General features: G+C 39.6%; 6 protein-coding genes and 1 long non-coding RNA gene across 13 annotated transcripts; 5 read left to right on the plus strand and 2 right to left on the minus strand.

The window, feature by feature from the left end:
* The first annotated feature begins 4,855 nt into the window (after positions 1-4,855).
* amacr (alpha-methylacyl-CoA racemase) lies at positions 4,856-13,876 on the plus strand. Of its 4 annotated transcripts, XM_026999388.3 has the most exons (6): positions 4,856-4,989; positions 6,444-6,698; positions 7,230-7,373; positions 8,487-8,647; positions 10,213-10,399; positions 12,684-13,876. In XM_026999388.3, exons 2-6 carry the CDS (start codon positions 6,452-6,454, stop codon positions 13,091-13,093), a joined length of 1,149 nt encoding a protein of 382 aa, XP_026855189.2. In that variant the 5' UTR covers positions 4,856-4,989; positions 6,444-6,451; the 3' UTR covers positions 13,094-13,876. The 4 variants fall into 4 exon arrangements, with proteins under 4 accessions (XP_026855189.2, XP_081575875.1, XP_026855188.2 ...); XM_081719749.1 differs by lacking the exons at positions 4,856-4,989; positions 12,684-13,876 and adding an exon at positions 10,987-12,583 and having other exon boundaries at positions 4,996-6,698; XM_026999387.3 differs by lacking the exon at positions 4,856-4,989 and having other exon boundaries at positions 5,841-6,698.
* Positions 13,877-17,495: 3,619 nt separating this feature from the next.
* On the plus strand, positions 17,496-34,819 carry slc45a2 (solute carrier family 45 member 2). Of its 3 annotated transcripts, none has more exons than XR_014125120.1 (7): positions 17,496-18,147; positions 18,908-19,084; positions 22,681-23,018; positions 25,093-25,236; positions 32,004-32,149; positions 32,521-32,726; positions 34,192-34,329. XR_014125120.1 is itself a non-coding variant. In XM_081720119.1 (7 exons), the coding sequence occupies exons 1-7, from the start codon at positions 17,703-17,705 to the stop codon at positions 34,417-34,419; spliced, it is 1,581 nt and encodes a 526-aa protein (XP_081576245.1). In that variant the 5' UTR covers positions 17,501-17,702; the 3' UTR covers positions 34,420-34,819. The 3 variants fall into 3 exon arrangements, 2 of the variants coding, with proteins under 2 accessions (XP_081576245.1, XP_026855205.2); XM_081720119.1 differs by having other exon boundaries at positions 17,501-18,147; positions 18,989-19,084; positions 32,004-32,127; positions 34,192-34,819; XM_026999404.3 differs by having other exon boundaries at positions 17,503-18,147; positions 32,004-32,127; positions 34,192-34,819.
* A 133-nt stretch (positions 34,820-34,952) lies between these two features.
* rxfp3 (relaxin family peptide receptor 3) lies at positions 34,953-36,481 on the minus strand. The gene has a single exon (XM_026999406.3). The coding sequence runs from the start codon at positions 36,479-36,481 to the stop codon at positions 35,246-35,248; it is 1,236 nt and encodes a 411-aa protein (XP_026855207.2). The 3' UTR covers positions 34,953-35,245.
* Positions 36,482-37,491: 1,010 nt separating this feature from the next.
* Positions 37,492-39,899, minus strand: LOC113570741 (uncharacterized). Its single transcript, XR_003409917.2, has 3 exons — positions 39,827-39,899; positions 37,795-37,892; positions 37,492-37,625 (listed from the first exon to the last, which is right to left on the minus strand). It is a non-coding gene; the product is annotated as an uncharacterized LOC113570741 (long non-coding RNA).
* Positions 39,900-48,651: 8,752 nt separating this feature from the next.
* LOC113570766 (granzyme K-like) lies at positions 48,652-51,355 on the plus strand. The gene is made up of 5 exons (XM_026999382.3): positions 48,652-48,811; positions 48,903-49,047; positions 49,332-49,485; positions 50,728-50,997; positions 51,097-51,355. The coding sequence occupies exons 1-5, from the start codon at positions 48,748-48,750 to the stop codon at positions 51,262-51,264; spliced, it is 801 nt and encodes a 266-aa protein (XP_026855183.2). The 5' UTR covers positions 48,652-48,747; the 3' UTR covers positions 51,265-51,355.
* Positions 51,356-56,980: 5,625 nt separating this feature from the next.
* Positions 56,981-86,296, plus strand: rai14 (retinoic acid induced 14). Of its 2 annotated transcripts, none has more exons than XM_026999369.3 (18): positions 56,981-57,230; positions 57,799-57,870; positions 68,242-68,372; positions 70,851-70,939; positions 71,089-71,153; positions 72,781-72,838; positions 74,086-74,156; positions 77,903-78,009; positions 78,262-78,449; positions 79,507-79,535; positions 79,981-80,067; positions 80,559-80,648; positions 80,776-80,898; positions 81,421-81,522; positions 81,781-83,223; positions 83,340-83,492; positions 83,799-83,864; positions 83,992-86,296. In XM_026999369.3, the coding sequence occupies exons 2-18, from the start codon at positions 57,835-57,837 to the stop codon at positions 84,067-84,069; spliced, it is 2,916 nt and encodes a 971-aa protein (XP_026855170.3). In that variant the 5' UTR covers positions 56,981-57,230; positions 57,799-57,834; the 3' UTR covers positions 84,070-86,296. The 2 variants fall into 2 exon arrangements, with proteins under 2 accessions (XP_026855170.3, XP_026855171.3); XM_026999370.3 differs by having other exon boundaries at positions 56,982-57,230; positions 79,510-79,535.
* A 20,529-nt stretch (positions 86,297-106,825) lies between these two features.
* fgf10a (fibroblast growth factor 10a) lies at positions 106,826-119,574 on the plus strand. The gene is made up of 3 exons (XM_026999415.3): positions 106,826-107,943; positions 117,533-117,636; positions 118,666-119,574. The coding sequence occupies exons 1-3, from the start codon at positions 107,457-107,459 to the stop codon at positions 118,858-118,860; spliced, it is 786 nt and encodes a 261-aa protein (XP_026855216.3). The 5' UTR covers positions 106,826-107,456; the 3' UTR covers positions 118,861-119,574.
* Positions 119,575-144,179: the final 24,605 nt, after the last annotated feature.

Consider the following 144,179-nt stretch of genomic DNA (forward strand, 5'->3'; position numbering starts at 1 on the left):
CATTTACATTTACATTTATGGCACTTGGCAGATGCTCTTATCCAGAGTGACTTAGAAGAGTGCTTTGTCATTTACTCATAGAATATATCCTAGCCAGTACAGTAGGTTAGAGTCCAAGGATACCAATGGACTATAATGCTGTTGAAATACAGGGATCCATGCTGATGCCTAGAAGTGCAAAATACATAAAATCTATCTCAGACAACAATCAGTGCAATAAACAATAAGTACTAGTTTCAGTTAGTCAACATAGGAGAAGTCAACATCAGTACAATAAATAATACCGTACAATAAGTACTAGAGTTTCAGTTAGTCAACATATGAGCAGGGTTAGTGGTCATTTAAATATTCCACAGCTAGATGGGTCTTCAATCTGTGTTTGTAGACTGCAAGGGACTTTGCTGTCTGGACAGCAAGCGGAAGTTCATTCCACCATCTAGGAGACAGGACAGAGAACAGTCTCAATGCTTGTCTTACATGAGACATGAAGCATAATATTTCAGGCAGAGCCGTAATTGAGGTTTGAAGTACTCAAAGTACAGATTGGGTTTTGACCATTGACATCATGTATGAAGGGGCTGGTCCATTTTTGCTTTGTCGGCAAGCATCAAGGGTTTCAATCTGATACGGGCAGCTATTGGAAGGCAATGAAGGGAGTGCAGCAGTGGAGTGACTTGAACTTCGGAGTCATGCTACTGCATTCTGGACAAGTTGTAGAGGTCTGATGGCTCTTAGAGGAAGTTCAGCAAGTAGCGAGTTGCAGTAGTCTGGCTCTGAGATTACAAGAGACTGCACAAGTACCTGGGCAGTTTCCTGTGAGAGAAAGTGCCAAATCCATTGTATGTTACAAAGGAGAAATCTGCAAGACTAAGTCAGTTTTGAAACATGAGTTAAGAATAAGAACTGGTTGTCCAAAGTTATGTCCAGGCTAAGAGCAGCTTCAGATAACAGGGAGTTGTCAGAGGGTGGGAAAAAAATAAGTAATTGGGTGTCTTCAGCATATCAGTGGTAGCAGACGCCATGAGAAGATATTACATCACCAAGAGAACAAGTATACAAAGAGAAGAGAAGAGTGCCTAATATTGAGTCCTGGGGGACACCAGTGGAAAATCTACATGGATTGGATTTGGATCCCCTCCATGTTACCTGATAGGACTGTCCCTCCAGATAGGACTGAAACCATTTCCATGCAGAGCCAGTCACACCGAGGCTGGAGAGAACAAAGAGGAAAAAGTTGTGGTTTACTGTGTCAAAGGCTGACAAAAAGGTCCAGAAGAATAACAACAGATGACAGCAGCTTTAGCAGCATGAAGTTTCCTTGTCACTGCTATGAGGGCTGTTTCTGCTGAATGTGCCGGTTTGACTGATAGGGATCATGCAGCTGGTTCTGGCTGAGGAAAAGAGATAATTGATTGTAAACTGCTCATTCAAGGGCTTTTGAGAGGCAAGAGAGGGGTGATACTGGTCTGTAATTGGTTATGTTGCAGCCGTTGATTGTGGCCTTCTTGAGGATTGGTAGCACCCCGTCGGTTTTGAATGAAGATTTTACATGTCCAGAGGATATGTAGTTGTTGATGATGACAGAAATGAAAGAAGGCAGATCTCTTGACATCATCTGGAACAGAGTGGAAGGAATGGGTTCTAGGGGACATGTGCTTGGACTGCTGGAAGTCAGGAGTTCAAGAATTTTGGCTGAGGAGAGAGGAGAAAAAGAAGCTAGAGAGTTGGATGTAGGGGAATGAACACTGGTTGGAAGAGTAGGAACAGAGGAAAAGGACTGTCAGATTGCTGAAACCTTCTCCTCAAAGAAAGTGATGAAATCCTCAGGAGTAAGAGATGAGGAAGGAGGGATAGGGGGAAGTTATGGAGAGAAGAAAAAATACTGAAGAGTTTGCAAGGGTCTGATGCTGATGATTAAAATTTTCCTCAGTAATAAAATGACTTTGCAGATGTTACTTCCAGTGAGAATTTGGAAGAAGAGAATGGTATGATCTGAGGTCTGAATCTAGGTGAGTTTTCCTCCACCGCCTCTCTGCAGTCCTTAGTTCTCTCCTGTGGCAGCAGAGTTTTTCTGTTGGACAGGGGGGCAAGTGAGGAAGATCTTGCATCTCTAGAGGAGCATCATCACTGTGGCATCATTAATTTGCACAGGAAGCAAACTGTATAGTTTATATATATTCTTTAACTTGAGATAAAAGTTCTTTCCAAACTCAGTGATTTTTCTGAGTATAGGTGTAAGAGCAATAGGTCCGAAATGTTTTTATTTGGGATATTTTAGGCACAATGATGATTGTGGCCATTTTCCAGGCATGTGGGACAAAGCTTACATATATGAAAATCTAGAAAAGGATTAGTCCTAACTGAATAGCAGATTCCTTTAAAACTCTCTCCTTTGGCCCATCTGGGCCAGTGACATCTAAAGAGCAGCAGACCTCTCTTGCCTCATCTAAGATCGATGTTCATGAATTAACCATCAGAAAAACACTGGGTAAGAATGGGACCCATGGCAGAAAACCATTGCTAACCAAGAAGAAGATAAATGTTCATATCACGTTCACCAAGAAACACCTAAATGATCCTCCTGTTCTGTAACTATATGCTACGGAAAATTAAATATAAAGTGAAGCTTTTTGGCCAATATGGCACTTTCTTATTTTACACTGCTTTTCAAAAAAATCACATATGTACTATGAAGCATGGTGGTAGTTGGGTGATGTTTTAGGGATGCTTTGCTGCATCTGGATATAGACACCTTGCTGTCACAGAGGTAACTATGAATTTTGCTCTGTATCAAAGAAGGCTTACAAATGGCACTGATTTAAAATAGTTTTGCAAGGAGTGAGTAGAAATTCTCCCATGTCATTATGAGGCACTACTTAACAACTACAAAAAGGAAGGGGCATTACATTTTAAATACAGGTGCATTGAGTGTTGAATATCTTTTTTACACATCAATAAGTTTTTTTGTTCCATCAGGATCCCTTATATTCTTTACTGGGCTTTGGTTTAAGATGTAATGTCATTCAGTGTTTGAAATGTACACAAACGCAGGAATTTACACAGGGAGCAAACACCTTTTTCACAGCAGTGTACATATAAATTACTATGTCAGTTTTTTATTTGCAAACAAATTTTCTTTTCTTTACAGATTTCTAGGAAAGCTTCAGCAATATTTCAAATTATTTCCTCTGCTTTTATATGCTTTTATTTCCTCTGATACTTCAGAAGGAGATGGAGATTAAGCATGCTAGAAATTTAGAGAGATTATTTTGAAAATGTCAGGTATTATTGAACTCAAGAATGAAGAAACTTTTCTTTTTCTTAGTAGTAACAACACTTGATTGACTAAGAAAGTTGCCTGGCCCTTCTGATCCTTCCCGTCTTTAATGTCTATGAATGTCTTATTATGTAGTTATAACCTGCATATCTAGCTTCTTTTCAGTTTAATTGTTGAATTACTGACAGAATTACTTATTTGAATCTGTTATGAAGTATAATTTATGGGTCTCTTCATAACTAAAGGAGGGCGGTTGGAAGCTGGTAAGTTGGCATGTTCAGGACTCTTGGGATAGAAAACAGCCTAGGAACATCAAGAGAGAAAGAGTCGAGAATCATTGTTCATTTTCTTTATTTGAACCTTTAATTTTTTCATTGTCACTGGCACTGAGCATTGCAAAACCAAATATTATTTTTGTGAAGTTATTCTACAATAACTTAATTTTGTTTACTTGAGTAAAGGTTGTGAATTTCTAACACAATGAAGCCATGGGCTATCTAGCATACTGGAGTCCTCAAAATGTCCCATCAACCATGTCCTGTTGCACTCCAGTAGGATTATCTGTCACATATTGTGCTGTTAAAGAGCCATATGTCTCACTCGAAATATGCAATATACCATTTAATGCCTTTGTTTATTTTGTTGACACTGTCTTCTTCTTTTGCTCAGCTTTTTAATATCCTTACATATAGTCTTAAAGGTGTTGGGGGCATCTATAACCTGATGCTCTGTCCATTATTCTATACTACAACCATCCCACATGTTGTCAACATTTATTTTTTGTGGACTGTAAGATCTTGGAAACAAATGGTAACTACCTTTCTGCCAGGAAAGGATTGATCTCTATTGATAACATCATCAAGTTTTTATAGGTCAGTTGGTTCAGAAAGATGTGTCAGAAAGAGTTATGATTTGTACTTACCCAAAGCCCTTAAGCCTTAACTCCTGTCCTGTTTTCTTAACTCCTCACTTCAGAAACATGCTGCTTAAGATCATGTCTATTCTGCATCTTAGAGCACTCCTCCTGCTCATTAGTCCATTGAAGGAAACAACTCATGCCTCTTCTGCTTCATCTATGGAGCAATCAAATGTCTTTCATGCTGCAGTGCAAGGGAAAAGAGAAAAGGAGTGCTCCTTTGTGAGAGTGTAAGTTTAGTTTTGATTGCTTTTACACTTTTACAGCTGGGAGTCTCACAAGAGATACAAAATGTCTCCATATGGTTAAACTCACTAAGTACATCAACATATTTACAGCATTTTGACTGTCGGGGGAAATGTTAATTATATTAACTGCATTTTTAGACCATTCTAATTTACCGAAGCAGGAAATAACACTGAATACGCTATGTCAAGTGTCCGCACTCGATGTACGAGAAAGCATAAAAGGACAATATTGTATGGGGAATAAACGCATTGGCTCCTTTTCACCCTTGCATGACCCAATCATTTTGACTAAAATACTAAACATGAAACAGGAACAGGAACTTAACAACAAGCATATTTTTTCTGTCATGAGAAAGTGGAACAGATATAAGCAGACAAGTGGTATTATAAAATAAAAACAAAAACAAAAAACAAAAACAAAGAACAGGTTACAGCGAGGAAGAAAACAAATCCCACAAGTCATTGCGCGAACGACGTCACAGATGAGCGCCAAACGAAATATCTTTGCTTTGGACCAAAGTTCGATGTGCGTTTTGGAAAGGTATTAGGTGCGTCAGTTATGTTATACGCAGTTCTCTGATTATTTAGTATATATCTTATGATTATTAGCTAAAACATCTTAAAATGCATGCTGGGTTATTATATTTGTAGTCGTACATTTAACATGTATTACTTTGACTGGGTCAAACGAACTATGACCTGATTAACTGGTTAGCTAGAGGTCGGTAAGTTATCTTAACGTTAATTAGCTAGCAGTTAGTGAGCTAGGTTAGCTAGTTACTACAGCCACAAAAACCTTTCTCAGAAGAACAGAACCGTAGGTGAAGTTTCTAGTTGTTTAGCAGTTTGCACAACTCTGTACTCGCATACACGGCTCGTGTATATGTGTATATGTATGTATGTATGTATGTATGTATGTATACACACACACACATATATGTATATATACTAGGTGTGGGACTTTTAACGCGTTAATTTCGATTAATTACAGGGAAAATAACGAAATAAAAAATTTAACGCATTTTAATCACACTTTTGTTTTCTGCACTCATCTATTGGTCTGTGTAGTAGACTGGTGGGAAAATAAACAAGATTTTGAAGTTTAAGCTTATGTTCATTGATTCATTCATCATCCAAACTTAAATTAATATTTATCATGTTAAATAATGCAATGTGATTAAAATGTGATTAATTTCGATTAATTAATTACAAAGCTTCTAATTAGATTAATTTTTTATGAAGTCCCACCCCTAATATATACGTGTGTGTATATATATATGTATATGTATGTATGTATGTATGTGTATATATGTGTGTGTGTGTGTATATATATATATGTATGTGTATAAATGTGTATGTGTATATATGTATGTGTGTATAAATGTATGTATATATATATATATATATATATATATATATGTGTATAAGTGTATGTGAGTATATATATACATACATATATATATACACACACACATACGTAACTTTGTACACAACTTTTTACTCACATACAGTGCTCGTGTGTACACACACAAACACATACACTTATACATATATACATACACACATACATATATACACACACACACATACACACACATACATATACACATATACATACATACATCCATACATACATACACATATATACACACACACACACATACATATATATATATATACACATATATACACACACACATACATGTGTGTGTGTGTGTGTGTGTGTGTGTGTGTGTGTGTGTGTGTATGTATATATGTATATGTGTATATATGTGTGTGTAGTGTAGTGTAGTGAAATGAAGTGAAGTTAAAGCCTTTTCCACCAAATGTCTGTCATATAGTTTCCCCTGGGGTAGTAAAGCTTGCAGTGTATTAAATGTAGACAGTGAACATACATTCTCACATAGGTCATATTTTATGTAGGGCCTATAAATAAAAGGTCACAGTCATCTACAAAATTGAGGATGTATGTCTATATGCATTGTTGTAATTGTTTTAATAGGTTACGTGATGGCGCTGGCAGGAGTCCGTGTAATTGAGCTTGCTGGACTAGCTCCTGCACCATTCTGTGGAATGATATTGGCAGATTTTGGGGCCAAGGTGATTCGTGTGGATCGAACAAAGGTTGCAGTGTCAGTTGATACTCAAGCAAGGGGCAAACAGTCTGTGTCCTTGAACCTAAAGAGTCCTGAAGGTGTAGCTGTTCTGAAAACACTGTGCATTCAATCAGATGTGGTTCTTGAACCTTTTCGGAAAGGTCAGTTGGAGTAAACTCATTTGAGTTTATAAAAATGTTTTATTAACTAGGCATTAAATAAATTGTCAAACAAATGACAACAGTATGGTACTAAAATATAGATATAACCTTGAACAGTTACAAACATCTATGAACTTTAGACATTCCACTACTTTTATATGTCAATAAATACATTGTATTGTAGCCAAAATTTGGAAAATGATGAATGGCGGATATAATTATTGGTTGGAAAATGAAAAATCCACAGAACTATTTACATTTAGATTGCAAATATAATGAACTAGCCTTAAAATGGCTTCCCTCTTATTTTCCTACTGTTTTGGAGCAGTTGCTATTCCTGAGTGCAGAATAATTTGCTTTCATGGCCATCAGTCCCCTTCTCCTCTGAGCTCCAGTTGACTCAAGTTGCTATGAAGTGCTCTACTTGGCTCAGTTTGAAGGTCTTGCTGTAAGGTCTGCTTTACTTGGCTCACTTTGAATCTGTTGCTGTAAGGTCTGTTCTACTTGGCTGCTCTCTGCTGTGTGTTGAAGGCGTGATGGAGAAGTTAGGCTTAGGCCCTGAGGAGCTGTTGAGGGAGAATCCTCGGCTGATTTATGCCCGCCTCACAGGCTATGGCCAGAGTGGCTCTTATGCCAGGGCTGCTGGGCATGATATAAACTACCTGGCCATGTCAGGTATGTGCTTCCCGCCATTCTCAAATGTAGTGTAAGTGGTAAAAAGAACTGAAAAAGTTTCTGCTGTCTTTGGTGTTGATCTTTGTGTGTTGCAGGGATATGGTTAACATGTCTAGCAATCATTTGAATATTTAGTGCTTTAAACCATTATTTATATAATTGCCTTTATCCGAATTCAAACAAAAACACTTTAAGAAAAAAAATTGTAGGAGGGTAATCATTTGAGTTCTTAAAATGTGTTTTAAAATTGTGTGCGCATTTTGTTTTTTGATTGCCTTTTAGTAACCATAGACTAACTTGTTCAGCATTTGTGCGGATTATGTATAGTATAGATTATTTATATTAAATAAATTAGTGTGAATAAATGAACATTGAAGGTAATATCTGTAGACTGATAATGATCAGCTGTATATTCATGCTATTTTGATGTTAATACATTCTTTATACTCTGTAGGTTAAAGTCATTAAGAGCATATACGAATTAATTCATACAGAGTTCATGTGCAGTTCCCTTAATGTTTCTCTTATGGTACGAATTGGATGTGTTGCATAGTACCAGTTAATTTGTGTATACTAACATATAACCAATTTTCTAATCATAATGTGCAATTTAAACTGTATAAAATGCCACTAATTACTTAATACTTCATTGTTTTGTATGTGCTATAAAAAAGTAAATTGTAGTCTAAATTTATAGACTAAAACAAACTTGTTCATTCTGAAACCAAAGTTTAAAATCTGAATTTTGAGGGTAAATGTTTGGTTAAATATATATATCAACTTTACATGTCCTCAAGTTATTGTAAAAACCTACAACTGCTGTAAAATTTTAATGTCCGTTTTTATTCTATCTCCTTTTGAGAATAATTTTTGTTCTTCAGGATTTTATACTGTTCAGGTGCTGTACCTTGATGGTGGTAGTTGGTTTGACAGTTATCATCACAGGTTTTTTTTTTAAGGAGTTTCCCTATTACATTTCATTTCACCTTTTCACCTGCAACAAATGTGCATGTAACAAACTTTGAGTTGATTTTAGATGTTTTGATAGGTGGTGTGTACATTCATGTCATTGTGTCTTTCTGCTCCCTGTGGCCCCACCCCCTGCCATGCCAGGGTTGCTTTCTATGCTGGGCCGTAGCTCGGAGAAGCTTTACGCGCCGCTCAACCTGTTGGCAGACTTTGCAGGAGGAGGACTGACGTGCGCCTTGGGGATTGTTCTGGCCCTGCTGGAGAGAAGCAGGTCAGGCCAGGGCCAGATCATCGATGCCAGCATGGTTTGTTCTTTCAGTACTGCATTTTTGGTCTGATGTACAATGACATATATTCACAACCCACTTATTTAGAATCATCATGGCAGTGTACTGTTAGAGACTTATTTGTTCTCAAAGAAAAAAAGGTGTATAGTTGCGCTCAATCCAAAAAAATAAAAAATAAAAAATTTTGCAGTAGGTGCATGAAGCAAATAGTATAATGTCCAAAAAATAAAGACTGTAGCCTGCACACTACCAGAAAAGGATCAGGAGAATCTAACAGAGGCTTTTTTACATTTTATTCCATTAGTATGGTTTGATTTCAGCCAGTGAAACGAGCAAACGTTTCAGCTTTCAAGCTATTGTCGGTGCTCATGGCAATGAGAATTCTTCTGAGCCTTTTCTGGTAATTTGCAGGCTACATTCTTTATTTTATTAGAGACTCATTTGTTGATATGCACAATCGACATTGACAATCCTACAAGCCTTCATTAATGGCTGGTCTCTGAGCAGAGGGCTGACAAATTGCGCATGCAACAGTTGGGCTGTATGGTATATCTGTAAAAGGTATTGACCACCAAGTGTATTTGTAACTAATAAAATTATTGCTGTGTGTATTAGCCTAATTGATGAATAATTTAAAAACAAATATCCCTGATAATCTGTAAAATTGGTGTTTATTCTAAAGATAGATTACAGTGTGTGTCTGAACTGATTGAAACACTTTGCCACAGGCAGTTGCAGGGATGCCTCATTTATTGGCATCTGATATTTCAACCTTTGTACTTCCTTTTTTCAGTACACAGAAATTTGCCCCTCTGTATTGCTGCATTGAGACCATTAGAAACAGTTTTGTCTTTTCTTTGTAGTCTTATTTTCAGACAAGCCAGGCAGTTATTCATATCTGTATTCTGTATTATCTTCGCGGTTTTTGAGTAGTTTAGTACAGCTGAAGTATGCTCTTTTCCCCTGCACTGCTCTGCATACATGTAGTCTTTGGTGTTTGTGTGTGAATCTCCTTGACCCTGAACTTCACACCTAGATTAAAACAAACCTTTGAGAGGTGTTTTTTTTTAATAATAAATCTGATCTCATCTAAATAAACCCTTATTCAAACATTACAACTCAAGCATGAAATATTCAACCCAGCCTTATTATGTATGTGTGATATCTTATGATATATACAGAATTTAGAGTTACTGATGAACTTTCAGACACTTCAGTTCTGGGAATACAAAAAGACAAAACACTCAAATTATTCATCTAGAGCAGCATAATAAAACTATGGTGACATTTCAGACGAAAAGTTTTTTGGTGTTTTGTAGTACAAAAATGCTGGTAAAATGTGAATTACCTATAATGGTAGCATAAATATATCACGTAAGTTATACATTAATTCTACTGATTACAGATATTGGCTCACATTTCTCTGGTTATGTAGAAAAAAATCTCTGAAAGACCATAACAGCATGTCCCTAGATCTCTGTCCTGTACACAGTGCAGAATGCATGCTCGCCTGGGACGTAGAGCCAGATGCCTGATGTGAGGATCTTTGTGAAGACCATATACTCCAATGTGTTTTTGTTCAGGTGGAGGGGGCTGCCTACCTGGGCTCCTTTGTGTGGAAGTCTCGGAGCACTGGCCTGTGGAACCGGCCCCGTGGCCAGAACCTGCTGGACAGCGGGGCTCCATTCTATGACACGTACCGCACCGCAGACGGGAAGTACATGGCAGTGGGTGCTATCGAGCCTCAGTTCTATGATCAACTCATTCACGGTTAGTACACTGGATGCCTTCTCTGAACTCTGAACTCTGACTGTATGCTAGAAAGTAAGTGATATTGTCAGTGCCAAAAGGCCCTGAAATACCAATCACAAGTTCAGGCATAAGTAAAGTAGCATCAATGCCCTAATAAGATAATTTGATTTGATAAGATATAATTAAAGACTTTCAGGATTTTTCTATATTCTAAACTTTGTCTTTTCTTAAGAGCTAAAATTTGTATGTATAATTACATTGCAGTCTGTAGGTAGTTGGTTAGTAAAACACTTTGTTTTTTTGGTTCTGTACTCTACATATGAAATTTGAAATGAACCATACTTGTCATACTTTTGTATAATACATGTGTACACTTTATATATGTAACGGGGCTCGAACCCAGGTCAGATAGGTGATGACACCGACCATTCTCTAATGATGGTAGGCCCATGTGCGAAACAGTTAGATCGTAGAACAGGTAAAACAAGAAAAATAAATAACCAAAGGTGGGGAATTGAACCCCGGCTGCTTTGTTGCAAGGCAAACAAATGCCCGCAAGACTGCGGCAGCTATAAAACTACCTGCACATATATTGCCCTTCAAAGGAATGGAGGACGACAGAAGTAGAGGAAAAACTAAACACCACGCCGAGCATGGGAAAAGGGAGAACCAAGGGCGTCACCCGAAGAATGGCAGCCCCGATGCACTGGGGAAAACCAAACTAAAACTTCCCAAACAAAACCAGAAAACAGCGAGGAACTGTAATGGCTAAGGGGAGTCTTGGGAGAGAGACAGATTTGAGAGGGAAAACTGGAGAGAGGTGGGGATGTGTAAAAACACAGACACCTTCGCAGAGAAGTGAGTTGTAGCACAAGGGCACACAGACCTCAATACCTGCATTTACCGGCTAGGAGCTTGGCTCAAAACTTTAGCAAAGACCCTGCACTGAGTGACTGGGTCACTGGGCTTATATAGGTCTAGCCCAGCTGTTGGGCATCAACCCTGATTAGTAGTGTGCCTGACTCCTGACTCTGATGGCCAGAGGGGGGCTTGGCCTGGCACCGACCCTTACAGGACCGCACGATCCTGCCGAAAAGCCCGAATGAGTCCACAGTCCAGGATGTGACAGGAGGGGACCCAGGACTGCTCCTCGGGCCCGTATCCCTCCCAGTCCACCAGATACAGGACTCCACCACGAACCCGCCGGATGTCCAAGAGACGCTTGACCGTGTATGCCGGCGCACCGTCCACCATGCACGGACCCGGAAGGTTGTAGGGGGCCACTGAACACAACACAGTGTGTGGGCCGACTCGCTACGTGACCGGACGGGTCTGATGACTAACAACCCCTGGCTCAATGGACCGGTCATCAATAGCGGGAATGGGTAGGGGTTCGTCCAGTGGGTCCAGTGGCAGGGCTAACTTGTTGGCTAACCCAGCGCTGAGAAAGTTGCCTGCCGCTCCCGAGTCCACAAATGCCTGGAGATGTGTTTGACATTCCCCAAGCAATTGTGGTACTGAGGAACAACCCTTGAGCTCGGGGAGGACTGGTTGAGTCCATCAGGGGAGGGAGGACGTTGTCTTTTCACCGGAGCTCAGGACAAGTTGGGCAGAGATGACCCGAGCTTTCGCAGTACTTCAGGATAGGCAGGTGTGTTCGAGCTGCATTGAATGGGGTCTGAATTCATAATCTGAATCTTCATTCATATGTTTTTCAAGCCTACATTGTGATCAGTACTGATAAACTACTGCTGCTTTGTCACAATGCTCTTTTAATCAGTCTTGCAGTGTTTATTGATCACATTTGTTTTAATTACATACATACTTGGTAAACAGTGACACAATTAATGTTTTGCATTGCTCTGTGTGTCTGTGTGTCTGTGTGCTGCCAGTCTACAAAACACCAGTCTTTGCATAGTTATGTGGAAAAACAGTTTGACCACAAATTATTCAAGGTCACCCTGTACTTTTTGTGAAGCAATCTATAACTTTTTGATTAGGCAGAATGCTTATCAGAATATGCAGATAAATTTTCATTAACTTGCCATCTTAAGTACATATACAGCTCTCGTAATCATGATCTGGCTACTATATGTATTTACACCATTATTCTTCAAAGTTTGAGCCAGACATAAATGCACACTTAAAGATGATTTTAAATTTTGGATCTGAATTGTCATATAATGGTCCTTTTCAGTTGCCTGTAGCTTCTTTTATTTTCTCCTTTAAGCCTTTTTACTGAATTTATTCTGTTTTGTTAAAATCTTTTTTTTATTACCAATTTATGTCTTCTCCACTCCAGGGTTGGGATTGAAAGCAGCTGACCTCCCAAACCAAATGAGCATCTCTGATTGGCCAGAGCTGAAACGGACATTCACCCAGGTGTTTGCCAAGAAAACTCAGGCGGAGTGGAGTGACATCTTTGATGGGACAGACGCCTGTGTCACCCCTGTGCTTCCTCTGGATGAGGCGGGCTTGCATCCCCATAACCTTCAGCGGAGATCCTTCCTCAGCAATGCCCAAGGGGAGGTCAGCCCTAAGCCAGCACCTGTCCTCTCCCGCACGCCCGCTCAACCCTCCATGTCTCGTGACCCCTTCATCGGGGAGCACACCCACTCTGTGTTGGAAGAGTATGGCTTTGAGCCGGCCAAGATTGAGCAGCTGGTATCTGCCGGCGTGGTGGAGTGCAACAAGGCTAAGGCACGTTTGTAGACTGGCAGCAGACCACGGTGAATGCTACAGTAGCAAATACCCTCTTGCCTCGAAACTCTTCACCTTCAGCTGAAAAGTGACATGTGAAGAGTGTTTAAGATCAAAATAACCTTCTTTTGATCCACAGGCTACTGGAAAAAGCTGATTTTCCCACAGTACTTCCATGCTCCCTGCTCATGTCCTTTAAGTGCTCTACTTTTCTGTGATTAGCCTCCATCAGGGGAAGACATGCAGAGCTGAATTAATTTAAGATGAATGTTCTTAAAATTCTTCTCTGCAATCATGTTTTTCATTAAGCCCATCAATTATGGATACAACTGTAAAGCTTTACCTGGTGTATTGAATATTTAGTGCATTGTGATTATAGCTTAGCACTTCAGAGTGTGAATTATTGCATTAATTTGACTAGCCCAGAGTGGTGCTCATGTACTTATGACCCTTTTCACTAAGGTTTAAAAGATCGAGATGTGACTTCTGAGCACTAAGTCAGTTCTTCCTGCCCTTGTATCATATTTGTGTGTGTGTGTGTGTGTGTGTCTAGCAGTGAAAGACAACTTGGCAGATGAGAGCAGGCACAGTAGTATAGAAAGAATTCAGTGAGTGTTATCATTTTTTAAAAAGCTTTTCCCCCATGTAAGAGCAGGCACAATAATGTATATGTATGTAAATGTAATGTAGGTAAGATTTAGTGAATGTTATCATCTTGAACTGTAACAATTCAGTGGGCTTTCTTATTCCACAGACTGTTTTAGAAGAGCTTTATTAAAGACTGAGACACCAGGACTGCGACTTATACAATCACATGTTAATTCTAAATGTATCAAAATGTATTAGATCAGGATACACTGACCTTAACTAGAGGAAATGTTATTTTGCAGTGAAGTGTATAGTTTTTCACTGTTCATGGATCAAACTTTGGATATAAATTTTTTATTATTTTTTCCATTCTGATAGAAACCTTTAATCAGAAACAGTGTGTGGGGCTTATCTGGTGCTTGAGATTCAGAATTATTTGCATCATTATCCTCATTGTTAGGTTAACACATGTGTGGTTACTCAATCTCTCTTGCACCATTATATTCAGCTCTGCTTGAGTATCAGGCTGTGGGCTGTCAATCAGCATGCTTGTTTGAATGTTAAGACCAGCCGGCTAGACCATTCTCAGTTTTGAGACACTGGTTGGTTTTTGAGCAGTGTTATAGTGTTCTAATTTTGGTTGTAAATGTAGTTTTGGACTTATAATTAATAATTTGCTGATACTAATTTAATTCAGTACAAATACTTGGTTATATAGGCAGGGCTGCTACTTTTGTTTTTTGTTTAACTTTGAAATTCCTAATTATGGTTCACATTGATATTTCCAACAAGAGTTTATTATTATTACATGAGCTCTTGTAAATCAAAAAGAACAGTTACTTTCACACACACAGTCTAATTGCAATATTATGAATATGAATTAGTTTAATGTCCTAATGTGCATCTATTATAATATGCCATACTTGTTATTTATACAAATATTACCAGTCCACTGGTGTAGAATAGAGGAATGCAAACAGGTTACTTCCTTTATTTGATCCCGTCCCTTTTAACACCAGCAGCAATGCATGTTGTTCAACCCCTTGCATTTATTCAAACTGTGATACTGATAATGGCACATGTAACCATACATTAGCCTGCATTGTCATCTTGTGCATCCACAAATCAGCATATCTGAAATAATGTCAAAGACAAGAAAAACTGGTTGATTGTAGAGTATTCAAGCAACAATGGACCTATGATTACTTTTTGTGCAGTGTATGGAGAGGACTGTTCGTATCATATGTCAAGAGTCAGTGGCTGGTTGAAGAATTCAATCAAGCCACTAAGAAAAATGATTGTCTGATGGGACATGTGAGGTATGACAATAATATTAAAACTGAAAAATATACTGAAAACAATTTTAAAAAATAAAATAGAAATGTGTCAGTTCAAGCTAGTTTTCAAGTAGCCAAGCTACTAGCTAACGTCTACATTATCACCCAGAACTCCAAACATGGCATACATAATGGATCCAACATCAGAAGTGACAAAATTGTTCCCCCTCCCCCCCGAGAGAATGAAGGACAGTGAGTTGGTCTTTTGGTTAAAATGTTTGATGGTCCTTGGTATAGATTCCAGATTTAATTATATATTTATCAATATCACAACTAACCTTAAACATGGTTATTACCTTGACATTTTTTCTGGATCTAATCATAACTAATTCTCGCACTAGCTTGTTATACTGTGTTTACTAACTATGTTTCACTAATAATTTATACTATGTTAAATTATTGCCATGCAGTTTGATCTTACTAAGGATCAAACATAGTGGTTTAAGTGAATCTTGCATCTTTCTTTTTTCTTTGTATTGTTCTTTATATACACTGCCTGGCCAAAAAAAAAAAGGTCACCACCTGGATTTAACTAAGCAAATAGGTAAGAGTCTCCCATTGGATAATTACTGCATGGGTGATTGTTTCAGCTGACAACAGGTTATTTAACCCTAACTGATGCAGTGACTAGCTTCTTATTTGTTAAACAACCATGTTGAAAGACACATCCTGTGGTCCTGGAAAAGATGTTAATCTGTTTCAGAAGGGTCAAATTATTGGTATGCATAAAGCAGAGAAAACATCTAAGGAGATTGCTGAAACTACTAAAATTGGGTTAAGAACTGTCCAACGCATTATTAAAAAGTGGAAGGACAGTGGTGAAACATCTTTGAGGAAGGAATGTGGTCGGAAAAAAAATCTTGAATGATCGTGATTATCACTTAAACGTTTGGTGAAATCAAATCGTAGAAAAGCAATAATAGAACTCAGGGATATGTTTAATAGTGAAAGTAAGCATTTCCACTCGCACAATGCAAAGGGAACTGGGACTAAACAGCTGTGTAGCCTTAAGAAAACCACTTGTCTGAGGCTAACCGCCAAAAATTGCTTCAATTTGCTAGGGAGCATAAAGATTGGACTGTGGAGCAATGGAAGAAGGTTATGTGGTCTGATGAGTCTAGATTGACCCTGTTCCAGAGTGATAGGCGCATCGGGGTAAGAAGAGAGGCAGCTGAAATGATACACCCATCATGCCTAGTGCCTACTGTACAAGCCTGTGGGGCCAGTGCTATGATCTGGGGTTGCTGCAGTTGGTCAGGTATAGGTTCAGCAACGTTATGTGCCCAAAGAATGAGGTCAGTTGAATCCCTGAATATATTGAACTACCAGGTTATTCCATCAATGTATTTTTTTTTCCCTGATGGCACGGGCATATTCCAAGATGACAATGCCAGGATTCATTGGGCTCAAATTGTGAAAGAGTGGTTCAAGGGGCATGAGACATCATTTTCACACATGGATTGGCCACCACAGAGTCCAGGCCTGAACCCCACTGAGAATCTTTGAGATGTGCTGGAGAAGACTTTGCGCTGTGGTCCAAATCTCTCATCATCAATACAAGATCTTCGGGGAAAATTAATGCAGCTCTGGACAGAAATAAATGTTGACATTGCAGAAGCTTGTGTAAACAATGCCACAGTGAATACATGCCATAATCAAAGCTAAAGGCAGTCCAACGAATATTAATGTGTGAGACCTTTTTTTTTTGGCCAGGCAGTGTATATAAGAGTTTACTTTTTAAAGCCAAACACACTTGAGAGTAAAATAGTGCATGTCTTTAAGTGCATGTCATAACCACTTCAGTATAAAGCCATGTAACTGAGCCAATGTAAATGCAGAAATATGCTAAGAATGTGACATTTTAATCTGAGTGGCTCTAAGCGTCTGATGTTCTCAGTGAGCCATGGCCTGGCCTCTTCAGTGTTACTGTTGGCAGTCTCACTCAGAATTGTGAGAAATTAGCTTATGTCTCACATGGTTTCTCTGCTGACAGGAGTGTCCCAAAATGCTTGTGAGTGAACTGTTTCTATATCTAAACTTGCAGGTTATTTGGAATTCAAGGTATATTTTTGGCCCTAGGATAAAATACATAACAGACATACTGTCTGCATCATGATGTCTTTAAATTCTTGAACTTTCATTGAACACCGGAATACCCCTCCCCTCTGCTGACGTTTAAACACGCTCTAGAGATCACATGCTGCATCATTTGATAAAGCTAAATTGCATAATCCACAGCAGCAAGACTCCACAAAAGAGCCCTTGTGGGTAGCCTGCTGCTAAAGGTTAAGCTTTGATCCAGTTAGCTTAACCTTGAAAGTTCGTTTTTTTCCTAGACAAAAATCAAGAATTGTGCTGACAAATTACTCCTTAATTGTCTGTGCCAGGTCACAACCATCATCTCTTCAGACCAATACTAATTTCCAAAGTCCAGTCATTCCTAACTAGAAATTCAATGTAAAGTAGAGAGTAAAACCTCTCGGTTTGTAATCTTTGTCACGTGCTTACAACTGGCTGGAGGCCTTTGGTAACTAGAGCAGAAGAATGAAAAACTACATTCATTTAAATGAGGCAGTTGCCTTCTCTCTCCTCAGTCCAGATAACATCTAGAGTGCTCAGCTATGTGGTCCTAATAAGCTGCTGCAAATTTCGGGAGCTTGCTGACCAGCGAGAGCTTGATCTGAGAGCAAAAAGCCATGACTCTCCTAACTGAGGATAAGCCCCGTGGCTTCCCCAAACCAGGCAGCCGCACTACAGCAGTGGAGCCCCACTCAGTGAGCAACATGTCCAAAGGGGCCTGTGAGCACGGCAGAGGGTCGGGCATGCCACCTGAGCCTCCACGGAGGACTCGGGGTCAGCTTATCATGCACGCCATGGTAATGTTTGGGAGGGAGTTCTGCTACGCGGTGGAGGCAGCGTTTGTCACACCTGTGCTGCTTAGCGTGGGGCTGCCGCGGAGCCTCTACAGCCTGGTGTGGCTTATCAGCCCCTTGCTGGGCTTCACTCTGCAGCCGGTCATTGGCTCGGCAAGTGACTATTGCAGATCCTCATGGGGCCGCAGGAGACCCTACATCCTCTCCCTGGGAATTATGATGATGATGGGAATCACTATGTTTCTCAATGGAGATGCGGTGATAACAGGTGAGGTGTCACAGGCATTTTAAGTGTCTCAATCATAGAAGGTTTAGCTGACTGGATATGATGCCGTTAGTGCTGAACACTGATTATTATGGTGTGTTCTGTCTTTCTGTCTTTGTTATTCTGTGTTTCTTGCTTTGCTTGATTGCTCTGGGAATATGATATGCCCTATTTAGATTTGCTTTAATTATTTAGCATATTTATTAAGCATACCTTTTCTTTGAAAATATTTTCTAAGTTATATAGGATTAATTAAGGTGTAACAGTAGCATAATTATTTTGTCATTTCTAATCAAGGGCCGAATTATCAGAATTCTATTTTAAATTAAACAAAAATGAGACCATTACACAGCATCACTAAAGATCAAAAGTGCACATCACCACTCAGATTAGAATATTTAAAATGTTTTGTTTACTTGTTTTTGTTGTTCTTTTTCTGCTTTTTGTCGTCCTGTTATTTTTATAAGACCAAATTTGCTGAACATTAATTGTATTACAGCACGTTGTCTAGACATTTATTTCGTGTTGTTAAATTCAAAGCCATTAGAGGCATAGTTATCTATTAGGAACAAAATCCCAACACATTTGGAATTTAAATGAAAAACCTTCTTTATATTTATTTAGACAAGCCATTAGTACATTTCTATAAAAGGTATCAGCTAATTGAGAGCCCAGGCTCTGAAAATATATGATTTGTGTCCTCGTTTCAGTTGAGAGTGGATCTATTGAAACTGATGCTGCAAATGTGCTCTTACTGTTGCAGCTTTAATGCCAAGCAGGGGTGTGAGGAAGATCTGGGCCATAGTACTGGTCATGATTGGAGTGGTGCTCTTTGACTTTGCAGCAGACTTCATAGATGGGCCTGTGAAAGCTTATCTGTTTGATGTGTGCTCTTACAAAGACAAGGAGAAAGGTCTTCATTATCATGCCCTATTTACAGGTAAGGGGACGTTTCTGAATGCTCCCACATGGCAAGTTATCTTATTATACTGAATAATTAATTTTGTACATATATAATAACTATGTTGAAATTTTTATACAATGTATCAACTATGTATATCTGTTCTCAGGACAAGCTCTTTCATTGTCTTATCACAACCTTTACTTCTCACTCACTCACTCGCTCACTCACTTGCTCGCTTTCTCATGCTTCTTCTCCTGCTTTCTTTCTCGTTGTTTCTCAGTCTCCTCTCTCTCTCTCTCTCTCTCTCTCTCTCTCTCTCTCTCTCTCTCTCTCTCTCTCTCTCTCTCTCTCTGGTAATCTCTGGTAACTGGGAAGGGCCAGAGTTTGTATTCCTGTAAATCTCCTCCTTTGTGTTTTATATCCTTTTATGTCAACGGACATATTTCTTGTCTCTGAGAATCATATTAGAGAGTTTCAGAGAAGGCTGTAAAGTTGTCTTGACATTTCTCAGATTGACAGCATCTTTTCTGCTCTTTATCTTCATTCTTCCATGCTGTATAAAATACTTTATACGCTTGTTCTCTGTCTCTGTGTCAGACTATTGTTGTAGCAAGAACCATTGGCTTTTACAGACTAGTGCTGTGTTCATCAGATTGCTCCATTTTATAGGCAGTCACAAATCCACATCATGGTAGTAATTTACCTAAGGTTTTATATGTGTAAATGCTGAAATCTCTTATACTTCTGTACAGTGTGTGTTAACATGTAAGTAAATATTTATTACGTATTCAGTATTTGCACTCATTGCACAGCCAAATCATTAATTGAATTAAGCCTTCTCTTTCTATGTTCCAGTGTCACAGAATTTCAAGATGAGGACATTTTACATAGCTATTGTAGAGACATTTACAAATGTAAATATATGGCATTTGGCGGATGCACTTATCCAGATCAACTTAAAAAGTGCTTTGTCATTTACACATGGAATGTATCCCAGCCAGTACAGTATGTTAGAGTCCAAGATACCATTGAACTAGAATGCTGTTGAAATACAAGGATCAATACTGATGCCTAGAAGTGCACAACACATAAGCTCTATAACAGACAACAATCAGTGCAATAAACAATATCCTACAATAAGTACTAGAGTTTCAGTTACTGAACATAGGTGCAGCATCAATGGTCGTTTAAATATTCCACAAATAGATGGGTCTTCAGTCTACGTTTTATAACATTTTATAACGTTGTGTGATTGTTTATCCCTCTCAAAATATGAGACAAATCCTTATTCCCAGATGTTTTTGGGGTTTTTTTTGGAAAATTTGGCAGCAGATTAGTCTAACTGAATCTTGGGTTGTAGTGTACAGAAGTGCTGTGGCTGCAGCCTAGTCCACATTTTTTTTCTGGTCATTAAATAGCCTAGAAGCTTCTGCTGGCTGCCAGCCCCTGGCATCTTGCTGGTGTAGTAAAGCCCAGCATATAATCTGTGGTGGAAGGGTTTCTGGTGGGCTTTTGTTGCATAAGAGTTTGACTCAGAGGTGTCTCTCCTGGTTTCTTGGCGATTCATAATTTTCAGGCAGAGGGCTGCAGGCTCTCTTAAAAACAAAGATGTTTGGATTATGAATTCATATTGGAGTTAAAATAGCAAAAAGCAAGTAAATACTGAGCAAACATTATTTAAATATCCTTAATTGTAGGAATTCGTATGTAAACTACAACAAGACACTTCATAGGTGAGAGTTTGACTCACTTTTGAAAGAGGCATGTAACCTGCTTCGAGCACAGGAAAGTGCAAGTAGAACAGATGGCCTGGAAGGCTGGTCCTCATAATACTTACTGAAGTTCATTGAAACTGGTGATGAGAGATGTGCAAGTATGTGGCTCATCAGTGTGTGATAATACGGGAAGCAGGCACAGAGTGCTGTGAGCATGTTCAGTGTGTACTAATCCAGTGCCGACTTAGTCATGTGCTGGGATCATGGGTTGATATGCATATGACCAGTTCAAACTACAGCTCTAGTCTGTGGGTGTCTGTCTGTCTGGGTGTCTGTGTGTATATGTGTGTTTGAATGTGCACACGTACGTGCAATGAGTGTGTGTGTGTTCATTTGCATCAAAGTTGGAGTAAATGCCATTGACTGAAGTTAACACTTATTCGATTGGTCATTTACAAATTTCAACTACACTGCCCAAATCCAAAGGAGAGGTTTTGACTTCAGTGCTTCCACACCAGCTAGAAGCTGGTTAGATCTTCAACATACTATACTTTATGTGGCTCAACCTTGGTTGTTGAATTCAGGGCCTTTTATAGGGAATAATCTTCAAATCCCTTCAGTAGTTGAGAGAATACAGTTCTGGGATTACTATTAATCTAGTTTTATGAATTGTTTTGCTTTCTTAAATGAATTGCATCAGGTCCTGTTCCTGGAGACCCAGGTTCAATTTCACAAGGCTGATATTTTTCTTTCTTTTATGGGCATCTGAGAATCTGTTCATTTAGTTAGGCTTTTCATTTAGTTAGGCTTGTGCTTTGTACAAACATCTAATAATTGTTTGTGTTGATACACTTTTGATATATATGAACAATATCCTTTAATGTATTAAATTCCCAGCAGCAATGGAGGATATGACAGTATGCTATGGCTATTACACTAAATTATACGAGTATCACCAGAGCTAATTTATCAACAGAACATTTCAGAAGGAAGATTTATACTAATAATAAAGAACCCATAAACTACTAGTGGTGTCATACTGTCAATTAAAACTATAATAACAAATAGATGTCTGAATGTGATATATGAGACTACTGGTTTGATGGTATAATAAACATGTTTTGCTCACATAATATGTAAGTTCCAACTTGCTAGCACAGCCCAGAAATACTAAACCTAATATATTTTATGTGCAGTGCTTTGCAAAGGTTTTCAACCCCCCTAAAATCATCTGGATTATAAATGACACACAAATTGTTACAGCCAGTATTTTATTGCAAATCAATATGCTCTTAAGGTAAATATTCACTGTCAAAATGCATTATTTGTTAAAAATCCTGTTTGCATAAGCTTCATTCTAGCACTTTTTAGAATAAAATCTTGCTGCAATAATAACTTTGTTTGTTGGAGTACATTCCTACGAACATTGTGCACTGTTTGGGAGTAATTTTGCAGGATTTACTTCAGCTTGTCTAAACTTGTTAGATGGCACTTTTTGACTGCAATTTTCAAATAGCACGACAGACTTTTTTTTTATTTTTGCTAAATCTTTATAAAAGTAGAGGCCAGCTGTAAGCCAGGTTTATCCTTGAGCTTCCACACCACAGGGGCTGAATAATCATGCAAACAACTTTTTTTTCCTTCAGTTTTTAATGTAAGAATATTCTTTTCCATAAAACCAATATCACTTTAATACTTTTTGAGGGTCAGTCTTTTAAAATAAAATATGATGCACAAAATAAAGTGTCATTTGTGATCTAGGCTAATTTGATGATTTTTGCAAGGCACAGCATCTTCCAATATTATATTTATTTTTTCCTTTTTCTCACCCGCCCTAACTTTATAGTACAGAAAAACCTATAAAAGTATATTTACTTCTAATGTTAAAATTTGATACAGCACTTATTTCACCTGCAGGTCTGGGTGGAGCCTGTGGCTACCTAACTGGTGCAATGGACTGGGGCCACTCTGCTCTGGGAGCCCTGCTGGGCTCCGAGTACCAGGTGATTTATTTCTTCTCGGCGCTGACATGGACCTTCTTCCTCACTCTGCACCTCTTCAGCATCCCTGAGATGCCTCTGTGCAAGCAGCTTGTGTCTGACCCCTTCGGGCTGGCCACTCCCCTGCTGGACACAGATGGCACCGCCTACGGCACGACCACACCCAAGGAGCCACCACCCTTGCCAGAACTCCGCCCCCGTGCCTTCTCTGCGCTCAACGAGGCCAACTCCATCACATCCAGTGTCAACAGAGAGGTTGGTCATCATGTACAACCTTGCTGCTTGCTTTCTGTGTGCTTCTCCACATTCCCTTCCAGCTGCATATTTAGTCACATTACACATTTGTTCCTCTTGAGATCTCCTTTCCTCTTGTCTTTTCTGTATTTCTTTCTTTATTTCTTTATCATTTGAATTTAGTATGTTTAGCTCACTTTTAGGGCATAATGGAGATGAAGTATCCAAAGGAAGGTAAAAATATCAAAGGTGTGAGCACTTGTTCTATTGTGTACATGTTTATACTTTATTTTACATTGTCTTGAAAAGTTTTGAAAAGTTTTTTGTTTTCTACAGTTATATGTAAATGAAGTTATCTGATTAATGCATTTAGCCTCAGTAACAAAAATCAGACATATTGTTCATGAAACCACAGCCTTGCCTCTTATGCAAGCCTGAAATTTATGTGAGTCATATGAAATGTTACTCTCTATTTACTGATGGAATTCATTACTGTGGAAAAGCTCTCCAATAATAAATAATGCAGCCTTAAGCTATTTCAGAGCAATATTTTGCTCAGCAGTAGACTACCTGTTCAAGCACTTTTAGAATTCTGAAGGACATTATCTATAGAAATTGTGTGTGTTCTGTGTCTGACAACTGATGATTTCACCTGTTGTTTGCTGCCACATTTTCTGTTACTGAAAACCATGCTTCTAGTGCTACCATACTGTGAAAGGTACACTTTGGGGGTGACAAATCTGAGATGTCACAGTAATACTGCTATTCTGAGCTCTTACTCAGAGTCCTTCAATGATTAACTGCTTGCTTGCCTCACAAGATAGACAATCTGTCCCTGAGACTGTCACAAGAGCTCTTCTGCTTATGTATAAACCTTTCTGTTGCACAATACTCCACATGACATTAAAGGTGCTGGAAGGTCAGGCCTAGAGAACGCTAAAGTATAGGGATCTTCAAAACATTGTCTTGTATCATATTTAGAATAAGCAAGGGGCTTAATGCTGCATTTGAAGGAGAGGAGCTGAACCATCTGCAGTGGTTCATGGATGATTAGGTTTATGGTGATTTAGCAGCATACACCAGGCATGAGCAGAGGAAGGAGCAGCAGCATGAGAACATCATTTCAGCTCTAATGAAAGGACAAGCCATAAAGACTCTCTAAGGCTTTTCATGACATAAAGCATGTGCTACATAGTATAATACAATTATAAATACACAACCTTACAATACATAGTGCATAAGCACACTTCCACCCACAGTCTTATCCTTCTGCATTCAAAATTCTAAATTTGATATCAGCTGATTTCAAAACTTGATTAATTATACCTTTTGGTTTTATATGGCTGGCCAACAAATGGCTAGCAAGGAATCATGTCTTGCATTATTGTAATTATTATGACTATGGCAAAAAGATCATGATAAAAAATTAAAAGACACGTTGAACTATTAACTGCATATTTTATGACCACTCTGTCTGTTGCTTCCCTCCATGAGTACCTTCATGTTGATTGAAAGAGAGTGCATGAGGTAGGCAGGAAATAAACAGAAATAACGTGATGGAAAAACAAGTTCCTGTATTCTTAGCCAATTATGTTTCTTAATGATGCAGCCTACTATGTTTATTAGGCTTTTTCCTGTGCTCCTGTGACCAGGTAATTAGCTTAGACAGCTTTTCATCATTTCTGCCTCATTAAATTGGAGTGTTTTAAGATGAGAGGGAGTGGTGAAACTAAGGATGATGTCTGTGGTAATGAAATAGGTACAGATGCTTACTTAACATTATTTTTCCCTTCCTTGTTTAGATTAACCGTCGTTACTTAATGGTTCCACAGACCCTTTTATAAATATTTCTGTTAATACATGCCTGGCAGCATGATATCTGCCATCAGCACAAAATCAGTCAAATAAGGGTTGAGTTTTAAAAATTTTCAAGGATGGCCCCAAGCACCTCAGAAAGAAATGTACTATTATAAATGGCTTAATGGGATTATGTATAGATAATTTACATAAATAATTTGGTGTGTGTGTGTGTGTGTGTGTGTGTGTGTGTGTGTGTGTGTGTGTGTGTGTGTGCACGCATGCATGCATATTGCAGGTACAGAAGAGAATGACTCTAAAATCTTTACTATCAGCCATGGTCAACATGCCCAGTCATTACCGTTGCCTGTGTATAAGTCATCTGCTGGGCTGGACTGCTTTCTTGTGTAACATGCTCTTCTTCACTGACTTTATGGGGCAGGTTAGTAACATCTTACATGTATATATATATTCAAAAGATGCACCATGGGGTTATTCAAAAGATGTACCATTGGGTTCTAATGTTCTGAGACTGTGGATCAGAGTGTGAGTTTCCTAACTTTATTGATGCCATAACAAACAAATGGAAACAGCATTAAAATATTAGCATTAAAATGCCTTGCCAGTGGAATAGACAAATCCTTAATTTTGATGGCCCTGAGGTGTTTCACAAAATGATCAGTTTTGCTAATGTAAAGCTGATTATATCTCTTGTAAGAAATACAACAGACAACTGAGGAATTGGTGATATAAATTAATCCTTTCAATTACATGTAGCACGTGGAGTGGCTGCAGGCTACAGCATCACAGTTATAATTTGTCTTGCATTTGTCTAGTCTTTGCATCATCCTGGAGGATTCAGTGTGTGTTTAAGTATAATATTAGTCACAATTTTATTAGTGGGATTATAAGTGAGCACAAAAGGAATTTTTATTGTCTTAACAGTAGATTGTTTATAGGTGTAATGTTGGGAAAGAGGCAGAGTCAGGATGCTGAGGCGAGTCTTGCATACACACAGACATTCATTTAACGTGACAAAAACAGAAACCAAAACAATGAGCGATAACAGGAAGTACAAAATATGACAGCTAACGCACAGTGTGTAAAGCAAACACAGGGTCAAAAACCGACAATGACAGGGACAAACACAGGGCCCTAAAATACACAAGGAAATGAGTGAAACTAGGGACAGGTGCAGCAAATGATTGACAAACAAGAGAGGGGCATGGCAAAAAGGGGGAAAAAACACACATACACCTGTAGCTTGGATGAGCCACATACACGAAAGCCATGTGGGCTTGGAGGGAGGAATCCAGGAGGGGCAAGGACATGTGGTGATTTTCTTAATGAATCCCCACTTATGTAAATATTCACACATATTCATACATTTCTAAAGAAAATCCATCACATAATAACTGCATCACATAATTGTTTTCATGTTCATGTATGTGAGTTTGTTGTACATCTGTGGCATTCTAAGTCACCAGATCTAGTAGAGCACCACTAGGGATGTGGTATAACAAGAGATTCCCAGCATGCATACAAGAAGTCTGCAGCTAGTATGTGATGCTATTATGTAAACAAGACAAAAATCCCAAAGGCATGTTTACATTGCCGTTAAGAATTAAGACCTCTGTGAAAGCAAATGGGTTTACTGACCAGTACGAGTATTTATTATTCTTAATAAAGTCAATTGTTATTTTTTGAAATTCTAATAAAATGAGATGTTTTTGTTTCTCTTACACACTGAGCTTGGGTTTCCTGATTCTTTACTATAAAATACATTATAAAAGAGCTTGAGTCCATTCATTACTTTGATTTAGAAGTCTGATGAAAAGCATTACTGGATGTTACTTCAGCTGATTCTTTGATATGCTTCCGATTCATCCTAATTTACTAGACAGTCCTTCTAATTATTTTCATTACCAGCTTTAGAAGAGCTGCATTTATTATGGCATAGTGAAAAACAAATTACTTCAGCTTATTAAGAGTAAGCTTTTTGGCATGACTAACCTGATTATTGTTCAACTAGGATAGATAAATGGGTCATCTCATAGAGGAATGACAGCAGTCTGCTGATGATGATTTGGTTATTTCAGTTATTTTACCAGGGCTAAATAAAGCTGAGGAAATAGAATCTTTACTGGCTCAAGCAAAGAGCTGGCATGAACCCATACCAGCAGGACCTCAAAGTAAAAGGCCCAAAACATATCCTACATGGGCAAAGATGTACCTGTATGCAATGAAGAGAGAAAGCCTATCTATACACTTGGAACATTTCTCAGAATACATGTTAAGCTGTAAATATCTTGACATATTGAAATTTCATTATAAGTGATGTTGCACAGATGATGGAATTTCAAATTAATCCAGATTTCTGTTGCTGTATAACATGAAAAGTGGGTTAATAGTATGAGGAATGTTTTCTTGGCACACCCTGGATCCTCTGATTCCTGTGGATGAATGTTTGGATAGTAGGACTTCACTAAGCATTGTGGCCAGCCAAATTCATACCTTCATGGCAGCTGGTTTCCCCTATATCAGAAAAACACTTTCAGCAGGGCAATGCACCATGCTACAAGAGTCAAATGGTCATGGATTTGTTCTCACATGTCAGTGAGTTTGCTTTCTTCTCTGGCCTTCACAGTCCCCAGTTCTTAATCCTTTAGAGCATCTCTGTAACAAGGTAGAACAGGCTGTTCAGAGCATGTCAGTACCTCGCTCTGATTTGTGGCAGCTGCAAACAACTATGCTGTCCACATGGGCCAAGATTCCTGCAGAACAATTTAAATACCTAGTGGAATCTATGTCATGCTAAATGCTGTGGTTCTGAAGGCTAAAGGTGTATGTATGTGTCTACATTGAATCATATGCTTTTCATGTAGTTGATCCAGGCAATGCTTAGATTGGTCTGGTCCGCTCTATGTTTCAGTAGATGGTACTTTCTGCCTCTGGTATTATCAGTCCCCTTTTAAGCAGTGCTGATGAGCTTCCATATATGCACATTCAACTTGGTGGCTAGTATTCCTGACTGGCGCGTCCATGTTATAGACAGGCAGGTTAATGTAGTTGGGTGGTATTTATTGGGGTCCTTCATGACCAGCCAAGATGGGAATCGGTATTTGGCTGGTGGTTCATTTGTTCTGCTAGCCAGCCAAGCAGAGCTGTTAGTTTCTTTAGCCAGTAGACAGAGATCATGTCAGAGGCAGGGACTACCCAGATCATCATGTTTCCAACCCACTCTTGGACATCTGCTGTTGTAATGCTGTCTGGTTTCGTGACTTCTGCAGCCAGGCTTTGATCTTTAATCTTTATGCCCTTCTGGAACTCTATAAATTTGCTGACTTCCATCTGGGTTGTCTTTATCTTGGTTTCTAGTCTCTATTTCCAAGGGTGACAGCAGAAGTGGCCTGTGGCTTGTATTTTGTGGCCTAAGGTCTCAAGAATGACTACTGCAGCAACATACACCTGTTTGTTCCAGTTGCATTCTGACTGCAGTCTAGGCAGTGATATTTACAACTTGTTTAATCTATCTCCATAGATAATAGGAGATACATAGTTGTAATAGGAGGCATCATTTCCAATGGAATGCTTAGCCCTGTATAGTCAATACGACCATAAGGGCCCTCATACAGAACTCAAACAAACACTAGAGAACATAGAAGCCAACTCAAAGACAATTGCTCAGGTCACCATAAAGTGTAGTATATACTAAGGATATGCACTGTCCCTACTACTTTTCTGCATAGACCTAAGTCCTCTCAGATAGATCGTCAATAAGAGTTACAAGTACAGATTCAGGAGTGAAACTTCAATCAGCCAAGACAGAAAGGGACATTGACTCATGGATCCACCAGGCTATAGCATTTACAGAAAGGATTTAGGAATGTAATTTGGCTGATAGTTATAAAAAAAAAAATTAAAAAAAAAAGATTAGGACAGAAGGAATTGAACGTCCATTAGGTCATATAACAGATGTGGAAGACAGGAACAAATACATAGGGATTATCCAGTCATACAGGAACCATGAGACAGAAACAAGAAGGCCAGCAACATCCAAGTACCTCCATGCACTCCGTGCAAGAAGAGCAAAGCCATGCATGGCATGACAACAGAGCCTCTTATACAATCCAGCACCTAGTAACAGGATACACAATGCCGGCAAGAAAAGCATACTCTGACACACTACCAAGTATCATATAGCCATATCAGCTGGACAGGCCAAAGTCCAAATGGGAGGAACCACACAGCGTGGTGGAGAACAACAAGGCTAAGATTCTGTAGGACCTCCATATCCAGACAGATAAACAAGTAACAGCAAACCAACCAGACATCATGATGGTGGACCAGATGCAGGAAACAGCAGTGACAATACATGTGGCAGTCTTAATTGATTAAAAGGAAACATTCAAAGGAAGGAAAATGAGAAGTTTAAATATATGACAGACTTAAAAAGGAAATCGAGAGAATGTGGAAGATTAAGTAAACACCAAGGTTGTCCCAGTGGTGATAGGTGTGCATGGAGCTGTGACCCCTAAGCTGAAAGTGTGGCAGAAATCTCAGTTCAGAAGAGCACAATTCTAAAAACCAAAGGCCAAAGTGTGAAGAAAAATAAGATATAACCACCCACTGGAAGGGTTCTAAGGCACGTTTTGAGTTTGGACATGTTAGTTGGAGCACCAGTTATATTCAGCTGCAGTTTGATTCCTGCAATCCTCCTCTGGCCCCTTTCATCAGTGAGGTTTTTTTTTATGTCCACAGGATCCCATTTTGCTGGATATTTCTTCTCAGTTACACCATTCTTGGAATACTCTCAACACTGTTACACACGAAAACCCCACCAGATAGGGGTTTTGAAATACTGGCCAATAATACTAGTTTTTGAAATACTGACCACAGCTAGTCTAAGCACCAATGACCATGCCTCATTAGACGATGCTCAGATTGCCCGATTTTCCCATTCCAAAGTGGATTTACACTGAAAAAACTTACTCACCTGACTTTATATTGCACTTCAAGTTCAAGTTCAACTTTCAAGTTCAACTTTCAAGTTCAACTTCAGGGTCATGTGTCTAGTTTCCATACAGAGAAGGTGTTTATAATCATAAAAGGTGTTTATAATAAAGTGGCAATTCAGTGTGTGTGTATATGAATATGAAAAAAATCCCCACTCATCCTCCCTATGGGCTTTTTTCCTTCAAGTTTGGATCCTCTACCAGAGCACTGGGAGCTTGAAGATCCTGCATAATATCTTAGCTGTTCCCTCTCTTCTGGACGGAGATCTTGGATGTTGTTCCTGGGATCTGCTGATGCCACACTCCCAGTTTGGGAGTGATAGCCCATAGTGCTCTGATTGCCACAGAAACCACTGTTGTTGTTCCTGATGTTGCTATCACTTGGGATTGCTACATCTATCACTACGGCCCTCTTCTAATTTTTACCCATCACTACTATATCTGCTTGGTCATTACCATTTTGTCAGTCTATATCTAGACGTCCCACAGATCCTAGCTTTGTTATTCACCACTTTTGGGGGTGTATCCCAATTTGACATTGGAACTTCAAGCCCATACTCGGCTTAAATGTTACATACATGTATGTATGCAAGCCACTTGGTAATGGCATTCCATCTCCGTTCTCCCTGCATTACATCTCCGTTCTCCCATCTTGCATCATGCTGTCATGTGCTGGATTGTTTCAGGGTCATCTTTGCACAGCCTCTATTGATCTTGTATTCACAGCTTGTTCCTGTGATACCATGATTAATGCCGCCGTGGTGTCTTTCAGTCCAGCCATTGGTATGATTTCTCCATATCAGCCATTCCACTATTTCCCAGATGATTCCTGCTCCTTCTCATTACCATCCTATTCAGGTTTCTGCTGTCTGAGGTACTCACTAAACACTTCATCACTTGGGACTATCTTCCTTGTGTACTCCTTTATCTTGGTTGTTTCATCCTGGATAGTGGATCTGTTACTCACTAGTCCACAGCCTTCCTCCTTCTGCTTAGTGTAGAGTCTTAGAGTGCTGGATTTGGGATAAAACCCTCTGTGCATTGTGAGGAGTTTCCTTGTCTTGATGTCAGTGGTTTCTACCTCCTCCTTTGGCCAGCTTATTGTGCCAGCAGTGTATCTGATGATTGGTAAAGCATAATGACTGGTAGAGTATCTGATGACTGTTAGAACATAGGTACCATTCAGTTGACTTCTCAGGATTTGCCTCACTATTTGTAGGTATTTGGCTGAAGCTACTTCCTTTGTGGTGTTTTCATGATTCCCATTTGCCTGTAGGATTCCAGGGTACTTGTAACTGTCATCAACATCTGCTGTGTTACCTTCCAGTAGGATGATCCCCGCATTTCTGGCTACCTTTCCTTTCCTTGTAACCATCCGTCTGCACTTAGTCAGTCCGAATGATATTCTGATGTCGTGGCTGTATATCCTGGTGAAATGAATTAGTATGTCAGTCTCTCATTCCCTTCTGGCATACATCTTGATGTCATCCATGTAGAGGAGGTGACTGATGGTTGCTTCATTCTGTAGCTGGTGTCCGGAATGAGTCTTGCTTATGATCTCACCGAGGGGATTCAGGCCTATGCAGAGAATCAGTGGGGACAGGACATCTCCTTGGTAAATCTCGCACTTGATGGAGACTTATGGAGCTATTGGCTTGATGTTGGCCTTTAGAGTTGTCTTCCACAGTCCCGTTGAGTTCTCTCTCTCTCTCTCTCTCTCTCTCTCTATATATATATATATATATATAGAGAGAGAGAGAGAGAGAGAGAGAGAGAGAGTAAAAATTGCAGAGGTCCTTTAGCTGTGCATACATATGTATGTAAGTATGAATGCAACAAACTTTTTTTTTTTTGTTTGGTGCTGGAGAATAAATATTTCAGATTTAAAGCTCTCAGTAGGATGACAAATACACTAAAAACAGCCCATGCTGCTCCCAGCAGAGTAGCTGATGTATAAGCTATTATCAGACACCGGGCCCAGTTGTGCTTTTTTTGCCTAGCTGTGATTAAATCAAGGAGCTTTATATTTTAGGAGGAGTTAACTGTCTGCTTGCATTACTAGTGTCAGAAGTCCCACTGATAGATTCTTACTCATTTACACAGAAGTCTTCCCTGCTGTCACTTGTTGTTTGTGTGCCTTTTATGGAATGGCAGTTGTGTCTGATGATGTCTCATTTGTGCATGCTACTTCCAGATTGTGTATAAGGGAAACCCATATGCAGCTCACAATTCCACTGCATATACCACCTATGAGAGGGGCGTTGAGATGGGCTGCTGGGGTCTGTGCATCAATGCTGTGTCCTCCGCTCTCTATTCCTGTAAGTGTTCCTGCCCCCTGATGTGAGTGCATTGCCCACCAGCCATATTAGTCTACCATTCATTGCACCTGCCTTTGAAGCAGTAAATGACTGCTCAGTGTCTCTCAGTCTGTGGCAATCTGTGAATCAAAGAAAATCATAAAATGCTGCCATTAATCTAAATGTCTGAAAGGAGACTTTCTGGTCATTTATTCTTAAGGAGCAGATTTCAGAGGGCTTTTTGAATGACTTATTGACTCAAAGATAAAATGTACTTTAGACTAAAAGCATTTATCAATAGATGATCTCCACTGATTATGTAAAGTGTAAATTGTCTCTACATATGTTATGTATGACATGCATTTTATATGGAGTATCTTTTTAGATATTACAAGCAAATGTTTTTGTGCACAGATGTACAGAGACTGCTGCTGCCATGCATTGGCCTGAAGGGACTCTACTTTTTAGGCTACTTTGCATTTGGTCTGGGTACCAGTCTGATCGGCTTGTTTCCTAATATAATTTCCACATTGACGCTGTGCGGTGCGTTCGGTGTGATGTCCAGCACCCTTTATACCATTCCATTCAACCTTATCACAGAGTACCACAAGGAGGAGGAGGTGAGTATCAGGGCATGCTAAACAGAATGGCTCAATCTATGCAGTTTTATTCTCTATATGATGAAAGCATATTTCAAAGCTCTTGGTTTGCTATTGTGCTTATTCTAAAGATTATTAATTTCTCTTATTAGAGGCAAATGAGTTTTATAATATGTGCTGATAAGTGTATCAGAAACAGGATATGACTCGTATTACTCAAAATATTGTTAGAATTGTGTAATATAAAGTACAATTGAAATTAATCAGTCACTTTGCACTTTAACATGAATTAACGCTGAAGAGGTGGAGTTTCCATGTTCTCCCTGCGTGGGTTACCGCCACAGTCCAAAAACATGGAGGTCTTATATAAATAAATTTCAAAATAAATAAATACACACACACACACACACACACACACACACACACACACACTTAGTGCAGCCCACCAGGGGACTGTGGTTCCAATAGAGATGCTGTGTGCAAATTGGCTGCTGCCTCTCATCGGTGTGTGAGTGATTGTAAAAGCTAATATATGTCTATAAAGTATCTCTGAGTATGAGAAAGGCGCTACATAAATGTAAATAATAATAATTAAAAAGATAACTTTTTTAGACTGCAGAGAGCTAAACAATGAGATGCCTTGACCCTGCGTGGATACAGTGCTGAAGCTTTTTTTTTTTGCAATAGAAATACTAACATGGAAGCTTCTTGTTGTACTGGTGATACTGTTCTGTTCGGGGGGAGGGGGTAGCCTATATTTATTGCGAACATTAGAAAATGCTTTGAGTTTTATTCTGAGGTGTACTGGTGGTAGGTGTGATCATGCTAAATATATTCAAGCACAGAAGTGGAGCTAAAAAAAGTCCTGGAACCTGTGTAGAGACTTTAATCCTGACTATATTTCTGACCATTACTAGATATTTGCTTGAGGTGTGGGCAGCTAATTTTATGTCTATTTATGAGAGAGTATTAGATGAACTACTACTAAAAGTGAGCTATTAGCCTTTGTGGAGAAATGCAAAATGCCCCAAGTGCAATAATGCTATCAGCTCATGGTGTAAGATCATTAGAACCGTAAAACATTTTTGGATGTAATATATCAGCGGAAATCTCAATAATTTCCTTACATTAATAATTACCCGTTACCATAGATGTTAGGCCATTTAAAGGATTAATTAGAAAGGCTGTGAATGGAGAACTGGAGTGCAAAATCTAGCCTCAGAATTCAAACACTCGTGGTGCTGATTTTACATTGTAAAAATCAAGCTTTCCCATTAAAACTTTCCATTAAAACAAACATCTGATTTCCATAGTACAATGTGCATCAGGCTAATATGACACAATAGATTTTTTTTCTGTCAGTTGGATTCTTCTGACTCTTTTAGCTCCATGAACATAGTATTACATGGAAAGCCAGTAATCATTTATTCACTTGATAATGTTTATGCTTGCCATCTCTTTCTCTCTGAATTCTCTTCTCCTACAGAATCAGAGAAGACAGGGTAATCACGACCCCTCTGTCCTGGGCCGTGGCACAGGTGTGGACTGTGCTGCCATTACCTGCATGGTCCAGCTAGCTCAGATCATAGTAGGAGCTGGACTCGGGGCTCTGGTTAACCTGGCTGGCAGTGTTGTGGTAGTGGTCTTATCAGCTTCAACCATGTCCCTCATTGGCTGCCTCTTTATTGCTCTCTTCATAAAGTGTGTAGATTAAACTTGGTCAGACTGGCAAAATGAACACGTCATCTCTCTTTCTACTGGTCTGCATTTTGTGTACTGAACATTCATTTTATTTTAGGTGCTGTAAAAATTATACAAATAGCTTTTTGAATGTGAGAAAGCAAATAGAATCTGTAATCTTATAGCACTTAACTGACCTGATAGATCATCTATCCTTTTGTGGGTTGGCTACTCAGCTGCCATGTGAGATATGAGAAATCAAATACCTAAAATGAATTGTATGTTATGGATCAATATATTTCATTGAGACATGAGTGGAAGATACCAACTGTGGAATAAGAAACTGAATCATTTACCTGTATCTGCTTTATTTCATTATTTTTGGTGGTGAGGTTTTTTTTCTGACAATAAATGATAAGTGCTTGTTTCATTGACATACAGTGATCTTAATGCAAGCATGGTAGTTTGGGCTCATATCAGTAGTTTTGGCTCATATTAATGCTGAGCACACTGATTAGTCCCACTTATAAACAGGTTATACATACAAATACACTACATTTGAAGCATGCCATTGTGACTATATAAATTGCTTGAGATGAGCCTCTTGACTATATCCAAACAGAATAAGTGCTTGTTTTGTATGTTTACAGTCTAATTGTCATTGCATTGACCAAAAAAAAAAAAAAACATTTGCAAAAAGAATATATTGACAGTCAAATGCTGAATATAGTCAAAACAAAGGCACTAGCCTATTGAACGGGAGGCAACCTGGGTCAAAAAACGCTAATTTGTTATATAGTAAATGAAAATAGTACAGGACAGATTAATCGGTTGCACATCAGATATAGTAATAAATGTTTCTACGTGCTGTTGGGTAGAAGGTCATTTTTTCCATTATAAATGACAACTCCGGGCGGATAGAAAATAAGTCCGGGCTCAGCCTGACTCAACGGCACTAGTGCACGTCCCTGCTCTTCCTGATCATGCTTCGTAGACGCGGTAAAGGGTCGCATATTAGTGACAGACGGCGAAGTAATTTGCCAAAATAGCTTTTTCAAAGCCTTTCTAAATTCTCTTCTCATTAAGCAATACAATATGGGGTTGAGGCAGCTGTTAGAATGTGCCAAGCAGACTGTAACTGGAAAAATATACACATGTGTGGTGTAATATTCGTAGCTAAAGTGTACTGCATTTAATTTGATTAGTATACCCCATGTTGTCAGTGCATGATTCGGTAGCCAACATAAGAAAAATGACAGAACTACAGTAGTTACCGACTTTGTAACCTTTGATCGTCTCTTTGCGCTGGAAGTGTTCACGTTTTTGTTAGTTATGAAGCGCAAGAGGAGTAAGTAACAAATGGAGATTATTCCAAAGGGGATGAGGAACCCCAGCAGTACCTTTTGTGCGTGATATAAACCCAGCCAAAACTGTGCATCGCCGCTCCGGTCGGGGAATTTGACTAGGCACAGTTCCTCGTTTGTTACGGTGGCTGTCGTGGAGAATATTGCATTCGGTAGCGCGGCGACTACTGCAGCCAACCATATGATGACACTCATCCACCGCGCTGAAAAGCGCAACCGGCGTCTCCTGTTCTTCAGAGCCGAGGCAACGGAACAGTACCTTGCAACGCTCATTGCAGTCAGAAAAAAAACGCTCGCGTACATGTTCATAGCAGTCACATATGACACTATCTTACACATCGCTTTTCCAAACAACCACGTGAAATCCAGGGCATTTTCTACTGCCCAGAAAGGTAGAGTTAAAACAAACTGAAAATCGGTAACAGCTAAACTGGTAACAAACAGGTTGATTGACGATTTTTTCCAAGCTTGCTTAGACTTCATGAGATACAGGACAAGGACGTTCCCAATTAAGCCCAGAGCGCATACCACTGAATAAATAATTGATATAAGGATTCTGAGGACTGTTGATCCATCTCCAACAAAATCTCTCTTATCTATTTCCACGAGGTCCTGTAAATCATTCCACGTATGATTAGTTTTATTGAACACGAAACTTGCGTTGTACTCGAGGATCGGCAGACTTCCCAAAAGGTCATCGATGATCTCTTGCATTGCCGAACTCCGCTGCATTACTAGCGTTCATGATAACCACTGATTCCTTGTTAAAATAGAGGTAATATACAAACTTCTCTTAGTGCAAGCTTTAACAAAATATTCAGGTTCCATCTTATTTTAAACTTCCTATTTCACATTTCACTAAGCCATATTTTTATTGGGTAAAATTTTCTTTGAATAAACGATTTTTTTTAAACATCAGACGACGTTCATGTCTTAACGTTAAAAGAGATATAAATAAAAAGCAGATTATGACGAAAGCTTTTGCTGAATGAGGTTGGCGCGAAGGTCTCTGTCATTTATTGTCCCTTCTTTGTGACAGAACCGCTTGGTGCTTTTTATTGAAGCAAGTGTCCATGGATTGGATGGCGTATTTTTACGCATTCAAGCAGCTCTATCCAGCATGTTTAAAAAGGGCTGCTACTGAGTTATCTTAATGCAAAACAACATAACACTGTTTCTCAACGATTTTGAAACTTGGAGTGTTATTTAGCAGTTTGATTTTAAATAATTTTCACAATGGAATCTGCAGGGACAACTGCAGAAGTTAAAGTCTACTATGTCTACTATGTCATTTATTGATCAGAATGTAATTGTCATACACCATCTTCCGTTTTGCTTTCTTTTTTCCTTACCTTCTATTGTAGTAGGATTCAGTAAACCCCAGGAGCATCCCAATAAAACATCACTCCAAATTGACAAGCAGTTCCAGTTCACTGAGCTTGAAATTAATGTATTCTTTACCTTTTATTTGTTACTGTCTTTGTTACTGTCTTCCATATATCTTAGACATCTATAAAGTTGCAAAGCCATTCGATTTCTTTCTTACTGGCAAGTGTTATTCATATTACATGATTTAACATCAGGATGGCTTCTGATGTGAAACTGACTGAGGGCAGTGAGAACACCTTCAGACTTAAAATGGACTTATGGGATGTTATTGCAATGAAGGCACACACACACAAGGGAGAGGATCCAACTGCTAGAGGTTTTATTTAATTTGTGGTGCAGGTAGGAATTGTAGGGAGAGGTTGTAGGGCTTTGAGCATTCCAAGTCAGGTAGGTGGAGTTAGGCTGGTAATCCTGCTCAGGTCAGCCCAAGGTCAAAAATGAGAGGCACAGTCCAGAGCGTGTCCAGGGGTCAGGAAGGAGACAGGGTCTGTAACACAGGCAGGATTCAGCAACCAGGAAGACAAATATGTACATGGAAGGCTTGGTATGAGAATGGTAATACTTCGCAAAGAGTGTGCAAGAGCTGGGAGTTTAAATAGGAGGTTAGTAAGGGAGAGAATAATAAACAGGTGTGTGGAATTAGTGCTCTGGCATACCAGAACGGAGATGTCGGTGGGAAGAGGTAGGCGTGGCATTACTGGGATGAGCGTGGTTCCTGGAATCCGTGCCAGTTATACACTTGAACGGATGTCATCTAGAGGGGTGAATAACAGTGCAGTCAGTTATCTAAAAAGAGTAGAAGTGTTTAAATTTTCTCTTTTGTTGATAGAAAGCAAGCCATTGGCAAATGAGAAAACTTTCAAACTAGTCCTTATATCTTTATACATGTTCAATTATCAAATAATGAATTTCAGTAATGGTTTCCATCACTCCTGAGGTAAAGGGCCAATTGCACATATTGCCTTTCTATTCCTTGGGTAAATGTAGAATGCAATCATTAAGTAGAACAGCTTATTATGGTGATGAAAGTCAGCATAATTAGCAGAACCTTAAGTTTTATATAGACCTTTTGCACATATGCCTGAGTGCTGGAGGTCATGATTGAGTTGCTGACAGTGGTGACCCCAAATGAGGATGGGCAAGGAATGGATCTGGTCTGAATACATTTTGAAGTGTAAATTGTGTTCAAAGGATTTTTATTAATTATGACAGATTAATGCCACCCAGATATAATTATATAATTGTTTAAACAAGTAATACTTCAGGAAAAGTAATGCAGACTGGTCTGAAGCACACAGGGATTCTTCATGAGACTGGATGAATGTTTGGTAGCAAAGTGTTCAAAAGACTCTGAGAGCAACTTATATATTTATCAGTATGGCATTACATGTTCTTCCTGAGAAACAATCTTATGACCTTGATGTTTACTAGTACCTTGAAGATGCTTGAATTCAATTTAATTTGGATTATCTACAGCAGATTTCTCCTGCTCAATCATTTATATTTATGGCATTTAGCTGATGCTTTTATCCAAAGCAACTTACAATTATGACAATACAACTTGAGCAATTGAAACTTAAAGGCCTTTGCTCAGGGGCCCCAACACTGGCAACTTGGTGGTGGGGCTTGTACATGCAACCTTCTGATTAGAAGTTGAGTACCTTAACCCCTGAGCTACTCACTTTTCTCATGTGGGATAGTATGATTAGGTATACTATCTTAATGAAGAATGAAAAGGACCAAAAAACAGAGCATGGTTGAAAGGGAAAATGAGTGTAATGTGCTAAATAATTTTTTTTTTAAAGTTTATATAATAAAAATATATAATTTAAAAAATGGAAACTTATATCCTGCTGGTTGAAAGTAGGAAACCATGTTGACATGACCTTTCATTAAGATAATATTTATTCTATTGCGTTTCCATGCTGTGCTTTTTATCTCAGAAATAATAGCCCCGCATGCAAGAAATCCAATATGTTTCTGTTCCCTATAGAAAAGGCTATTAAGTGTCTGACTTCAAAACAGGGAAAGATGGTGTTATTTTGAAACAACTCTACAAGCTATATTAATGAGAGCCATAGCACATACCCAACAAGCACAGCAACGCGGACAGCAACCACACCCTGTTCTGACCAGAGGACCAAAGCACCAGCATAGTAGCCAGCGCACCCATTTTACCTTACTGATAGCCCCTTTCGACCAGCATAGAACGGGTTCCATTCTGGTTCGCGCATGTAATTTTGAGAGTTTCGGGGTATTTCCGCCAAAAATAAATTCCTGAACCCAAAGAATTCGTTCCCAGCTGGAACTAAACAAAAGTAGGTTTTCAGCGTGAATCGTGTGGGTAGGTTGACAGCATTATACATTAGTATACATGTAATATCATATTTCCACGATTATTTAATATTGTTAAATTAATTATATTAACATTGTTTATTATTTGTAATAACTGTTTAATATGAGTTATTTATTATTTCGTTCGTTTCATTAAACGCTTCTGCAGGATACTCCTGTATGCGTCCTTTTTCCCCCTGCACGTGCTTCACCCATAACAAACATAATTTATTTTTATTACAAATAGTTCATCCATACTTGTTTTTTTTGGGGGGGGGGGAATAAAAACAAACATGTGTAACAAGATCACAAATGCTTGCAGATAATCTATACGCTCCGCCACTTTGTTACTACCGTTTACTTCCGTTGTGCAACGCTCTCCGTTGATGACGCATCGTTGATTCTAATGAAAATCGGTGCAAACGCGGAACGGTCCTTTGAAGAGCACCAAGTTTCTAAGAGGCATGCACAGACCCCGATCAAGAACTAGAGTTATTTTGGTCGAAAAGTGCTATGAGTGACAGACTCCATAACACTACTTGCTCCTTCCACTTCTCCTTTTCCATGTGTACCTCACGCATCCACCCTTCGTCCAGAGCCTCACAGGCTCCTCATAGCAGGGGGGATCCTTTAACCATGGGCACACTTCCAGTGGTCTCAAAGTGATTCCTTACGGAAATCCCTAGTAATTCTTATAAACATTAAAAAAACAACAACAAATGTTATGGAGCTACCCTCCACCACAGTGTGTTCATATGCACATATGCTATGTATACTTTTATATATGCGTGCACATAAATTAACACACAGGAATTGTTTGATCAAACTTTATTGACATGATTTATTGAGTGATGTCATTAACATTCGTGGAAAAGGGTTTTTTTTTGTAAGTAGTGAAATGTATTGTAAGTACGTGAAATTAAATATTGTTCTTATAATATGTTTCTAGAATTTAAGTTTAATGTTTATCTGGCCAGGAAAGTTTGTATATTTTAACTAAGTAGATAAGACTAAAGTAGATTAAGAGAAAAATGAACTACCTGTGATTATTTTTGTGGAGAGGCTTCCATGTTGTTTTGGGGGAAAAAGAAACCATATCCTGTGTTGAAGGGGACTTTTATGGGGAATTTTCTAGCCCAAAGACAGGAAGTGACATCACCCAATTTCCCATTTTTCCCTATATAAGCTTCAGAGGGAAAATTCAAGAGGTGATGTTTTTTTTGATGTTGATTGATATGGTAGACTTTATGATTGCTGGATTTGTCCTTAAACTTGTAAATACTACATTTTCCTTTTTGAATATTTTTGTTTGTTTTTGATGTGATATGGTTTTTCTTTTGCACTGAAACACTGGGAGCCAATAAACACCTTTTCTTTTGTATCCCACTTGGAGTGTACCCATGTGTCTTTTCTGCCGGACCATTGCAATCTAACTTAATATACTATACAAAAAGTCATTCAAGAACTTCTAAAATATTTATCTAAGGTAATGGCTTATTTAGGATGTGAGCACACCAGAAATGATTAATCATCAATAGTTAAAAAGTACTCAATTGTAACTATGCATGCATTGTAGCCTGCATGTCTGAATGAAGATGTAAATGTATTTTACCCTCATGCACAAGGAAGTTGGGTCAAGAGGTAAAAGTCTCTTCAAAAAGCATAGTTGTACAGCTGCATACTACCTAGATCATCAAGTCTCCATAACAATAATAAAGTGCCATCTTCATGCCAAAAAGTATTTAGAAGTAATCCTCTGCTGTCATCAACGCACAAACATTACTTCTGTAAATGTATTAAATATCACTAGAGGTTTGACTGGAACTGAGTTCTATGGTCAAATGAGCCAAAATAGATTTTTGGCAACAAATATCACTTGGTGTAATTAAAGGATTGGTCTAGAAATCATCAAGGTCATGCAGAAAAAAACTTAATCCCAACCATGAAGTCGTGGATCTCTGATATTTTGGAACTGTTTTATTCAAGGATCTCACACAGATACATTTCACTATTGACTCTAACAAATACCAGGTGATTTCAATTAAAAACTTAATTACTTCTGCCAGGAAGCAAAGAAAAGTACACATAGAGAACACATGTAACTACAAAAGCAGAGGGATGTAAGAATTGTTCTTATTTAATAGCCTTATAGCCTGGGGAAGCTGTGGAAGGAGTGGTTGGTCCAAGTCTTAAAGAGCTCTCACTTCTGGTCTCTGGTGGGATGGGAGTCACTTGAAGAGAGAGTGACTCGGGTGTAAGGGGTGGGCTATTATTTTCCATGCCCTTTTTCTAGTTGAGTAAATGTTGTTGAGGGTAGAGAGCCAATAGACAATAATACTTGAGGAAGCACAGATTTCTTCAGCTGTTGCAGGAAACATATGCACTGCTTGGACTTATTCATAGCTGCCGTGCTATGGCTATCCCATTTCAGATCCTTCTGAATGTTGGTGCCCAGGACTTTGTTCTCTTTTGACTGAGGAGCTGTGAATTTTCAGGGGCACCAGAGAGTTGTGCTTCCTTCTGATGGTCAGCTCCATAATTTTAACTGCAGATGCCTTTTACTTCCACCTGCTAATTGGACTTAATTTGTTGTTAGAGATGAGACTGAACAAGAGCAGTGTCATTTGCAAACTTAAGATGTTGCTCAAAGTCACTGTTAGAAGTACAGTCATTGGTGTAACAACACCAATGAACAATGGAGACAGCACACAGCTGGAAAAGGCAGGACATTTTCTGGTTTTTAGTATGATCTTAAACAGAACATACTGGCATAAAAAACATACTGGCATACTGGCATAACACACTGAGCCAGGGACTTATAGAAGTGATCAACAAGGACAAGCATTTTAAGGATTCTGTATATGGATATTTTTTTTGATTAAATTTAAATCATTGAAAGATTAAATTTCTGTCAATAACTTTGTCATGATTAGTCCCTCCCATCTTCCGTGTTCCATGTTTTCCCTGTCTTGCCGTGCGTCCTGATCCAGATCCAGTTCCTGGCGCGAGAGACGCCGGCCATCATGATCCAGTTTCCGGCGCGAGAGACGCCGCCCGTTCTGATCCAGATCCAGTTCATGGCGCGAGAGACGCCACCCGTCCTGATCCAGTTTCCGGCATGAGAGACACTGCCCGTCCTGATCCAGTTCCGGTTCCCAGCATAGTGGATGCTGGCCGTCCTGTTACCAAGTCTGTTCCTGTGGCCAAGCATCTGGACCCCCCAGACCCACCGCTGCTGAACGCCTCAGCCGTGCCTCCGCACCCGCCAGTTCCAGTTCATGGAGTGGAAGAAGCCACTCCACGAGCCCCCATGCCTCATGCCAGGCCTGTCCCCATGCCTCGTGCTAGACTTGCCCCAGTGGTTGCTCCCTGAAGCTCTCCTGTGCCCCAAAAGGCTGCCATTGCCATTTCTCCTGTCTCTTCTGTGTCCACAGACCTGCCTCCTGTTTCACAGGCCTCATGTTCCCTGCCCATCCCGCCTTGGCCTATGTTTGCTGTTCCCCGTATACCTCCTGTGTCGCCATGGTTGCCTGTTCCTGTTTATGTCCTGTTCCTGTCCATACGTTCATGCTTGTTTTTGTTGCCATTGTGAGATCTGTTACCCTGCCTTGTGGCATCAATGTTCCGTTACCTGTTCCAGTACCCGTACCCATGCCTGTGGTGTCTCTTGTTCCCGTGCCTGTCTCTGTTGTGCTGGAAATACTTCCGTCTTCGCTTCTGTCCCTCAGTCTGCCCCATCTCCTATGCCTGTCTGTAGTCCTTCCCATGTCCATACTTTGTTTACTCCTTGTGTCCCTCAGGTCTCTGTGTCGGTTCCTGCTTCTGCTCCTGGTTCTTGTCCTGTTCTGTCTGCTCCTCTTGCCGTGGTTTCTGTGTCTCCTCCTGTTATGTCTTCTGTTTCAGTGCCTATTCCTTGTCGTGCCCCATGTTTGGCTCCTGTTCCTGCTCCTGCATCTCGTCTGGGTCCTGTCCCTGCTCCACGTCTAGCCCGTTCTGTTCCTGTTCATGTATTGTCCTAGTCCATTTTTTCCCCCTGGTTTTGGTGGTTCTTGTGTTTGCGTGCACCCAGGAGTTGCACACTTTGGGATGGGGTACTGTCACAATTAGTCCCTCCAAGCTTCCATGTTCCATGTTTTACCTGTCTTGTGTATTTTAGTTCCATACCATAGTTTGGTTTTCTCCACCCCTCATTTGATTGCTTACACCTGTCCCTCATTTCTACGTTGTTAAGTTCATGTATTTAAACCCTGTCGTGTTCCCTGTGTCTTGGCTGTTCATTGTTTATTTGATGGTTGCGTTAGGTTCATTGTATTTGGTTTAATGTCTGGATGTTTGAAAGCCCGTCTGTTTAAAAGCCTTCATTTGTTAGTCTGCATTCTTATTCTAGCCTTCATGTTTCCTAGCCTATGTTATAGCCTGATTCCCCTGGTTGCCTTCATATGTTTTTGTTTGTATGTAATGTATTCCTGTAATCTCCATATTGGCTCAATGACCCTGGACCGTTATACCGACTCTGATTTTGGATTTGCCCATAATAAATGTAGCTCTTTTCTGCACATGTGTCCGTCTCCTTATCGCTCAACGTGACAAACTCAACAAAAAAACAACAGTGATGTTTTTGTCACTTTTCCACAAATTTACCAAAGGTCCCATTAAGGAGGACACTGTATTAAATTTAATTTTGCAGAAGCTACTGTAATAGAAATTTGACATTTATTGAACTTGGGAGTGTGAAATTGTCACATCATGGGTAATTGGTCTAGTTCTGCTTCAGACCAGAGCTTGATAAGTCACAAGTCAGAGAGAGGGAAAAGTTCTGTCACAACTAATACGTTGGCACTAGTGTTGTACACTGTGTGCACAATTATTAGGCAAGAGAATATTTTAACTATATCATCATATTTATGCATATTTTCCAACTCCAAGCTGTATATGTGTATTGGATTTAAGCATATCAGGTGATATGCATATCTGTCATATTCTGGAACTGCAACCTACCTGGAGTGCCCAGAAGTACAAGGTGAACAAGGTGTACAGAGACATGGCCAAGGTAAGGAAGTCTGAAACCTGACCAAAATTGAACGAGATACATAAGATGAAACATCAATACTGGGCCGAGAAATATCTGAAGACAGGTTTTTCAAAGATTTCATGGACTGAGGAGATAAGAGTGACTCTTGATGGACCAGTTGGATGGGCCCATGGCTGAATCAGAGCTCCACTTTGACTCAGACACCAGCAAGGTGGAGGTGGGATACTGCTATGGGCTGGTATTATTAAAGATGAGCTAGTTGGACCTTTTCTGGTTGAAGATGGACTCACAATCAACTCCCAAACCTACTGCCAGTTTTTAGAAGACACTTTCTTCAAATAGTGTTACAGGAAATAGTATTTTGCATCTTTTAAGAAGATCATAATTTTTATGCAGGTCAACACTCCATCGCATGCATCGAAATGCTCCACTGCGTAGCTAGCCAGTAAAGGCCTTAAAGATGAAAGAATAATAATATGGCCCCCTTCCTCACTTGACCTACACCCTATTAAGAACTTGTGGGCCCTTCTTAAGTGGGAGATTTATGGAGGGCTCATGAATGGGAAGCTTATGACTCTTTTTGAAAAGAAGGGTGGCTATATTGGTCACTACATTTACATTTACGGCATTTAGCTGACACTTTTATCCAAAGTGACTTACAATTATGACTAAGTACAACTTATCTCTTTCTCTTTTTTTAAATGTCAGAAATGTTTATTTGTATATTTTGAGTTTTGTTTATTATTCTCACTTTAACAAATGAAAATAAACAAGTGAGTTGGAAAAAATTTACATTTTCATTTAGCTCTAATAATTCTGCACACTAACAGTTGCCCAATAATTATGCACACATAGATATTCTCATAAGAAACCCAAAACCTCACTTTTACATTCTTAAATATTCAGGCTTGAGGTTTATTAACATTTTGGATTGACCGAGAGCACTGTAGTTGTTCAATAATCAAATGAATCCTCAAAAATACAACTTTCCTAAAAATTGTGCACACAATGTATTTAGTCAATAGATGCTGTCTCTTTCTATTTTACTCAGGTCTCCTGGAGTAGGCCTGGATGAGAAATAAGAGCAGCTAGTGTAGAAACAGCATCAGCACAGAACCAGCTGGAGAATGACTTCCAGCAAACATATGATGGAGTCAATATTGACAGCCCCATTACAGCAAAATGTTTGTAAAACTAAGTGGATGGCATAACATACTGTTGCATTGATACAGGAGACATAGAAAGCATTTTTACATTTGGCATCCCATATGACTGGGAGAATGTTTTCTTGTGGAGTCTCTCTAACCTTTCATGGCTCCCTACCTATAGTTCCCACCTCTTTTCCTAGTGCTCTGGACTTGGGTTGTTGTTGTTGTTGGTGGTGGTGGTGGTGGTGGGTTTTGTTTCTTTACCTTGTCTGCCTGATTTCTTATGGCAGGTATAGATATGCCCAGATACCCCTTTTGTGTCTGTTGTCTGACCCTGAATTGTGAAAATGACTGTATGTTCACTGATGTATTAAAGCAGTAACTGTTCATTGTGCCTCAGAATCCTGGTATACAAAATATAACTTCAAACTGTGTAAAGGCATCATTCAGAATGTAACTTACAAAAGTTCATGCTGCCTTTTATAAAACTGATATAGCAAGCTTGTCGTAGATCCCCTAGCAGACTACAATACCCAGTACCCGTTCATCACCCGATCAACGACTCAACCAATCAGAGACGTCCAATCAGATTAGCGTCACCGGAATATTGAAATTACTTGTGTGGCCTGACTCTTAGTGTATATAAGACTGTTTCAAACTCTCGTTCGTTATGAAGTGTTATCGATAGTTTTCTGAAGTATATCGAGCGTTCTTTTGGATAGTCTTTCTGTGTACCGTACCCTGTCTTCACGTTCCTCGTTATTGTATTTTCGCCTGCCCCTTTTTGGATTGTTTGCCTGGTTCGTTTTGTGATTGCTCTTCTGGTTGCTGACTCGGACTGTTGTATTTTCTACGATTTGGATTGTCCCTTTATATGCTCTTTTTGATCTTCACCGTGGATTATCCCACAACCCCTGAACAAAAAATAAATCGACCTCCTGTTTCATATACACAAGCATCTGATTTTACCCGTGACGTCACAAAGCTATCTGGACAATAATCTGTGTTAAACCTATTATTTAAAGTTCAGAGTATTATAAATGTTAAATTAATCTGGGCACCTAATGTTGAAAACAGCTAATCATTTTACAATTAGTGGTGAGTTTCCCTATTTTATATCTATACCCCAGCAGAAGGATGCTAAGTGCTTTGAACAGTACAGCTGTTGAGGGTGACTTGCTAACAGGTGGGGAATGTGAAGCTTGGCTCTTGCAGCTCTTTCCACTTCACTGCACCCCAACAATAGATTTGCAGACGCTTTATGAGACTTGTAGTGTTCCTCTCATCCACAATCAGGTCCTAAAATAGCATCGACAGCAGATTTGTACTATCTGGAATACTTTGTGAAAGTAAAACAGTTGGAGATTCCGAATATTATGAAAATATTATGAATTATTCATTTTTATTGTCAAAATAAAGATGCAATAATTTTAGTCCAGTATTACTTTTAGTCTTTTTTTTCTTTTCTTGTAAGACTTTGGAAATGCCGATTAAGATCCACCTTTGAACATGAAATTCAGAATATTAGATATTGATTAGTTAGGCTGAAACAATGTTTCAGCTCTTTTAATTTCCCAATGAACATACATGTATTATCCTTTATTTCTAAAATTCCATACAAATTTGTTTTGTAAAACTAAATTAAGATGAAAAAAGATCAGTACCAAGCATTTTTAAAATAAAAGGTATTTAAATTCTTCCTTGTCTTTGGTAAATTTTCTTTCTCCTGGTTCATGAAAGCATAACACAAACCAAGAAAAAGAACTCATACCTTTCTACATTTCACAAAGGAGTGGGCTTAGGAAATGCCAGTACATTCTGGTGAGTGACCCTGTTTCAGAACAATTAAACTCTTGATGAAAACCCACAGAGGACTGATAAGCAATAGTTTTGCAAGGTACTTCAAAGGTAAATTCTACCTATCCAACTTGGTGAGAAGGAAACCAGAGAACTATCTTCATGCACTGCCATTGTGTACCCAAATTTTTACTCCTGTTCAGCATGACTTGCCACCATTCTGTGTCAAATGGGTTAAATTGTGTAGCTGGAGTATAAAAAGTAAATATTTCTTAAAAGTTTCTTCTTTAATTTTATGACTAACAAAGGGTCTTGGTAAACACGCCTCACCTCCTACTGAGATTCACACCTTTGCATGGTTCAGAAAATGGTGCAGTTGCATGCTTCCTCCTTTACAGCTGCCACATCATTCTAAATGTGTGAAAAATATGTTACTGGGTTTTAAAGTGTGTCTTGTAGCCTGGTGAAATTTGTTTTCTAAGACAGACGTATTTAAGATTTGACACTATATGCTGAATGCTCTAATCCTATTTTTAATGACTGCAGTGGTAATAGGAGAGTCTCTGATGAGACAGAGAGAGTATGAAACATGGCCCATCTTTCCACTAGCTAATTATCACACGGAGCTTTATAACCAACAGCTCTTGCCTTCTGATTCAGATTTTTGTACTCACTTTTCCTCTAAAATATGTCCTTGGTTACAATTCCATGGGAGCTGAACTGCTGATATTTAAAGTTTCACAATGATTATATTTATAGACATTAGATTTTTAAATTGTGATCATTAAGAATCAATACAATTTCAATTAATTAGTCTTTATTGGCATATTCATTTACAGCATTGCAAACTAAATATTAAAAAAACATGAATGAACTTTTACCATATAAAGAAAAATTGGAACTACTATATGTTAAAACTGATTAACATGAAAAGAACTGTAATTGTCATGAAATAAGACAATTTCAAATAAGAAGAAATAATCTATACTTACAAATTTATAAATATAAATAAATAATTAAAGCGTTTACATGCGTGCGTGTCCGTGGGTGTGTGTATGTGTGGAGGATGGGGGGGGGGGGTGCACCTCACAAACCTGTGAAAAAGCATATGAAAACATGCATCACCCCTACCAAAAACACATGACCACAAATGCAACCACAATATTCTGTTCTGAGAATATAAGCAATGTGAAGTTTTTTCTAGCTTCTTTGAAACCTATTTAAGCACTGAGTGTTAATTACCCACAGTTACATTCATTGACATTTCTACATTGATTAGTGGTTGACCAACCAAGATAATGAATATTCAACAACTTTTATTTTATAATTTCATTCTGCTTTTCACCACTTTACAAGACACAGGTAAATGGGGTTTGCTATCTACTTTGTGCCTAGAAACACTTGCACTAACCAGTGCATTATCAGTACCAATAACCTGTGATTCTTATTACAGCTTGCATGGAGGTCTCCATCATAGGCGGGAAGAAGGTCAAAAAACCTAAGCCATGGCTGGTATCCATTCAGTTACAAAACCAGCATGTCTGTGGAGGAATATTGATTCAGGACCAGTGGGTTTTGACTGCTGCACACTGTAAAACGTAGGCACTTGTGTTCAATTTAAACTGCACAGATAAGGAAAACCTTCAAATAATAAGTATGACACACATTGTCGTCTGGTTATTGTACTATTTGAAGTTCATTTAACTCACAATATTAAGCCAGTATGGTGGTTACTTTTTCTAAGTTTCCTTTTTTTTTTTTTTTTTTTACAGTGTATTTGCACAAGAAAACTGTCTTATTGTTTATGTAAAATATGGCATCTTTTACTGCACTGTACTGATATTGCCAAAAATGCTTCCAAATTATTTTTCATTGTTTTCAGATTACTACGACCTCCACAATCAGTAAGCATCCTTTTAGGAGCTCTCTCTTTAACAAAAAAAAGCAAAAACATTCAGCATATTGGAGTCCAAAGTTATCATATCCCTGAAACATTCAGCAGGAACTCAAAAAAGGATGACATCATGCTAGTTAAGGTAAAGCTCTTTTACATAGCCTATTGCAATTCTAAAGTCATGAGAATATTTTTAAAGCTCTAAATTAATAATGTATTAGGCCGCTATAGACCGTCAGACGTCGTTAGGTCGTTTAATGGCGTCGTTAGCGCTGTTTTTAACGATTGTGCATAGGCGTAACTTTGCTTTGAAAGGTTCTGGTGACAAGAGTGAGAACCGGGTGTTGCTATCAAATCAGCTGCCCTTCAAATTCGTGTTCTCTTAAGAGATCAAATTCACTGAAGAGAAACGAGCGCTGTAAGTGAAAGGAAGAGGTTCATGAAAGGATTTATCGCGCGTTTGTCAATCTTATGACGTTGAGCAATACAAGAAGTGGGTTAAATAAGATATATTTGTATCAAAATGGCTTCCTATTTTTTTTATTAAAAATAATTTGTTTCGTTTCACGAAATGTCAGTTTATAAGCATTTTACAGTTTATAAGCAGTTTATAAACATTTTCTGATTTGACATTGCGTTTCGTTTTATTAACTAAAACCAACTAGTTTTTACTAAAATTATTGTTGAATAAATGAATCAAAGACAACTTTACAGGAAACCATTAAAATATTTTCAGGGTACACTTTCAAAAAGTGGTGGGGACAAAATCATCCATTTCAGAAAGTGACACGTGTCCAAGCGTAAAATATGCGATTGTGCACCTTCAATCGGTGTCGGCCGTGACGGAGATTTTTGACTGGCTGTTCAGTCTATACGTACACCGTATTAGTATTTTTATCGGATTATGGATTGATCTACCCAGGCAGCATGATAGGGTAATATTTTTTTTGTTTATTTCACGGAAAGTAATTTTGTTGTGTTTAGTATCTAGAGAGCAGGTTGAACATGTGTCATTACCATGACGTTATGCTGTGCATGTATATGGCTAGGAATGGTGCTCAAGAAGAGTTTGGAGTCACGCAGAATTCAGTATATTCGTTATAAGAAGCTTGCATCTTCAGGAAGCAAGTTTCCTTTCGAGTTATTTTCTTTTGCACAGGCGCAGAGCAAATGTGGGTGTCGTTCATCAAGTGTAGTCTGGTGTGTTCGAATTTAGCACACACAGGTGACGAGGTATGGCAGTGAGCTGAACATCAGTCATTCGCAGTTTAGTTCTTCAGTGTCAGTTTGGGGTGTCCCCAGCATTAGGTTCATATACCATGCGCTATGATTAAAGTGTTGTTGTTATTGTTGTTGTTGTTTGGTTGTTTGCTTTAATACATAGCTCCACAAAAAGCCCAAATTAATAAAAAAAAGAGTGGAAGTGAAGACAATCCCCATATTAGGAAAAGATGTCCCAGCTGGAACAAAATGTATTGTGAGTGGATGGGGAACTACCAATAAAGAAGTCTTGAAAGCCAGTAAAACACTGCAAGAGGCTGAGGTGACAGTGGTGAAAAGGAACCTGTGCAAAGATTTCTACCGTGAAATCCTTGTGATCACCGATGATATGCTGTGTGCAGGGGGAATAAAGGCACAAAGAGATGCATGTTGGGTATGCCAGATTTTCGAGTTTAATCTATGCTTGGCCCTTTACAATTGCTTCTATTTAGCAAAAGTAAGGGAATTGAAACAAGCTTTGTTTTCTTTTCAGGGTGATTCTGGTGGACCTTTGGAATGTAATAATGACATTGTGGGTGTGGTGTCAGGGGGAAATGGATGTGGTGACCCCAAAAAACCAGGTGTCTACACACTTCTCTCCAAGAGACATGTTTCCTGGATAAACAGCATACTAAAAAAATATAAGGGCACAGTAGTTTAGTGATATATGCTTTATGATTACATACTCAAGGGTTTGCATTTTTTTGGTGACATCCATTGTCTATATATATAAAGATACATTTGTATTCTGATTTTCTGTTGCAGTCTTTTACTGATTTTTGTGACTCGTGTCTTGTCTTTTAAATTATTTTAGACATAGTTTACTCAGTGTTTTGTGTTTCCTACATATTTGATTATAAAGAATATGTAACGTTGTCGCTGGCCCGAGTGCCGATGGGTGTGGAGCAGGACGCACAGACTCCCTCGATAGCGAAAGACATTTATTGACATAGAACACATACTGCGACTATGGCACTCACACACATTACCGACAAACATGACTTATACATTTAACTAAACACAGGCTACAGCTACATTTAACATTGGCTACACAAACGTTTAACATACATCAGCAAACAAACAATGACCTACACGATGCACACACTAGCAGAGGTTTAAATAGACAGACAAAACACAAGACGTTAAACCCCGTGAACGTGCGTGCTATCATGGAGGGCATGGCTACAAATAAGGGTGACCCCCCCCCCCACCCCCACCTGCACGGGGAAGCGTCCCGTGACAGAATATTACTCTATGTTGTGCTTTTTACATGTTTATAAAGAATAGTCTTTACCCAAATATGTTACTGATCATTATGAGTGATATCTAAAAACAGCTAGAACAGACTATGTATGAGAATGATCAACAATGCTCTGATGTCCTTCAGAAAAAACATTACGATGCCCTGACACAATTAATAGAATTCAGATGCTTGCATATAAGATCAAGCAGTTCAGGTTTATTAGGAGAGGGGAAATCCAAGAAACAGAAACATGTCACAAGACAGAGAGGGCAAAAACTGTGCAAACCTGGCTGGCCAGAGAATAAATGGGAAAACAGTCCAAAAAATACAATACTGGTAATCAGTTCAAAAGAACAAACCAGAGTGGAATGAAACAAAGGCAAAATCCAGAGAACACAACAGGTCACATAACAGGAAGGCTAAAATAAACCATGGCAATACTTAACCATGAAAATTAACAAATTACTGCATTCCAGCCAATGCATTTCTGCCCTGCCACAAAATGGCCTGCTAACATCATTTCAGCAATCTTTGCGTTAGCTCAGGACAAAGTGTTAATGAGGACAAGGCAGCTGATTTAATTCAAACATCTATGAAATCATCAATAACTTCAAGGAGAGAGGTTAACTTGCAGTGAAGAAGGCTTCAGGGCATCCAAGCAAGTCAAGAAAGTCAAGCAAGCAACAGGACCGTCTCCTAAAGAGGATGCAGCTATGGGATCAGGTTACCACAAGTGCAGAGCTTGCTCAGGAATGACAGAAGGCAGGTGTGAGTGCATCTGCACACACAGTGAGGTAAAGGCTTTTGGAGGATGGCTTGGTGTTAAGTAGGGCAGTAAAGAAGCCACTTCTTTTCAAGAAAAACATAAATGACAAACTACCATTCTGCAGGAAGTATAGGGATTGGACTGCAGAGGATTGGGGTAAAGTTATTTTCTCTGATGAAGCCCCCTTCAGACTGGGACATCTGGACAAATGATTGTCCAGAGAAGAAAAGGTGAGCGCTACCGTGAGTCCTGTGCCATGCCAACAGTGACGCATCCTGAGACCATGTGTGGGGTTGCTTCTCATCCAATGGAGTGGGTTTGCTCAAATTTTTGCCTAAGAACACTGCCATGAATAAGGAATCGTATCAAAATATCCTCCAAGAGCAACTTCTCCCAATGATCCAGGAGCAATTTGGTGATGAACAATGCTTTTTCCAGCATGACGGAGCACCATGTCAAAAGGCAAAAGTGACCAAAACATTGACATTTTGGATCTATGGCCAGGAAACTCCCCAGATCACAATCCCATTGAGAACCTGTGGTCAATCATCAAAAAGAGGGTGGACAAACAAAAACACAGAAACAGGGATCAACTCCAAGCACTGATTAGGTAAGAATGGGTTGCCATCAGTCAAGAATTTGCCCAAAAGCTGATATCCAGCATGCCAAGTCTTAAAAAAGAGGGGTCAATACTGTAAATATTAAGTCTTTGCTTAAACTGGATGTATTTATCAATAAAAGGTTTTTAAAAACCTTTATGAAATGCTTAGACTTGTACTTCAATATACCTTATAAACATGTGACAAAAATATGTATAAAAAAAAAACTGAGGCAGTAAACTTTGTGAAAACTAAAATTTGTGTCAGTCTTAAAACCTTTTGCCATGACTGTAGTGACTGAGATACCTATATAATCTTTTTTATAATTATACAATACCTATATATGGCCCTATGATTATTTACTGGGTCAAAATAAGGCTGAGCATCCATGACACCACACACCAGCTTTGACAAGCATAAAATATAGATCCATTTTATATATAATATGTATATAAGCACAATATATATTCATTTTAGTTTCTCAAAAATGTTATTCTGGCTCATTATCTTTGATGATGTTTAAATAAATCTTTTTAGAATTGGAACTGACACTTAATCTCTTAATGTTCATGCTTGCTTTTGTGTGTGTATATATATATATATATATATATATATATATATATATATATATTCACCTCTCTAAGATGTTCTTGTAGGATTCAGTGTTTGCTATTTAATTTATAATAATAATTTGCATGTTTTGCTAGTTAGCTGTAAAAATATGTTTTAATGCATAGTAAAAATTCTGAAAAAAAGCATGGAATGTATTTCCTGTGATCATTATGTAGTGTATTGATTATAGCAGGCTCTGCAGATGTACGTAGTATTTTTGTGTCAGCAGTGCTCACTGTGGTTTTTAATCAGCCTAAGTGCAGTCTCAGTTTCAGTGTTATCTATTCACACCACTCCATGGACTGTCTATAATTCTTATGGCCTTTTCCAGTTGTAAAATATAAAGATGGGTGACTTCCAGAAACATACTCCAGGAAATTCTCTGGCTATATAGATAGGGCTCAGGAGAAGGAGAAGATGTGTCTCAGACAGCACGATGGGGGAATATGACTAAAATGCCACAGAAGATACCAGAGAACAGTGCCTCCCTCTGCTGGAAAGACAAGAATTAAAATGAATACCTCTTAATTGCCCTGTAGGACTTCACTGGGACATTCAGCATCAATCAATACTATGGTTCATTCGTAAGTACATTTGAGAACATGATAATTTGTCATGGTTAATTACGCCTTCATTAATTTTTCTAGTAATTTATTTATTCAATTATGTATTTACAAATGACATATTGACTTACATGCCCACATTAACAATTCTAATTTTCATTTAATTTGATGTAAATAGCATATTAGTTGTTGCTTGTTTATTTGTTTGTTTTATCATAAACATTTTGGCAAAAAAGCTTTACAGAATTCCAGATCCAGATGGGTAGTAGGATATCACAAAAGTTTAATTACAAAAGTAGGATTATAGAGAAGAACTTAGATCAGACAAAGATCCATTAGATAACCTGGTAACCAGTGACTGTGGTAAACATCTGGTAAACAACTGATTATGCTGTACAGTATATTAGATATGTGAATATATCAATATGAGCATCATGAAGGTTTAAAACATCAAACATTTAGAAGTCCATGAAAAGGTTTGCAGATCATGAAGCAAATTAAAATTTGGAGAGGGATGAGATGGCACATGACACATTAAGATTTTTGGATATTCCAGGTGAGGCTGTTCATTCCAGTAGAAGAGTAACTAATGCAAATGTTCCAAGCTGGTCAAGCAGACCCAGAGAGTGGTGGGACCCACAGCAGGATCCTACACTAGCATGTCAGGATGTGCTGTTAAATTGATGAGGATTTTTTGAGTGCACAGTACATAACAAAGCACAAGCAAGTGTGTGTGTGTGTGTGTGTGTGTGTGTGTGTGTGAGACAGAGAGAGAGAGAGAGAGAGAGAGAGAGAGAGAGAGAGAGAGAGTGTGTATGTGTGTGTGTGTGTGTGTGTGTGTGTGTAGTTTATATATAGTCTACAAGTACTTCACATAAAGTTTATCTTTCTCATTTTTACTGTGCTTTTAATTTTATGTTGACACATACAACAAGATAATTTTTTGTACACTTTGTACTTGGCAAATAAAAAGAATCTGATTCTGACTCCAACAGGCCAAGTTAGTAGATCTTAAGTAGGAGGAACTTCCTTAAAATCCAATATTATTTCCCATTCAATAACCATGAATCATACTAAGGTTATGACTGTAATCTGGTTTGAATGATACATGAGGTTGTGTCTCATCACCATAGCAATAACACAGCAAGCGAATGATTATGTCATCATCATAATCATCAACAAGAATAGCAACAATAGCAATAACATGATAATATCTGAGGTTCATACGTTAGAAAATCTTTCCATTATACTTCTGCACAAGATGTGGGGATTTCCATGAATATATATTCTATATAATCTACAGTATCTCTTCTTTATGTAGTATATCAGCATTATTTTACTGTGTGGCCTCTTTGGAGCAATGAGGAATTAAAGGCTTTTTGCAGCTTCTCACTGAGCTTAAACGTGGTCTAATGGGAAAATAAATTAAGCTTTTACAAAAAGGATATCCACAGACATGCCTTTAGACACTCTTAGAAAAAAAGAAAAGAGACATACTTTCCATACCACACATACTTCCAAGTGCAGGACGTTGTGCTCAGATATGATATTAAAGTTATTTAAATTCACTCAAATAAACATAACAAAGACTCATACATTTCTCATGTGGTAGAGCTACTGGTCACGGTGTGAGTAATTTAAAAATAATGGGTAGCAACTGTTCTAAGGGTCTTTTTTTTTTTTCTTTTTTTCTTTTTTTAAAGCGGAGACCCTATCACATCTGCAGATTGTACATTGCTGAAGCTATGATACAGGGAAAATCCGATATCGTTTGGTGAGTCACAGAAAATATTATTTCAAGAAGGAATAAAGCGGTGTCGTTGAACAGAAAAAACCCAACCAAAACTGTGAGGAAAGTGAGGAGATTAAAAAGGTGTCATGACTGATCTATTGGGCATCTGACATTTGTATGAACTAGTAGTCAAGTGGTTCTAGAAGAACAGAAAAACCGTAATTAGGGTAGATAATCTGAATGATTTACATAACAATGGTATATTTTTTAGACTTTTAAAAGTAAACCTCAAAAGGTTAGACAAAAACATTTAGGGGGAAAAACTTCTTATTTTTGTCTATACCTTAATATTAAGGATGGAGATACAAGCCTTTTATCAGGCATTTACATGGAAAGCGAACCGCTGGTTAAATTGGTGGACCGTATTCTGTTATTTCCATGACGTCTACGAATTCCTTTGAGCAAACTCAATTCTGCATTTTATTCATTCTAGACCCTGAGGGCTATTTTACACAATAAATGTGCACTCAAGTGAATCAAAGCGCACTCGTCGGATTTATCCACCTTGCGGCGCACTTTCCAAACATTGCTGATGTTAGTAGACTAGCTGCAAATTCATTGTGAAGGTTGAGTCCACTGTGCCGCTCCGATGGAAACTTGGTTAAACTAAATTCAGCAGCAAACAGCAAACAGCTATTGGAGTGCTATCCAGTTATGTAGATAGCACTATAAAGCAGTTTATATTTTCTGCAGCAGTTACCCGTCCTGGCAGGCTATTTTAGCTGTGAAACATTCCGGTTTGAATAAAAAAGAAACGAGCTTGTAGTCACGAGGACACAGAAAGTGACGTCACTCTGTCCGGGGAACAATCAAAGGCATAGCGAGCGCCTCTGCTCGGGCTTCGAGACAGGCCATTTGAATGGGGGTCTTGTCGATGAACAGCAGAATTGTTCTTGCAAGGCTGCATGTCTCATAGCTTTTCGCATATTACCAGCATAGTGCATTTGAATAAATATAACGCATCAAATGCGATGTGAAGGGTTTTATTTCTCTCTACGGGTCTATTTGCAACTAAACGTACAAGTCTGTGCCGTTCAACTTTTGTAAAGTGGGTAAGTGTTCAGAATCTGAAAACACTTCTCCCGTGCAATTGTTTCACGAATTCGAAGTATCTTGGTAGCAGTAGTCTTGAGCGGCTTTTTGGGGACATAGATAATAACATGTAAGCTAGCCAGCTTTCTGGATACCAGAAACAACATGTAATCATGTGTTTTAATATTGTTTGCATTTGTAGTTGTCATTCTCGTCAGCTAGTTATATTTGGAATACAATGTTACCCTTATTCCAGAAGGTTGTTGATAAAAACGTTGTTTGCTTTTCTTATCTGATATGTGCTACGAGCTAGCAAGCTAGCCGAATACTCTGAATGGCCAAGCTGAAGTTTTTTTTACTTTCCCGCTGAGGTACCCCTGCAACAGTGATTGCGCCTTAGGAATATCAATGACATGAGTGTGCTAAGGTTGCTAGTTATTTCCTGTTGAAGGGACTTTGGCAGAAGGCCTATTCACCTTATGACATAACAATTAGCACCCAGAAGGAGCCTTATTAGTAGGAAATGTATGTGCCAATTTGACCTTGCCCTTCAGTGTGTAAAATGTAACAACTTCTGATTTTATTCAGACACGCCTGGATCTGTTGTGAACTGCATGGACTAACATGAAAAGCCTCAAAGCAAAGTTCAGGAAGACTGATGTAAGTACAAATGAGCTCAGCTCAGTGTTGATTCACTTGAATGGAGTCTTGCTTATGTGAGGCATCTGTGATGTATAAGCAGGAGCAAGATATGTTTATGATGCATAGAACTTGGATTAATTTTTAGCAATAAATAAATGGAGTCTTTAAGATGAAAATGGATATAAAAACATGTATTGAATGAGTGTTTTGCCCATGCCCTTTATGGTAGTCCATTACTTCTTGGTCTCCTGAAAAAAAATATGTCTAGGATAGAGTTTGTAACTTACTTGACTTGTTTTGGCTTTGTTTAACATGAATGCTGGACAAACAGGTTATGGACACTACGGACAATACTAACCCTAGACGAAAATGTTTCATTTGTATCCTAAAGATTGTCCTCTTTCTCCAAGTTAGAGGACTGATACAAGGTGATTCTTCCTGCAGGTTTTAAATAGAGACTACCTAGACATAGACTGAAATTAATACGGGACAGGTTGGACTCTTGCTGGTCAATGGTGATTCTCATGGTTCTCATTTTAATGTAAGAATGGTTTAAGATGAGTCTTGGATCTGTCAGTCTTTGTATAGGAAATCAGACCCTATTGTCATTCCCAAATAATGCTGTGGTACTCATTATTACTACCTCCATGTATCTGTATTAGTATATATGTGTGTGTATACACACACACACACACACACACACAAACACACACACACACACACACACAAACACACACACACACACACACACACACACACACACACACACATATATATATATATATATATATATATATATATATATACCTGTCTCCTGCCACTGAACAACTTTCAAGGTGGAAGGTGGAACTGTGCATAATTGCATCATAACTGACTCATGGCTAGGAGTGACTTGTATCTGATGGGAGTTTCTGCCCTCCAAAGAGGGGAAAGAGCTGAAGAGGAAGTGACTTACTTCCACTGTTTTGTGATTCAGCAGACCTTTCAGTGACCATAGAGGGTCATCGCTCATAGTCTCCTGTGGAAGAATTTGCTGGGAAGAGATTTAAATATTCATAAATGTAGGGCTATGTGTTTGCTTTCCAGACCATTGCCTTTTGAGCTTGGTCAGAAGCTAAAATATTCTGACATTGTTTGTGGTCATCACAGCACCAAGTACATTTCAGAACATTACCGTTTACAGCACCTCTTTGAACATCTGTGCTTGTTCATACTGGTTCAACTGTGGCCATTGTTGGCGCTCATTTCTATGCCTGTCTCCTGTAGCCATGTAGCATAACATTAAAATCTGCCCGAAAAGGTTTTATTTAAATTTTAAAGGTGGTTTCAGTGCCAGAGGTCATGACATATGTTGTCATTATTTTTGCAGGCACTTTATCCAAAGCAACTTAGCACTGAGGAAAAAACACAAAATAAGCACACAGGCTGGATAAGTTATTGGAGTCTTTGGAGCTTAAATTTGATATCATTATCTTGCATGCAAATGTCTTATTTACTACAAAGATATTTTATGATTTGCTTTCACTGTGCATTTGTGGTAATTTTTAAAAATATACACATCTTTGATTCGTTGCAGTATTTTCAGTTGGCATAAAAAGCAGGTTAATTGCTTGAGATGAGGCCTACTTTGATGGTGCATAAAAATGAAAAACATTCCTACTAAAATATGGCCTGTAACTGCTGACAAATATTGTGTGAAACAGATTTAACTCAGAATAGTGGGTGTTCTTAACAGCCTGGTTGCTTAGTAACATTTTTTTTACTAGAAGTATAGAAATAAATCCTCCTACATCAGAATCACCTCGATTGTGGGGTAACAAAGCTATGTAGGTAGGCATGTCTATTATTCTAAAGAATCTCAGTAGGCTTACTTTTGACAGTTGTGTAAAAAAAATAAATAAATCTCCTGATGATGTGCCTGGATATTTTTCCCTGTACTAATCAGGGACTGGAATCAGAAGGGGGTTTTAGATTAGTTGTCCCATACTGAATCAGTATTGGGGTTTTTTTGGTTCAGTTGGTACTGATCTTTAAGTACAAGAATATGTTACATGATATTAAATATGGTCCCAATTAAAAATGTAAACATTAAAAATGTAAACCAATGAAATGGCTCCATTGCTTTTCTAGTGATCTGGCTGTTTAGAAGTTCATAACTTTGATTTTTGTTTTTGTTTTTGTTTGTTTGTTTTTGTTCCTTGAGTTTAATTCAGTTGTGGAGCTAGGTTGTCAAGTTATGCCAAGTCTCTGCCTTTTCTTCCAGTGTATGACCAATTAAGTTGCACATATCTGTACGATGCGGTACAGGGGATACTTTTGCAAAGAGCCAGTGAAGAACCATAAAGAAAATAGCCTCTTGGTTATATTTTAGGTTTTGCATCAGCCACAAACTGCTGTGGAATGTCTTATAGTGCCAGGCCATTCATTCTTTGGCAAAACAGGAGATCAGGAAAGCCAATATAAATATTTGAAGCCAGCAGGTTGTCAGGTTGATCTGGTAATGATGCAGTGCCTTTTACATGTTAGATGTACATGGTTTAATATTGTCACAGTAAGAGATGCGTCGTTACATCTGCATGCTTTTTGGAAGCTAGTTCAAGTTCCAGTGTTTCAACGTCTTCTACTGAATGGTTTGGAATCAAGTTTGTCTAGTGCTTTGTGGATTTGAACTAAAGCACATATTTGTGTGTGTGTGTGTGTGTGTGTGTGTGTGTGTGTGTGTGTGTGTGTGTGTGTGTGTGTGTGTCTGTCTGTCTGTCTAAAATGGCCATCAGGTAACTGTGGTTCTAATATCTTCTGCAAAGATCTTGAATCTAACTGTCATGCATGTATGTTTTGGTAGTAATATGAGAAGTGTTTATTTTGCTAGGAACTCACTTGTGGGTCTTGCATGCACACTTTTTTCTTATTTTTAAAGAAATTGCATGAGAGCTTTGGCTCCTGTGTAGTGCTTAGGCTTCTACTTCCACACCAGGTACCCAGCCAACAGCTGACATGCATATCATGGTATGTAAGGAGCTACTCACTTATTTTTGAATTTTGTATTTCATACTGGATAATTCTTTTTCGGTTTTGTGTTGCAAGACTTTATTTCTTTGGCGAGCACTGTGGATGTTAATGTTGTATATAAATGCGTTAGTGCAAGGGTATTTATGGTACATTTTAACATTACAGTTAAAAAATTGTGGTAGGTGCTTAATCAGGATCTTTTAAGGCTTCCAGTGAACTTTTAAGTGGCCAAGCTCTCATATTTTAAGGCTAATTTTGAAGCACTAGAGTTCCAGTGGTGACTGTATGAAGTATATCATGTGGAATACAGTCCTTCAAGTCTTGAACGTTTAACTCTTAAGCCAGATCATATAATAAAGGTAGAATATGAAATGTAAATCATTAAATGCTGCTACATTAATTAGCATGCATTACACCTATAGAATGACAGATTTCTGTAGATTTCTAACAGAATGCCCATCTCACCTCAGCTAGAATCTAATCATAACCAAGGCAATTGGTTCCCTAGCCTCAGTGTCCTACCACATCCCAAACACAGGCAATCAGTGAATCCATTTTAAACTAACTGGAGGATGAGGAATTTTTCACTCCATTTGAATAATAACTATATTCTTTAGATCAGAAGATTATTACTATCCATAAGCTATGACTGCGGGGGATACAGAAACAGTTTCTGCCGTTTAAACAAAAACTCTCATGACCTGTAATTCTCTGTGGTATTGGTGGACTGGAAGTCAATTTTGTGTCTTGAATTTGGGGCAGTGCTTTTTGCAGCCTTCATACGAGTTCAGTATGGCTGCTAAAAAGAAAACACGTGCCCCCCCCTCCCAACCCCATACTCTTGGGACACAGCAGACAGCTGTGTCTGTACACGCTAATTCCTCGCTATCCTTTGTCCTAGACTGACACCCTTAGTAGACGCTGCCTTTCACTACCTGGACGTTAAAGGGGGTTGACCTTAGCTCTGGCCATTTGAAAATATGCCTCTGCCCTCTCTAAGTGACTGATGCATACATCATAAATAGCTGTGTCTATTGACAGGGTCAGGTGTATATAAATTGCATATTGTTGTGCGTCAGCCAACATAAAAACAATCACTTGAAATAGTATCAGAAGTATTAACCTTCTATAACAGATCACAACTCATGTTAGTTGAAGGGTTATTTGAATTTATTCTCATCTTTCTTTGCTTATCTGTCATTTTTCATTAATTCATTTTGCCTCTGGTTATATTCTTATGTATCTGCTCTTGGGACCAACCAAGTACTTGCAACTACAGAATGCTAAATGAAGAAGTAGTCATGATTAAGATGATGACCTCAGACAAAGTTCCAGGCAACCGATCAAAATGAATTTACCCGGATGGTAAAGCAGATGAGAATTGGCACAGCAGGAACTTCCAGTGAGAAGAGAGTGACTATATTAGTCCAGTCCTAGCTGCCAATGCTGAGCAGATTAACCAGACCTAGTTGCAACACGTTCATCCCCTTCACACCACACACATACTCTCTGGATTATACAATACACCCTCTTGCTTAATGCAACTGTCTGAATATCCAGTTCTAAGCTCCTTTGCATGCAATTGTGGGGAGTGGCAGAATTCAGATACACTGAAATGCTCCGTTAACATGTTTGCAGGTACTTAAAACCTGCATCATGTAAATTTGTCAAGCTGATGACTGCTTGATTTTTATGACTGGTTATGTTTCGAAGAGATCATAGGCATGTCCTTTGCTTATTTGATGAGTGATCAATTTCATGTCAGAATAAATCTGACATCCTTTTCTCCCTCTACTTCCCTCTCTCCCTGGTTTTAACTGCAGAGCTGAAGTAATAGCACAAGAAGCTGATCTGAGAGGAGACTAGCTCTCTATTTATCTGAAAAGGATGTCTAGTAACACAGTTATTCTGAATAGTCTCAGAATGAAATCGACACACACTAAGTTCAGGTTTTTTGAAGAATGTGTGGGAGAGTCCAAAGAATGCTGAAGAAAAAAAACCGACTATTTTTAGCCTTCATTCCTTTGCCTTTACAGGCATAAACTCATCCTTCACTCAGCCGTGACCTGTTTAGCCTCTGGGGTTGATGCCCAGTGCCGTGTAAACGGATTCCCGTCAGTCTCCAGCATCATGATGCACTCAGTCTTCCCCTGCACTCTCACTTGCCTCTCTGCCAAGGCTGATCAAGCACAGGGGCCTTCGAGAGGAGGGGGTGGACAGTGGCCTTAGGAAGAGTATGGACAGGATCCAAGCTGAATCAAATGAGTTAAAAAAGCACAAGGACACATCCATTTGTTTTTGGGAGTTTTTTGCCGGGGGGGGGGGGGGGGGGTGATGTATGTTCAAAGCTAGGTGAAGGTCTCAGCTACAGAGTTTTGGAATTTTTGTAACCCATTCATGTGCATTCTTGCCTGAAAATAGTTCTATATTATTTATTTATCTTTATGCCTGCCAAAAGATAATGTACACTACTTGACATTTCTTTTAATTATTTAGGCAGTTTCTCTTGTTCTTTGTGAGAAGGCACATTGTTTTCAGACATTTTCCGTATTGTGTTTGTTAGCAAATACTGGAAGTCATAACTATTCCGTTAGGCCACAGGACCACAGATACACCCCCTTTCTTACTCAGAGGTGCTCTGCTTTGCAGTGGGATTATGTAGGAATGCCTCAATATTTCCTTTAGAATTGTATGGTACTGCTCAGCTAACAGCTGTTTTTAACCATCAGATGTGACAGACTGTATTCATTTCCTTCTACAGTTCTGTGCAGTTCTGCACATTATCTGATTTGTATGTGGCAACATGATGGCAGTACTCAGGGCTTTGTACAGAGCCCTGTGTGTTCTGCATGTGTTTGTGATTGTCAGTGTGTTCATGGGGACTGGGGTATGCAGATAGTGGGCAGAATGTTTAAACCCACATCATTGCTGTAGGTGAAAATATGACCAAGACTTTAGTAGAAATCTGAGTGGCTTTACCAGCTGTTGCTTGTCTGCTCTGACCAGCATAAATCTGAACTTTTTTCCAGGTCTCCCTGGTACTTCTAGAAGATTCTCCAGCACACGGTGCTGCACTCTAGAGACCCAAGCCATGTGTGAAACATTGAGCAGCACAGCAGAGCATGCAATTTCTGTCTCTCCGTTTCTTCCAGGCCATTTATACTTTGAGTTTTTCATCAATATGCTGCATGCCTGAAAATCTACTAACGTGATTAAGGGAGATTGCAATCTTAGCACACTTTCACCCTCATAAATTGGCATTGCTAGAGGGGGCTATGAAAATTAATTCCTAAGAAATTCCATTATATTCTTCATGAATGCAATAGGCAGTAGACTGCACTTGTGTAATATTCTCTTCCTCTTGTTTATAATACTATAATGAATACTTTAGAAGGTTTGGCAGATCTCTTGAGTTGCTATCCCTTTTCATGTGTTAATTGTCTTACTAAGAATACTCTGCCAATGTTTTGGCAGTCTGTACTCAGTGTCTTATCTATCAGCAGTGTACCTGCCAGACCCAAGAACATATAAAGCCAGTTCAAAAGAAGCTGAGGTGATTTTATTCTGTGTTTCCTCCGAGTCTTTAATCACATAATAAACAAAGACAAACAAAGATATATTGAGTTTATTTTACTCCAGAGCCATAGTGCTTGTGTGTGTGCTCACCAGTTTACATAAAATGCCTTGTCTTCTGCCGCTGTGAGCAGAGGTACCCCTGTCGATAAAATGAATCTTTGCCAGGCTTGAAGAGAGACTTGTGCGATAAGAGGTCATAGTCCAGGCTTTTCTCAAATTGTACTGCCTCAGGATATGAGAAGCTATTAGTTTGCAAGCCAAGCGGTCCAGTGACTGGTTCACATGAAGTATCATAGTACATGAGTACATGATCCATTTGGCCTGTGTACAGGGGCAGGCAGCCTAAACTTTGTTCGCGCAACTGCCATCTTTGTTGAGTGCAATTCTCATGCTTGTTTTCAGTATAAAACCTATGCAGTTCATTGTAATGTATTTAAAAGCTTTTGCTGAATATAATGTAGGTATGAATAATAATGTTGATAAATGCAATGCCATTGAAAAACTAAAATCTGCAGGGCAATACACTTGATTTATTTGTATAATTATTTTTAAAAGAGACATCACAAAGTGCCTTTACAGAAATCTAGGTATTGACCCTCTAAAGAACAAACCAAATGAAAATGGGGCAAGAAAAGAACTTGCTTGACAACAAAAGGAATAAAACTTCCATGAGCCAAATTTAAAAGGAAAACCCATTACCCTCATCCCAAAGCATTCTTACATTAAAATGAGAACCATGAGAATCACCATAGACCAACAAGAGTCCAACCTGTCCAGAATTAATTTCAGTCTATGTCTAGGTAGTCTCTATATAAAACCTGCAGGAAACCCATTACAATTGGGCCACAACAGATCCAGCAACTCTGTAGATTATAATAGTCAAATTATAGTAACTTGTGAACCTGTAGTATCCAGGTAGGGTGAGTCTGCTCATTTTCACATGAATATTATTCACCACAGTCTCTTTGCCATAATGGCTGGAAAATGGGTCACTACTGACTCAGCATGGCAGCTCTCCCACTCCCATAGGGTGGAGGAGGAACTGGAGAAGTGTCATCACACTAATCTTTGTAGATGAGGCCATGTAGCTGGCTGGATCAGAGGCCCACTGGGATACCGATGTCGAATCAGATGTCAAGAGACATGGACTAGGTTATTGCAGCCTTTCAGAAATAACTGCAGTTTTTTGTGGTCTGGCTCAAAGCTTGAATAAAGGTGCTTAGCTTATCTGTGGTCATATCTGTGGTTATTCCTTTGGTGTCTGAGGTGGAGTTCACTGTACTGACATTCTCAAGTCAACAAATTCTATCCTTTAATTTTCACCTTTTGTATCCAAATGTTACAAGTGAACAGAATACTGAGGCCCGTGGGGTTTTATACTACTGGGCTGTTTAGTTTGTTACTCGTCACAGCTGCCTTGTGTTCCTTAAATATTGCTCTGCTGAGGAAGAATTTAATCAGATAACAGTTAAGTGTTTATATTTAAGAAATGGGTGGAGAGGTTTCCATGTTCCCTGATGGGTTACAAGTCACTCCTCCTTCCTGATAAGGTTATGTAAGACAGGGTTAAAGCAGATGGAGTTGTACATGATTGTTGGAGAAATACAGGAAATGAAGTAAATGCCTGTTTTTTTGGAAGCTGGTGCAATTTGTAGATTTGCCTAGTTTGAGTGTCTAGATTAGGACTGGCCAATGTTAGAATGTTTAGAGTTATGTAGCTTTCATATTTTGTTTAAAATGAATAGCCTAACTTGGTGTTTCTCAGTCCTGGTTCTAGAGTAGGTGTGCTCTGTACCTTTTAGTGTTCTACCTCCTTGAACAATGTTTTACATCTCGTGAAGTATTTGTGAATGAGCCGATGAGCTGAGTCAGTTGAATATGCAAGGCTGGGCTGCTCCAGGTCCAGCGCTGAGAAGCGCTGCCTTACCTCCTCTCCTTCCTGTAGAATTGTGACCAGCAGTGGGCGGATTTCACACAGTGCTAATCTGTTGTGACCAGTTCTACTAGATGACTCTCTTTGTCATCCAAAGTCTGCTTTTTAGAGGTTCTTTGCACAAGGCACTTTCTTATAAGTATTGGGCTTTGCATCAGTATATCTTGCACATGTTCATCTTGTTAAATGTTCACTGCTGTCTGGTCGGGTACCGTTTATTTTTGGTAGTACAAAAACAACAGCTTCTGATTTAGATTTATCTGGAATTTGTATTCTCTACCACAGCCCAGTTTCCCAGTCACTGTTTCTGACGGTCAATGCATCATGTTGCTTAACTGTCGGCGGGGCCCACTCATCTTAACTGTGGCTGGGGCCCACACATTTTAATTAGTTGGCCAAGATTTCAAACCACTGACAGGAGAGATGTATTAATTGAAGCATAAATTATGTGTTGCAGCAGCTGCAAGGACAGTTTAACAATGTAAATAATACTCTATAACTTGCCCCCCACCACCAGGCAGTATCTGTATCTAATGTCTGTTTACCCACTACTTTAAAATAACAATGTCCCTTACTGATTCATTTGCACAAACCCTCATGCAACAATTTGTGCATCTTAGGACTTGCAAATGACCTATAGCAAAAGCAAAACAGACTGTGCCGTCACGAAGGTGACCCAGATGTATGTCAGTGGAATTGTTTATTTGTGTTGGCTGAAGGGCTGACCTCCAGTTAAAACAGTTAAAATTCAGTGCAGCACACAGCAATAAAAGAATAAGTGGTTTGATCTTTTTTTTTTTTTTTAATCTCAAAAATAAATGGGCTAATTTGATTTGTAAATATAGTTTCAGCTATACCAGCTGCCAGTGAATTGTAGGTCAAATAGGAGCAGTTTACAAATATAGCACTATGGAGTTTTCCATAGTCTGTCAGCAGGAAGTGTAGTATTGCAGTGCTTTCCAAAAATAGTGATGAACTCTAGAAGTGACCTCCGCATTTTGTTGGCTGACCCCTGTGAACTACCTTCCCGCTGCCTTGTCTCCACTCGCAGTCTAAAATAAAATGCCGACTGATGTCATCCAATCATGTTCAAACTCAGTTCTTATTTATTTCATGCTGCCTCATCTTTTGCACCATGGCCTTAATCGACATCTTAAAAAAACACTGTAAAAGAGAGCTAGCTGCTTGTCTGTAATGAATGTTTATTACCATGTACTTGGACCCCAGTTGATTTTGTGGCCTTCTCGGGTGGTGCTGCCCTGGTGGTCTCCACCTCTCACCCACTGTAACCATTTCAGAGAGTCGTGACATTTAGGCATTGACCAATTCCTAAATGATTTTTCGTTCTCACTTGTTGCGGCAGGACGTCATCTTCCTTGCTAACTCCTCAGCCTGCTTTCTTTTCATGTGCAATTGTTTTTATTGGTAGAACTATCAGGAAATCTCATAACTCGGTGGATGATGTGAAGGTTTGTGGCTTTGTGTTAAATGTAAAGAATAAAATTTGATGTTGATCTTTGAAACTCACCATCTGTGCAAGTCCATCTGTATATAAGAGAACTGCAGTAATACCCATTGACTTCAACATGCCTGTTTTGATAGCTGTGTGAGTAATGAATATTCTTTCAAGGTGACCTTGTCCTCAGCTATTTAGGAAACACTTAATGCAAAGATGTAAATTTTTATAATTTTAATGAGCTTGATATATTTGAGTTAATGCACTAAATTAATTAATTTCACTGTTCAAAACAAAGTTCAGAAAATCTTATATGAAGCAACAGAATGAGAGTGTAAGTCTCTGACCAATACCGAAAATCTTTTGACTGGTTAGCTTTGTGTTACTGTAATGAAACTGACATTCTTATCCTCAGACCAATGAATGGAGCAAGAATGACGAGCGTCTCCTCAGTGCTGTGGAGCATGGTGAGGCGGAGAAGGTCACCACCCTCCTGACAAAGAAAGGAACCTGTGCCACAAAGCTGGACAGCGAGGGCAAGTCTGCGTGAGTACGGCTAGCGGTGGAATCAGAGGGGGCCCTCACACACGCCCAGAAGTGCAGTAAAGGAGAATGCTTTTAGAATTCTCGTAGTCATATGTGCTTAGCAGGGCAGATGAAAGCTGACGTTCTAGATGCACTTCAGCATTGCTCCTGTATTAAGTGTGCGTTTCGTTCCACTGTGGGTATGCACATCTGGCATAGTCACACTTTGTAATCAGATTGCATTTTCCATTTAATGCCTTTTGCTCATTTCTCAAGGCTTTCTGGGTGCCCAGAATGTGCTAAGCAGAACAGAACAGAACAAATGCCCTCTCAGGGAATCTCAGACAGATTAGAATTCTGTGCCTACACCCCATTGATTTAAACTGTGGACCTTTTCACTTCCAGGTTGCTTTATGTTAGTCATTTCATGTTGTCGCCAAGGTAATTGATATTTTCACTGACATAGTGTCAAAGTGGTAAGGTTTTGTTTTTTAATGCAAGCTGTTGTCCACTGACCAAATATTAGTGTCATTCTCTCTTCAGCTATGTGTTATACATTAACATTATTTTCAGTCCTTTAATATACATGGGCAATGTTCCTTCCAGGATTATAGTGTTTTAGTATCTGAACCCCAGAGCAACAGAGGAACACCCCCTGAGCTGATGTCTTTACCACAGATGCAATGCATCCAGACACTACTGACCTGAATTTCCAGTGCATAGTCTCAGTGCAATTGACTTTGAGAGGAAATGCCATCATAAGCTCACTCTTTATCTGACCATGAGAAGAGGCCATTGTGTTGGGCCACGGGACGCTTTGCAAGCTGGTGGAATGTAAGCTATATAGGCCACAGGCTTTTGTGGCATTCTGAACCGTTCTAATCACCATGAACATGCCCAGTGTTTGTGGATAATAGGGCAATTGCACCAGATATTTTGTCATTTGTTCATTACATACTCTGCTGACCATATCATTCACTTTTAAAAGCTCTCGACTTTGTACTTGATTGTGTTAATGCTGGAATTGCCTTTAAACATTGATTATTACTAGGTTCCAGACAGAACATGTTTATCCTTGACTTTTTGAAAAGGTGTTCTGATATCGAGACTTCACAGGCAAGTTAGTAGAGAATTGTATTCATGCCAAGTCTGCTATGCAAATAACATTTAACTGAAAAGAATTTCCCCCCCAGATTTTCATGGGCAAATATGCATTTGTAGACATTAAAAGTCAGCTTAGAAGTGTTAAATGTTATCCCTGTAGTAAATAAGGATTTGTAGGAAAATAGCCAAACAGATATGAAGGTAATATGATGCATCACCAGCAGTCTCTGATGTATATAAATTAAGATGGACTTTGATCGAACAAATCATGATTGGTTCAGTTGTCTAAAAAACATAGATTTGCTCTACAAATGTGTTACACTTTAGAATAATTTTGCCAGATAATATATTGGTTCTCCAGGAGTGACCTTGATTAATGCAATATATTTCACATAACACATTGTAACCTAGAGAACTTTTTACAGAATGAATTTCCAGTTGCGTTCTATAGGATAAGATGACGTGACGGTTGTCCCCTAAGATAAGGTGCAGTGGAGTGATCCAGTTGTTTCCTCTAACATAAGGGGCAATGGTGATGATATGGTTCCTATTGGACTACTTTCCTGGAACGTGTTTATCCTTAAAATAACACACAGATCATGTACTGGGCTCTCAGGCGCTAATCTGATGCAATGCTTTGTTACATTTATTAACTTCAGATTATGCTAACTTTGGTTCAGATTCATCTTTTATCATTGAACTTCTGTGAGCATCTGTTCTTCACGGAAGCAGTTGATAATGAGATGGTAGATATCGACTTGACAGGTCTGAATAAATGCCTTTCATTATTGTGTCTCAAGAGCACTGTGGAACTGAACTGAATTGAAATGAGCTGATGGATTTTTGAATGGCTGGTTTCCCATGGGTCAGTGATTCCAGGAATCTTTGGGAATTGAAAAAGTATGCACTTCATACATGAGTGACTGACAATGATGCATGATGGATTAATGATTAAAACTACTTGCCCACGTCCTCTAGTAAAGCCTGTTTGAACTTATTCTCTGTTACTGTCCATTTCTTCAGTGGGTATTGTGCTTTTATTTATGCCACATAAGATAAAGTGAGAAACTGATCTCGCTTATGCTTTGGTTTGGCCTTTGTGTTTACAGACCAGTGAACACAGTTGTGTATATGCCCTTCAGAGATTGCTCATGTAGCCCGGGAATGTTGGTGGCACATTACAGCCATACCAGATACACTTCAGCATCATTATTGTGTTGGGGACTTTCACAGTTCAGCAAGCGTCCTAGTGCACCATGTACTCATATTAGAATTATCATGTACTCATTCTCAAAGTGTGTGTGTGTGTGTGTGTGTGTGTGTGTGTGTGTGTGTGTGTGTGTGTGTGTGTGTGTGTGTGTGTGTGTCTGTGTGTCTGTGTGTCCTCTCCCTCAGTCTGCATGTGGCAGCCACCCGTGGGCAGGCAGAGTGCCTTGCTGTCATTCTGGCTCATGGAGCTGATGTGTCCGTAGTGGATGCTTCAGGTTAGGATGACTGGGGCCTCTTTTTTCCTGCTCATCGGAGAATGACAGTTTCATGGTTTTCTCATGCACACTCCACTCTTGAGGTCATTTCTATTGTGCTGAATGGAGTTCTTAGGGGAGGAACTCACCTTTTATCCTGTTTGCTCCAGGTTCCACTGCTTTACACCTTGCTGCCAAAAACAACCAACTAGAATGTGCCAAAAAACTCATACAGGTAATGCAATATTATGCATTTCTCTTTCTAATCTTGAATCTAACAAAGTGTGATTTACAATTAGTCGGGAAAAACTCCATTAACAGGCCATTTAATGTTACCTTTAGAGTTGATGTGAAGCATCTATTTATGCCTGAAAGCAGTCCAATTTCTAGTTTCCCCTTTTTATTTAGACATTGATCAGAGAATCCTTTATTCTTTTGTTTTTTTTAACCACCAAAACAACTACTCAACATGCATCTTGTTGCTATTTGAATGATAAAAAACAAATAATCAAGGCCATGTGATTTTGTTGAGGTTTGTTTGTATGGCCTCAGGGTACCCAGCAAAGTCTGTGCTATGTTTGAATGCAGCCTAAAGTAATGTGAAGATCTTAACAGTCTGCCAAGGAGCTGCTGACGATTTCACCCACTACACGCAAGAATTTATTCACATTTGGCGGATAGCAGGTGTTCATTTAAAAAATCCTGGTACCCAGCCATGACACTCATGTACTTTGATTGTTTGAAAACTAATGCTGATTTTGAAGTCTATATTCTGTGAAGATTTTATAATTGCAAAATAATAGCTGCATTGTCTCCAAATGGAGTTTGGAATGACAACATAAATCAGCCCTATGCATACCTGATAATGAGCCTGTGCACAGAGCAACTGTTTGCTTATCATGTGTACCATTACCATGGTCACTGTTATGACATGAAAATGATGACAGACATATTTTTCCTTTACTCTCAGTTGTACATCCTCAGTGCATTTGCATTGATGGCATTTAGCAGATTCTTTTATCCAGGGGACTTACAAAATTGCCTTAAGTTGTACTCTGGTACAGTTCTCTGATCTTTGCTGTGCACGTTTATGAAACACTGGGCCATCTGGTACATGCTTAACTGGCTGTGTGATGTTTGGTGTGCATCACGTGAGCGTTTGAGCTGCCCACACATGCTGTTAGCATGCCAGGCCCCTCCCGCGGCTCTGTGGCTGTCCACCTCCCACGCTGCTCCAGACAGCCGAGGCTGTCCTCCTGCAGCCTGTGCCAGAGCTGCTCTCTGCCCTGCCCTGCTCACGCCATTACAGCAACACGAGGCTTTCCATTCATTCCTAGAATTCCTAATGGATTCCAGTTCACATCCAATGTGACCACTTTGGGAAATGCCTGTGCAGGTGTTTACACTGGACAGGTTAATTGTTTGCAGGTCTGATTCTTTGGCAATCACATATCCCCTTTTAACCTCTCTAGAGCTGCAGGTGCAAAGATGATCAGTCCATGCTTCAAAAGTACAGTGTTCATCTTACAGTTTATCTGAAATGTTCTGCAAAATCTTTTCATGCAAAAAGCCAAATCCAGCCAAACCAGCCTCTGTGTTGCACATAAGTCCATTATTTAGTAATGCTGAATGTCACTGATCACAGTTCATGGTACATCAATACTGCATAGACTAGAAACAAAGCTAAATGGGGAAGCCATGGCCACTAACTGGATTCTGCAGTCAGATCTGATGCATCATATATCCCCTCCTCTCACACTCAGCATTTAAGAGACTTGTGCTTTCTCAGCATTGAGCGCTAGTCTGACATGCTGGTTGGTGATGTAATGGTTGATGATGTAACTCTGTGTTTGGTCCTACAGGCCAAATGTATGGTTGATGCTCAAGACAGCTCTGGAAGGACCGCTCTTCACCTCGCAGGTAAGAGGTGTTCAAGACCAGGGATCCTCTAGATTTTACTGCACTATTCAGTCTGATTTTTTTCTTCAGAATATGTGTGTGTGTGAGAGTGTGTGTGTGAGAGTGTGTGTGTGTGTGTCTGTGTGTGTGTGTCTGTGTGTGTGTGTCTGTGTGTGTGTGTCTGTGTGTGTGTGTCTGTGTGTGTCTGTGTGTGTGTGTGTGTGTGTGTGTGTGTGTGTGTGTGTGTGTGTGTGTGTGTGTGAGAGAGTGTGTGTGTGTGTGTGTGTGTGTGTGTGTGTGAGAGAGTGTGTGTGTGTGTGTGTGTGTGTGTGTGTGTGTGTGTGTGTGTGTGTGTGTGTGTGTGTGTGTGAGCGTGTGTGTGCGTGTGAGAGCGTGTGTGCGTGTGAGAGCGTGTGCGTGAGAGAGCATGTGTACGCGTGTGAGAGTGTGCGCGTGAGAGTGCGTGTATGCAAGTGTGCATGCGCGAGTGCGTGAGAGTGCGTGTATGCAAGTGTGCGTGCGCGAGTGCGTGTGAGTGCGCGAGAGTGTGCGCACGAGTGAGCGTGCGCGCGAGTGAATGTGTGCGTGAGAGTGAGTATGTGTGAGTGTGTGTGTGTGTGTGAGAGAGAGAGAGAGAGAGAGAGAGAGAGAGAGAGAGAGAGAGATTTTGCTGCATTTGTTATAAGCAGCCTCCTGCCCCAGGACTGAATGTACCTTATTAAAACTTGACTATACCAGACTGCTGGTCAAAGCTTTTGGAGGCAGTGAGAGGCATGCTATTCAACTTCAGAGAAATTGCTTCTCAGGAAGCCAGATTGCCCTTGAATCAGAAGAATGCAGTACTGTCAGTACCATTATCTGTTGACCATTGAGCTTTTTCCCAGCACTTTGTGCCATGGGGATTAAAGTACAGGACAGAGCTGGAGTGCTTACAGCCACCTGGAGGCTCACGTGCCCATGGCAGGTCAGTAGTCAGTCAGAGGGTTACTGCCAGGGTAAAGAGGCAGGCCATTTATAGGGAACAGGCCGATCGCCTGCCTGATGGTAATTGCTGGCTCCTTTGTGTGTGTAGCATATGGTGGAGTAATTTTGGTTAGGGTGGTGTGCTAATTGTAAGGGAGGAAATGGTATAAATAGGGAGTCGAGTTGTGTCTCTCCATGGCACACTGTGGACACATTGATTACTGCATAAAGATGTTCAGCCTTTTCAACCAATCTACCTTTCCAGCAGGAAGACTGAGGCTTGGTCTTTTTATCTGTTCTCACAGCTGCGAGTGGAAACATTGGGATTGTTCAACTCCTGTGTGAGCACAAGTGTTCATTGAATCTCAAAGATGCGGTACGTAGACGTTTAACTGTTTCAGAACCAACCCAACCCCTCCATGGAATTCACAGCAGTGTGTATACTCCTACCCCTTTGCCACACTTCATTGCACGCGTTACTGCTATCCAAATGTGTCTGCGGATTACCTCAACCACATGCAATAATAAACACCCAGCGGCACACCTACTGTTCTCTCCAGAGTTTGGCTCAGTGTTTTGGTTGTGGTGATTAGAGTCTTCCATATGCAGACTTGAGGTCTCCATGAGAATGAGGTTGCTATGTCTGGCTCTTTTTCCCCTGTCCCTCTGGTGGGCATTAGGCCTCTTTTTAAGATGGTTGTTTTCTGGGTTATTCCCAGTATACTGATTCTCTCTGTAATTATACATCTCCTCTTGTCTCATCTTGTCTCCTGTCTCCTCTCCTCGTCTCATCTCCCTTCTCCTCTCCTCGTATATCCAGCCCTATTTTACTCAACTGGACACTGTACCATGCATAAGTCAGCATCTGCACATTTGTCTGTAATGAGTATTATCATGACTTGGGTCACTTGGACATTTTGCTTTGAAATAATAAATTAATTTGACTTAAGGCAGTTGAAAGGCAGATTCAAAACATCTGACATTAAGCATTCCCTAGCATGACCACTGTAGTTGTGAATTAAATAACTGGTTGCTTCCATAATAATATTTATTTTAGTTCTTGGATTAACCTGATTGAAAGATGGGTTCCAGGCTCTGAGTTTCTGATGCAAAAAACATTTATACTGCCACAAATGACCATAATGGGGTCTTTTGAGCTACATGGGCGTTGTAAATGTGATTTGAGGAAGGTGAGTGTAGCTGAACTACTATAGCTGGGCACTATGCAGTTGCTTATTCCCCAAATAATCATATGTTTCATTCAAGATATTTAAAGCATCTCCGATATGGAAGCTTTTAATAATGCGGAAGGCCTCTCAACATTAACCACGTGTTACATAGTTCTGCATTCTGCAACATCTGCTGTGGAGTGCCAAAGCCTGCCTTAATGAACTGCTGTCATTCTCTCGGTTATGCATTCACGGAGGAGGCTCTGTTGTGCAGTTGTCTGAGCAAAATCGGAGAAAAAGACGGTTTATATGTGCTGCCCAGAAGCACAGCTCGCCGTAGTTGGACATCGTCAAAGACGAGCATCGCACATTTTGTTTTTGTTGCTTTTCTCCCTGTAGCAGGATTGAGCTGTTCTCAGTAGCTGCTCTCTCCTGGAAGGCAAAAATGGAGAAACACATTTTGCTTCAATGGCATGCTGGGATTCATACAAATTAAGGCTGTGATGCCAACTGACGAGGCACTGTGGGAGTTTCTCTGTAGGACCTGATGTTCAATTTAAAACAACAAAACCCCAAACAAGTCAGTGAAAATTACAGAGCTGTAGAGTAATGATTAGTGTCTCCCTCAGATTCTTTTCTTCTCCATCTCCATAACAGTCATTTTGTGTTTGGCATCCTCATCAGTGCCATGCTGGCCAATATTCTGGCATGGTCCACGTTCTGAACATGTAACTTGCATCTGGAACATATTCCCCTTCTAGTAACATGGAGGTGTGCCAATTTGCTAATCTTAAACTTGCCATGCGTCCATAAGATATGGATGAAATACCACAGAAATATTTTAACAAGGAATAAAATGTATTGGAAATATTAAACAAGTGTGGGGAATATAGAAACATAGACCAAGGAATAATGCTTATACGTTGGTGAACCAGCCACACAACAGAACAGCAGTACTAAATGTAAGGGATTTTGAGACCTGTTTTTGCCCAGAACAATTCATGGCCATTCAGCAGTGGGTCATGTAAGCAAGAGGAGCCCTCACCAGTACTGTGGCATGAGCCTTGTTTTGGTCAGTATTCCTCCTCACCGATAAGGTTGGGCATTGAGTGCCTATAGGGAATGGGGAGATGAAACCTACTCCACTGTACAGCTTGTAGCTGTGTAGTGCAAATTAAGGGCTGGTCTCTTGTTTCATGTTTTTCAGATAGCTTCTCTTAAGAGTAACTTGCAATGTAAACCTTTATAAAATATGGAACAGAAACTAAATGCTAATTTTATCTTAAGTGAGCCAACAAGAATAGAAATGACCTAATAGCTGCTGCTAGAGACTAAAAGTCTGAATGTGTTTTATATGGTGTTTAAATCACCATTGTACTGTACTCTGTAACGCTCTGAAAATAACCCAATCAATTCCCTACTTTGCCCCTTCCTCTGTGTTGGTTTAAACCATAGCCGTAACATTCTCTGGAAGTCTGAATGTGTTTTATATGGTGTTTAAATCACCATTGTACTGTACTCTGTAACGCTCTGAAAATAACCCAATCAATTCCCTACTTTGCCCCTTCCTCTGTGTTGGTTTAAACCATAGCCGTAACATTCTCTGGAAGTCTGAATGTGTTTTATATGGTGTTTAAATCACCATTGTACTGTACTCTGTAACGCTCTGAAAATAACCCAATCAATTCCCTACTTTGCCCCTTCCTCTGTGTTGGTTTAAACCATAGCCGTAACATTCTCTGGAAGTTCAGGCCAAGTGCTAGCATTACACATGGCTTAAATGTCAGATTGTTAAATTGGTCACCCCAGCTCTGGAGTTCTTTCCAATACAGATGCCAGGCCAAAGTTACTTTATATAGGACAGAACCTATTTTGTACTCTTTATATTTTACTGTTTGAGCTTCAGTCAGTTTATGTGAGCCTGCTCACATTCAGTGGATAAGGAGAGAATTTGAAAGGACTTTTGGGACAATAATGCATGCGCAGCTGCTCAAAAACATACATGAGTGCACAAACGGGTCTAAACTCATAGAACACAAAGACCATTTTGTACCAAAGTTTAGAACTAGCAGGATTTCATTGCCGTCACACTTTGGTGCTGAAATCTGCACCGTGTTGTAGGTGACATTGAGAGTCTAGATCAGCCCTTCCAGGACAGTGTTTGTACTGAAAGTAAATGACCTAGTGGACTGAAGTCAAAACGTATGTGATTTGGACAAAGACTGCTCATCCCTGGAAAACCAATCTGCCTTGAGTGCACCATATTGCCTGCTGTCAGTCTGGTACAGATTTATGTGCACTGAACCAGATTGTAACGTTTACTTCTTCAAGGTCAGTGATTCATCACCAGTGCAAATGTTCAAATGCATTCGTACCTCTCACTGTAGTTCCGTATGTTCAAATGCATTCTTACCTGTCAGTGTACTTGGTTGGGGTGAGATTTCATCTTCCTGAAGCTGAGCTTAAGCTTCCCTAAATGGGTTTATGATGAGGTGTTGCTTTCCTAGCCTGGGATAATTGCCACAGCCCCTTAGGAAGAGGTGCGGGATGGGGGGTGGGGTTTCAATCCCCATTGGACTCTGTCCCTGGATAGGAAAAACTACTGCTCTGAACTTTCCAAGAGGTATAAAAAGATAATTTAGCATGCTCCTTTAAGTTGGTGTTGTTTGTTTTGCACTTAAACCATGATGTTGCACTTTTGTTTTAATTGACTGTCTGAAGCTGTGACACATCCATTGCTGCCCATCACTTCTGCCTGGGTGTGTTCCTAAAGCACACCATCTTTGCCTTTTTATGGCATTAACAACATGTCTGTCTTGCACCACCAAAAATTACGTAACTGTGGGTCTGTAATATCTATGCATTTTTAGACCAGTTGAAACTGGCATTTGTGGCCCGTTTGCCTTCGGAACATAAAACATGTGGATGAGGAGTTAATCTTACTTTCCTTTAGGATGGACTCACACCCCTGATGATGTCAGCCAGACACGTCCATGCGGAGGTGTGTCGCAGTCTGCTAGACTGTGGGGCAGACGTCAATGCTTGTGATAAGAATGGCAGGTGGGACCCTTGTGTAGAATGATTAACAGAATGCTGTTCTTTTGACAACTGGCTCATCAGCTCAGCCTGTGACTAAGATACTTTGTGCTCTTCGTAGTGCTAAACGGAACACTGCCTTGCTGGTTCATGCTGCCTTGCTGGTTGATACCAAATAAGGATGTGCTGTTATTGTGCTAGGGTTTGTGCTTACCTAACACCACTGTGTGAGCATGGTGATGACTTGCCGGTGACTGATGCCTTGAAATCCAACAGGGCTGCTGTCATGCTAGCAAGCGAGAGTGGCTGTGGGCCTACAGTGGAGGTGCTGCTGCAGAGTGGAGCTGACCTGGACGTGGTTGACTCCTTGGGCCACGATGTTCTGCACTACGCCAAGATGTCCGGCAGCACGGATGTCCTAGCTGCCATCAACGCCTCCCTTCTCCTCCTACAGACTGACTCAGGTAATCCCTACTGTAGTTCCACTGAGAATTCTCACAAGCATCCATTACCTCTAGCACAGACAGGGACGTTGGCCCCACTCCCCACCTTTTTTCCTTTTCAACACAGCACCATTTGATATTCGTTATTTAGCACCTAACGTTAAACCCCAGCTATGTTCATAGTGAATTGTATAGACTGGTATGAGTTTCCCGAACTACATGCAACATGAGTCACTGAGGTTGAAACTCAGAATTGAGAACTGCATTTTTACAGCCACAGGAATGTTCTTTGGGCCACAGAAGGAGAGGGCTCTCGAGGTAAGGGCTTGATGGTGTAGGCCAGTGAAACAAAAACATCTGAAGAAGGCAATACAAAGAAGGGATTCCAGAGATTATTTTACAGTTTCTAATAAAGAGGAAAAAAAGCAGCCTGGCTAACGCTCAGTCCGAGCTGTCAGTTGTTAAGTTTATGCTTGTGCAAGGCATAAAGCAGCAATAATAATCATCTTTTCTCCTAAAATTTCAAAAGCAGTCTTTCTAACTTTTAGTGAACATTCAGTGGGTGAAATTTTGAATAATTATTGGAACTGCTTTTGAAGTAGGCACTTGGATTGTCTCCTAAAGAGAATAATGAAAACTTTTAAGTATGCTCTTTACACTCATCCTGTGGGCCTCTCTGTGGTAAAGTAAGATGCATGAGACATCCTTGACTTATTTGCTGTGTTCCTCTTTTCTTTTAAAATGTCACCAATGCAAGAGCGCTAGCGGATGGAATTTCATGAGCAACATCTCAGAGCCATGCTGTCATTATTTTTCCTCTTTTGGTCAAAGCAACTTGAGCAGCACACTCGCTGTTTGCGCAAACTATGTCAGCTCAATATTGCCATCTTGTGGTGGTCAGTCACTGCTTCCTCTGTGTAGATCCTGATGCTGTTTCTGGTTGCTTGATAATTGAATGTACTGGAAAGATTTATTCACCATAATTAGTACAGGAGTCAGCCAGAGACATGACATTTCATTTTTCTTTCATACTGCCACCCCATGTTTTTGTTTGTTTGTTTGTTTTTGTTTGTAAAAGCAGATAAGAATGCAACCAGAACACCCCAGGTAAGCTGCTTATTTTAATTTTTCTTTTATTTTCATTGTGTTTTTCTTCTCATATTTCCCTTTTCTATAATACATTATTTGTGTTCGTGAAGGAATGTTTCTTTATATACCTAAAGTTCACAATTTAGCACTATTAAGATCAACTTTGTAGTTGTTGTTGTAGTCACCCAGCTGAGCTTATTTTCCACCGTGTTGTGCCATAACTGGGGACAGTGTTGGAGTTGTAATTCTATACGAGCATTACTGTGTAATAAATATTTAATGCACTTTTAGCAATGTGCATGAGTATATGCTTCACACTCTAGCTAGAAAATGTTTTCCCTATCAAATTCTTCTGTTTTATATGTATATTTTTCTTACTAACCATTTTGAATCACCCCTATCTCTTTCTCTCTCTCTCTCTCTCTCTCTCTCTCTCTCTCCCTTTTCTTTTACCTGTACTCAGCATGATCATGTGGTTAAGCTAAATGAAGAGAGAAGCACAACCCCCAAAAAGAGAAAAGCACCTCCTCCTCCGATCAGCCCAGAGCAGGTAAAGGCCCTTCGTGTGCTCAGTCTGTTAAACTGTATGCGTCTGTGTCATCTCAGCTACAGGTGCATGTGGACGGCTTAGAATGCCATATTTGTGGTGTGTGTTTTGTTACAGCTATATTATATTTAAAACCACTATATTTAAAAGTCTGTGGCCTTTCTCCAGATTTTGTAGATCTGAGACTAAATTGGAAAACTGGACATATAAAGGCTTTCTGAAGTCTGCTGTAGTAAATGAAAGGCTTTTGCATTTACCAGATTTTTCAGTACCTGTTTAGCCAACCTGTAAAGTTATGAAAAAAATATTTGCTTAGAAGGATTGAGCCTCTGAAAGCAAAACAATATTTTCTTATCTTGAGTAGGATTTAATGTCACTGTTTTCATATTAAACTTGCTGAGGAACATGGATCTTAGTTTTTGGTCTTGCATTGCCGTTGTATATGTTTGTCTTTAAGTTTGACTATTTTCTATGTCCATTGCAACATTGTTCAGTTGGCTGGTATTGTCTCTCCGCCTTACTTGACCCCAGCCGAAACTCCTGTATCAAGTAAAAGTGATTCGTCCAAGAGGTTCAATTACAAGGTAAAGTACACTCCAGTGCAGGCAACAGAGCCAAAATGGATCCATGTTGTGGTGGACTGAGCAGCAGTACCCATGCCAACGTCTCCGCAGCAGCTTGCGGCTCTCTCACCCCGCCGTGTTTCTGCAGAAGGAGGATCTGAGGAGCATCACACTGAAGGAGGAGATCGAGAGGCTCCAGGAGGAGAAGAGCATACTGTTGGACACCATTCAAAATCTGAAGCAGCAAATTATAGAGCAGAGTGAGCCCAAGGTGAGTAAAGGCCAGCCCTTCAATGTTCCCTCACGTGGCACCGCTTTGATCCTCCACCATGCGCTCTACCTGGAGCCGTCTTTAACAACTGCGGTTACTGGCCTTGGCGTGAGGGGACCCAGCGGCATCCCTGTCCCGGCCATTTTGCTGGACCTAGTCTTGTGTTTAAAAGCCTCACCTTGTGTTTTACATTTCCACGTTTGTTATTTTCGTCCGCCTTGATTTTGTCGAGAGTCTCTGAAGCCTTTGAATTGACAGAGAAGACCTTGAAATGTCTTACCGCACTCTTCATTGCCATCCATGGTGTTCAAAAATCACATTCCTAGAGCTGGCTAGTTTAGTCAGAGTTTTACCGTTATACAAGTTTACTCTGTTTCTCTAATTACCGACTTTCTGAAGCGTGATCAGAGAATTGTCGTGCAGACATGTTGCAGGCTATAATAGGAATTCAGTGAGATATTCTGCCTCAGACCTAATAAAGGGGTCTTTTAAACCAGACACTCTTTTTCTGTGTTGAAACAGACAGCACACCGTGGGAATACAGATTCAACATTAGTGGCATCGCTGCAAGCAAAGGTGGCTTCCCTCTCTCTGGAAAACCAGCAGCTTGCCCAGATAATCAAGGTAATTGCTCTGTAGAGAAACCAAATAATGGCCTTACATAATGTTGATATCAGCAGAGGGAATGAACAGAGGTGCAATGCATGGTTCATTTGTCAGCCTCCGGACCAGTCTAGTGACTGCAAATGCAGGGGCTTTAGGTTTATGCAACTTTCAACTGTGCAGTGTTGATACTGTAAGGCAGCAATCGTTATACTTATACTCTAATTTGTTATAGCTATACTATATTTAATTATGCCTTTTTTCCATCTTGCTGAGCAGAAACGTCCTGCTCCTCAAGGTGAAGAAGACGGGCAACTTTCTCGCCCAAACAGCATTGACTCCAGTGCCTCTTACCACTCCACCCACGCAGACCTCGATCACTCCAGCGAAGGTCACAGCCAAGCAGCTGACGTGCAGGAGCTCAGCGAACTGTCAATCCTGGATGTGAGCAATACACCTCTCGGGCATGAGGAGAAGGACAGGGCGGTATTGAGGGCGGGCAGCGGAGATGAGGTCCTGCTGCTTAGGGACGCACTGCAGAGTCTGCAGGCTAAACTGCATGAGTCAAGGCTGGAGAACCGCTCACTGCAGGCCCAGCTGAAGCCCAGCTCCTGTGCGGATGAAGCTGGAACCAAAGGCGTGTCAGAAAGTGTGGCTGAACTTAAAGTTAAGCTTGCAGACATGCAGCGAAAATACCAGGAAGTGTTGGAAGAGGTGCAAAATCTCAGGGTGGAAGGGAGAGGACATGCAAGTGCTGCTTTGGTGAAGGATCTGGAAGCTCGACTGCAGGGCACTCACATGACCGAGGATGAGCGTCAGGAACTGAAGAAGTCTTACAATGTCCTGGTGGAGAACGTCAACCAGGAGAAGGCGCTGTTGATTGAGAAGTACAAGGAGGCTCAGGAGGAGATCAAGATTCTACAGGAAGCCATACGTGGCACAGTGCCCGTCGAGGCTGCTGCCAAAGACTTTGAGGAGATGAAGGCAGAGCTGGGTGAGGTTATTGAAGGGCTCCAGAGGCGGCTGCTGGAGCTCTCAAAGTCGTATAGCGAGGCCAAAAGTGAACTGAGCGCAGCCCGCAGCCAGCTCCAGGTTAAAGCTGCAGAAGCTAAGGAGAGGCCAGACGTGGCGGATCCCACCAAAGAACAGAACGAGCAAAAAATACAGGAGCTCGCTCTCAAGTTGAAGGACGTGCAGAGCACACTGAAGGACACCGAGGTCAAGTACCAGGCGGCACTGAGGGACATCGCTGAGCTCAAAGAGAAGGCTGAAGTGCAGGCTGAGGCTTCCTTAGGGAATGCCGTGAAGAACTTGGAAGTTGAGGTCGAGGACCTTAAGATGCAGCTCTGCCAGAAGACCTCACAACTGGATGCCCTGCAGGGCCAGCTGGCGGCAAAGAACGACACACCACCAAACAATTCCGTGTCCAGGCTGGAGCACGAGCAGGTGAGGGAGTCGCTGGAGCGAGAGGTGAAGCACCTGACCCACCTCCTTCAGGACGCACTGAGGAAACAGGATGAGATGGCCCTGGAGGTGACGGCCGCCTGGCAGGAGGTGAAGGACGGAAGAAATGAGAAGCAGGCTTTACAAAAGCTGGCTCTGTCGAGAGAGCAGGAGAGCAATGCATTGAACACCAAGTATAGGGAGGCCCAGGATGCCATTATGCAACTGAAGAAACAGGTGGAGAACCATGTCAACTCTGAACGGGAGAAGAACAAAAAGGTGAATTCTGTAATCTACTGACTTGGTCAAGATTTCAGGTGTCTTAGTTCACACCCCTCATCCCAGGGTCACTTCATTTGCTGCTCACTTGCAGTGTTTGTTTTTCTTCATTTAAGATTGATGATCTGTCAAAGGAGGTTGGCAAGTTGAAGGATGCCCTGAACAGCCTGTCCCAACTCTCATATACTACCAGTAGCCCTAAAAGGCAACAGAGTCAGCAGGTTGAATCTCTCCAGCAGCAAATCAAGCAGTTGCAATACCAACTGGCTGTAAGATACAAGGGTTTTTTTTGCTCAATTACTTGTATATTTTGAATATAAGGAGTCATCATTTTATGCATTTTCATAGCTAAGGTGATAGATGTTGAACAATGTAGCTGCTGATTAAAACTCTTGAGCATCACTGAAAATGAATCACCAGCAGGGCAATCATTAATTTATTTATTATGAAGCTCTTCTTATGTCATTTAGCAAAGAAATTAACTTGAAGCGTTGCCAATGGTACTGTATAACCAGCATAGCTATATGCTGGCATTGAATTATTTGTCATGTCTTTCATATTTCTTTTCATAATAGGAAAGTAAGAAACAGCACCATGAGATCGTCTCAGTGTACAGGATGCACCTCCTCTATGCCGTCCAGGTTAGCCCTCTCCAGTCATTTTATTGCTTATATATGTAGTGACCATGAAAGTAATCATTCTGCTTTTTTTTATCAGCAGTTAATGTATTTTTGATTTGCTGTTTGTTTTTTCCTGATTTAATGTTAGGGTCAAATGGATGAAGATGTGCAGAAGGCCTTGAAACAAATTCTGATGATGTGTAAAATGCCCAAAGAACCCAAGTGATTGATCAGATGCAGTCATATTACAGTCATATTACTGTCATGTACTGCTCTAGTTACTGTGGGATGAGACAACAGCTGCTTGACTGAGCTCATTGCTCAGTCGAGCAGCATCACATTGAGAATGGAAATGAAGCCAGATGAATGAATTGATAATACATATTAGCAAATACCAGCTCATAAAGTGAGAAAATTTACAATGAACCATTTTTTAAAATTACATTGTTCACGTTTTCATTGAACAATTTTAAAAGTCAAGTTACATTTATATATTGTAAAATGTGTAAGTACATGTATCATGTAATCTGAAATACTTTCATGTCTATAATGTAAATCAAAAACATTTGTTACAATGCATACTTTACTCATTTAGACTACAGGACATTTTGTGTCTCTGCACATTAGAAATACGATATGGCATTGCGTGCTTGATGAAGCAGAGCAATGAAATATAGTCGTGTAACTTTTTTTTTTTTTTTCTTTGTATGTTTGTAAAACTTTTTGCAGTGTGTGCATGCTGAGAAAAAAATTGTAGACATAAGATTTACCATAGCATACCTTTTGTTTTAAAGGCCTCTTGCTTCGGGAGATATTTACATGGAGCGTATGTCCTTGCTTCACACAGCAATGTCCCTCCTCTCTGTTTAATCACATCTGGTGTTCCCTGTCAAAGCTATAGGACATGAAGAACCGACATCTGTGTTTAAAATAGTACTTAAAACTTGATATTTGTCCTCTATTAAGCTTATTTTAAAACGTCTTTGTTGTTGCTGTGAACAAGTGGACAAATGTTTGTTGATGACTTATTGTGGCATTTTAGAAATCTGATGCAGGGGCTTCTTATCACAGACTTGTCACATTAGTTTTTGTTAAAGGAATGAAATGATGCAACTGGTTTTAGTTTTACCTCACCTGTTCAATATTTGTTGTGTTGTACAGTTTGGAGGGAGAGGGGGGAGGAGACATTGCTTGCTGTACCAGGCACATGGGACAGCAGTAGAGTTAGTTTACATAGACGCACTTGTTTAATTGGATATGTACCATATAGGATGCCATGTACAGCTTTACCTGTATACTTGCTTTTGCTTTGTACTGTAATTCTGAACATGGCCTAGCAACCCTCTGTAAGCATGCCAGTCACTTTTAGAATATGATAGTTTTATTCTGAATTAGGTTCAAGTTCGTACTGGTTTTGTATGTTTGGTCATCTTTTTCTATTTAGACGCTGTTATGCAAGCAAAATATGCCTTGTTAATTAAGAACAAGGCTAGAAACGGTGCTCTTCCAATATACAGCAGATTTGTTATTTTTAATTTATAACATCCGTTTCTCAGAAGGTGGTAATCTGGATATCAACCTTTCTGGCCCAGAGGAAGGTTTGATTGTTACCTCTATCCAGTGTCTGCTGTCCTCTCTGCTCTATCCCTCTGTCCTCTGCTTACAGGGATGGTTCCTAATTTACAGGGACATCAGCAGATTTCTAGCACAAAACATCTTTCTCTTTTCAAAGGGGAAAGTTTTGCCATGCACACAGAACATTTGATTTTAGTTTATAATATTATAATAAAATTTAGCTTATTTTTTAATATTTAGCTTATTTAGTCATCTCCAGCTTCTAGTTCACCGTTCATTCACCATTCAGGTTGCCTTTGTGTCCTGTAAGGTGTCCCTCTGCATGTATGTATGTAAGGAATGAGGATCAGCCTGCACATTTTGGCAGTTCCTTTTATATACTGCATGTTTTAATGTATAGTTATGTGCAAAAGGAGACAACATGGTTGGGTGTCAATATATATAGCCAGATACCCTATACAACCACATAGAACACACATCTGTGCCAAAATATGTGTTGGTTTTGTTAGACATTGTATGACATTTTTATGGGTCTGTGGACTTTGTTGAAGCTGACCTGTAAATGTGATAATCAGAAACCTTTTTTGACCATCTTTAATTAGAAGCTGTAATCATTTGGTGATTAGGTGTATTTCAAATTGGAAATGTGAGTTCAAGCTATGACCAGTAATGTTTGCTGACTCCTTCTGTTCTACTTATCACCCTGTGTCCTTTTGAGTGTCATGTTTGAACCCCTGTACAATATTTAAAAATATTTTTTCTCTCCTTTTTGACTTGCTTATTTTGTTTGTGTTGTTTTTTTAGGACTTTGCAAAAGAGAAAAATTTAGAGGTTTCATTGTCAAGGATTTTTCCAATTATTAAATGGTTATGAATTAATTCCTTTGTCTTCAGTAATTGATTCTGAGTTTTTTGCACAGTGTAATTGTAGTACTTTTACAGACACTTGGATTGTGGTGACAGGATGTGTACTAAAATGTTCATTATGTTCTTTTCTTTTTGCCCTCCCCCTGTGTGATTAGTTTTAAATGGTAATGCTTTGCCCAGACTGACTCGACTCAGCGGTACCTGTGTGAAGATGCAGAATACTCATACTCAGGCCTGCTATAGCAGTGGCCTTTCTAGGAAGTCCAATTACTGGCAATAGAACCCATCTGTTTATCCATCGCCCCAGGGTGACCATCAATAATGATTAATTGCATTGAAAAGAGGCCCTGGCGGCTGAGCCTCGATGTGCTTTTTATATCTCCTGATAGGCTTTGCCATTGGACATCTTTTAAAGTTTCATTATTTAAAAGTTTCAGGAAAAGTCATTATTTCGTTACGGGATGTTAGGAGATGAGAACACCAGAGTTTCATTTTTCTTCCTCATTTTTAAGGTAGTGTTATTTCACTAAAAGAAGTGCCATTCATCCCTTTAGGTTTGTTCTAAACCTAATAACACTGTCTTGTGTTCATTATGCACATGTAAGAATCCCCACATTGTTCAAATGTTGCGGTGGACTTAATGTGGTGTTGGCTAGATTCTTGATGAGGTCATCACCTCTATACTTCTGTAGCCAGCAACTGCTCCACTCAAAGGTAGGAAATGAAACCACTACCCTACCATGCCCCCAGGGGTCTAATTACAATTTATACTGAAGGGGAACACGCCCTCCTTGGCCCATTCAGATATGCTCAAAATGTCTCTCCCAATTTTATGAGGGAGGGCAGGGGGAACTACATAAAAATATTCCACTCACTAACTTGTATAAGTAATATTAGGTTCTGTCAGTTGATGATTATTATACCACATCACCAAGGTCTTTATAACGCCCCTGGCTTGCATGGAAAAGTATTGTTCACATCAATACGTCATTTGGCACTGGAACTGTAATTGTGGAAATTAAATTTTAATAAAAGTGTCAGTAACTGTATGAAGCAGAAGCATTTTTAGTGAAAACAGAACTAATTACTCAAATATATTTTGCTCCTCCACCATCCACTGTGTAGTTGAACTTGCTTATGATAAATAGCATTATTAATGTTTGTTTCATAATGTGCAGACAGTTGTTGTTTTTTGTTTTGTTTTGGGGTTTTTTATAGTCAGCTTTTATTTAAAGTGAGTCGTCATTACCAAGAGGAAGGGTGGCAGTAACATTCGCCAGTTTTTCAGGCAGCCTCATAAAAAAGAATAAGTTGAGAGCAATAGTAAATGAGTATCAGTCAGACGATAGACGTATACAGTAGTAGAAGAGATGAATTAGTGTTTCTTGATATAATTGCCAGTCTGATCAGGAATGTTCAGTAATCCATTCCTGAACATTATGGCATACCTGTGGTTTACTGATAATATATTTTATTCATGTTCGATTGGGTGGAGTAAGAAGATGATAACAGGGCAGGGATAGCAGGTGAGTTGAGAGGAAAAGAGAGGAAGAAAGAGATGAAAGGAGAGATATAGGGAGGAGATGGGAAAACGGCAGAGGAAAGAAGAGATGACTGGAGAACGCGGGAGAGGAAAAGACATGACTGAGAAGAAAATAGGACAGGAGGCGAGAGGGCTACAGAGGAGATCACAGCAGAGGCCTCTGCTGCCCACCCAAGAGTACTTGAAAGTAAATAACAACAGTCTGGACTTATCACAATATCTGGAATGGTCTTCATTTAACAATGCAAAGATTTCTGTTTATATGATAACAGTTATTATTGGCCTTAATCTCTTAATGTGTTGGTGAATTTTCAAATATTTTATAATGGCAGCAAATGGGTTTTAAGATTTTGACATTTCTATGTGGAATTTGTGTGTATAAAGTTCTATCAAGAAATTCTAATGAATTTTACAAACTAGACACATTGTAATTATTCTAATGCTTCCTATGTATTTAAATACAGAATTTTATCTTTAATTGCTTTCTATAAATAAATAAATACAGAATCTAAAATAGTAAATAATGGTTTTTTTTGTTGTTTATTTTTTACATTTATCTATTTCTACAGGTATTTATTTAATCGTTTCTTTATTTATAGATTTATTAGTTTTGTTTTTTTTTCCTCCACTATGCTAATGAAGCGGAGTAAACCAACACATTATTGGGTAATTGTAGGGAAAGCAGAGAGTTAGATTACGCTTGCCTTGGTTTTGAATCACGTTGGCACCTTAACCTTAGTTCACCCTACATCAGAATAGATGCGGCGAGCACCACTGTTCCGGGACTCCGCGGCAGACCGCGTGTTTAGGAACGTCCTCGCAGTGACAGTGGGAATGTGGATGAACTTTATGGTAGCCTATTCCCGTGAGAACGATAATAAAATATATAACAACTCAGTAACAGTCACTGCGTTTTCGCCACATGGTTTAATCTAAAACAGCTTCTGCTCGTCGGAGTTTTGTTATAGTTTTCCTTCAAAAAGTTAAAATACTGAAGAATAGTAAAAACTCTAGAACTTTGTCGACATTTATATGTTGCTGAATAAAAAACAGCATATGGTTAATGTCTTAGGTTGCATAATGTAACAAGAAAATTAAATTTTGTACTGTTTCTAGATGGAAGCTGATGGTTTGTGGCAATCGGCAAAAGTAGACCCAACACAGTTTTTGCTTGCTAAGAACAATACCTCTGCGGCTTTGCACGCAACACTAATCCTGTTATAAAGGTTATAGTGATTAAAATAGGAGTAGTGCTCTCGACGTGTAATATTATACAGAAAGAAGACATTTTAATAGTATCCATATTCTAGCTATCCTGCTACTTCTGTGATAGCAGAAGCTCTTTCTATGCAGTTACATTTGATAGCTGCCGAGTTAGACTGGGGTCACGAGTTAGACTGGGGTCGTTTTATTTCAGGATTAAATTTGGAGAAATTATGTGAGAAAAAGATGTGGACCCGTCATCGAGTTTGAAACGGATTCGCCGTGTTGGTTGGAATTGGACACGTCGACCTACTGTTTAGTCGCGTCTAGTCCGCCTACCGCCTTGCAGCTCAGCTCCTGCACACAATTAGACTGGAGGAAGAAATCCATAAATAATTACATCTAGAAATAAATAAAAGCATGAATAAAATGCTAATTTATTTATCTATTTCTGCTCATAAGTACACGTTTATTAATTCAGTTATGCATTTCTCTTTATTATTTTTGTCACACATTTATTTATTTATTTTTTTAAATCCACCACAAATGTATTTATTAATTTACGCTTTTATTGCCAAATATTAATTTATATATTTATTCATTTATTTTAGTTTTTATGTTGCTCATTTATCTATTAATTCATTCATTTACAGTTTATTTATTTATTTGTTATGTTTTGTCCTCCATACAGTATAAAGAACGTTGAGTATTTTTAATTTGATGTGAAGTTTTTTTTTTTCCTTTCCAATATAAGAAACTAAGTTCCACAAGTCACAGGTCAGTGTAGAGTAAAGATAGATTTAACTAATCATAATTTGATGTGAATGACCGTCCACACATTAAATATTTGCAAATGGCACCTCACACCCATGTGCTCTGTTAAGGAGCAGCATGGTTTGGCCACAGAGCTGAGGGCTTTTCATACATGTGTTTCTGGCTCTGCTAGTGTGCCCATTCCTGACCTGCCACCAGCACTTTACCCAAGCTATTCCCCAATAGCACCACATCGGGTTTATATGAAAATAAATGGAACCAGATGGAGCAATTGAATTTTAAAACAGATGGGATCATGTTAATAATGACATAGTACTTTAAGCTCCCAACCCCCCTTCTGCAGCTTTTCGTAACAGAACAGGTTTAAATAGCTAAGTACTATGAAATGGTGAGGGGGCTTTCTCAGAGCTGGTTAGGAAGGGTGTGCCACTTCTTTGGTGTTCATACATGAGCGGGGCTTTTGAACTTCATGCGATCCTGCACTTTAATAGCTGCTTTTACATTCACTCACACCTGATTTGTTGAAAATCAAAGAACAGAAGCCACAGTGACTCAAAACCTAGCAAAAGAGGGTCAGGCTGGTGGAAGGGGGGTGGGGGGGTGGAAGGGTGGCATGTTTGCAGCCAAGTGACAGAGAATTTATGGGAGCACTTAGGCATCTTGGAGAGTAAGTCTGAAAAAGAGAGAGAGCAAAAAAAAAAAAAACATCCAACACTTGTCTATGAGTGGCTTATTAAAAAGGTGAGAAGTGAGTGTACTGTCTGGAGGGGGGAATAATTGTACTCTTAAAAGCAACTTCAAAAGGACTGTCGTGTTGGTGGAAAACCGTTAGCAAGCCATGAAGGGAACCCAGGGAGGAAGTGGCTTGGGAGCGCTTACCCCTCTATTGGCATGTGCTGGCTTAAACCGTCTGGTCTTCACCAGGGGTAGAGGAGCTGCAGATGCCATATGCCTCAGTATCCTAGCATCCATTCATTTGTGGAGCCTCTTAACCACACTTCTATCCTTTTTATTAAGTACTTAGTATTTAGTATGTACTACCAAGACATCAGTGATCTGGAGCTAGGCTAATATTTTATTTGGGAACTGAAAATGCATTGTCGTGAGGTCAGCTTTGCATTGTCTTTGCTATCTTTGCTTACAGTTCTATCACTACACTGACGTTTTATTAGAAGTAATACTGGCGGTTATAATTTATCTATTTATCTTATATGTCTCTTCAGAGAGTACCCTAAAAGTATATGCTGGTATACTGAACTGAACATCGATTGGGGGAAAAGTTTCTGTTTTTCAGCAGGACAAAAGTTTAGTCTTTGTGACTGAATATGACTCTTCTGCACCACACTGGGCACCTAACCAAGCTTCCTTTGTAATCCTGGGCCTGTGTTCCAGTGAGGATTAATTGTTCTTTGCAGGTTTATTCTTGGTATAAGAGAAATGAGTTATTGTGTTTTATGGAAGATACAGAAAATACCAGATTCTCTGAGTAGAGGGGAATGAGGGTTAATGAGGGTTAAATTCAATACCTCATTGAATTTAAGAGTGTAAACCCTCCAAATCCGAACTGTAGGGAAGGAGCACAATGGACAACAAACACATTTTGGTATGAAAAATTATTTAATCCCCTTCCAAAGTACATGACCATATTTAAGAGAGCCTAGTGTATTGGCATTAAAAAAAGAAATATCTTTTGTAAAATGTAATATCATTCATATATTCCTTTAGCATTTTTTTGCACATGGTGCTAATGTAGCAATTATTTGAGAAGTCAAACTGTAGTCCTAGAATCTGTGGATCTATTTTGTTCTACGTAATGTTAATTCAAAATTGCAAACTGTCCTGTATTTCTGCAACTCCTGTATTCTCTAACATAATTGCATAATTCTCTAACATATTGACTAACATAATTGCTATAAAAATATGGCAAACATATGTTTCAGGTAATCTGACAAAAGAAGATGAATACAAAAATATAAAGTAAAAATATAATGTTCAGTAACATGTTTCTATAATGTACCATATCAATTGCTTCATATGTTACAGTGTATCCCTTGCAAAAAAAGCATGTAGATAATGTCTTCAATAAAATAGCACATAATACCTAATATTCATTTGGAACATTGAAGATACATGGCGAATCTTTATCTTTCACCAGTACACTACTCTCTTCTGTGAACGACTACCCTGTAAGAGGATTGAGGATTACCCACATTTTTGAACCATCATTCCTCAGTGAGAAAACTTTTTATTTGTCTAACCAAGTTGAAAAAGCCTGTCATTGTATTGTATGCTGCATTTCCCCACACAAAGTGAGCATCCAGAGTGCATGTGATCCCACTGAGGTTTTCTATGCTTGGTGTATAAATCCTTTCTGTGTTCCCCCAAATTAATGGAATGAGATGAAGAAATTCTTTGGACATGTACATATTCACTCAGCAGGTCCAGGGAAAATTCATTCCGACGCAAATTTTCAGTTAGCACTTTGTTTGCACAGCTGATGAAGGACCTCTGTCCGAAATATGTGTTTCCCTATAAACTTTGTGTACTTCACTACACTGAAGGGAAGTATATATATGGACATTAAAAGTTTATATGTGGTCATCCTTAATGAAGATGGTTTAAGAGCTTTAAAACATTTTCTTGATGCAAGACCTGAGAAGAATCCTACCACAGATATTCTTTTACCACTCACTGAACTTGGGTTAACTTTGAACTGCTTCACCTTTGACTCCTCACAAATAAGAGGAGTTAGTATGGTCACTAAAATGGGACCATTCTATGCTAACATCTTTGATATCTTGAGAAACATTTTTTTGGGGGCAGTGGTAGCTCAGTGGTTAAGATACTTGTAATTGGAAGATTGCTGGTTCAAGCCCCATGACTGCCAAGTTGCCACTGTTGGGTCCCTAAGCAAGACCCTTAACCCTCAATTGCTCAAGTTGTACTCAGTCATAATTGTAAGTCGCTGTAAGTCGAACATTTAATTGAAACATAAAGACGACGGCACTCACATGTCATACAAACAATGAACGCAACAGGGTTACATTTAACGCATTACGTCAATAATAACTGACAACACTGCACACAACGACAAGCGTTTAAACACACAAAGACTAACAATACAGGTTTGCAGGTGTGGCTACGAACATGACCCTCCCACTGCACGTGGCGGGCCAAACCACGTGACTTGCGAGAGGCGAGCGTTCCGTGACAGAACCCCCTCCCAAGGGGCGTGGCTCCCAACGCGTCCGTCCAATGAACGCGAATCCGCGGGCGCCGTGTACATGTAAACACAAACGCAACACGGCAATGCCGGGTGCCCACCCACTACCAGGCGGGCCACGTGCCACCAACAAGGGAGACCTCGCGGCGCGAGGGAGAAAGGCAGCTTCCCTGCCTCCCTCAGGGTAGTCAGGTACGCTCCTTACAACGTTGCACCCAAACACAAACACATAATAGCCCTCACACAAACGTAAGCCGCTGTGATGTGGCACCCGCCGTCCTCGCCTTGATGTGTCCATGACCTCAACGGACATGCGGGGGTGCACATCCGCCCCAGTTCCAGACGTGCTACCTCCCCTAACGGTCCTCCTCTCTCCCGCCGCTCTAGGTTTGCCTCCGAGGCTTTGGGCATACCCTTCCAGTCTCGCTGGCGAGTCTGCTGAAGGGAAGGGACTCAGGAGATCCCGCTGGCTCCACCCGACCACCCTCTTTCTGGTTGTCGTGGTGCCCCTCAGTCCTCCTCGGGCCAGGAGGAGGCTCGACAGCCTCAGCCTCCCCACCCCCAAAATTCCTGAGGGTGTTGCCCTCCGCTTCCGGAGAGGAAGCCAAACCACGTGACTTGCGGGAGGCGAGCGTTCCGTGACAACATCCTGGCATGAGGATAAGCTTTTTGGTCGTTCAGTGAAGTTTGGAAATTCTTGTTTAAATAACACCATCTCTTATAAACCTATAGACTTTAATTCCTATTTGCAGTACAACTGTTCACATTCCAAGGCCTTCACACTCCATCCCTTACTCACAGCTAATAAGACTTAAGCAAATTTTCAGTGAGAATGAAGACTACCTCTTGAAAAATGTTGAAATGTGTGAATAGTTTCAAATTGTGGAATTACTGAAAAGGACATAGATTATGCTTTTTACTTGTGTTTTACCTCCTACAGATGAGACAAAAACATCAAAGACATGCTCATCAAGAGTGACATAAATGATCATTCATGTGATAACTGTAGTAGTGTGGCCTGCAACCACTCTAGATGTGCTATGTGTACATTTATTAACACAGCTATTATTAAAACAACTGGCATAAAATAATCAATTGCCATCACCCATCCCTCATGGATTACTCTATTACTTGTAAGAGATGTAATCAGCTCTCACATAAGCCACTATGTTCACTGTACACATTACTTTCACATAAGCCAGTATGTTCACTATGCACATTACTCTTGCATAAGACAGTATGTTTATTGACACATTACTGTGCACATTCCTTTTACATAAACCACTGTTCACTGTGCACATCATGCACATAAGCCAGAAGGTTCACTGTGCTCATTACTTTCACATAAGACATGTTCACCATGCACATTACTCTCACATAATCCAGCATGTGCACATTTCTCTTACATAAAACAGTATGTTCACTGTGCACATTAATCTCACATAAGCCATTCTATTGACACAGTACTGTACTTGCACAAAGAGCTATTATACTGCTATAATAACTACTCTTATTTGACTAGCTTCTCTGATGCATTGCAATTGCCATGCCAAATATCAAAGCAAGATATTAAGGTATTATATTTAATGGCAGATATTTTTTTAAAGTCAACAGGACTATCTATACAGAATTCATCATACTGTTGTAACCCATTTGTTTCTCATGATTTGGAAAGAGTGATTTGGAATCTAAAGGTACAGGTGATTTTTTTCTCTTTATGTACCTGCAGTTTGCTCACCCTTGCTGTCATCACTCACAGTCATGTTGTGTGCAGACTGGAGATGATTAAGTGGATTACCGGTATCCTGCCTCTTTATCTGCTTGAGTTGTTTGAGTCATAATCTGATGATATGGTCATTAGGAAGGAACAGATATGAGACAGTTATGTAACACCATAATGCGGGTGTGAAAACAGATAAAAATGTAATAATACCATTTAAAATTCAAATTTAAAAAACTGTACTTCTATGTCTGAATTTGTTTAAACAATTAATTGAGTATTTAGCTTTGTTTTTTTAGTATTAAGAATGGGAGATGAAAAAACACATGAATGCATATTTATTCAATATTTTTGATAATTTTTAAAATATCTTTTCAACAAGTTTTGAAACAGTGACAGTATCTCTTTAAAATATTATATATATATATATATATATATATATATTAACCAAAATGAAAGCAATGCCTTTCTGTGCTCCCTCCCATATGCACCCCAAGGCTTTATTTACAAGCAGCATAAGACTTCTGTAAAAAAATTCAGCATCTTTGCATTGTGCAATGGTAAAGGAATAAGGTCCCCTGCGCACTTTTTATAGTAGTATAGAATGGATAACACATGCGTTTTAATGTTCAGCCTCTGGTCCTCTGTGGAGTTCCCGCTGTTTTATCAAGCTACTCAGCACAAATCTGAGTTGTCCCCTAAATGCACAGGGTAGCGCTGTGGCCTAAGCCAGTTTGTATGTTGGCCAAAGATTTGGACTGTTTCTCATTGTGTAGACTATTACTTACTGACTCTACAGGTTGCTGTCAGCCTTAATGTGTTAAAGAGGTGTCTGTTCTTTTGGTTTCCATATTTGAGACACAAGACTGAAGCTGTTAACACCTATTGGTTCAAAATTAGATGAGTTCTGACTTTTGTATTTCTTGTGAAATGAATCCAAGAAATAAGCAGACAATAACTCAGAAGTCCAGCATTGTGTTATACTTTTACTTCACTAAGATCAGTCAAATAAAATACAGTAAGTACCATGAAAATACTACAATATAACCTGGATGGGATATGACATGTACCTCTGGAGAACATGATGTCTCATCCGTGGATCTTGGATGTTTTTGTAAGAAGATAAGTCATTATTAAGCAAAGTCAAACCTATTTAGTTAATGATGAATCAATTGGAATATTTAGATAATTCTGTCCAGAGTGATTTCCTGGAATTCTGGACATCATTTACACAGCTGTGGATTTAAACAGGCCATACCAAATTCTAATAAAAGAGAGGCTGGAGGTGGTGTTTCCTCCAGTCTATGAAAATCAGTGGGGTTTTCTGGCTTGCACATGAGTGATAAGAGAAAGACTATGGTCATAGGAGTGCATTCATTTTCTTTTTATTTACTTTAATTTGTGCTTTATCAGATTTCGCCAAGGGGTTTTATTGTCATATTTTGTATGTTTCCCTGAAGTCCCAACTTAAAGAGCTCGACGTCATCGTCACTGAATGCCACTCATTTCTCTCTGACAGAAAACTAACATTTATGACCCTTGTAACCCTTTCTGCATTAGTCACACCTCCCTGCGCAGCATCAGATAGTCTCCTTGCAATTGCATTGTGATGATAGGGCCAAAAGCCATAGATAATTTTGGACATTTTGATTTGTTGCTGTATTTTCCTTTCCTTTTTTACTGGGATGTATGGTGGTCTGAAGACAAGCTGTTAAGATACTATTTTCACTGGGCATTTCAGCAGAAGCCATGCAGAGTTCTGCAGAAGCATGTGGTCTACAGGGGAATGAGCATTAAACCAAGCTACTGGAGGACCTATGCTGTACAAGTATTTGCATTACTCTCAATGTTTTTCAAAGTAAAAGGTAAACTAAGACTCAATAACTTATTTTTCTGAGGTTTGTTATTTGTCTTAAGAAAAAAGCCTTATTAATGCAATTAATCAGATGCAATATGTACTTATTGTATATAGTAAGTTATAACCTTTGCCTGTGGTGCTGATCAAACTATGCGGTGACATGTAACTGAGGTTCTGAACATCTTGTTCAGTTATCAGCAGCATGAGAAAGCCCAACATCTGAGACCAGAGACAGGCTTCATTCCACATAAATCACAAAAATTACAAGTGGGATTTTCTCTTTATATGTTTGTTTAATTTGAAATGTTTAATGTTTAATTTTTTAGAAAATTAACCTTAGTTTTTCTCTATGTATATTCTCTATGTAATAATTTGATCTTTTATCAAAATATTTGACCTATGTAATTTGGCTTTGATTGCATTGTAGCACACTGCTATCAAACACATCACATAACAGCAAGGCAATAACTACAGAAAAATTCTGACAAAAGCCTTATTTTACCATTCTCTCCATATGACTAAGCATGTAGCCTTATATCAGTATGAATAGCTGTGCAGCCTGTTGTCTTTACATGCGCTCAACCTCCGGAGGATTTGTATGCATGAAACCACAGGGCAGAACACTAAAGCCAGAGAATTTTAAAGCTTCTGAACATTATATGTTGAGGGGAGGAGAGGCATGTGTGTGGAGAATCAGACAGAGACCGTTTCTCCTTCAGCCTGAACATGTCGATGTGCCATCTCCATCTGTCCACAGCTCTCCTAGTAGGTAATGCTTCCATGAATAAGTCATAAACAGTTGCTATATTTCACTGCAGCACTTCCATGACTGTTTATGGCAGCAGGAGGGGAGGGAGGCCAGGCCGCAGAGGGCCCCTCTGACAGTACCAGGCAGAGAAGATCAGCACTGGGGAGTGATGAAACCAAGGGAGGGTCCCCAGAGTAATGTTCCGTGTGCTCGAGGAGTGCACACTTGTCAGAATGAGTAACAACCCTGTCCATCTGAGACAACACAGCATCCCCCTCTACTATCACCCGCCAGAATGCTGTTCTTCTCCAAGACAAGAGTGCTCTTTATGGGAAGGCAATAGCTCTTAGACACAATACAATTGGGTCAGGATATGGGCAAAAGTGAAAAGCACAGACCTTTTGGCTCCAGGACATTTATTCAAGGTTTGCACATGAGCTGTGGGGAGTGTATATCCATTTTATTATGCATGAAAATGAGGGTTTTCTTAAGCAGGCAAAGTCACTGACTCGTTCCTATGCATGACATATGAAGTAACTTGGGTAACTTTGGGACCGTTGTAGACATTGTATTTTCTTCTTTTTTAAAGCCTGTGTCAGCTATTGTAGGTCTTAGCCTTTTGTAGGTATTGTAACAATCCACCTTTTCATCTTACTTTTGTTTAATAGTTTTACATTTTTTTATTTACATACTTATTTATTGTCTTACTTATTTCAAATGCAAATCAAAGAAACTCTTTAAAATAATTAAGTTGATAACTGGTTCCACTGTGTCATTAGTATCTCTCTTTTTAAAATTTGGACCACTGCACACTATGTATTTGTATTTTCTTCTTTTTTAACACGTGTCAACTATTGTTGTCTCATCATAAAATGTGGCTTTAACAATTCACCTTTTATCTTTAGTTTAGCTTATTAGTTTTCAGTTAGTAAATTAATTAATCTTTTTTTTTTTTTTACTTATTTACTTACTTATTTCAACTGCAAATAAAATACATTTTTAAAGAATTAAGGTAATAATTGGTTCCACTGTTCCACTAGTTTCTCTTTTAAAAAATTAATTTTCTTCACTAAACAGTAATTAAAATGCTTAAAATTAATGTACTTAAAATTAAAATGTACATTCTGAAGGAAAAAATACCTTTTTATTTTTTTTTAAACAAACAATCAAAAAAGCAATGCATAAAACTCTGTTAGAAATGCCATGGGTATGGTATGAAAGGAATCCAAGAAATACCTGGGATTTGCCTGCCTGACCAGGCCTGCAGTCACGTCTGAAATGTATTTCCTCCTTTTTTAGGGTACTACATCTGTTCTGTATCTTCTGTTACACCAAACAAATAGTAACAATGCCATTAATAAGACATGTGTGCTTTAGAGCTGTAGTTTATTTCATCCTATCAAAAGCACAACATAATTTAGTTGGGCTTAACCTTTCCTTCAAAAAACAGCTCTGAGAGCCACACCCAAAGTAAACAAACTAAACTTGAATCATTCACAAAACACTATTACTTTTGTAATGGGAAATGTAAAGACCAGAACAGTTCTCTTCAGTTCTTAAAATATGTTTTACTGATGCACTTACAGATGACAATCCAGTCAGTCAATAGCAATAACGAGGCTGGCTTGTCGAGAGGTAAATAAATCAGCAGTGCCTTATCTTGCATTCAGAATGAGAAGTGTCCTGGGACTGATCATGTACAATTATGAAGAACCAGCCACTGCAGTTTGCTGACATTCTGCTGTCTATTCCCTGCAAAATCTTACAAAACAGCAATGTACCAAATCAATAGTTAGCTACAGGCAACAGAGCAAGCCTGATTCAGAATGAGGAACAGATGCACAGATCAATTTTTTGCCTCTCGTTAGACACATCATAATGTAATGCAGCAGTCAATAGCATCTGGCTTTCAGATGACACTTGGCTGTGAAGGTTTTCACAGAAGACATTAAGGAGTTTTAATTTCTTAGTGCAGAATATCAACCTACAGAAAGAACTCTACCAAAGCATTCCATGCTCAGCTGGGACCTATAACACAGATCTGGTGATTAAAATTTAATCTCAACAGTGGTGTATAAAGTTTACATTGCTTTTAGTCGGCTTGTAGATTGTGTCATGTAACACAGGAGCTGCACACTAGGAGCTGTTCCCCACATGCAGTTTGATGGTGGGGGAAATTGGCTCAGTCTCCCAGATATGGAGAAGCATCGTTCCTGCTCTCCTCTCTAACCAGCCCGATAGGAATCTGAGTGGAACACCACAGTTTTCACAGCTCAGACAATAAATTGTTTCAAGAGAATCATAAAATTTTACAACTGCTTTTAGGATGAAAGCATTTTCTCAGAGGTAAACTATCCTTTGATTCTGGTGATAGGTAAATAATTGTCTGCAATGACCAAAGCATGAATGATCAAGCATGACTAGGATAGTTGAAGCTTTAATGGTAATGCTTAGTCATAGATAAAAGGAGATCAATGCTACTTACTTAATGCAAAAGTAAAGCTGTCCAGCAAAGGCCTTGCAGCCTGGACCAAAAAAAAAATGCTGATATGACGTTTTGTCTGCTTTGTCACAGTCAATCCTCAGCAGAGCCAGATCTCTTTACTCCTCTTTGTCCTTCATCAGGTCTAGCTACCAGGAAAGGACTCGTGGTTATTGTCTTACCATATGTAATATGACAGTAATGTTCTTTTTAACTGACTGCTGTTTAGATTCAGCTTAAACGTATTGTCTGTTTCTTTGTTTGTGTCATACAGATGCTATACGCTCTTTTTTTTCTGGCTGGAGTTTTGTAGGAGAATGACCAGTGATCAGTGAACAAGATCAGTGAACAAGAAAATAACTTCTATGTATTCTAAATAATAATGCATACATGTATTCTTCACACTGACTGTGGTATATGCAAAACTGTTCCATTTCCTCACTTCTGTCCCAGCTATTCTCAGCTTGCTTCTGTTTGTGCATTCCACTGAACTGTGACATGTGGCATGCGTATGATCATCAAAGGCTATTTCTGGCCATATGGAGTATTTGTTCTTTATCTACTAGGAAAAGACATTAATGATTTGATATATGAGTGTTATGGCACATGTATTTTAAAACTCTCTTTAAAAAGCCACAACTTGGCAAAGCTTTGTTTACTTTTATTTAGAGACCAAACAGAACTTGAAGTAAAACCTTTGGCTTCAGGAACACTGAAAAGGAATCTTCATTTTACTTCTCCTAAATAAGGCCAAATGTATCATCTTACGCAAAGGAAAACACAGATGAAATCAAATTATCAATATAACATCATATTGTATTTTAGTCTGTTAATACAGATAAATAGGGTGTAAATTCCCCTCTGTTTCACTCCTTACTAACAAAAAATAATCTGAATGACTGGACTCAACTATCATCAACGGGCTCATCCATAGTGAATTACAATTCAGTTTGCTGCTTTTTTTTTTTTTTTTAACTTTGTGGGTGATTTGTAGAAATGTCAATATTTTACAAATCATGAATTGCTTTATTTCCCTAAAATTTTAGTACATGAAGAATTTTTCTCTTGATGGAAGTATCACATCAAACTTACTCTATCTGGCGTATAAGAGTTCTAGGTTTTCATGCTACTGTGGAAACCAAAAGACATCATGGTAAAAACTTACCAAAGCAAAGCTTGTTGACACTGAAAATGTACTATATTCTCTGCTATCCACTGCAACTGTCTCTCACTCAAATCCCTGCTGGATGAGAGGAGACAGACAGACAAAGGCCTGGATGTGAACCGAGCACTCATTGTCTGATGCTGAGATGTTTTTACCACATCAGAGCCTTTGACTGCTTTTGTTAGCATTGTGCACTCTGATCTCCAGACAGACCTTTCAGTTTCCCTGTCTCGCCTCTGTCACCAGGCACATGGTGGATAGCGTGATGGGAGGTGAGCTGAACAGGTTATCCTGATGAAAAGAGTATGTTCTTCCATTTAAACCCAATGTCTGTTACCAGTAAAAGAAGCCTCAGAGATTCCAGCCCAGACACAAATAGGACATTTCTGACGCCAATTTGTGTGTTTTAGAAATGTACAGATGTGAAAATTAATATGTGTCTGGGAATTCTGATCACAAAGCCATTTTCTGATCCCTCAGCCTTGTGTTGAGCATTTGATGTCCATGAATGGGAATCTGACACCTCACGTAGTGCTGGTTGGTATGCGTAGAGGCACAAGTTAGCCACAGCAATAGAGATGACAGCATACAGTGTACCTGAGGCTATTCCAGCTTTCATTACAACAAGGGGCAACTGCTTCATGTACACTGTGCTTTTCCTGATGTTAACAGTGCAGTAAACCTAATGGAGAGTATATTCTGAGAAAGCCAGCTCAGTACCAAGCACAGGGCCTTATTTGAATTTACAAATGAAATTATGTTTTGATTATTGGATTATAGTTTTGCATTATTAGGCACATATGGGTGCTTTGAGTTGTGGACCAAAAATAATTAAATTGCATTACAGGATTGTGTGTTCATTCAACAGACTGTAAAAAACAGATCCTGTTGGACATTAAAACAAACATATTACATATGCAGTTCATATGAACCTTCAGAATCCAAACAAATACAATTTTTTAAATGTCTATACAGCTCTGTGTGAAATTATAAATGAAGATTGTCCAACCTATGTCTAGAAATGTATAATGCACATATCTTTAAAGGTATTGCAGTGTTGTTTCATTTTGTTTCTGTAGAAATGAAGGAATGGTCTATGGATAGACCACAAAAGCATTCAGCAGTTCAAAGTAGTGACTGATAGAGTGAGCACATTCTGACAATAACCGTGCTGGTACACAGAGGACCAGATCTGACACTCAAAGGGCAAATGTAGCTTTAGTGTCACTGCATTCATTAGTTGGCAGAGTCTTTTCCTGACTCTTCTCTATTTTACTGACCTCAGGATAGATCTTCTTTGAGGTGCCTTTCCTCGTTTTATTAGTTTACTAAAGAGGAAGTAATCTGAGTGATTCTCTAGAACTACAATATAACATGAACATTTATATGAAAAAAAAAATTTAATATCACAATGCCATTTGATCACATTTATGGAGCGAGACCACAGCATATCTGTGATGTGTCTTAGCAGAGCCACTTGGCAGCATGTTTTGCCTTATATCCACATCAGTACTTTATTAACATGCCCGGTTGCCCAATAAATGTGTTAGCCTTTGTTGAATTAGAAATGAAGGAGAGTGTGTTTTGTCTTAATTGCCTGTAGTGTCCTGCCACTAAGAGCCACTTGGGCCCTGTTTCCTCTGTACCTTTCATCTGCCCCACATCTCTAACTGAGCATCACAGGTAAATATGTATAAAGACAAAAGATTAATTAATGTATCAAACATAGTGGGAGGAGTAATAGGTCAATGATAATATTTATACAGAAATGAAATATCTTAATGTTGAAAGACAACTAAATAGCATTTTTTTCATATCAGTTTGTTTTATTTTAATAGCACATCAAATAAACTGTTTCTGTCATTCTACGAAAGCTTTTTAAATTTTCTCTCCAATATAAGCTATTTTTACTTAAAGTTAAATAAATGTAACTTCAAAGCTTTAGAAAATTAATTGTTTAGCTATGAGTTAGGCTGTCTGAATAAATGACCTCCCTACCTAGATATCCTGGAGTAATGTAACCTCATTTGAAATATGTGAATTTGTGCCCAGTGCTGAAGCCATTATACCTGATTGATTGCTAATAGAGAGACAGGTGAAGAAAGGTGATAATTTTTTTTACCTGGCCTTCACCTTCCCTGAAACTGGAGCTGATCCCACCTCTACATTATTCATCATTAGTCAAGTTGGCCTATTAATTTTTCAGGGTTCAGCAGCCAGTGTTTTTGTTGACTGGGTGCAGACCACTTAATTCTACTGAACTGGACTGGAGGGTAAGGCAGGTTCAGATGTGCACAGTCAGGGCCAAACAAGGTTGTTAATGTAGTTTGCCCCTGTATACTTAGTTGCATTAACAATGTACATTTTTTACTGTCAAACTGACATATTCACTGTAATGTTTTGAAATCCATATCTCTAAACCATGAGTAGGACAAAAAGAAGAATTGCTTTCTGTTTTTAAACTGCTATAGAAGCAGCACCACAGATTGTTATCTATAAATATAGCAATTCAACAAAATTGTGAAAGGAATTCTGTTTATGTATACTCGATCACAACTTTAAAGCACAGGAAGTGATTCATTTATTTATTTATGTTTAGCAAGTATTTTAAAACTGCCAAGGTTTATATGTTGTATGTTGCAAAAATATATTAGCCTGCTGTTCATCTGGGCACAATTCAAAATAAGGAGGTTTATATGCAAATTTGATTTGATTTGGACATTTGATTAATGGTAGTATTAAACTAATGTACATATTTTGGACTTAAGAGAGTATTCATTTATTGTCAATAATAAATGAATACTCTCTTAATAAAAAGGGTCCTAATATCATTCCTGCATAGAAATAGTTTCCTATTAAATATTATGGTTGGCTTTTAATTTAATCACTAAGAAAATCTTGGATCAAATTAGTGCAAAATAAATGCGGGCTTTGAAACTGAGCTGTATATTTTCCCATATTGTGCTTTCTATATTTATCTTAGGAACAAATAGCCCTTTGGAAAATTTCTGAAACTCTCTTTAAGTTTTACATGGTGGAACACCTAAGAGAGAAAGAGAGAGAGAGAGAGAGAGAGAGAGAGAGAGAGAGAGAGAGAGAGAGAGAGAGAAGGCAAAAGTTCTCACTGCAAGAAAGGTAGAATTTCATCCTCTTTGAAGTAACAGAGAAGGATTCAGGCCCCTCATTAGCTAGATAGAATCTACACTCAGACATGTAAGTTAGCGATTCAAATCTATTGGGACAGATTGAATTCCGTTAAATAGTGCTGTTTTGTGGTTTTCTCAGGCTCTTTCAGCTATCTCCTATGAGGCAGCAAACAATGATGAACACTGCAGGACATTCAGTGGCAGAGTCTGGCTGGGAAAAATCCTCTGGCTTTCTCATATTCTCCCCTTTCACAAATCCCTCCATAGATAGGTTATCTTTGTGAATGGCATTCTCTAGTCTACTATAGTCACTCTTTAAAAATAATTAAGAGTATTTAAGAAGAAAAGAAATACATGATCAACAGATATTGTATGCATTGTCTGTTTAATTAGTTTGGTGTTCAAAATAAAGTCCTAGGATCAACTAAAGTAACTTATTAATTGGAATGAAAACAGAAACAGATTGATTAGATTGTTTTCAGACAAACAGATATAAGGTTGTATTATCAGTATACCACAAATATTATTCAGTCTGGCTTTGACAGTGTAATTCCAAATGTAAAGATTATTTTTGGACGTACAGAGAAAATATATCAAAATACTGTTTGCTCTTCAAATTTGTGTATTCTGTATTATGTCAACAGAAAATGTAGTAAGTAATGCTTCTCCCCTTCAACCAGCTAGTATGGCATAGAGGGTTGTAGGGGTGTATGCTGACATATTCAAATCCTTGTTAAAAAACACATTTGTCCTTTTGGTCACAGTTCACATTTCTCTGGTTGACTGCTGGTTCCCCGTGTTGGCAGGAAATGTTTGACAGAGGAAGTATGTGATAAGATTGAAGTGTTGTGGATGTCAGATTAAGTGTTGAGCCGATGCTCGGCCAGCGGGTTAGAGATAGGTAGTACGGATAGGCAGCACAGGCTGAGGGGACTGGGGGGATGTGTGTGGATGGAGAGATTTTGCTGGAATGACGAAAGACACATTGGACTGAAAGCCATTCATCTTCAGCTACGGCCTTTTGGGAGGGATTAGGTTTAAGTTTCATCTTTTTCTCTTGTCATTAAATTTTACCTCACTAGAGGGACCCAGTGAAGTTTCCCTGTGCTGTGTCTGAACCAAAACCAAAACCTTTTAGGTTTGTCTTTTAAATATTGAGAGAAAAATTACTTGTCCTGCAGAAATACAAAGTACTGCATGTAAAAGCACAGTGTAAAAGCACACAATATAATAGAATCCAGTCATTTGTTTTCCATTGTAAAAATCCTTAGTTTAATCACTGCACTCCTTTAAATACAATGACAATTAACCTTGTAAGCCAAGAATGAGGCATTTACAGAAGCAAGCAGGACTAAATTAGATCAATATGTGGACAGTTCAGTGACAGTAAACCACACTGTTTTGTCACTGCCCTCAAAAGCAATGGACAGTTTGGTAGATAACAGATGTCCCTTCTCCCTCCTCTCTTCTAGACCCTCCCCCTACTCAAAATGAGTTCTTTCTCCCCTTGTGCCCATGAGGGTGATCAAGATTCCAGCCGTGAATACTATGATGCAAGACTCAGACTGTCCAGTCTATCATGTAGGTATAACTGTCACGCAACTAGTGCATTCTAAAAGACGTTGAAACTTTAAAGAAGAAACAATGAGGAGATATTGTAACACATGGGTCATATTCTGATTTAAAACAGCCAACCATAAGTCATATTTATACTGTTAATGGGCGAACACTGCCCATATACTGAAGTCCACGCTACTGCATTTCAGTCTGTAGCTGCAAGTACAGCAAATATAGCAAGCATAATATGAATGACATTTCCTTGATATTGAGAGAACTCTACAGAAGATCTGTTATCATGACAGTCACAGGTGAACAAGGTCAAAAATATGGATTCTGTCTAACAGTGTGAAAAGAAAATTAAACAGCAAATAATCCAGACATGGGCCTAAGATTTTTGTGTTTTCTGGGTAAATTCTCTTTTGGTGCAACCTGTCTATATCTCCCTGCTCTGTGTATGTATTGTAATTTACTCACATCTCTCATTTTAGGGACATTGTATGGGTGATTACTTTTATCATACATCTACATTTGTGTAGTAATATGTACTTTAATGCCTACAAAGGGAACAGTGAACATTCAACAGTCTCACGACAACAGAAGGTGTGTCAGGGTTTTAAGAGAGGAAGAGAAGATCTCTTCAAAGTCATTTTAAGTACATTGGGTAACTACTTTTTAGTATCTATTATATATATGCTTTGTAACCAGTCCTTTAATGTCTACACAGGCAATAGCACACACACTCGCTTTGGTTACAGTAACTGAAGGTGTGTCATTGTTTTAAAGAAAGGAACAGGAGTCTACGGAAGGTAATGGGCAAGGAAAGGCTGCTAGTAAATTAGGGGAAAAGTTCCAGGTGTCTCTGATAAGGCTCGCATGCCATGGGGGTCTGTTCCAGCTAGCTGGGAGAAAAGTTACAGAGAGAGCAGCAGAGAGGGAAACCTGCTCTGCACTGGGCAAGTCTTGGGGCTCTCGACCCAAAAGGGGAGGGAGGGAGTGGTGTGGGAGGGGCCGAACGAAAGAGAGCAAGAAAGGGACTTGAAGAAAGAGAGCAAGACAGATAGGATGAGAGAAAAAATGCCCCTCTCTTTTTCCTCTCATTCTGACACACACCCGCACCCACAAGCAAGCACACGCGCACGCAGATCTTCAAAGCCAACTGCTTTTCATAGACTGCCTATTAGCTAAAGAGATTACATCTGGGGCCCTCCACTCGATAAATAAGGTGCGAAGACTGGCAGTGCTCAGTCACTTCAGAGGGGGAGATCCACTCCACCTTAGGACACTCGCAGGAACAGCAGCACGCTCAGTCAGGGGGACGCTCAGAGGGAAAGACTGAGCAACAGAGAGACTAAGCAAGAGAGAGAGTGAGAGAGAGAGAGAGAGAGAGAGAGAGAGAGAGACACGCGTTCTCCCTCACCGACTCCTTTCCAGAGTGAGGCTGCTTCAGACACAGCAGGTCACAGCCGGGGGATTACATGAGTTTGATTTCCGACTTTGGATTCTTCTCTCTTCATCCAGAACAGATTTGCTTTCCTGGCTCATTTGGGTTGTTTTGACTTTTTTTCCCTAAAGGACATTTTTTGTTTCCTTTTTTTGCTGCCATTGTTGTTATTGCTGTTTGCACTCCTGATTTCTTCCATCCTCAGCCGAGTGTACGGAGCACTCCAGGGGAACACACACGGGGGGGAACGTGGGGCCAAGAGGTGAGGCGTCCCCTTCCCCATCCCCACGGAAGTGTCTCAAGTTATGGATGTTGACACGTTCCTTTCGGACGCGAGGGGAACCAGATCGAGCCTGGGAAACAGCAGAAGCACCAGCGTTACCTGCCACGCTCGCACGGGGCTCTGCACCCCGTGCTCTCCCCTTCTCCCGGCCACCTCTCCAGCATGTACCTTTCTGTGAGGCTATTCCCAGTCCTCTGCCCTCCAGTACAATGTGCAAATGGGAAGTGACTAAGGGTGCCTCAGCCTGGTCCCACGTGTCCTGCCTCAGCGTCCTGCTGCTTCTGCTCCTGTGCTCGGCTCTGCCCGTGGCCTGCCATGACGGCCACGGAACCCTGCGCTCCCCCAGGGGGGCTAGCTCTTCGTCCTCCGTGGTGGTGGGCCGCCATGTGCGCAGTTATAGTCACCTCACGGGTGACGTGCGCAAGAGGAAGCTCTTCTCCTACCAGAAGTTTTTTCTCAGGATTGATCAAAACGGTACCGTCAACGGCACCAAGAGCAAAGATGATCCATTCAGTAAGTAACGTCTCTCCATTTGCCGTCTCTGTTTATTTTCCTCGTTCTCTCATTCTCCCTCTCTCTGTCCGGCTGCGAGCACATGTGGTTCCCATAGAGACGAAATGTTTCCCAGGATATGGCACAGCTTATTTCCTGCTTCCTTTGATTTTTGTCTCAAACATCCACAGATAATAAGAACCTTACCTGAGCTTGTGGTGCCACCACTTAGTGTGTTTGGAGCTGCTCCACGTGGAAAGCAGAAGGCTTTCGAGTAGTTAGTCCCGGATGTTTTTCCTCCACTTTTCTGAGTCTACATTTATTCATAACAGATTTCCTGAAAGCAATTAGACATTTCCAAGAGACCCTTCTTTGCAATAAAATATTTAAATCATAGTATAGTTCTATTGTTTTTGTTATTACTGCTATAAGTCTTACAGCTCATATTTGACATGTTTACATGTTGTAACGTTTGAGTGTTAACCCCACTGGAACCAATGTGCCATCCCTTTTCTATTGTTTCTGCATTTAAATGCTGTTAGTCTGCTAGTTAAGTCCACGGCACCTGGCTGGGACGTTTTAAAACACCCTATGCTCTTTTCTGTTACTGCATTGCGCACACATTGGTCTTAATAAAAAAGGGTTTGACATGTGGGGCCCATGTGAGTGGGGTTTACTTACAGACAGAGAGTGCTGGAACTCTACAAGACATGGCTGTGGACACTTCAATTAGTCCGGCTGCCTCTTCGACCTGTCGCACTAAAAACTTTGGAACGGAGATATAATGTGGTTTGAACATTTAAAAAAAAAACTTGGTCACTTATTTATTTAAGTGCATCATGCATTTGCAAGTGGTAAGGACAGAAGTAAAGACAAAAGTGGACAAGTCTTGTTCGTGGGGAGTTTGAGTAGTACCTGACTGTTTATTTGACCAGCCTTTGAATCAACTTTGTTCGGCTACACATCACTTCTGTAGAGAAGCAACGGTATCTCAAGGTGCCGGTAAGCACAGTAGGCATGGTAAAAGACTCCCGCCAACTGCTTACCACATATGAACATTTCATGCTCATCATTTTCTACCACAATGGCCTTAAGGCACAAGCCTGGTGGGAATTCGCATCTCATCCCAGCCTCGTCCCATCAGAATTGTGAATCTGGCCTGGAATGGGTGAGGAAAGGGGATTCACTCAATAGTGAATGAATCATTTCTCCAAAACAGGTTGGAACTCTGCCATTTGGGAGCTTTCGCTAGCTCTTGCGTGGAGACTCTGTAGTGGGATGCTGCCCACAAGGTAGCAGCAGTGCTCTCTGTGTCCTGCGCCCAAAGCCCCAACAGTCTTGCTGGAGCTTAAACACAGCACTTTTGCGAAGGTGCTTTGGCTTGATTTGTTCTGTTATCAGAAACCATTGTTTGCTGCCATTCATGCCTGGAACATGTAGGAAGGAGTTGGCTGTCATGTTATGGCATAACACGCTGGCACAATATCAAGAGTCTCTTCAAAATATTTTTCTTTCCCCCAGTTAAAGCTGTTGACATTTCAAAAACCCCTCTGCATGTGGCATAACTTTAGTCAGAGGTCAAGAGAACATTCAATTGCTCTGAATCATGTGACTATGAGTTAATTATGATCTCTAATTATTACTTAATGGGAACACTGAAATAAAAGAATTACTTGCAGAAGCTGTTTCCTTGATATATGTATATACACATGACCTCCATTTATATTATTACTCATCTTTATTCTATTGTAATTCTTTGCGATATTAAACCTAACAAAACAAAACAAAAAAGCAAAACCCTCTTTCCCATTACGTTCAGGCAGCCTCAGTCTGAATACATACCATTTATAAATCACAGAACTAAATGCTGAACAGGGGGAGCAGGGTGATCAAAACACACAGTTTAGTTCAGTGTGCTTATTTAATACTATTATTGTCATTGGATCTTTTAACAAAAAATATAGCCATTAAAATTTTGCATGAAATAAAGATATATTGCTAGTGAATAATGCTGTCCTCTTAAAAAAGAGTCTAAATGTATGTATGTATGGGCTTGATTTTTTTTTTTTTAAATGCTTAAATTTTCTCAAAGTAACCATATGAAGAAATGTTTACAGAAAGTTTAAGTATGACAGAGCACTGCTTTTTTCTAGATGTGTGCTCAGAGAGTCTCTTTGTCAGTACTAGAACACATAGCAGTCTCCAGCCGACCTTACTTCTCAAGTCCTGCTCTTTCGCCCTGCTCTCGACAAAAGACCTGCCTATACACAGCTTGTAACCCTACCCTACCCATATTGTTTGATTTCCCTTTCAGAATCCATCTGCTCAGTATCACTTTGTCACATTGTGCTGGAGACTCTCATCTCCCACAAGACATTTTTGGATGTAGTGCCCAGGGTGGAGCTTCAAGCTGTCCTCAGTGTATTGAGCGTACCAAACAAGAAGCTCACTGTGATGGCAGAGCATACATGTAATCGGTCCGTTCAGCTGAGAAAGTGCTAGCCTATGGTTCACACTTTCCCTTCATACGCTTACCCTGCTTCTTCTGGCTCTGCAAAGTGGACTAGTCGCCTATTCCATTAGCATCTGACTGATGATTAACACAGTCCAAGAGGTAAACTACACACAGCAAACTCTGTTCTAAGCACAAGTGTGTTTCACCAGCAGAAACCTTTGCTTTTAAGTTCACTCCAGCACCCGGCAGGAGGAAATTCTAAATGAGGATCATTAGTCCTTGACAGATTTGACTGAGGGTATTTAGCAGTTTAGGGTTCAACTACTGGTTGTGGGGTCCAAAGTGCAGGGGTCTATCCAATCATCGTGTCAACTTGTGGGCAGTACATCAAACAGGGGTCAGCACAATGGTCACTTCCCCCCACTCAGTCCATTTAGAGCCAATTGAATCAAATACTGCTCAATTAGAGATACAGATGACGCCCTTCTCAATGAGGTGTTTCTAAGCCGAACTCATTTGGGCCAGCAGTGCTCTCCTTAGAGTGCTGCAGATGTTCAGTCTCCTGGGCGGCATGTAGCACACACTCAGAGGAGCAGCGGCAGTGACTTCTATGGGGAACCTCTGGTGTTGTGCTGTCCTGGGTGGTGGAGGTGAGAGGGGTTAGTCAGATCATTTGTCCATGTTTGTTTTAGAATATAAAAATCCATTTGCTATATTTTTACCAGAGACATTAATTAAACCGGGTAAATCAAAGACTGTTAGTTTAAGAAGTATATGAGGTTAAGAGCAAGGGATTATTATCTGTTGCCTGTGCCTGTTTTTTTTTTTTACTGTGCAACAAGGGCGTGGGGCTTGAGTTCAGCTGTTCTATGAGGTGTCGGTGTTGGCCAGGGTGCTGGATGGTCTCAGTGAGGCATTCCTCTAGGTTCAGACAGGAGACTAGTGTGATGTTATATGCCTTGTCGGTAACTAATGATATGACATCAAGAAATTCTCTGAGCAGGGAGGGTTCAGGAGAGTCAGCTGCTCCCCAACACATGCGACTGTATGTGATATTCAGTAGTGTGATACTTAGCAAGTTCCCATAAGCTTATATTTTTAAGCCTATTGACATTAGGACATGGTAAGAAATTGCAAGTCTGCAGCAGTGTGTTCCTGCTACAGCTGCGATTCTGATACTGCAGCAGCCTGTCTGTTCCTCTCTTCTCATCAGTCTTCCTCTATTCATAAGGAGACAATGGTGGATGACTTTCATTCCTCCCTGTCAGAGATGGGGCAAAAGCGTGTGCTCTGAATGTGTGAATATATACGAGGAGACACTGTGCCAGGCACATGGACAGCAGGCAGGCGACATGGCCGGGGCTTCTTCCTTGCAACTGTGATGCCCATTTAAAGCTCCTATGGGAAACCAGATACACACCAGCCATAAACAGACTTACAGGGAGTGGGGTGATGTGCAAAAGATTAACGTCAATGTTTCTTTTCATTCCATTTGACCTGAATGTCCTCACCGATTTTCTCTCCTCTGATTCATAAATAACAGAGCCCACTTTTACTGGACTGCTTAAGGTACTTAAGGTACATGACCAAGATGATAATGATAATGTTGTATGTTAACGTAACATACTGAGAGGAATAATGGGTTTACTTGTAACTGGCCCACTGTGTTTGGTCTGCACACTAACTTTAGCAGGCCTTTCAAATCAATTAGTATTGCACTACATTCTTGATTCTACTTCACAGAATTAATGTCAAGTAATCTAAGGTTGCCCATTTTACACATAATTCATTACATTTTACATGTTCATTAACCTGATAAAAACTTACAAAAGTTTAGTTAAATCGGTTGGTTCTCTCACAAAGCTGCTGGGTTAATTCTGCTGGGTCCCATTTATATACATTCCTTTCACAGCCTGGTTGTGAGTTTCTAGATCTTCTTTCAGTTAATGTCTTGTTTTTGGCTCGTTAAAAGTTCATCACAGAGGTATGGAAGGCCAGATGTATGCCTAACCTTTGACCCCATAACTTAAAGCCCAGGGCTATTTGTGCCAAGGCCAGTGTTGGGGAGAAATAGCACTATCTATTTCCTGGTGCTGTGGCTTGCTTGTCTACCCACAGTCCAAATTTCCAAACATGTACTTCTCTATTGACAGCTGAAAAAAGCACTTATTTATGGATCTGAAAGGTCCTGACTAATAGTTGGTGGATGGACTTTAGTTGCCAAATGAACTTTTCTGAACTTTTTATTTGTATAGCCAAGACTAGATTCCCCACTTTTTGTAGTCTTTGGTTAAATATTGTTTTTGTTGAAAATTCAAATGCAGCACTGAAAGTGTTTTTCCGTGCGGTTTACTTTGACCAAAGCCGCCTGGGACGTAGGAAGTGGAGGCATCACGTTTAAAGTCGGCAATATTTTTCTATTTTTATTTATCTCTGTCTTCCTTTACATACTGAAAAAAAACCTCACTTTACAGTTGCTTTCAATAAACTCTGCCTGTCACTTCCATACTTCCAATCACAGATCCAGAGTTTTGGAATGGGATTCAGATTCAGAAAAAGGACCACATGCTTTTACTCTAACAGACCAACTGGTTGTCTCTCAGCAGAACTGGAGATAAAAGTGCACAGGGCTGATACGGAATCATACATAATAATTTCACTTGCCATCGGTTGGGCCTGACTGAGCTAAACAGAGAAGTGTCTTTACATCCTGCTGGTCCATTAATGGCTATTTCTTTATTGTTGTTGTTTTGCCACTAGTATGATGTAGGCTGTAGGATGTAGGTGTTCTGATGGCTGACCTAAAGCACAGGGAACATATTGAGAATGCATGGATCCACTTGCATGCTAAGAGAGGCAGCTCTTAGCAAGGTCCCCCACACACTAGTGTAGTGCACAGCACAAAATACCTTGCTGAGAAAGGAGTGAACTTTTCCCTGGACACGTCTTCACATCATCGCCAGGGCGAATTCCTGTGCGGAGTGTGGTCGGACAGATGGTGGTGGGGGAGTCTAATGGAAGCATCAAAGGTAGCAAAGTGAGACCGCCAATGGGTCCAGGGATGCATCTGGCTGGCCCAGTTTTAAAGGAGCAGGCTGGAATGCCGGCTAATTATATATTGCGTGTGCAATAGGCAGGGGGTTGAGGCAGAGGGAGGGAGCTTATCCTAAGGCAACTGCTGGCTGGAGTGGGAGTCCTGGGTTTCATCCACCACAGGTCCTATAGCCCGACCCCCTTCTTCCTCACTCTCTTCTTTGTGCCTTGAATAGCCACTAGTGTAACACATTCCCACACACTGCTGCTCTGCTCCCCGACAGCATGGGTGCCTGCGCTGACATTTAAAAAAGGAGGCTGGAGTCTCTGAATGCTGCCACAGCCGAGTGTGTGTGTGTGTGTGTGTGTGTGTGTTGCAGTTGTTGTTGTTGAAAGGATAAAGGTGCATGGATGTATAGGTGCATATGCAGATTACAAGCATGCATAACTCCAAATGCAAATGTAACAAACAGGAACCTCTGGCTGATTGAAAACAGTACTTTGACATTTTTAAGATGGAACTTCAAAAGTAACCTTGTAAATGTTGTAGCACATCACTGAAATCTGTTACATGCACATTACATGGGCCCAGAGGAAAGTTGTGGATCATCGAGTGCTAACAGGCACAGCTCTGGGTGTGGGCTTTTGTGTAGGAATCTATTTATTTTACTGGCTTGTTTTTTCCTGAACCCCTCTCCTTGTGCCATATGGGCACTCACAAGCTGAGTCCCAGGCAAACAGATTTATAGGGAGTTAATGATGTACACTTCATAATCAGGAGTAATTGAATACTGTTTTGAGTAGTATAAGGTGAGTCATTAAGAAAAGCTGGGCCTGTTAATGAGTACCTAATCATGACAGTTCAAATTTTGTGTTACCTTCAAACACATCTTTGGTATTAGAAACATAATTTTAGGTACAATCTATTCTCCTATGAAATCATGGAGGGGTTTTCCAGCTAGTTTAGAAACAGCAAGTTTGGTTCAAGTGCATTTCTTAAGGAGAAAGATGATATAATCACAAGTGCTTGGCAAAGAGAGAGATTTGGAGTACAAGGCAATAAAGAAAGATTTATAAAGGCAGGTTTGAATTAGATGTTTAGCTTTTCTCAAGATTTCTGCTCCTGAGCTAAACATTGTTTGATATCAGCAAAAGTAGAGTGTAGAATTCATACAGATAGTGAATTTGAAAGTGATAAACCATCATGCTGTAGCTAAGTTATTAGCATATAAAAATAAGATGTAAGTTGTAAGAAGAGTATGACACACATATGTGTGTGCATGTCATACTCTTACTTCTTCTTTTATATTTGTAGTTGCAGTATTTGCCTGCTCCAAAACTTTTAGAAAACTTTGTAGAGTTTACTTTACTCAAAGTCTACTTTGAATTATTTGAAAAAAAAAAAATCATTTCATTTTCCTTTTCCTTTTTGGCTACTTTCTTATATTTTGATGAAGTTTCTAAACCACATTTACCCCAGCAAGGTTGTTGAGGTAGCATTTTATGGCACAAAAATACAGGAACTGAACTGCAGAAATACATCCACATGCTTTCTTATCCAAGTTCATGTAGAGGCACCGTGAGCACGTGGCGGAAGGATCTGCATGGAGGCCCATGGAGACCGATTACACTGCTTGTCTCCTGGAGCCCGAGGCCTGCAGTGACCAGATCAAAGGTGCAAGGCAGTGTCATCAGGAGCGAACGCAGGGTCAGCGCCAATGATGGCTCTTAATTGGGACCCTGTTTCCTTTATGGTCTGGGAACCAGGGGGCTAATTGATAAGACATGTCTGTCACATGACCAGCAATTCAGGGTTCCCAGGACAATTAAGCACTTTGACATGGCTCGGCTTGCTGGACGATTGAGAAAAAAGGAGGAGAGTTGTGCTGCCAAACAGCTGAATGCGAGTTACTCATTGTTGTTTTGATGCTGACAGATGATTCAAGGGGCTGTGTGGTATCTGCAAGAAGCCCATATTTTACTTTCAACGTGGCTTGGCATGACTCCCCCTATATGATAACACTATAGTTTTCACAAACACATGAGTACCACACGGGGGGCAATGGCGAGTCCAAGTGGATGCGGGTCTCTCTCACTGTTACAGGCCCCAGCGCTGTGGCAGACTGCTCAGAGCTACAAATGTGAAGCTGTGGGGTTTTTGTAATTATCACAAGATGCGATAACGTGTGCTCTGTAACCCTGCCAAGAAATCTCCGACCGCCGTGGAGCATGAGGGTGGCCACCAACACAGCCTGGAGCAGGAGCCAGGCCTACTGAGTGCAGCTCACAGCAGAGCATGGCCCGGCCTGCGTGGGCAGCCGCTAGACTGAAGCTGGCCTGAAGCTGCACCCAGCTACCGGCAGACAAGAGCAGTGCAGCACTCAGGACACATGGTTAGGCAGTCGCAAGCAACCCAGATTTAAAGAGCCTGTAGACCAAGCTTGTTAAAGTTGTGAAGCTTTTAAGCCATTGTAATCCGAGCCCAACAAGGGTATAAACCAAAGATACCTAGAGGATCATGTTGCACCCCAGGCAACTTCTCTCACATTTTTGCAAGTGTCTCAGCAGATGCCTTATATTATGCAGATGGTAGACAGGGCTTGTAGGAAACTGGACGAGCAGATGATATGACTGTAAAACCATTACTCATGCTGCCAAGTGATCAGACTTGTGCAATAACATCTCCTTTTTATGTCAAAGTGTGCTTTTTGAAAAATTGTGCTTTTTAACAGTTTTCTTATAGAAGATTTACAGTACATCTTATATTGACACTACACACCTCTAAGATTTGCATTACATATATAAAATCCCTCACAGAGACTCTCTCTGTGTGTGTGTGTGTGTGTGTGTGTGTGTGTGTGTGTGTGTGTGTGTGTGTGTGTGTGTGTGTGTGTGTGTTTATGTGCAGACATGTGGTCCTCTCTCTGAGTACCAAGTTCTGAATGTACACTTGTCTCATTTGGTCCATTACTCTTGTCTGAACTATTAGTCTTTGATCATGGATTTTCCCCCTCTAATCCCACCAGGTCTGTCATCCGGGCTCTGTTCTTCCTCTTTTCATCCCGTCGCTCTTGCTCACAAACCTGAGGCGAGGGAGGGGAGAGGAAAGCTGACTAGATTCTTTTACATCTCCCCTCAATGGCTGCAACCTGAGTCCATGCGGAAGGGGAACTCTCAGATCCTGCCTAATCCTTCTGTTGTGGTGGAGCCACAGTGCTTTGCTCCTCGCTCTGCAGGTGTGGCACCAGCCACACTGCGCTCCGTTAGCCCTGTATAAAGAGATGTGGCAGATGTACATGTTTTGAATTTAGATTAAATGGAAGTCCTGATGTTATTCGGCTAGTAGTGCTAATCTGTAGTAATTGGCCTACAGCTGTTTCAAAGTCGGGCTGTAACGGCAACTAAGGTTTAAGGATGCAGCTGCTCTGATGCAGCTGTAGGTATTATTAACAGCCTAGCATAGTCCAAGGTCACCCTTTGGGGCAAAGTTCCTCCAATCCCATAAGCAAATACCATCATACTGCCCCAGCAAAATTTGCACTGGTTCAAGGCTAAATCCCTTGAAAGCATGGTGACTTTATCAGTTTGTGTAATTGCCTTTAAGGGAAAAAATAGTAACGGTTACTGCAGCTTGAATCATAATGGTTCAAAAACACGCTGCAACGGCAAGACACAGTAGAACACCATATTCTGGCAAACAATGGCAGGGCAGCAAAAATTGATTTGGGGTGTGTGTGCATGTGCATGCTTTTGGCAGTGATCAGCACAGCACTCTCACCCAGGGTCTACGGCTAGTAGACAGAGAGAGCAAATGGATCAGCCGGAACAGCTGCATGTCCTGCATGACTGGCAGAGGAAGGCAGAGGCAGCCTGTCACATGAGGGCAGGGAAGCTGATGGGCATTACACCAGAATGTGGTTATTACACAAATGTCAGGCAGGATTTGAATGCACATCAACACTGAATTCATCCACTTGAATGCAATGAGCTGAAATGAGACTCACTATGTGACTCACTATGTAAGTCAGTTTAGCCTAACTGTATTGTTTATGCTTGGGAATTTTTTCACCCAACTCATATCAAAGATCTGTTTTGTTTTGGTTTTTTTTGCTTGTTTCATAGGTATACTCGAAATCAAGTCTGTGGATGTCGGCATTGTGGCTATCAAGGGGCTTGACAGCAACTACTATCTTGCAATCAACAAGAAAGGGGTGGTGTATGGCGCGGTAGGTTCTTTTCCCTCCAGCAACTACAGCTGAATCATGCTTAATGCTAAGAATGCAAATTAACTTTGTACATATAGTTTACTGTTAAATATATATGTAATATTGTGCAAGTCCCCCATTTCTCACATTTCTGTGAGAAAATATTTTAACAATAGCAACAACAACAGCAACAACCAAAATAATAATAACAACTTCAATAAGCTTCATTAAGGGTTTCATGAAATGATTATCCATTAGATGATAGTAAATTTAGGTTCTACTTAATATTATGTAAACATTGTTTACTTTACTAGAATGTTTTTATTATCAAAAATATCTGATTGTTCTTATTTTAACATGGTATTGAAAGATCAGTGAGCGCTCAACGCCTTTGATCATGCAGGAGACCCTGCTCCATTTCTCATGTCTCTAGGCCCTTAAAAAGCCTGGGCTCCTTTTAAAGGACAGTTCCACTCCATTGCCTGTAAATAATCCCCTAGCAAAAGTCGGCTTTGGCAAAAGAGTTCTGTCATCTTGGAGAAAGTAAGCCGAGAAGCCCCTCTTCCTTACACAGGAGTCTCTCCGCAAACGCAGCTCCATGCGTGCTGTGCCGCTCCATTCACCGCACAGGAACACAATCCACGGCTCGGCCTTTGTTAGCCGGCCCCTCCAGCTCAACCACCTCCCATTCATCTGGTCTCATGAATTGCAAATGTTACCTGAAACAGGAAAAATGGTGGCTTCTGTCTCAGAGACATTGAATCAAATCAGAGAGAATCAGGCGGGGAAAGAATGATGAGGAAGTCCGTGCTTTAGCACTGCCACACTGTCACTTAAAGAATCTTAATGATTTGTTGATATAATCCTGAAGTCATTAATCAGCATTGTATGGTTTAGAATGCAATTTGCCATGTGCAGTGAACTGTGTTTTCCTAAGAAACACTACTTTCTGAAAAGTTGCTTTTGTGTTTGATCGGACGATGTGCTGCATGCGCTCAGTATAAACCTCTGGCCACTTCAAGCCAACTGTATTCTGTATCTTTTCTCCAGAAAGAGTTTGGCACTGACTGCAAGCTGATCGAGAGAATCGAGGAGAACCGGTACAACACCTACGCCTCTGCTGAGTGGAGAAACAAAAAGAAGCCTATGTTCGTGGGCCTGAACAACAGTGGCAAGACCGTGAGGGCCAAAAAGACACGTCGAAAAAACACTACTACACACTTCCTGCCCATTCCCATTCCATAGCCACCGCCTCGGACATGACCCCTGGGAACAGCTTACTGCACTGAGGAAAATTTTTCTACAGTATCTTTTTTTTTTTTTTTTTAAAGGAAGGCACTATGTAAAAGAACTGTATGAACTCATTCTCACTGAGTCAGATTGATGTCATATATTTGTTTTTAAGTTATTGGCAAAAGAGAAAATATGAGAGGTTTTTCAATGCCAAATTCTTGGATGAAATGTTCGAACACAAGAGGAGGAATCGCACCCATCTCCATTAAGGAACTACAGAGAACTTTTGCAGAGTGCAGTTCTTGTGTGTAATTGTGTGCGTGTGACTTTTGGATGCAGTTATTTATGCTGTACTAACTCATAAAAGACTTCTAATGCTCTGTGACTCAGTGGACTGCTAGTTGCGTAAATACTTATTGGAAGCACTTGTTTAAGGTGCTAGAGTGAGTGGCCAAGAAGAGAGAGGGGTGCTCTGTAAGGACAACTTAGCCAAGGTAGCGCCATAGCATAAACAAGTCTAACGAATCTTTATTAACACGCAAAGCCACTGTATTTGATAGCTCCATTCTTTATCTGACTGCTTTTGAATAAATTATTTATTTTATGTAATATTTAAAGGAAAACAAAGAAAAAAACATGGAATTGACATTTTTTATCATTTATGCTCCTCTTTTTAAAGCTATTCTATCGGTAAAACATGAATAAATAAATATATTTCTCTTTACTGCAGAATATGTGTCCATTGCACATTACTTTTCATATGAAGTTTACAAGTGGTTTTGAGAGCAAGTACCTTCAAAATAAAAGTTTGTTAAGCATTCAGTTTTCAAAAAAATGTTTATTAAAAAAAAAAACATTTTAACAATGAGAACAAAATATATTCTTTAATAAATGACTGATCATGGCCTTTGTTTGGAAAATAACTGAATGCCATTGTCTGCATTTCTAAATATGCTGCCAAAACAACCAAGAGCAGAGCCACTTTGCAATGAAGCTAATCAAAACTAAATGTTCCTCTCATACGACAGCTATGCATGCCATTGTGTCAAAAGGCTATATGCCATTCCACAAGGATTTCTGTGAGCTAATCTTTCAAAACTCACAAATAAAAAACAAAACATATCCAGGATAGTCTCCGCTTACAACCACAATTATGTCTAGCACATAATTGTATGTCAGCCACAGCAGAGACACTTCAAAATCTTTAATACCTTTTTATGTTTCCACTGAATTTGCATAATGAAAAATAATGATAATTCAAGTGTATGGTATTTACCCAAGACCCCCGCTGTTGGCTCAAATGATTACACTGCATACATCTGCCTCACTTACAACATATATATTTGCGACTAGGCACTTGACTATGAGTCTTCTGCTGCAAAGGAGGCAAATTCATCTTCAGGCTTCTGTCACCAGAGCTGGGTTAAGTTCTAAATTGAACTGTTTGTTTGCTTTTATCAACTGTGCTTAATATAGAATAATGCATAGCGACTTAAAATTGACTTTAACATGAGAAAAACGTCTTAGTGGGTGTTTTGTGTTGTGACTCTTTGTGCCTTCTTGTTATGTTTCAGTTATTTTTTGCTATCTGAAAATGTGGACAATGGCAGGATCTTAAGTTCTTTCTCCGCTACACCTCTGGCGATCATGAGAATGGTACTGTCCATTCTCATCTACTAATTATGCTCCCCACCCTCTCTCTGGATAATGGCATGTGGGATAATGTAAATATTAGCTGTTCATGAACTGATTCTAATTATCTCTGATGTAATGCCTTTTCCCTTCCTGTGACCACGAGACCACGTCCTGCTGTTACTAAGGTAATGTGTGTGGGGGGCAGGGTCATAGCAAACAGACATGGACGTTACCTCCATCAGCGATCCATCAGTGTCAGTCATGGGTCACATGACACTCCTTTCTGGAAGCACATGAAGCGTTACGATCACCAAATGTCAAGACAGACAATGACATTTGTATCATGAGGAATATCAAAAAATGTTATATGCTGGTGTGCAAAGCCTGTGTAACAAATCGCGACGCACTTATGCCAGATTTGGCTCACGGTCTGTCTATCCTTTACTTCCTTTCAAGTTAAGACAGCGCTCATGTGTTTGTTTATATGTACTTTGGCTGTTCCATAAACTATCTTTCATGTACGAATAGACCAAAATGGATTCAATGTACTAATGTGAGTGAAGTAGTGAAGTCTCTATTTATTAAACCATTAGTTTAGACAGGTTCAGTTAAGCAGTATTTGTTTTGCTCCAGTATCACTAGAGCACTTCACAGATCTGTGCGAATGCTGAAAAACAACCATACTCACATTCAATGTATTCTGAAATTTTTTTGACGTGTCATTTAACAGGAATGATCATTTAAACGTCTGTCAAAGAGCTGTTTGGACAGCAGCTTTAAACAGAGGGCAAAGCCTCAAATTCAGTTTTCAACCCTTTTTGTTTATGAAGTGTTTTCAGCTTGCTAAGAGCAACACATTCAGATACATCATACATATTCAGCATTCAGGCGTGAAGGAATTCCCATCTGTTTATTTAAGCTGAAATATATATTATAGCCGTCGCAGCTTCACAACTTGACTCTTTTCCCAGAGGATTCTGTGGCTTGTTGACCAAACCACAGGAGCAGCTGTGAATATTTCATTCCAGAGAGGTTGCTCGGAGAGCACGAGTAGACAGGGCAGATTTTAATAGCCCCTGTGGAGAGCAGCTCTGCAGTATTTTTGGACGCGGACTTGGTAACGTTGAGCCAGACCCAAGGAGTTCCAGTAACAGAGGTGTACTCCTCATGTTAGCGGAGCGCAAGACAGCTCTGCGGAGCGTCGAGCTTCGTGTCAACGAGAATCAAAAGAGCAACATGGCTAAATATAGTTTGATTTTCGGACCGCGCTTGCTGCCAACGCAGAGCCAGTTCAGCCTGAGGTTTGGATCTGCGACGATCTCTAGAGGTTTCCAATTTCTGTTCAGCAGGTGTGTCAAACATTTGCCTTGGCTTTGGCGGAGATGAGGCATGTGTTTATCAATTCAGACCGAGCGAGTGAGAGAACCGGAGAGACGGAGGGGCTGCCAACTCCAGGCAACGTCAACCTTTCACGAGAACGGAACGCTGAATTTACCAAATAATATGAAACCAAATTTTGAGTGTGAATGCAGTTTAATATGTTTAGCCCATGGTATGTTTTTAGATAAACTGGTTAGATGTCAAACGACAGAAAAATAAATATATTAAATAAATAAACAAGCAACATTTTACAACATTTAACTTAATAATAATTCCAGAACCTTGAATTCATTAGAACATGAAAATGCTCAACGACGACTTGCTTTTACCTGTTTAAACCCCCTTTAAAGTTCCTCATGCGAAGAAGTGACGAGGTGAAATTCCATCTGTCTTTTCTTACCAACTCATGGGCTCTAGCACATTTATTAGCTTTTTGAAATGATTAGATGAAGTTAATAACACAGTTTGGCAAACATCTGCTGCCTTGGCCATTAATAAAGCTGGTGTTTACAGTGTCTGTAAACCACACAAGTAACATTTCGCATCATCTAATAACTTTGTTTACAAAACAACAAATGAGCTCTATTAAAACCTTTCATCTGATTTTAATCCAACTTGGGTCTTAATAACGCAAGGATGTGATATTTTTAATAAAAATCATCTTTTAAAGTAATTCCTAGTCTGAGAAAAACTCAATTTTGGGATCTCACTTGTTGCAGGAACTTCTCATTTCAGGATGAAGTTTGATTGACAGCCATTTGTTCCAATGTCCATCCTTCTTCCTGTCTATAGATTTGGGTTATACCCGTGCATTTTTATTTAATCCTGAAAGGTCAAGAAATACAGACTAATGTAATTCCAACATGTAAGCACTAAAGACAAAGATCATTCACAATGCAAAATGTGCATGTCACCTATGAATTCTCATTAAAAAAAAAAATTCTCAACTGATTCCCTAATGTGTTTCTTTGGCTTGTGAATTTAGCATAATGCTGAAGTATTTGTGATACAAGTGCTTCAGAACCACGGACAGCTCTGACTTTATAGATGATTGTGTTGATTTGAATTGAAAAGCTAACAAATAGTAGCAGAGGAATGCACTAATAATAGAACCAAAGGTATACCTAGCTTATATAAAACACAGAATAAAGAGCCAATGCAAATACCATTGTACTCATTAAACTGAAATAATAATGAGTATTCATAAATAGCAGTAATAGGTTACTGTTGTCAGACAAAGTTCTATAATTACAAAATTGTACAGGAGACATACGATCATTTATGTGTGTGTATGGAAGGCAGTAAAAAAAGTATTAGGCATTTAAAATATATCATAAAAACAGCACAATAAAAAAGACAATACCTAATAGGTAATTTCAGGGGACCATAAGAATTACTGCACTTGTAGTCCCTAAAGGTCAAAGGTTATAAGGACACATCCTCCTAGTTTCAGGTCAATTTGTACTGACCTTCCATATTTTGCATCTTCATGTTATGTCAGTTGTTTGGTGACTGGTTTATAACAGCAGTTTTTACATGTAATAAGTACAAGTTAACTTGTAGAAGTATGCATTTGTTTCTGGAAATCCCGTAAAATAATTTTAAAAGAAGTGCAGAACATTCTCAGTGTCTCCTTTGTGCCACACTGATCTTATACAGTTCAGGTTCTATACTGCTCCCTCAGCTTTCAAAGATATGAGCCTTTTCTGATTAAGGTTCTCACTGAGCTCATGGTAGAGATGGTGCTCTCGTGGCATACTGATTAAATTAAGAAGTGTGTGCAGGTGGTTCTTTAGGGAGGCCTCAGTGTGCTATGAGTAACATGATCCATAGGTATTTAAATAATAATGCAAAAGTATTCATACAAACGAGAAATTAATGCTATGTGTAATGACAGTAATAAATTAATCCTCTGACAGCTTGAAATTAGGGATTTATGAAAAATTTATTCAGTTTTGTAATCTGTTACAATCTGTGCAAATATTTTGATTCAATCTCTTCTTCCTTACCTTAAAGAAGTAACATGCCAAAAAGACAAATTAACCTTTTTTAATTTAACCTTAATAAATGGGTGTATTGGTACATATAGAAAGTGTGTGTGTGTGTGTGTGTGTGTGTGTGTGTGTGTGTGTGTGTGTGTTTGATTTGCTCCTTGTGTGAAGACATTCCCATCAAGACAGGAAAACATGAGAACACTCTGAAATTCTGACATGTGGGAACATTGTGGGAACATTTTTCCCCCTAGAAAATGTGGCTTTTATTTGCAAAACTAAGAAAGCCAAATTATCTTTTGGTTGCTGAGGTTAAAGTTTAGTACATAGTTCAGTGGTAAACTCCCATAAAGATAGTATTACATAAAGAGAGAGAGTGTGTGTGGTGTGTGTGCACGTGTGCGTGTTTTGCGCGTATATGGCAGATAAACACAGGGAGTGAGCCTGCAGGCTTTTGAAGCTTTCCTGGATCTGCGTGCTCTCCCCTTCAAGGCCACATGTCGTCATTACCAAACACGAGCGTGGACATCTGGCCTTGACATGGTGTTTCCCTTTTATCACCTGCTTATAGCTGAGGAGAATAAGTCTGGTTCCTCTCAAAAAGACGCACACTCTACCCTCTGCTAATTGCTTACTGTATGGCTATATGGAAAAGGAGATGATTTCTAAAATTGAAGACAGCAGGTTTGGGTGGGTGGGCTTAAAGGTTGCAACCCTTCTCTGTATTTTATTTTATTTTTTAATTCAACTAGAAAATTCAAGTGTTGTGATGATTGGGTAAGAGAAGTATCATGTAACATTTTCACAATTTGTGAAAAAATACACATGCATCTAGTATATCTTATGAATACATTTAGCTCTTTGAATTAGTAAATTCTATTAGTTCTAAAGTAATAAAACAATAAAGTAATTCAACTAGCAGGTGCATGGTATTGGTAGCTCAGTTGTTCCAAGTACTTGACTAGTAATAAGAAGGTTTCTGGTTCAAGCCCCACTACTACCAAGTTACCACTGTTGGGCCCCTGAGAAAGGCCTGTAACGCTCAAGTTGTGCTCAGTCACAATTGTTAGCTGTTTTTGATAAAAGCGTCAGCTAAATACCATAAATGATCTCTTGAGTAAAACCTCAAATTCTCCAAACTATTACATTATTTGGGGCTTATTTTGGACTGGTCAAACTTAAATCACAGATTGATCATGATGTGTCATCATAATGTGTATTTTTTGGGGGGGTGGGGGGTGGGATAGGGTTAGGGTTGGGAGGAGAAAGTAAGTTGTAATGTAGAATGAGAAGTTGACATGACAAAGCAGAAAAAAATAAAAATCTTTTTACCCTGTGAACTTTATTTACAAAAAAGTAAATATCAGTCTGCATGGTTCTGCTCTTGAGATGTGGAATTCAAAGTGATTCATGGAGTCTGTCCAAAGCTGTATAAAACAAAGTTTAACAATTCCTAGGCTACACCCTAAAACAGGGTTTTGAAATGTTAAAAATCAATTGTGGAGATCCATTTTGGATGTATTAATATCATTCAGACTTACAGTAAAACATGCACAAACAACAGGACAATAATGTTCTAAAGATATATTAAATCTGATTTTGATGATTACAATAGTTTTAAAATGTTAAAAAAATGAAATGAAAATATGACACTTGAAAATAATGGGCTGTATTGTCAGCTCCTGTGCCAGGGAGATGGAGCATAGCTGGTGCATTGCTAAATAATTCATCTTAGGTTTGACATTGGTAGCTTCCGCAACTCTTAACTTTTACTTATTTGCATCACTTAAGGAAAAAGCACATAATGGATAATTTTAGCCAATTCCATCATAAAAAACAGCTTCAACTCAGTTATGTTTGTGTTTCCTCCCATGAACTGCTTGCTTCAGGTCCTTCCATAACATTTCTATTGGATTAAGGTCAGAAATTTGACTTGGCTGTTTCAAAACCTTAGCTTCATTCTTCTTTAACCATTCTTTGGTAGAACAACTTGTGTGCTTAGGGTCATTGTCTTGTTACAAGACCAGCATTCTCATGAGATTCAGTTCACAGACAGAAGGCCTGATATTTTATTTTAGAATTTGCTGGTATAATTCGTAATTCATTGTTCCATTAATGATGGCAAGCTATCCCGGTCCAGATGCCGCACATCATGCCTAAACCGTGATACTACCACCACCGTGTTTCACAGAAGGCATGCGGTTTTTGTGCAGGGTTTTGCTTTCTCCAAACATAATGCTTCTCATTTAAACCAAAATATCTATTTTGGTCTCTTCAGTCCATGAAATATTGCTCCAATAGCCTTCTGGCTTGTCCATGTGATCTTTAGCAAACTGCAGATGGGCAGCAATGTTCTTTTTGGAGGGCAGCTGCTTTCTCCTTGCAACCCTGCCATACACACCATTGTGGTTCAGTGTTCTCTTGATGGTGTACTCATGGACATTGATCTTAGTCAATGTGAGAAAAGACATTAGTTGTCTTGTTAGGCCCTGGTTTTTTGGGGTTCTGTTGTGACCGTATGAACTATTACATGCCTTGCCCTTGGCATGTTTTTTTGTTGTTGGTTGACCTCCTGGAGAGGATATTAATGGTCTTGAATTTTCTCCATTTGTACACAATCTGTCAGACTGTGGATTGGTGAAGTCAAAAGAGAGGTTTTGTACCATTTCCCATCCAGATGCGAATCAACAACTCAAAATTTCTTCTGAGGTCCTCAGAAATCTCCTTTGTACGTGCCATGATACACTTCCACAAACATGTTGAGAAAATCTAACTTTGCTAAATCTCTGTTGTTTAAATAGAACAGGGTGCCTACTCACACCTGTTTGACAAGTCAAATTTATTTACATAGCGCTTTTTATAACAGTTGTATCAAAACAGCTTTACAAATGTCTGAAGTCAAGCCCCCAGTGAGCAAGCAACAGTGGCAAAGAAAAACTCCTTAGAGCATGAGGAAGAAACCTTGAGAGGAACCAAGACTCAAAGAGGGGGTAAACAGTCACTACAATAGTAACAATATAGACAATAAGGAGCAGAATAAATAGTGAAAAAGAGAAATAAATAAACAATAATAAAATGAAAAAATAAGCAATTAATGTCTAGTCCAGTTTTCTATAAGTCCTAGTCTGCTCCCAATGGTGTAAGTGTGTCCGAAACCCAACCAGCATGAGAAGATCCATCAAGGGCAATGGAGAAGTAGTTGGCTGTGGTGGAGGCATGGTGGGCTACAGCAGGGGACATCTGGGGCTGGTGGAAGTAGCCATGGCAGCTGAGACAGATTGAGGTTCAGTAACATCATGACATCAGGGGTAGGTGTACATCTGCAGAAAGAGAGAATAGATTATTAGGCATGTCCAGGAGTGTGTGTGTAAATTAGGGAACTACAATGTGCAAAGATGGACTCTGGTAGATCTAGATATGGCAGCATAGCTAAAAGGACAGTGCCAGAAGGAACCACAGGCATGAGGGCACCCTGGAACATCAGCGCTCTGCCGCTCTCAGTCAAGAAAGTTGAGTGACAAAAGAGAGGTGAAGTGACAGCATCATAACATCTAAGTTTACCATAACTCTCAATGCCCATGGACCCCCAGACCTACACCTTTTACCTAAGATGGGAAGTAGTTAATAAAATGCCTGACTGTACAGAGGTTTTCAGCCTAGCATTAAATATTGAGAATGTGTCTGATTCTCAAACATTTATAGGAACTTTATTCCATAGTGTGGGAGCTTTATGGGAACAGGCCCTTCCTCCTGCGGTAGATTTTCTTATTCTTGGTACTAGTAAAGATCTAAGCAGATGTGGTTGTTTGTAATGCATTAGGAGATCTCTAAGGTACTGCCAAGACCATTCAGTGCTTTGTAGGTCATTAGAAGTATTTTATAATCTATACAAAATTTTACTGGGAGCTAAAGTAAAGTAGCTAAGATAGGAGTAAAGTGATAACATTTTATAGTTCTAGTAAGACCTCTGCTGCTGCATTTTGAACAAGCTTATTTAGGCACTTAGTGGTACAGCCAGATAGTAATACATTACAGTAGTTATTATTATTAGTTGCATTTATATAGCACCTTTCTCAAACTCAAGGACACTTTTACAAATATCACTTTTTTTCTTTATATACTCACACACCTGATGAGAAGCAGTAGCCAATTTTACACACAGCGTACTCTCAATCAGAAACCACAGCCCCCTGGGGGACTGCACTGGGTGCATAGAAAGGGGAGGAGGTTAAGGCCAGGACAAAGCACCAACCATCACTGGGCATTCAACCTAACATCCATGTTTTGGGACAGTGAGAGGAAACTTACACAGACACAGGGAGAATGTGGAAACTCCACCCAGATAGGGAACTCAAGACCCTAGTACTGACAGGCAAATGTGCCAACCACCAAGCCACCATGCCTCCTACTCCAACCTTGAAGTGATAAATGCATGGACTATCTTTTCTGCATCATGTGAAGAGAGTAGGTTCCTAATCTTTGCAATGTTCCTGAAGTGGAGAACGGCGGTCCTAAAAATATTATTTACACAAGCTTCGAACGAGACACTGGAATCCATAATTATTTCAAAATCTTTAACTGAGAAGATGTGATTGGGAAACCATTGTTTGAGTAATTAGAGAGTGATGACCAAGCTGTGTCTGGGCCTAATAGAAGCACCTCTGTTTTGTGAGGATTAAGTGAAAGTTTCTCAACATACAGTGTCTGACATCCTTTATGCATTCCTCAATAATACTCAGCTGAAATATATCCTCTGGTTTGGCTGAGACATATAGCTGAGTATCATCAGCGTAGCAGTGGAAACTAGCACAGTGATTACACATAATGTCACCTAGAGGTAGCATATATAAAGAAAAACACAGAGGCCCTAGAACAGATCCTTGTGGTACACCTTAGCTTTACCTTGTTGTATGCTGAGAAGTCTCCATTTGTGTTATCAAACTGGTAAAGACCGGCTAGATATGATTTAAAACAGAAAATGGCTATTCCCCTAATCTCAACAACATTTTTGAGTCTATCCAGTAAAATGTTGTGATCTATAGTGTCAGATGCTGCACTCAAATCAAGCAATATAAGCAAAGAGACATAACCCTTGTCAGAAGCCAATAACAGGTCATTAACTACTTTAATCAGTGCGGTCTCTGTACTATGATGAAGCCCAAACCCTGACTGAAAGACTTCATATATCTGGTTCTGATTCATGTATGAGCTTAGCTGCTGAGCTACAGCTTTTTCTTGGATCTTGAGAATAAATGGAAGGTTTGAGATTGGCCTGTACTTTGACAGCTGACATGGGTCAAGGTTAGATTTTTTTATATGTGGTCTGATTACTGCTAATTTGAATGATTTAGGTACATAGCCAATGTTCAAGGAGGAGTTTATTTGATTTAGTTCAATTATTTTAGGTAGGATTTCCTCAAGAAAGTGTGTGGGCAGTGAATCTAGTAAGTAAGTGGAGTATTTTCATCAGAGATGTAAGTTCTGGCTCTTGGATAGGTGTAAAGGAATCTAGATTCTTTTTTTGGTTTGGTTGTTCTAATCTCTAAGAAGCTGACAATTTCATGTTAATACTTTGAATGTTATCTCTAATGTGCTTAATTTTTTCATTGAAGAATTTCATGAACTCATTACTACTATGTGATGATGTAATCTCAGCATTGGTGTCATCTTTATTCCTAGTTAGATGTTCAATTGTACTAAATAGAAAGCTAGGAATATTTTTGTTATTTTCTATAAGGGTCGAGAGATAAGCTTTTCAAGCGATAATACGTGCCTTTCTATACTTGAGAAGGCTCTCCTTCCATGCAAACTGGAATACTACTAAGTTTAGTGTGGCACCATTTACATTCCATTTTTCAAGTATTTTGTTTTAAACTGTGAATGTGATCATTATTCCAAGGTACTAATTTTTTGTCCCTATTTTTTTTATTCTTAAGTGGAGCAACATTGAGTGTGCAGCGGAATACTGATTCAGAATACAAGCATTCAGTCATTTGATCAAGTTCCATGGGGTTTGAGGGTATCCTAGTCATAAATGATAAGTCTGGAAGATTCGCAATAAATCTAGACTCAGTGGCTGACATGAATGTGCATCTGGTGTGGCAGTGAGGCGAGGTTATTTATTGACAACATCTGACTCAAATTTCATCTTTAAATTGTGTGCTAATCCCAAAGGCTCACATACATTTGCCACTCACAGGTATGTAATATTGGATAATTTCCTCAATAAATAAATTACTAATATTTTGTTACATTTTTTTGGTTTTATTCTCTTTATCTACTTTTAGGACTTGTGTGAAAATCTGATGAAGTTTTAGGTCAAATGTATGCAGAAATATATAAACTTCTAAAGGGTTCACAAACTTTCAAGCACCACTGAATGTTTATGAAATAATGTTTATTAATGGTGCAGGAATGATAGTAGGATATTTCTTTTGCATCTGTGTGTGTTTAACATTTCTGTCAGACTCATAAACTTTTCAAAAAAAGACCAAAAGAGCAACAGGTACTATACAGCCCTTTCAGTTGCATTAGTCTAAAACACTACAATACTAAAAAACAAACTACTAAAGTGCATTTTTAAACAATAATAGGAATTGGCTAACAGATGTTCAATAAGAAAAGGGCAGGCTTTAATGTTACGCCCCATAAAATCCCCATATAATTTCTAGGAAAAACAAAAATGCACAAAAATTTATCTAAAACATCTAAATGCAGTATAACATTGCTGTGTAATGAGGTAAGAATCTTCCTTTAGCTCTTGGAACTTTTAAAAACTGAATTGTCTTCAAGAATTGATGTACATGTATGTATACCAGTCATGCATGAGGATCCCACCACCCCAAATTCTTATATTGTAGTACTTCACTAGTTAAAGTAACTCAAATTTAAACATTTTTTAAAAGTCAAAACACATGCTTGTCATGCATTTAATAAAGAACTTCTGGCTCCATGCACCTAATTTCAGCTGTCCCACAAGTGTAGAAAATAACAATGCTGACTGACCAAAACACATTGATTTAATTTAATCTTTTATCTGACTGTGTTTGCCCAAGGACTAATAAAAAAGAATCAGCATGTTGAGAAATAAACTTACATTTAACGTAATGTGAAAATGTAACTGCTTTGCTCATCATGGAAATTCTCAGTGATTTCAAAGTCACTTTATAAACAATGAATTTGGATATTTGAAAACAAAAATATCTATTAGAGGATAAATTAAATAGGTCTATCTGATCAACATCTTAGGAGATGGATTTGCTCTTTCCAGTTTAGTTAGAACACTGATACTTTTAACACCTGATCATCTTCATGACCACCTTCATACTTTTTCTTTCTTCAGACAAGAAGCTCCTAACCACTGTGTCAATTACTTGACTCTCCAGAGTCAAACTGTTCAAATTACAGTGTCATGCTTTTTGTGTGGCCATCCTAGCAGATGAATGCTTCAAATGGCATCTATTGTTCTCTTAGGAGCAACTGTAAGTTATTAGCCCTGACACAGGAAAGGCCTTGGGGAAGGGACCAGTGGAGGCCTTCCAAGGCTAGGATTCCTTATGCTGCCCTGTCATTGCGAAAATTTACCAGTGAAGTAGATGCATGTTGTGGGCTCTGTGCTGTGCATGTTAGCAGAAGGTGGAAGGGCTTATTGGATAAGTAAGAATTCACGAGAGACACTGACACATATTTGTCTTAAAGGCCCCCTAAACACTGGGCCACGAAACTGGGCTTGTTTGGAGAATAAATAATAGAACAAGACAGAGGAAAGGACAGTTAAACCCACTCACATCTCGCTTGTTATCTTCAATTCCCTTATCGTCTCTTCTCTGGTCAGTTTCCAATATCCTCGTCCAATATACCTTTTTCACCCTTTTTTTTCCTCAAGCTCAACTCCAAGTCATTGCAACACATGCTCAAAACTAGCAAACCTATTTTTAAAGTCTGCTCTTGGTAACAAAACCCATATGTTTTTAATTTGGAGTCTTTCTTCTATGAAATTGATCAGTACGATGCGCAAGTTGGTTACAGCTGAAGTTCCCCAGCCCCCACTATCATCCAATTGTTTTTGTACAGACACAAGTAATTTGCTCCACTTGCCATAGCATGTTGCCTTTACTATACTCAGACAATATTCATAACCTTTTTTTGCCTTTATCACCAAGTTACATTTATTATCTTTAAAATGATTAGTTTCTTTTTACCTTGATATAGGATACTGTCTATTAAAACTTTAAATCAGATTGGCCATTTCGAACTTCAGTCATTAAAGTGGTCCTGAACTGGCCTGTCTGCCAAGGCCCAGGTTAGCTGACACCCTTGATGTACAAAACCAGACCCCCCACCCCACCCCACCCCTCTTCCTCATCAAAGAGTTCCTTCTCTATCCCAAGCTTAAAAGCAGCCTCCTAAAGCAGGCAGCTGCCCTTCCCCCCACCCCCACGCCAGCATGGACCTGCTCGCTCCATGCGTCTGTCTTTTCTCACCTCCACTCATTTAGGCCTTGATAAGAGCCCTCCAGCTGGGGCTCAGTGGGGCTGTGACGCTTCAGCCCGCGACGCTTCAGCCCGCTGCACGCATTTCGCCACGCTCCCATTGGCCCACGGCATCACCCCTATTTTACAAGAGAGGCACTTTTAACCATATGTACACAATACAAATTAAGTTTACCTAGGCTTAAAAGCCAACGTCCTCAACCCTCCTTTAAAAGAGCTAAATAACTGAGGAGGGTTCAACATCAAAAGACAGAGGAAACCTCTGGGGGGTGAGCAGAGACTTGGAGAGAACACTACCGGGGAAGAAGGGGTATGCGCCATTTGCAATTACTGCTGCTCTCTAGTGCTGTGCATGTTTCATTTACAGCAAAGTTACCTTTTATCCTATTCGTGATAATGTCCCGTTTGTGTTCTGAGTACAGAAATTTCTGATGACATTTGCAAGAGAAGTTTGCAACTGACCCTGTTCAAATCCTTCAGCCGCCACACGTTTTTGTCAATCCGGAACTGGAATGATTCCAATAATGGTCATTCTCACCAGTTCAAACACTGCCTTAATGCAGGCCTCAGTAAAATGTTAATGACACTAATCTCTGCAGTGACGGATGATGAAGCAGGAATCACACCTTTACTCCAGACGTGCTGGGTCCCCAAACATATTACATATATCCTGCAGCACACAACCTGCCTGACTATATAGAGTATGGCATGTCGTTAATGGGGTTACTTTCTACTGGTGTTCCCATATGCCCTGTCTGTAACCCATAGGGGAAAGGCTAGTTATGGCACACCAAGTCTGCTGTCAAGCCCCATTTACTGCAGGCCCAACAGCCGTGCTCACACATTCCATCACACAGAGGTATCGAAGCTACACTGCAGGTCCACTGCAGAACCAGCCTCTCTGAACCTCAGGAGAGGTGCAGGGGCACTCCGCAGTAGGATGTAAAAGTTACAGGGGACTCAATTGGTCGGCCTGTTATAATAGCTACAGAGGATGGGAGACATGCTTTTGTGCAGAGAATGTGCAAAGCTCTGCTTTATCTTTTCTCCATTACTCACAATGTTTGTATTTGATGGCAAATACCCAACTTTGTGTGGATAGCTGTGCAATAAAAAGAAGAAATTTATATCTGTAAATATTTTTATGCTTTGATTTTGTCCAGTTTTTTCCTACATTTTTCTATTGCCTAAAATTATGATTTATGAGAGTACACATTTTCAAGCATAACAATATATAAGCCAAGTTTAAAATGACTTCAGAGCTAAAAGCCACAGTTTCAATTAGCATATAGAAAAAGTGACCAGAACATTTCAATCTGGCAAAACCTGAGGTTAAAAAAAAAAAAAAAAAAAAAAAAAAATTAAGCACAAAGGAATGAATCTCTCTCTCTCTCTCTCTCTCTCTCTCTCTCTCTCTCTCTCTCTCTCTCTCTCTCTCTCTCTCTCTCTCTCTCTCTCTCTCTCTCTCTCTCTCTCTCTCTCTCTCTCTCTCTCTCGGTTTGAAAACTTGCAGCCTCCAATGGTAGCCTAGCTTAGGACCCCTACTGTTGTGTGTCTGCTTTGACCACAAGCATGACATAGCCAACTTTATCTGATGTTTTATCAGCAACTGCAGGCTTATCTCCCAATACATCCTCCAGACCCACAATCTTGTAGGAGTTAAAACCAAGATGCTCCTATAGAGCCACATCATAAATGCCATCGACAAGGTTCTTCTGTTCCTCATCTGTACCCCAGGCTGTACCCACTATGCCCCAAGAATACACAGGACTGGGAGTGTTTAGCTATGACCTGACTGTGAGATGGCAGGGCTCAGGAATGAGGGGTTGGGGGCACTAGGGCTAAATAGGGCTAAGGAGAGCTGAGCTGGAGCTAAACAAGGCAGCGGGGTGGGGCACTGGGGCAAATAAAGCGTGGATTCAGAGTGAATATACTTTCTACCAAGGATTGCCTAATGTTACACTTACTCCAATCCCTCCCCTTGGCTGAAAGTACCATTTATACATCCACTTGAATGGAGATAATTATGTTGCAAAACCTGAGAGATCGAAGGACCTGTTCTGAGAACTCTGTACTTGTATTTTAATGTGACAACTTGTAAACTAAACTTTGCACTTGTATTTTTTTTTTTGACGTGAGAATATGTAGAGTAAAAATCTGAATGTGAATGTTAAAATTTCCACTCGCAGAAAATATTCCCAGAACTGTATTTTTAAACTTGAAGTCAGAGGAAAAAGTAATAAATGTGTGAACGATTATTAAGATAAAGACAATATATTTATTTGTACACCAATTCATTTTTGATTATACAACCACAAATTAGAGCTCGCAACCGCAAACATGACAGCACAGCTTCTAATCCGCCCGCCTCGATTTTGCAAAACATCTCAAGACGTGTAGCAAAACTGATTTGTTCGCTTGTACACGTTCAGAACTGGGCAGGCAGAGGGGAAGGGATGGAATTCGTGACTAATCAAAGGGGTTTCTTTTTATCTAGTTGTCATTCTGATTTATGGGGAAACCTGGTTTCCTAAAGCAGCACAGCTAAACGTAAATTCATACAAACATTTGGTTAATTACCAATTGAGCGTCATGCTAACGTAAATGGTAATACTGAAATCCTTTTGTTCTGCCCTGTTTTTGGGGATAAGAAGGCTGATCGCAAAGAACAGAGTTGGTGACCACTGAGCTACAGTTAGCTAGCTAGCTAGTTATCTTTGCTATTTAGCTACCCTTCAATTTTTAGACTATTATACTATTTCCAAACTGGTATAACGTGTCTGGGCCATAGACAGTCTGATCTGGTCAAGCTAGCTAAGACAACTACCTACATAACATCATTACAATTCAAGTTTTCACCAAGTATCAGTATTTTTATATTAATGACTAAATTCCATTTGCAATATTAGCAAAACAATGCGGATGAAATGTGCCATCCTTGATGGAGTAGATCAAAGTTTGTTTTTCTGCGTAGTTTCTTTTTTTTTTTGCGCTCAAACAAAAACGCTTTTGATTAGTCACGAATTCCGTCCCTTCGCCACTGCCTGCCCAGTTCTGATAGTGCACAAGTGCAAAAATCAGTTTTGCAACAAGTCTACTTCGATGTCTCGCAAAATCTAGGCGGACAGATTTGAAGTTGTATCACGTGTAAGAGGGTACGAGCTCAAATTTGTTTACAAGTTCTAAAATTAAAAATACAAGTACATATTTTGATTTACAAGTTCTCAGATCAGGTCAGGTCTCAAGTTATGTATCATACTTATCTTTATAAACTTACACCACCTCTGTACCCTGTCAAGAAGATTAAACTTTGCTTAGTATACCTCACGTAAACCTAAAGTATGTCTTGCATTTGTGTGTAGCCTGCTGCATTGGCAATAATCAGGTAGATCAGGAGTCTTGTTTGCAAATAAAGTGAGGCAAGGCAGCAGTTTTCCATAAACCGTTTGAGTAAACTCAAGAAATCAGGTTTTACATTAATTGCAGTTTAAGCAATTTTTTAAAGCTAATGCTATAAACTAGAGATAAGGGCTGCATATTTTGTGTTGAAAGCAAGTGAAGAATTTGGCTCATTATATTGTTCCATGAGCACATAAATGATTTGCTGTGTTCTACATGCTGTTATTTTCAACCATAATCTGACTGTCAGCCTGAGTTGAAATCCATTGTTTTGTTTTTTTGTTTTTTGTTTTTTTCCAAAAATACATGGCCACGTTTTTTTAGATGCTGGCTTTGTGCACGTCTGCAAAAATTACTTGTTACATGCCTTATTTTATGCATACTTTCTTGACATTTTCATGAGATTGAAATTTGATTCTCAGAGAGGTAATCTGTTAAATTGGATAGACATAAATATGCACGGAGCTAAAAAAACAAAAAAAATCAGCAACTGTTCAAACTGGAATCCAAGTCTCTCCACAGAGGGAAATGATGAGAAAACAACAGCAAAACTTCTTTAACAGGTAAGTGGATTATGTGCAAATAGAAGGCGGTATGTAGTGATAGAGGGGAAGAGGTCACGGCTCCTCTCTTCTTTCACTCGCTCTCCCCCTCCTCTCCCCTGGAGAGGTGCTTTTCTCAAAGCAAACCTGTTTGTACTTACAGGGTTTGTTGTCCTCCTCTCTTTTGTAGGTCAACATGTCCTCCTCCTCATTAATTGGAGTCTGGGTGTATCACGCAAAGTGAGACACAGCTGCTTCACATTACGGGGGGGGGGGGGGGACTCGTGGAGCCCTGACATCTTTGTTTGGAACTCTCAGAGGCATCCTGCTATGTCCATGGTCACGGTGACGCCCCCCCATGCCTCAATTAACACGGCTAGTAGCAGTAGGGCACACAACAGCAAAGCCACATTATTACCGGATTTGGTATGTATACGGGAAGGTCTCCTCTAGGGATTGACCCTTAAGGTCAATCAGAAGCACGGCCCATGTTTTGCGTATGCTAGCCATATAAGCTGAGCATGGCGATCTGTCTCACTGGGCCCTGATGGGGAGATGGGGTATGGGGTGGGGGGTGTTTCTGTGAAGCAGGCAGTCAGGTGGGGTGGGGGAGTGCCACAGGATGACTGGCCTCAGATGATGAGTGATTTTACATGTGTGTTCTTTGCACTAGTGCCAGGTGCCTAAGACACACACAGAGTGGTACATAAACAAGACCATTACTGTGCTGACAGATGTGCTTTTCTGTGGAATGTGTGGATTTTGATTGTTAATGAAATCATCAGCTCTTGGTGAGAGAGCTGTCAAGAATAGAGTACTCTCTTTAGTTTCATTGTTTTCTCCCTTACGTTGCTGAAATCATGTAAGAAATAATTAGCATGCTGGAAAGAAAGGTTTTACAGCAGGCTTCATGGTATGGTGGCTAAATAATTGAATCACCAAGCCAAAGTGTATGAGACACCTGTTAGTTTCATCTGTGAAGATCCCAGACACATTAAAATAAACAAAATTGTGTGGACATAACAGCAAGCAGCAGGAATGGTGCTCCAAGTGGACCTCTTGGTGAAGCAACACCATGGCAGCTTTAACAGCATGTTCTGAGCAATATAGAGCTGTATATCTTTATTTCATCTGCATGTTTATTTAATGCATTTGCTTGTTGTGATGGTCAGCCACACTACAGATACACACTAAAGTCACATGAAAATAAAAGATATATTCTTTCTCAGTAGAGCGATCACCTGCATGAAATTTCAATAGACTTTGTGAAGATTCAGGATGGTGTTTTGCCCACAATGTTGTCATTTGGACTTCACAATCCCCTTTAGAATTGAACAAAACAATATGAATTCTAGCAAAACAACAGATCTACAGTACCATACATGCTTGGACTCCTAATAACTGTCATCCACCCAATATGTCTTAAAAGAATGATGCTTGTAATACACCCAATGTTGTTTTTCTATGTTCTTGGTCATCCAACACTATGCTCACTTGTTTGTGTTTGTGCATGCATATGTGTGTACTTACATGCGTGTGTGTGTGTGTGTGCATGCATTTGTGTGCACATCTGAATGTTTTCCTTACAGGGAGGACTACACTCTCCACACTTTGTCCCTTTTAAGCTACAGCAGTGCATGGGAAAACACCCCTCATACTACTACATATACATTTCCATACTTGACACTTGGCCTTTTCTTTCAAAATGAAAATTATTTGAAAATGGCTTCTTACTTCTTTGGACCTCTGGCTGTCTGGTTAAACCCACCAGTGCATTATATTCACCCTGCATACCTTTCCATATGCCAGCCCTCTGCACACCAGGACACTAAACAAAAGTCCCAGTTTAAGATTTGCTGGAAACAATGGCCTTTCTAAACTAGCATCATTAAGACATCATTAAACCTTTTAGAAGCCTACAAAGAAAAATTCAGTTAGACAATAATTGCAGAGCAGAGCACATAACAGAGGATGTATACTGTCTTACAAATAAACTGCATTATTAAAGCAACAAGAATTATGCAGAACTTAAAACGCAATACGTGCACATTTCGCTGGAGTGAGGCACACGCCACAGCCTTCCCTTCATGGGGGAGTAGGTGATCCTGAGAATGAGAGAAATGACCTCCCACATGGATGAGTTTACCCTTCTCACCAAACATTAGTGGTATGAACCACAGAAATATGAAGGCGATGGAAGCTCAACATCTCCTCAGAGAGAACTGGAAGTGTTAACAGAGAGGGGAAAAAATATCATCTCTCTCCAAAGAATGAGCAGCGAAAACAATCCAGGGGGATATCATGTTGACTGGAAGGTATTTTTCTACATGATAAGTTCTTACAATGGGCAAGAAGTGCTTAGAAACAGCAAACATCACTGGACTGTTCTGCTGTGACAACCTCAACATATAAGCATCCCAAATTTTGCTTTTCTATACATGAACAGATCAATTAAAAAATGTTCAAGGGCTAAAATTATGAATTTATCTTTCAAATTATATAAAAGCCTAAATATGACTGTATTCTACTACACATTTAATTTAGGCAAAACAGTGTTAAGACAAATGATGACTTTGATTCACTCTCATAGCTTTAAACCAATTCATGTAAATTCTTTTCATATCTTTCAGAGGGGGGTCTCCTATCACTCTGTTAAGACAACAGCACAGCCAAAGTAAACCACAAATAATCGAGTTCTCACAATGTTGCTCTGAGTCTAGAAACCTTATGAGCAGTGAAGACCAGGGGCACCAAACAGCTAAGAGCACAAACGGAGAGACAGAACTTTGTCGTTATACATGCAGTATCCAGACATTTTACAGGCCTAGGTAAAGAGTTGAGGCTTTTCAGTTTCATTTGGTTTAGCCTTTCAGCTTTTCTCTCATTGAGGATACTTAATTATGGAGACCTTTAGGAGTAGGTTGTACTTCAAACAGCAAGTGACTGGTAAATTAGAATATTACAAACATGAGAGGTTGGTTCAGGGCGGTTGATTGCCTACTCACGTGGGAGGTGCAATTTAGCAGGAATGCAGGGGGTTAGAGCTGGTTGCCTAGTAACAGAAGTGCCATGGCACATTCGATAATTATCTGGAGCAAAAGAAAAGGAACCAGGAGTTCAGATAATATTTTAAATATGTTGTGATTTCTGCCTCCAATAAGGCAGGGAGAAATGAACCAAATCCTTAGTCTTCATTTATCCCCCCGTTCTCTCTGGTCCTTTGAACCATGCCTCTGCCGCCTGCCTAGATCAGGGCCACAACCTGGTCCTCCCACAGTTGGCCATAATAAAATACATCTCATTTGGAAATGACATTTAAAGGGACTGCTCCTTATTTCACCGCATCTATTTTAACAGCAGCTCCATATTTGCTGTCTGTAACTGAGCTTCTAATAGAAGGCCCTAATGTTTAATAACAGCTCATAATAGAATCACAGCTTACTTTTGTTACTGCTTATGCCTTATGAAGTATAAGGCTTGCACCAGATGCATTTTTAATGCAGTGTTTAAACTTTGTCACACAGTACATCCAGTCAACGGATTAAGGTACTAGTCAGACATGCTGTAAACTGGCCAGCACTTATTGAAACCCATATGCAAATTCTGCCTATGGGTTTCAATATCCATATCACTTTACAAATATCCAAAGCAGTCTGAAGTTTAGGCTGGGAAAATCAAGGTTGCTAGACTTTTAATTTGCTGTTGTTTGTACATTCGCAATAAAGGACGCAGGTGGTCTCAGTCATCTGGTCAGCAGCTGTTGGCATATGCTTCACTTATACCTTGACCAGATTAGACACCATAACAGGAACACCCCCCCCCCCCCAAAAAAAAAAACACACACACACACACACACACACACACACACACACACACGCACACACAAATAAAACGTGGACCTTGGACAAGGCACAGGCTACAACTGACAGCTGCCTCCTTACTCTGTGCCAGGGTGTTTCAGTGGTCCACTGAGAAAACATTTTGTCCACACAAACTTCAAAACATTTTTACAGCAGTGTTACTTTTTCCAGTTTGCAGATTCATTCTAACTTTGTCAAACTAAGCAGCAATAACATTGCTCAGAAATTATTCACTGTGAAACTTACTTTCAGTCACAATAAACAGAAATAGCACTGCTCTGAAAAAAATACACTGTGAAAGTTTTCAGGGGGAAGAGGAGAAATAAACAGCTATGATCCATGAGGCAATATTTAGAATATCGATTTGAGTTTATCCAAGGGGAGCACGTTGTGAAAACAATCCAATGTATGACATTCATTACACCCCACATATAGTTGAAGATGTTCTACCAAAAGAAAACATATTGGAGGAGGGCCTAGAACTAAAACGAACTAAAGCAAGAACGAAATAAAATGTACACAGCAAGTGAGGGAGAATGAGGTTTCAAAGCAGTAGTCAATTCAAATAAGAAAATCACTAATCAGAGTGCAGGAATCTGTGATGATTTACAAAATGACTGATGGAAGTTAAGCTTTTACAAGATAAGTAAAATAATTTCAAGGATGAGCTCATGTAGTATTTATTCTGAGATGTCTGTTCATGGGGGATTATTTCATATTCTTCTAGCAATGAACTACGACAATCATACAGTTTGCTGCATCAGATCTTTTACAGGAAAGATAGCAACAATGAAAAACTGAATTTGAACTTTTAACTTAGATTCCTTTGCTTTGTGCTTGTGTACATTTTGAGCTTCATTTAGTTTAATTTAAAATTAATTAAGAACTTACTTGGCTTGCTAAGAGAAGCAGACAGAGACCATGACATTCTTTCCTCTAAATACCAAATGAGTATTTCCTCCAAACATCGAATGACCTCTTTAGAATGTGTTAGAAGAGGATCCTCAGAATAGAATGACATTAAAGTGTAAACTCTATAGCCAACATTCTTCAGGAGAATAACATTAGAAAAAAATGTTTTTAAAATGTGATGTAATATCAAACACAACTCCATAATGCTTACCCACCTGCAAATATAGTGTGTATAAGGCAGGGTATGTCTTTTCTATCATATCAGTCAGCCCAGACAAATTGGGGTTTAATTTGTCAATCTGAACTTCTCTTGACTAATGGGAGGTTGGATTACAGTATGAGCATGCTGTGAGATCACTAGTCAGACAGGTCAGTACCCTGGTGAGATGAGACTCTTCACAGGTTTGGCCTTGTGACTGTGCTGCCAGTACACGAACAGAACTATGATCTCATTGAAGCCTTTCCCCTGTAATACACCAGGACTATCCATCACAGTCATAAACATGCACCAATGTGCTGCACCTCTGGGTCTGCGCTATGTTTGATTACAGACACAGTTTAGAAGTATAGAGCTCACAGGATCCATGATGAAAAAGGTATATTTTGCAACATTTGGCTCACCCTCAAGAGGTTTAGATGGATTTCTCCTGTCTTCTTGTTAAACATGCTAAATAAATATATAAATGAGCTGAAATGAACCTCAGAGGGTTTACAGCAAAGTGTTAAGATAGCACTAACCCTAACCTTCACGTGTCTACAAATGTGATTAAACTGTTAAAGACTCCAAACAAATACTTCAGGGAATATACCATTTTGCATTAATAACACAGCTGTTTTAAAAGCAGGGCCGTTTGTCAGGCCTGCATACATGAGTAGAGTCATTACATTACAGTAGAGTCATTACAAGAAAGTAGAGGAATGACCCTATGAAAGACCCTTTGAAAGCTGATACTATATTTAAATGACCAATTATTGATCTCTCAAATCAATCTGACACCAGAGCCTTTTATGAGCCAAGCAACTTTCTGAAATTCTGCTCACCACACAGGCACTCCAAGCTTAGATTTTGTCCCTTCTTGCTCTCAGGCTTGTGTGTTGTAAACATTACTGCTGTGAGGACCTCAAGGTTTGTACACTGCTGGGCTGCAAGCTTAATGTCCACCACATTGACTTCAGAATCATCAAAAGGCCAAATCTGAACATTTATACAGACCCTATCATCCCAATATCCCAAACTTAATGTCTTCCAAAAACTTTGATATTGGATTATAAAAATGATGGATATTACCTTATAGCAAACACCAGTGATGAAAAACATAAACCAAGCAGATCTGAGCTGCAATTGTGGACTTATTATGGGTTTTGGGTCTTTTCTTCCCGCACACAGCTCAATTTGTCAGTGTTATCTTTATGTCAACAGTTTCCCTTAAATATTTATAATAGGCTCTGAGCTCTGAGAACCAGCAAGCGCAGGATGAATCTGAGAATGTTAACATGTAGGACATTTTTTCCATAGACCCTCAGACTGGGGAAACGTGAAATGTCTCGAGAAACCTGTTTGAGAATGAGTACAAGTCCAAAGGTGAATTCACCATTCTGGTCTCCTCATATCTCAGGACTCATTCAGTGCCTTCGTCATCATTTCCACTTAACAGCTATTGATACCATTCAAATGATTACTGAGATTTTAAGCCTAATTAATATCTAAAAGTGTTTTTAAGAAGCTTGAGGATCTAAAACAAAATCATTGTCTAATATTCATTATTATTAATATAGGAAATAACAGAAGTTGAAATAAATGATACCTATAAAATATATCTCAATTTGATTCCATTGCTGGCAAATGCATCTTAGCCTAATCCATCAAATATGCCAACCAGCAGTCAATGTCAACAATGACAGCCATCTGGTAATCTTCGTCACATTGGGGTGATGTCTTAATGTACCTCTAATGCATCTCAAATGCATCCTTTATCTGCTAAGGGTCTTGAGCAGTAGCAGGCAACCCCAGCCTGTATCCTAAGAGGCCACAAGAATAAACACAGCAGTGGTTCCCTGCTGTGCATCCATCCCCTGACGCATGGTGGAGATCCTTGACATATAAACAATTATCGGAATGTTAAGTTTATTTGATGATACTGTCTTGACTCTTTGTGGCTGGTTGCTGGGGATATAACTCAGATTTTGTTTATTTTGGAATTTTGGCTTTGGAGTGTCTAACAAGGAAATACACATTGCTCAACTCTTCAGGGAAATGGGGTAAAGCAATATATTACAGCTGAAACATGCATCACCTCATAAAATCCAGAAAAGCATGTACTGATAATGGGAAGAAATTTCATGATGGAACAATTAGAATTACTGGTTTCTGGGAAATGGTGTAAAATATTCTCATGGAGACCCTGATTTATACATAAATATAATTTCTACAGTGCTTTTTTCACCACTGTGGAAGCATTCAATTTATATAAGAAAATATATTATGGTAAGGTGACAAGACAGAAGCTGCATTTTTTCTAAATATACAAATCCAAGGTTGAAAAATATGAAGAAAAATGTCAATAAAATATGTTTGCTTCAGGACTTGTTTTGGAGGAGAAGGAATGAGGAGGAAGAGGGTCTATCTTGTGTAAGGAGCACATGTTTGGAGATTAATAGATTGAAGTACAGTAAGGGTCTCAGTGCCATGGACACCTAATACCCATCTGTTTAATCACAACCACCCAGCAGGAGGAGATCAATTTCCTCAACCTGGATAACTCATCATCTCACAGATCTCTGGAGAGACTGCAAGAGGATAAAATTTCACAACAGAGCCAGAGCTGAGGTGCCTCTAACATATGAGCGGCCCATACATGGACACAGGTTTAAAGTGAAAATGGGGAGCAGCAATGAAATCCTGTTCACCTGAAAGGAAGCCAATCAGTCAAAGAAAAACTATACTGGCAATTTGGAATGAAACAAGGCAATCATTCTTGTCTATTAACTTAAGCCAAGCTCATAGTCATTCTTAGATCAATGTCAAATGATACAAATTAGAGCCATCAGTTTTACGCCAGTGTATGAATGATATGGTGTATCCACTTTCTTCACCTTTGTAGTCTTTATCAATCTATTAAT

This window comes from Electrophorus electricus, chromosome 8 (genome assembly GCF_041902795.1).
Source record: "Electrophorus electricus isolate QZ-2024a chromosome 8, ASM4190279v1, whole genome shotgun sequence".
Taxonomy (NCBI): Eukaryota; Metazoa; Chordata; class Actinopteri; order Gymnotiformes; family Gymnotidae; genus Electrophorus; species Electrophorus electricus.

Coding starts and splice junctions, on each gene's coding strand:
- amacr (XM_026999387.3), top strand. CDS start 6,410: ATGTCTATATGCATTGTTGTAATTGTTTTAATAGGTTACGTGATGGCG. Junction 6,699..7,229: donor TCTTGAACCTTTTCGGAAAG/GTCAGTTGGAGT, acceptor TGTGTGTTGAAG/GCGTGATGGAGAAGTTAGGC. Junction 10,400..12,683: donor CTATGATCAACTCATTCACG/GTTAGTACACTG, acceptor TCTCCACTCCAG/GGTTGGGATTGAAAGCAGCT.
- slc45a2 (XM_026999404.3), top strand. CDS start 17,703: ATGACTCTCCTAACTGAGGATAAGCCCCGTGGCTTCCCCAAACCAGGC. Junction 19,085..22,680: donor TTATCATGCCCTATTTACAG/GTAAGGGGACGT, acceptor TTTCACCTGCAG/GTCTGGGTGGAGCCTGTGGC. Junction 32,727..34,191: donor AGTACCACAAGGAGGAGGAG/GTGAGTATCAGG, acceptor CTTCTCCTACAG/AATCAGAGAAGACAGGGTAA.
- rxfp3 (XM_026999406.3), bottom strand. CDS start 36,481: ATGCAGCGGAGTTCGGCAATGCAAGAGATCATCGATGACCTTTTGGGA.
- LOC113570766 (XM_026999382.3), top strand. CDS start 48,748: ATGAATATTCAACAACTTTTATTTTATAATTTCATTCTGCTTTTCACC. Junction 49,048..49,331: donor ACTGCTGCACACTGTAAAAC/GTAGGCACTTGT, acceptor CATTGTTTTCAG/ATTACTACGACCTCCACAAT. Junction 49,486..50,727: donor ATGACATCATGCTAGTTAAG/GTAAAGCTCTTT, acceptor TTTAATACATAG/CTCCACAAAAAGCCCAAATT.
- rai14 (XM_026999369.3), top strand. CDS start 57,835: ATGAAAAGCCTCAAAGCAAAGTTCAGGAAGACTGAT. Junction 71,154..72,780: donor GTGCCAAAAAACTCATACAG/GTAATGCAATAT, acceptor TTGGTCCTACAG/GCCAAATGTATGGTTGATGC. Junction 78,450..79,506: donor CCTCCTACAGACTGACTCAG/GTAATCCCTACT, acceptor TGTTTGTAAAAG/CAGATAAGAATGCAACCAGA.
- fgf10a (XM_026999415.3), top strand. CDS start 107,457: ATGTTGACACGTTCCTTTCGGACGCGAGGGGAACCAGATCGAGCCTGG. Junction 107,944..117,532: donor GAGCAAAGATGATCCATTCA/GTAAGTAACGTC, acceptor CTTGTTTCATAG/GTATACTCGAAATCAAGTCT. Junction 117,637..118,665: donor AAGGGGTGGTGTATGGCGCG/GTAGGTTCTTTT, acceptor TCTTTTCTCCAG/AAAGAGTTTGGCACTGACTG.